Source organism: Podarcis liolepis (assembly GCF_965112155.1).
Source record: "Podarcis liolepis genome assembly, chromosome: 11".
NCBI lineage: Eukaryota > Metazoa > Chordata > Lepidosauria > Squamata > Lacertidae > Podarcis > Podarcis liolepis.
This window is the reverse complement of record NC_139565.1, coordinates 23,902,026-24,046,204: the sequence shown is the minus strand read 5'-3', so window position 1 is coordinate 24,046,204 and position 144,179 is coordinate 23,902,026. Positions and strand designations below refer to the sequence as shown.

Below are 144,179 nucleotides of genomic sequence, written 5' to 3'. Positions count from 1 at the left end.
TAGCCAGGGGAGCTGCCTATTACTTATGCAATTGCCATATGCCCACTATAGACAAAGCATTCTCTGCATAAAAATCCAGCAAACAGCGCAGATGACTGTGTGTTGCTTTCACACACCGGGGTTATCAAATGTCATTTACAGTTCTTATATGAATAAGGTAACTTATGAATTCCCCCTTCAGCAGCAGGAGATCAACCTTGCAAATCTTTTAATGCAAAACTGAGGCACAGCTATTCAATCAATCATGTTTACTGATGTATGTTCACCCAACAGGTTAAAAAAAGAACACAGTGGAACCACATTATAAATCATCTGCAGATGAAAGCAGATCATTAGAAACATGTACTTCCCAAGAGCAGAGGCACCAGGCACGAAGCTGACGTCCAAGACTGATCTCAGAAGGCAGTACAAGGGAAAACAAAATGGCGTGAGTGGAAGGCAGAGCAAGGCAAGGCTATCAACAAAACAATCGACTTCCTCCTCCTTCGTGGTCTTCAGGAGGAGACCCACTTTGCTACACAGTTGGCTGGTTTTAATTACAGTATTATCCTGCTGCCGTGGTTTTCTTGTTGCTCCCATTTCTTTTAGCTTTCTGTTATCAGTTATGATAGTGGTTGTCATATGTTTGTGTGTGTTTTAAACAAAACTATAGTAAGCCAGCTAGGGCCAATATCTCATAAGATTCTTTCCAGCCAACTAACCATAGGGGGAAAGAGATGCTGAAATAGCTGTTCACTGTTGGCTCCTCTTTTTCTCTCTTGATCTGGTTTTGGCAAGACGGCACTTAGGATCACTTCCAAGTGAGCAATTTTCTTCAATGAGCTCAAAACTTTTATGGGGCCAGGTCACCCTTCCCAGGCCCCATCCCTTCCTCAAGGGATAGAAGGCCTCAAAGGGGAAGGCCTCAGGCTCAGAGCTCAGCAGTTCTACATGAGAAGAGCATTGTTGGATCAGACCAAATTCCCAGATAATCCAGCATGCTGTTTCCACAGTGGCCAGCCAGATGTGCATGTGAAGCCACAGCAGCAGGTCAGGAGCTGAACAGCATGCCTCCACTTGTGATCTGTGGCAACTGGTATCCAGAGACCTCATACTGTATATCGGAAGTAATATATACTAGTTGTCATGATTAGTAGCAACCAACAGACTTGTTCTCTGCTGATTTTTCTAATTCCCCTTTAAATCCACCCAAGTTGGTGTCATCACTACATCTTCATAAAGGTTCCTACAAGGATGCTGCATGTATTGGTGGGGCATCCTGGGGACATGGCATAAAAGGGATTGATCACAAAGGGTGTAGGTTTGAAGGGTACAGACTCTGGAGGTCCCGGCTCAGGGATCTTGGGCTCCGGAGTCCCTGCTCTGCTGGGCTCCCAGCTTGGGCATGGTGTTGGGGCAGAGGCTATCCTATAGTGTTACTGGATCAGGCCGACCCTCATGAGTTGTGTCCTAGGCTGTGCTCCAGGTGAGAGCTCTAATATTTTCATCCAGTGCCACTGAGCTGGTGGATCCCGCTGGACTGTCTTTCTGAGAGCCCAGGCTGCTGCCTGGCACTCTTGAGTGATGCTCAAGATCTGATCTTGAAAAGAGGGGTGACTCTGCTATTAGGCAGGGTGAGACAGCAGCCTCAGTAAGTGGGTGCTAGGTAGAGTCAGTTTGAGATGGCAGGACCCCCGTTCCGCTTTTCCCTCTAAACTAGACTGCTATAAACTAGCCTACGCTGCACTGCTCTCAGGTGTCATGGAAGATGCTGCCCTGTTACCAACCCAAAGTGGGGAGTGGCTATACAGTGGTACCTCTGGATGCGAACAGGATCCGTTCCGGAGCCCCGTTCACATCCTGAAGCGAACGCAACCCGTGTCTGCACGTGTCATGATTTGCCGCTTCTGCGCATGCGCGTGACGTCATTTTGAGCGTCTGCGCGAGCAGCGAAACCTGGAAGTAACATGCTCCGTTACTTCTGGGTCGCTGCGGAGCGCAACCCGAAAACACTCAACCTGAAACTACTTCAACACAAGGTATGACTGTATATGAGATCCTTCTAACTCCTGGATCCAAAAAGTGTTAAAAGATAAGCCAGGCAAGATTCCAGTGTTGAGGCGATTGCCTGGGCGATGGGCCATTCAGGGTAACAAAGGAAAGGGGCTCTGTGTGATACAGCAAATGGGTGGAAAAAGGACAAAGCCCGAGTTTAGAGTTGAAAATGGCAGTGATGTGCCCTAGAAGTGAAAAAGCAAGTAGCAGAGAGAGTCAGAGCGATGACTGAGAGCAATGCTTGACTGCTGTTTGAATCCAAGGTTGTCGCTATGCGAGAAATAAGACCCTTTGGGGTGTTAATGCTGTGAACCCCTCTACCATATGTTCAGGTTGTATATATGTGTAACTAAACCATGGATCCTAAAGACACCACAGTCTTGGCTGTGCCTCCAAAAGGAAACACCAGCCTGGAGCTCCTGGAATCTCACACGGCTCGGATGGAGATTGAGGTGGCATGCAGCGCGACAACACTCTTAAGCTTACTGATACATGCAGCAACAGGTTAAAAAGAAGAGTGAGATGAGTATGTCAATGAGTTCCTTTCATCATGTTTTCATATATACCAAGGTGAATAGTACTTGTTATAGTTTGTGTTACTGCTGTCTTAAATTCTATTATTCCAGTAGAATTGCTCAGCAATAATTTTTCTTTATGTATACACAATAGATCTTCCCCCAGTTGCATTTCTGAGCTTATCTTCTGTGAGCAATTTTGAAAATCTGCTTTTTATGAAAACCCTGCTTCACCTAAGACCGTATTTATAAAATCCAGATCTATTTCCCTATACAGTATGTTTGCTAAAGCCTGAGTGATAAAAAAGTGAGAATTTGATTTATTTTGGTATAAATGTCCTTCGTAGGATGTGTCAATGAATACTTTGCAGAGACAGCAATAGCAGGGAAATAAAAAGCTGCCTGGATGGCTGCGGTGACTTTGGTACAAACAGAAAACCAGACAATGATATGTGGAAACGGAGGAAAGCAAAAGAACAAAAAGAAGGTGGGAGAATTTGGAATGAGAAGGAACAGGTATCTTTTTGTTCGAAAAGCAGAAGCAGAATAGAATAACAGAAAAAGGGAAAGGGAAAGAGTAATGACCAAAAGCTAGATAAACTTCCATATATGTAACCCAAAAGAACAGATGAGCAACTGTTTGTTCATCAGAAGGCTGCTCCACAGCCAAATTACACATGAAGTAAAACCAGGCATGTAAATAAGTCCAGAGTTACTAGTGTGCCATTTTTTAACAATCGTTTTAAGCAGGCTCTGCTTTCATGCTGGACATGGAGGAGGGAAGTGCAAATAATTTAAATATACATACAATACACCTCAGCACTGTATTTCATTTCCTTCTATGACTTGGAGCCATATTTGCATCCTGTGATCAACCCATACCATTTCTTGTGATTGTGCACCCCTTACCAAACGAATGGCATAGGTGGAATAGAAAAAAGAAGAATAAATCTGTATTTCGTCATAATGGAGTTCACCTACAGATTTCTGAAGCCTTGCCTTCAGTTTGGGGCAGGCAAGGTCACCCCTTCAGAGGGTATGAATTCCGCCAAATTTCAGAAGGATCGTGTAATAACTGTAGGGGTTACTCGTGCGCAAGTTGGTGCCACTCCTGGCTAGTTTGCCTTGTTAAACCTTTTCTGTCTGGACAGCCCTACACTTCGTGGCTGTTCAGTCGCTGGCAGAATCCGTCAGTGGGCATTTCTTAAACCTTTTCCAGCATAAAAGTTGTTTGACTCCAAGTCTCCTCCTACTCTCTCTGCGCGGACGTCTTCTGTGCAGGGAGGGCATGGGTAGCGGAGGACCCGTGCTCTCCCCGCTGGTCTCCGGCGAAGAGTCCTGGAGCCCCCTCGCCGATTCCCCCATCTGCCCCCCTTTATCCCTGGTGTTACGCTGATTTCCTTCCCCAGCTGGTGAGCCGCCTCTCCCCCTGCTGGGCCCTTCTCAAGCATCGTTTGAGAGCCTCGCCTCCGCCTCTGGTTCAGATGTCAGTTCCCTGACAGATCGCTACAATGGTTTCCCTGTAAAGTAGGTGCTATAGTTTTAAGGTAAAGGTAAAGGGGGCTCCTGACCATTAGGTCCAGTCGTGACCGACTCTGGGGTTGTGGCGCTCATCTCGCTTTATTGGCCGAGGGAGCCGGCCTACAGCTTCCGGGTCATGTGGCCAGCATGACTAAGCTGCTTCTGGCGAACCAGAGCAGCGCACGGAAACGCCGTTTACCTTCCCGCTGCAACGGTACCTGTTTATCTACTTGCACTTTGTGCTTTCGAACTGCTAGGTTGGCAGGAGCAGGGACCGAGCAACGGAAGCTCACCCCGTCGCGGTGATTCAAACCGCCGACCTTCTGATCGGCAAGCCCTAGGCTCAGTGGTTTAACCCACAGCGCCTACCCTTACAGTTTTAAGGTAGGAATAACTTAATCTCCCCTTCTGTTTTATTGGCAACCGATCAGAAAATTGCAAACATGAAAGAAGTGCCTCTGGGTAAGAAACCCGCCAAATTACAGACAAAAAGTCCAGGGATGTTTGTTCTTTGTCTTTGATTTATTTTGTTCACTGATAAAATGAAATAAAAAACAAGTCCAGGGACTTTGTCCTAGGCACCTTTATATTCCGTTTTGTGATGGGAAAAATGAAGAAATTCACTTTCTAGGTAAAATCATTCCTTATGATTACAAACTTGAGCTATCAGTCATGATGGAGCTCTCCTTCCGAGTCCTCTGCCCGCCACATCCTGGCATGTTCCTGAAGCTTAGAGTCATAAATTTCACTCTGGTAAATCTGCTCTTTTCCCTGAGCACTGGGATTAGAGAGCACAGGTAAAATAATTCCCTCTGATTACAAGCTAGACCTGTCAGTCACAACGGAGTTTCCCATCTGTGCCCTCTCCCCCAAGGTGTTTAGCCTCTCTACACCCACGATCCCATCCTATTGTTGTGATCCGATAAGCTTAAAGAAATCCCACTTTCTGCAGATGCTCACCTACAGCATTTAAAAAATGTATGGATCATTGAAGTGCCTTGGTGCAACTCATGCAGAGATATTTCTTCACCTCTGGCGAGCAGAATCCATCCTAATCTAGCGTTGCTGTATTTCAAAAAGTAAAATCCAGGACACCCCGAAAGTTGTTGATTCCCTCCCCGACAAAAAACCCCCTGCTATTTTTCGATTGACTTGCCTAAGATCCAGGATAAAGCACCACCTTTCAAAAATTCTCCCTGCCTTTGAAATCCCAGTAATGTCTGGAGAAATTTGGACATATGGCATTCTAATCTGATGCATGCCCCTATAACACCCAAAGCTGGCCAGGGCAGAAAATGCCACAAGCACCCCTTCCCGGGAGTAGAAGTACAGTGAGAATCATTTTTAAAGAATAACAATTTGCTGCCATTTCAGGATACCCCAAACCAGCCATCTCACATTACCTAATGGCACAACTGGTATGTCTTTAACTACTCGCTGTTATACATTCCTGCTGTCTTCAGTTTTTCCAAAGAGATTGTGGTACATCTTCTCTCTGGTTTTTGATTGTATAGGCCAGGCCCGTCCAACAGGTAGATAGTGATCTACCAGTAGATCACTGGACGTCTGTAGTAGATCATTGGCTCCCCCCAAAGAAGCCCAACAAGTTTGGCTCCCCTAAAAAAAGCTCAAAAACTTTTGCCTTGCACCCCCCCCCCAAATGGGGCTTTCCTTCTCCCTAAAGAAAGCTCAACAACTTGGATCTGAACCCAAAAAAGGGGGGTAGATCATTGCTAGTCTTTAACTCTGTGAGTAGATCGCAGTCTCTTGGAAGTTGGCTACCCCTGGTATAGGCCCCTTGTTACGCCCCCAAGCTAACAGCTTTCCTCCTTGTTTCCAGTGAAGAGCGCCAAAACTGACAAAGTGTACCGCTGTTCAGTGAAGTAAATATTCATGAAATATAAAACTTTTAAAAGCACAAGTAGAATGCCATAGGACAGCAATAACAACACACTCTCTCAAATATTTTAATAAATTGCAGAAACAGCCTACATTAACAGGCTTGCTAAGAAGCCTATTAATGGGTTTTATCAATTTTATCCACTCATGTAAGATGGGATTTGTGCTCCAGTGGAGCATTTCGTGAAAGGAAGGAGAGTTAATATACAACATTTGCAGAAAACATTATGTACAAATAAAAGGGGAAATGATGGAGTGCTAACCCAGTTTCATGATTATTTTATTTAAAACTTAAGATTATTAATGACTGGAGGGAAAATGTGACCCGTTTTCTTTTTTATCATATTTAATAGCGGTTTTAAATATGTTGTATCATATTTCTAAATAATATATCCAAGGAAGAGTGCAAGACTAAACAATGCAAAAGGAAGCGATTAATTTTTGCACCATTTTGCACTCTCATCATAATCTTCGTCAAGCGGATGGAATAATTTGTGCCATTCTGTGGTCCTTATTACGGAATTTGTCATTGGAATGATGTGTCAAGAGGCATTTAGAGTACATCCCATATTTTATGAATTAAAATATTGTGTCACACAGCCATGACCTTTTTAATATTCTATTTCTTTCCTCCACTGTTTGGACATTTCTCTTCTCTATTCTGAAGGCGCCAAGGTTATTAGAGAAGAAAACTGTTTGTCTGAAAATGATTCCTCACCGATATAATTTTGCTACTGCTTTATTAAAAAGTGGCAAAGGCTACAAGGAACCAAATCAATGTAACTTGTCAATTTTCATTTTGACAAATTGATTCAGGACCTAAATTACACATGTGCCAAATCTACAGATATTTAAGCATTTCAGTGTTCATAATGAGGCTGACTCTCTCAGACAAATCAGTAGTGTATTTTCCTCCAAGGTTTTAAAAGGCTTTTTTTTTTTATATCCTGACTTCTCTCTTTTAAATCTCTAACTTTATTTTGATCATTTTAAGTTGGATCACATTCCATTTTTTGTGCAGATATATTCACTACGAGCCCCTAGGAAGGAATGTAGTACAGAGATTGCCAACCTGGTGCCCACAGGCACCAGTGTACTCAACAGTATCCACTACAGTATTAGTTCTCCCAGTTTCTCATTTTTCCAATCTTAAATTCTTTTCACTGCCTTTCTACAGCAATTTGCGATTTATTTATTTTTTTTAACTCCCACGAAAAGCTACATACCACCACCCCCCAGTGTCCCGGAAAAAAACGGGACATCCACATTTTTATCACAAAAGAAAGGTGGCCATTTTGGTTACTATGATCTTATGTGATTTCACAGTGCGATTCCCACCCCCACCCCTGCAAAAAAAGTTTTTTTGAGGAGAGGACTGAGATCACAGCAACTAAAATGGATTCCATGCTCTTGCAATAAAAAAAGGGGGGTTCTGGGAAGATGGCATCCTGAATTTCGGCTTCAACATGTTTTTGTATAGTATGAAGTTGTCCACATTTTATTGCTAATCTCTCCTAATATGCACATTTTTTCTACGCAAATTTGCCTAATGTACACATTTTTGCAAAGTAATTTCCCCTTACAGTGTGTTTTTGTATAGCGTGTATATTTTCACTAATATAAGTATTCTTATGCAGACTTTACCTTAGCATGCACATTTTTACACACACTACCTGACTGTTTTGGTCTGTGTATTGTTTTTGAAACAGAGGATTTGGTGGGTTCAGCCTTAAATGTCAACTGAATTGAATTTCTTCCCTAGCCCTAGCTATGGGTGGATTGTGGACTGGGTTGGCAGAGATGAGTCCAGCCATGGCCACATAGGAATGTGTACATTGATCTCACATGGCTGCCTAAATACAACTTTATACAGGGCAGACAAGGAAAGTCACCTTGTGTGAAGCAACGGTGAGAATCTTCAACAAGATTCCCCAGACTGCTCCTATCTGTATTTCCCTCAGTCTTCCTTTGCAAGAGGAAAACAACAGGAATTCACTGCTGATGCCACATACGATCTTCATATAAAATCTGTCCACATTATCTTGACTTACATGTAGAGTGATAAAATGTGTCAGAGACTATATAGCCTTTTGGCTTTCCATTTTGCATATTGACTGCTTATCTCTTGACACGTCCTTTGCTGAATGTTTTAGATCTTTTGGGTATCTGGTTATTCTGGAAGTTTAAGATGTGCACGGCTCTCTGCTAAGAGAATTCATTGCCGCTGTGTTAAATACTTCATTACCCTATCACTTTGTATGCAGTTAGAGCATTGGCACTATTGGTCCCAAACAACAGCCGTTTAAAAGTAATTTCTTCTAGATGAGTCCAAATGAGAAGGCAGCTTAAGCAGATCTTTAAATCACATCAACACAGGCCTAGTTCCTCAGTACATCACACTTAATCAATGGTAAAATGCAGAGGAGGGGACATAGATAGACAAGTGAATGATCAAATGCTTGCATTTCATTAAGCAGAGAAATTGCATGAAGATGTATTTACAGGCTAACATTCTCAAGGACAAACAAAAAGGAACTTGGAGAGTTACTCGAAAAAAGCAGTGAGTCTGGGAGCTGCTGTGGCTCTTAGGAAAGAAGCTTCCAGGGTGTATTAGCTAGCACAAGAGGAAGGGGCAAGGGGCAAAAACATCCCCCAAAGATTGGATTTATCTTTGGAGGAGGGAGCAGAAAAGTTCTAACAGTTTTGGAGTGATGGTCTTTGTTATGTACTGAGTTGAATAGGATCCAAAAGGCAGCAGTCTGATTGGTCATAGAACAATAGGATTCAGAATGCAGCAGTCTGATTGGTCCTAGAACAGTAGGGTCCAGAATGCAGCAGTATGATTGGTCCTAGAACAATGCAACAGTATGCTTGGTCCACAGGAGCCACCCAATCCAGCTCCAGGTGGAAGTGAATCCGCAACCTGATTGGCCTACAGGAGAATCCCAGAATTAACCAATCACATGCGGCCCATTGTGTAAATAATGTATATAAAGCAGTTATTTTGGGGAAATTTTCATTCCTCACTACTATGAGCTGGATAAAGAGCATGAAATCCACACTTGACTCAGAGTATATTTCAGTCTTACATCCAAGTGTCCCTATTTTCCAGGGACATCCCTGATTTAGAGAAGCCATCCCGGTTTCTGATTTGATCACAGAATGTCCCACTTTTCCCTAGGATGTTCCTATTTTCACCAGAGAAATGTTGGAGGGTATGGAGTTTTCCGACCCCTGAGTCGTCCGAAGGCAATCCTGTATAGAGAAGCTTTTTTAATGTTTAATTTTGTATCATGCTTTTATAAATGTTGGAAGCTGCCCAGAGTGGCTGGGGCAACTCAGTAGGATGTGTGGGGTATAAACGGTAAAATTATCATTATGGAATGGGACGTCCCTATTTTCATCAGAGAAATGTTGGAGGGTATGGTCTTACTCACTGCTATTTTTCTAGAAAAAGAGGTGCCGGAACTCACCATGAAAACCTCTCTTGTTTTCTTATAATGGCAATGGCGCCCACCTGAGTTCTGGCCAAAAAAACCCCCTGGTCTTACCTTTAAATACAAGGCAGTTCTGGGTCCTTTTTCCACTCAACAACAAGCAGGATGGAGAAGCCTCACCACCAGTTCAAGTAATAGCTTTGCTGCCCTCAACCACCCCTCCATATTTCTGGAGCTGATTGCCCAGAGATCGATACTACATGTTCTTTCCAGGGGTATTCTATCCCAAGAATGTAGCTCGGCTGCTGAGAGCAGTCAAGTCACTTCTTGAAATGGTTAAGGGAATTATTATAGGGAAGGTCACTATCCCTGAAAATATTTGTCCTACATCTAACATGGACTCCTCCCACACACAGTGAAGACTACCTCAATCCATATTTTCAAATTAATTGTTAGCCTGTTTTTCAGATGAATTTTCCCTTTCAAAGTATGGTAAAGGTAAAGGGACCCCTGACCATTAGGTCCAGTCGTGGCCGACTCTGGGGTTGTGGTGCTCATCTCGCTTTATTGGCCAAGGGAGCCGGCGTACAGCTTCTGGGTCATGTGGCCAGCATGACTAAGCCGCTTCTGGCGAACCAGAGCAGTGCACGGAAACGCCATTTACCTTCCCACTGGAGAGGTACCTATTTATCTACTTGCACTTTGACATGCTTTCGAACTACTAGGTTGGCAGGAGAAGGGACTGAGCAACAGGAGCTCACCCCATCGCGGGGATTCGAACTACCAACCTTCTGATCGGCAAGTCCTAGGCTCTGTGGTTTAACCCACAGCGCCAACCATGTCCCTGTCTCTCAAAATACCTTACGTCAGTAAGAGAAACACGCATATACACACAGTCCTGTCTTTTAGGCTCCACAGGCCAGAATTAGCCTCATTAACGACAAACTACGAACCCCAAAATCTGGAATCCCCTTAAAACTCTCTCATCCTCTCGCGTGCACCCAAACCTAGAAGGACTGACCTTCCTGCATAGACCATTGTAAAAAAAACAACAACTAGTATCTGAGTTTGCTTGTGTTTCTTCCTCTCTCCCAATTCATATGTGTGTGTTTACTTGTTTATACCTGCCTTTCAGGATACAAAGGCTTACAAGTAACAAAGATATATTAATAAAACAGCAATGTTAAAGCAACAATTTGTTAGGATCTTTCCCACAAGGCAGATGGAGGTAGAAGGCCCTGTTAGGAGGCAGGGCAGTGGTCTTTGCCTCCTCTCATTCTCTCTCTTTTGTGCTGTGTTTCTTTTTGTTTGTTTGTTTGTAAGCCTTAGGACAACAACAATCTTATTATTGATCTTTCTAAGCTGCTGTAAGGAGCGTCCCACCCCTATCCCCCAAGCTGGTAAAAATGCTGGGTCAATATGTAAAAAGGTCACTAGGGGCTGGACGCCTTGTGGGAGGCAGATGGGACATGGCTTGGCTCTTGTTGATGCCACAGCTAAAACAGATGTTGAAGCCTTTCCCCAGCCCTGTAAGGTTCCTGCCACCACTGCAGCTGTCTTTATGGGAACTAAAGGGAGGCGGGCGGTGCTGTGGTCTAAACCACTGAGCCTCTTCAGCTGGCCGATCGGAAGGTCAGCAGTTTGAATCCCCATGACGGAGTGAACTCCTGTTGCTCTGTCCCAGCTCCTGCCAACCTAGCAGTTTGAAAGCACACCAGTGTGAGTAGATAAATAAGTACCACTGTGGCAGGAAGGTAAACTGTGTTTCCCTGCGCTCTGGTTTCCGTCACGGTGTCCTGTTGCACCAGAAGTGGTTTAGTCATGCTGGCCACATGACCCGGAAAGCTGTCTGTGGACAAATGCCAGCTCCCTTGGACTGGAAAGTGAGATGAGCGCTGCAGCCCCATAGTTACCTTTGACTGGACTTAACTGTCCAGGGGTCCTTTACCTTTTTACCTACTCATAATGAATGGTTTCTCACCCAACTGTGAGCTTATAATATAACTTTCTTCCACTTCTCTTTTTATTGAATTTTCTGCATAACCACAAAAAGCATACGATGGGTTTTTAGCCAATTCCCCACCCTCTGTTGCCTTCTCCTTGTCTAGAGATTTTTAATGCATAAAAGGCAAATTCATATTTCATGTTGAACTGCTGTGGCTGCTGTTGCACATATGATCTTCCTGTTGAACGCAGAGAATAAACAGCATATCTCCAAATATCATTATTTCTAGCCAATAGTCTTCCATGTGATTTGATTTTGTGACTTCATTGTTTCAAAGCAATTTCCCAGATTGAGTCTTAAAAGGATTGTAAAAGAAGGAGCCATTTGGATTATGTATGAATACACCTACTGTACTTCTGAGCACATGACCTGCAAGATTTGTATGCAGAATTTTTTTATTACATTTTCTTTTATGGCACATTCCCTTATGAATAAAGATTTCTAATGGTGGGATATATCTTATTAAAATAAACAAACACACTCTTTCTACGTGGTTATGAGTGCACAAATGTACCCGCTTGTTCTTAAAAAGAAAACCACTGCCATGTTTGAGACTACCAAGGAAAAACTAAAGCAATCTTGAATGCATCCAAAGTTTTGTATTCGGGGAGGGGGGCGGGGCGGAAGGACTATAAAATATTCTCGGAGCAATCCTAAATGAGGTCAGGGAGTCCACACCATCAAATATATTTTTGTTGGTGGAGTGGATGAGGTTTTTGTTCCTACTCAAGTTCCAGGCTGACAACTTCTGGCATGACAGAGCCCCTTCAATGGTGAAACTTCTCTCTGCTGGTCGAGTTCAGCAAAGAGGCACCAACATGCTAACCTAACCCCTTCTAGCATCAATTTGGGGGGATCAGGATTGTGCTGTGTGTTCCATACAGGGGGGAAAACTTAACAGAACGTACTGGTACTTGAAATTCCAAGACCCTTATTTTCAATGAAGTTCTTTTCAAGTCAGAGCAAGAAACAACAACTTGAGCAAAGCAATATTTCCGCAAATAAAATGTTAATGGAAGGTAACAGTTTTCGTTGTGAAGTTCTGCAGCTATTGGCCATAATAGTTGCAGAACATAACAGGGACGTGGGTGGCGCTGTGGTCTAAACCACTGAGCCTCTTGGGCTTGCCGATTGGAAGGTCGGTGGTTTGAATCCCTGCGACGGGATGAGCTCCCCTTCTTCGGACCCAGCTCCTGCCAACCTAGCAGTTCGAAGGCACGCTAGTCCAAGTAGATAAATACGTACCACTGCGGCGGAAAGGTAAATGGCGTTTCCCAGCGCTCTTCCGTTGTGCCAGAAGCGGTTTAGTCATGCTGGCTACATTACCCAGAAAGCTATCTGTGGACAAACGCTGGCTCCCTCAGTTTGAAAGCGAGATGAGCGCTGCACCCCATAGTCGCTTTTGACTGGACGTAACCATCCAAGGGTCCTTTACTTTTATTGGCCATAAACATGGACCTCTTGGGGGTGGACATTCCAAAGCTTGGCCATTGCCACCAATAAATACTTGTTCCATGCCATAGACCTACAGGCATTCAGATGGCAAGGAGGGATCGCAAAGATGATGCAAGGATCTTGCAATCCTGCGAACTTTTCAAGCCAATCCTGCAACCCCAATAATATGTACAATCAAGACTGTGCCAGATAATCAAAAGAGGGAGTTGTGAGTGTCAGAACAATCTTTGGAAGGAAGATCTCTGAAGCACTTCATGGTGCAATGTGAAGTGCCATCTTGATCCCGTTCCACTGTTTCTCTGTGCTGCTAAGCTGGATCTGCCCATAGTAAGACACAGCAACAACATTTGCAACTATATCCCTGCAGAACATGTGTGAATGTGTTGTATGGCTGAGAACTCTCGAATAAATGAAAATTAGTAAACAGTTTTGAAAACTAGGACTTTGTTCCTGTGCACTCCTCCTCTGATCCCAGAGAGCATTCATAACAATATTGACCATTCATTCTTTTCTCTCTCACACACCCATTTCCCCCCATTTATGGATACAGTGGTACCTTGGTTTTCGAACATCTCCACTGATGAACATTTCAGTTTTCGAACACCATAAACCCAGAAGTAAATGCCTCAGTTTTCAAATACGCCTCAGAAGTCGAACATGCCATGCGGCTTCCATACTGAGTTTTCTGTATTGAGGCTTCTGTATTGAGTTTTTGGTTTTCGAACGGTCTTCCGGAACGGATTACGTTCAAAAACCAAGGTACCACTGTATTGCATTATTGCAGGGGTTGCCAATATGGTGCCCTCTGGATTGTTTGGACTACAATTCCCATCAGCGCCTGCCTGCATGGCCAGTGGTTGGGATGATGGGATACGAAGTCCACAACTTCAGATGGGCACCACATTGCATATATTTTTCACCTGTGTCTGAACAGACTTGGAAGGCAGACCATTATAGCAGAAATTCTAGAGGTTAATAAAGCAAGGGTGATTGTAGGGGTCACAGTTGAGTCCAGCATACAGTTCCATCTAATTTGTGGAAATTGCTAATGCACAGGTGGTGGTAGTAAGGTCTCTGCTCTTTAGTGTATTATTCATGATTTTCTTTATTTTTAAAAATAGACACCAACTAATTAAATAGCTCTTATACTGAAATAGCCTATAATCTTTCAAATGATCATGACAAGGTTTCGTGGAAAAATGCTGGGGTATAATAAGGGCAAAAAGAATGCCTGAATGCCAAAACTTTTTTTTTAAACCCAATTAGTTGAAAAGTTGTAGAAATGTGGACTCTGTTTCAAATGATGGATTAGCAAGTCGGAAAGATTTGCACAGTATCAATACCATAGCAGCAAACACACACACACACAACTCCCAGAGAAATGTAACAGGAAATTAAGCACAAATTGATTCCACAAATTAATGTACATAAGGACATGCTGAATAATTTAGCAAATCGATATGAATAATCTGAGTAATTGATGGGTATAGAGGCAAAGTGCTATGCAGGTTAATGTTTAATACAAACCTATTTAGTGACCTGCTCAGTAGCAATAATTGTTGAATTCTAAATGTGTGAATAATAGAGAGATAGTTGCAGTGTAGTTGAAAGAGAAAGACAACGAGGAGACATGGAGGTCACAAAGTGGAATGCAGCAACATCCATGCTAAAATGCTTCGAATACGCTTGCTAATTAATGCAAGCGAAAATTGCACCAAAGTATTTTAAGGTATGAGGCATGGTTTTTAGCGGGGCTAAGAATAGTTACTATAAATGTTTTAGAGTATTTGCTCATAGACAAGGAATGGAATGTTAGCAAATAGAAAGTAAATGTAATTTGCACCTCTTTGAATTTTAATTTAATGCAAATATAGGCTTCTGTTTACTTTGAAGTGAGCTGATTTTTCAAATACGTTCACCACCACCACCACACACAGATGCAAATACCAATGTGCTGTCGCCTTAAAAGACAATGGAAAGAGAGGACTAAACTGAAGGCTGTTGTCCTATGGGAATAATGCAAAGCAACAGCATCCCTTTGTATTCATTGGAACTTCACTTGAGAGGTGGTGCTCTGGTTTTTATTGGGCGCTTCTTAGCAATATATGGGTTTAGTTGGCCTTTGCAGAAAAAACCCCCTCACAGGGCAGTGATTCCCAATTACCTAAGTACTGCAGACCCCCCGTTTTTCAAAAACAAAGCCACAGACCCATACTTTTAAAAATTTTAATATCTCAGTGGTAGCTTTTGTTACATAAAAGGTGCCACAGACCCCCTCAGGTGAGTTTTGCCGGCTCCCTGTGGTCTGCAGACCACCAACTGGGAACCGCAGTCATAGGACAAACCCTCCAAGTGCCCCAAATAGGCTGGGATAGTCACGAAAAACCTTAAGCCAGCGCTTCTCAACCTGTGGGTCCCCAGATGTTGTTGGACTACAACTCCCATCATCCCTGAGCTCTGGCCTAGTAGTTTAACAACATCTGGGGACCTACAGGTTGAGAAAGGCTGCCTTAAGCCATTGAGGCTTCTCACTTGGTCACACAGAGTCCCAGATTCCCCCAGCCAGCAGGCGGCATTGGGAGGAGGTGTGAGGTCTCCTTCCCAAAGCCTGGTGAGCACTTCCTCCAAGCTTTGGGAAGAAAGAGGGTGGACTCTAGGACCCTGACAGAGTCCTCAGACCACCTTCTCAAAGCCACTAGGTTTCTTAGGGAAGGGGAAGTACAGTCATCCCATCACTTAAGCACTCCAGCTCTTTTGCCACCTATAGCAGCGTGGGAAGGAAAAATACCCTCTCTCCATTTGGCATGCAGATGGAAGTAAAGGGGTAGTCACACGTCCATCTCCTCCCTGCTCACAGCGCACTGGAGGGGTAGGTGGGAGGAACCCAGAGAAGGAGCGATTCCAGGCAAAAGGGGCAGCTACCCCTTTAAGGAATTGACACTGATGCAGAATAGAATGTCCCTATTTCCATCTGAGGAATGTCGGAGCGTATGATAGGGCAATTCTATCGCTGAAGCAGTCCTAGGGCAGAGAGTAGCTCACATGGTGCCGCCCGGATGTCAGACTGCAGTTCCCATCATCCCCGATCAGTATGGCTAATAGCCAGGGATGATGGGAGTTGGAGTACAACAACGTGTGGAGAGCATTATGTTGCCTATGCATCCCAGGGAGTTGTTCCGGGTGTTTCGCATCTCTGCACAAAAGGTGGGGTGGGGGAGAGCCTGTAGCTGGGTACAAGAGGCTTCTGTGCCCAAACTTGTTTCTAAATCCCCATTTCATCAACACAGTCCAGCCCTGAAATCTCTTTCCCACTTTCAATCTATAAGCTACTTTTAAGACTTGGCAGAGACTTCAAAAGCTACTGGTGGCTTTGGATAGTTTGAGTGCCATTCATCAAAGAAAGAGGAAAACACAGGTGTGCTAAGTATATGAATATGTCTTTTGTAGAGTGAACCATACAATGAGCTTTTAGGAAGCGGACAATGATATCAATGGTGGATTCCACATATTAGTTACTTGTTGCTAAGGTGTCCAAGCAATTGGATATTTAAAAACAAACAAATATATTAGACAATAAAACAAATCATATAAAATATTGATATTCTAATATAAACACCTACACACACAACACACACACTCTGCGTAATAGCTAGCCTACAGGAAGCCTTGGTAGCAACTAACATCAGAACAAAATTAACTGGGTCCCTCAAAAGCCTGGGGTAGGGAAGATAAATCTTTACCTGATGTTGAGAAGATGTCAGCAAAGGCGCCAGGCGGACCTCACTGTGGAGAACATGTCACAGATGGGGAGCCACCACTGAGAGGGTCCCGGCTGATATTCCACATGCATTATTAAGGCTAAGAGAAATGATATCCACCTGGTTTGCTTCATAAATCCTAGGAACTCCAGCACTTCAGTGAAACATGCAGGAAGGTGCCTTGTACCAGGTCAGGCTATGAGTCCCACCTAGTCCAGTATTTTCTACGCTGACACGCGATAGCTCTCGTCGCCTGCTGCCTGAGCGTTTTAACTGACGATGCCAGGAGTCGAACCCGAGGCCTTCTGCATGCCAAGCACTGCAACTGAGCTATGAACATGGATTTTGCTGACTGCACTTGGCTTCTGCAAAGAGGTAATTGCCCTCCCTAGCACATCTGTTGGAAGCACCAGGCCCTCATTTATTAATGAAGAGCCAGATGGGTTCTGCGTGGGGGTGGGGAGAAGCCAGACAGGTGTGCTCAAGTCCCTTGATTACCTTGCTGACACAGTGAGAAAAGGGATTTCTATAATTCATTAAAATGCTTGACACTTGTGTCACAGAGCAGATTCTCTCCCAGCAAAGTCAGGTGGCTCAGCAAGGAAGAGGAGCCACTCAAACAAACAGAACCCTGCCAAGGCAGTGCACTGAGACTGTATAGGAAGCAGCGTGTTTTAAGTGATATTGTGAGTTGTGTACCTGCTTAGTCTGCTGACCAGGTGCTGCTAATTGTGGATGGCAACTTCAAAGTTTCTGCCCTTCCTTTCTGTGGTTCCTTATCTTTAAGCCAGACCTGAAGCCTTCAAACAGATGGAACCTTCAGCTAAAGAACTGGCATCTGGTAAAGGGGTAAAGGGGGACCCCTGACCATTAGGTCCAGTCGTGACCGACTCTGGGGTTGCGGCACTCATCTCGCTTTATTGGCCAAGGGAGCCAGCGTACAGCTTCCGGGTCATGTGGCCAGCATGACTAAGCCGCTTCTGGTGAACCAGAGCAGCACATGGAAACGCCGTTTACCTTCCCGCAGGAGCGGTACCTATTTATCTACTTGCACTTTTGACGTGCTTTTGAACTGCTAGGTTGGCAGGAGCAGGGACCGAGCAACGGGAGCTCACACCATCGCGGGGATTCGAACCGCCGACCTTCTGATTGGCAAGTCCTAGGCTCTGTGGTTTAACCCACAGCGCCACCCGCGTCCCTTATCTTTAAACCAGACCATTTTATATGAATGTGGTTCCTTATCTTTAAACCAGACCTGAAGCCTTCAAACAGATGGAACCTTCAGCTAAAGGACTGGCATCTGGTAGGCCTTCCAAATAGAGGACTCTTCTCTGAAAAATAGGACACATGACTACCCTAGGAGGGCCTGTGTTTCTGCCATGAATTTGGGCTGTCTTATTCAAGCCTGTATCTTTGAGAACTCCCGTTTTTAATACTTGCAGCATCCGAAGTTTATGTTGGTAAACCTCGTTGCCTGTATGGAACTTGAATCCAAAACAAGGGGAAATAGACAGCATTGGGCGTGAGAGATCAGAGAATAGGGGTGAACAAGAAAATGGGAGAGATTTACATTCATTATCTCAGTGCACAAATACAAGTTGTAAATAATTTAAATGGCTTCACAAAAATAAATGAATATGCAATCAATGACTGCTAATCAATAAGCCATTAGTTCCCTGATTTCCTTTTTGGCTGTTTGTAACTACATACTCTCCAACTGTCCAAAAGCCAGGGCTGGTCCCTAGTAAATCACTGTCCCTATTTCGCCCCACCACCCCATTTTATTTGGGCAGGCGGATGAGAAGATTTTGTTATTAACATTGTGACACTCAAGTTCAGCTCCCTCCCCCAAATTGGTTAAGACGTTAAATCAATGGATAAAGCTGGTGACACCCAGCTTTATCTATCCCCCCCCCCTGTACCCTAGAATCACCTGCTCAACATGAAAGGGAAGCATTTTAGCCCCTGTATGCTCTAATGCTGAGCATTTAGGAACACAAGACACTTCAGTTTTGAGAGAAAGGTATGCAAGTTTTGTTCCATAAAATGGAATTTCATGGGAAACAGTCGCTCCAAAAGAAGATGTTGGAGCACTCCAAATCATTTGCCCAGGTATGGGCACAGAAAATAGTAGATTGAGCTGAAAGGCAACATATGCATTGATCATTGCAATGCATTGTTATTGCATAATTATACGATCATTGTATACTTGTAGAAAGTTATGGACGTGACTATCATGAAGGGACCCTGCACTTCTGAATTTGCCGCCACACTATTGCTGTTAGGAGGTGGTTCATCTGCCCAGGTTACAGAGTGGGGTTGCAAAGCTCTTAAAGGATCAGGTTTGCCGTTTGGGTGTATTGATTGATCCAGTTTCATCAACAGAGGCTCAAATGGGCTCAGAGCACCTTTTACCAGATCCCAATGATATGGCCTTCCTGCAATATCACGGGGATGCACAGTGCCTTATTTCAGTCACCTACGCTCCTGGATTGCTGCAATGTATTGCGTGTGGGAGCTGCTTTTGAAAATGGTGCGGGAGCTTCAGAAAGGGGCAACAAGTGTCTAAACATGGACTGGTTAATTTGACCATATTATGCCAGTGTTCTGTCATCTGCCCTGGCTCCTAGCCTGTGTCCAGGCACAACTAAAAATGCTGGCTTTGACCCCTGAAGCCCCTAACAACTTGGTACCAGGTTACCTGAACGATTGTTTCCTCACAGATGCAGCCACCTGGACCCCAAGCCTTCTCCATAGCTGTCAACCGTCCCTTATTTGGCGGGAAACTCCCTTATCCCAGTGCTGTGTCCCGCCGCTGTCCGTTATTGATGATGTCCTTTAAATTTCCCGTGTTTCATCCTTGCCCGGCTCGGGAGGGAAGCAGCGGTTCGGGGTCCTCCACCGCGCGAGAGAGTGCGCGCTGGCACCGTCGTCCTTGCACGAGGAGTTCCATTGGCCCTTCCCTGCCCAAGGGGGGGGGGGAGAGAGACTCTCGCCCATGCCGCCTGCGAGCTCGGAGGCGGCAGCAGTGGTGGCAGCTGAGGAGGCGGCCTGAGGGAGGAGGAAGAGGACGGGATGGGGAGGGACGCAGAAGGGCGGCGCTTCAGCGGCTGCCGTGACGACGCAACCGCCTCATGCCAGATTGACAGCATCTGTCAATCCTACCAATGTATGTAACTCTTTACAATAGCAAAATCCCTTATTTTGGCTGCTGATCCCTTATTTTTGAGGCTGCTGGTCCCTTATTTTCAAATCTGTAAGTTGACAGCTATGCTTCTCTAGATGCTCCTGCCACATGAGGTACAACAGGTGGATATTGGGGAAAGGGTATTTTTTAGTGATGGCACCTCAGTTAGAAGTTTGCCTAATGCCTTCCATATTATCTTTTTTCAACAGTCCTTATTGTCCCAGGATTTTTGTATCTGTGCACTTTTAACCCACTGAAGTTTTGGTGATCTGCTTTTAGTGATGCTGTGTATCTTAGCATTCTATTTTACTTGCCGCCTTTGATGCTTTTTTATAGCTTTACCTCTAGAGGAGGGCAAAATTCTAACTCTGACAGTGGATTCTTGGCTGCCCCCTTTCCCCCTCCTCCCTGCCCCTCCCCACCTCCAAAATGCCTGGTGTCTCTGCTGGCAGAGTCTGGCACAGCCAGGCAGGTCTGTGCAGAGGGACACCTCCACCTCATCCACACGGGATATCCGTGTTAACTTTTTTTTTTAAAAAAAATGTTTTATTGTAAGCACCCAGGGCACACTGTTATTGGGTAGCATAAAATTATAATAAATGCACATACTATAGGCATGCGCTTTGATGCTAAAGTCCCACATAGCACGGTCCGCCATTTCACATGCCGCAGCTGCTGAAATCCATTTTGAAGGATTGATATACCATATTGGACGACAACCATGTTTTTTCTAATCCCTTTAACTGGAGAAAAAGCATCGTCTGCGTTTAAATAATCATAAGGCAAGCTGTGGCTGAGTAAAGTAGGTGAAGCAGAGTCTTCAGTAATGTATAGCAAGCAGGATGGAAGATCTCAAGCATGCAAACAGGAACACAACGTGCATGTTTCTCTTTTCATCTGTCCAGTGTCAGAGGGAAGGTACATATAACTGTATATTTCTGTATGGCAATAAACATTAGATCTACGTGAATTACACTGCACTGTGGTCCCATCTGGCATTTATCTGCAGCCTATAGAAAAGGTTGAGGCAAAGCAGAACTGCTAATGAGGTTGGTGTAGAATGAATATTCACAGAATATTCCTGACTGAGTAGCTTATAGTCTGTTGTGTGGCTTTTCTGCCCCATGAAAGTATCAAGTAATCATTACTAATAAATGCATTTCTTAAGGAACTTTGAAAACAGGATCCCATGGGAGTTCAATTTTTTGTGTCCTCCATCTTCTTTTGTTACAAAAGAATTCTCATCCGTTGCGCCCTACTCCCATCCCTGATCACACAGGTACACGTAAATAGCAACACTTGGATGGGGATGCAATTCAGATCCGGAAAATTGTGTGTGTTCTCTGGTACCACAGCCCTTATTGGAATCCCAAATGTCTCATGTAGGAACCCTTGGGACATCACACACACAACTGCAGCAGGAAGTTACAGGATATGCACCAATTGAAAAGGAAACTGTATGCCTGCCCCAAAACTTTTGTAGGATCAAAACTTATGGAATATACAGAAATGTAAACAGATTAAAACATTAGCAGGATTATTGTAATAACCTGCAGTTTTATAAGAGTATATATTTACAGTAGATAATTAAATGAGTAAATTAAATGAATTTGGATATGCAGAACATATGAAAAAATTAATTTAAGGAACCACAGAAAAGGGGGAAGGAAGTCAAATTTTGAAATGTTAAATGGAATGTAAAATTAAAGAAATGTATAAATTTGAAAAGTATAAATGGGGGGGGGGGACTTTTGTAGGATCACGCAGGATTGATTTGATTTATTGTTTATCTATGCTGCAGATTGAGCAGAGGAGACCAATAGTGGGCCTCACGGTTAAGAAGGTGGTTTCTGCACACGCTGTAGAGAGAAGTGAGGGGCAGATGGGGCTCGTCAACCTGGGAAGGTAGCCCATCTAGGAGAAGGAAAACTCTGATCCTAAACCTCCACTGCCTTGGGAGATATCTTTGGGAGAAGAAAAGGCTAGGGAGTAAAAACACTGCACAAATCCAGAGTGGAGTCTCTAAATCCCGCAAGGATGGTGCCTGGTATGCCTCCTTCTGGCAACTCCTGCAGCCAAGCTGTTGCCAGACATATTGCTTTCCTTTGGACTGAGAAAGGGGTCTTGTTGTCTGGTCAGCTCAGGACTTTGAAACACACTGCTTATGCTCACACCTTGGGGGTGGGGGTCACTTCAGTGCTGCTGCTGAAGCCCCCAGAGGCACACTCCATTGTCTCTCAAGACAGATGCCAATAACAACAACGCTGCTTTTCATTCAAATGAATCTCCAAGTGGCTTACCAACAAAGAATTTCAATAACATAATAGAACATCACAAATGCAGCATAAACTATATAATCAACAAATCATCAACAAAACCGTTACAACCTATATAATAGTATTAATGAAACAGCAACTAAAAAAAAACAGCTTACAATTACAAGAAAAGTCAGATTATCTGATTAACAAATCAATATGGCATTTATAATCTATGGAACAATATTAACAACATTAACAAAATTATAACTAACAGGGTGACAGACAGTTCACTGCCTTGATAGCACCATAAACACAAAGCATCATGAATACACAATAAAAAGCATGTCTGGAGGGGCCCATAGTTTGGTTTCTGAGTATACAGAATCACTCAGCCAGAGACAAACGCTAAGTACCGAATTCCTGCGAAAAAATTGCATGTGGTCTGAAACATGGCATGGCTACTTTTCCTAAATGACACCCCTGCTTTTTAGTATCTTCTGCAGTAATGTCAAGGATAACAATCACAGATCCTAAAATGAAGATCATGCAAGCTTTAAATGTCTGGATTTGGATATACAGAAGTTTTTAGTCATATGGGCCATAGTTGGGATTGGTCTATGAAAGCACAGAACCACATTACAAGCAACTCTGCTTGCTTTTTTCCATTATGATGCAAAGAGTTCAGAAAGGGCTGGTCTTCTTCTCATACATTGTTGTAGCTGTCCAACCAGTTGCTCCACAGCTACTGTATGTAATCTCTCTGTTCCTGCATTTTGGTGCTCCTTGTGATTCCTTCCTTGCGATTTTGCAACCTCCCTGGTTTCTGTGTCTAGTCCTATATATAAACTTGCTCAATCCCCTGACTAACATTCAAAACCTGATTTAGCCTCAGGCTTGATCTTCTGAGCTGGGCATTAAGCCAAATGATCATTTAGTACTGACTCCAGGTGTGATTTTCTTTAGAAGTCCAATATGATCTGACGCCGGAAGCTGCCTTATACGGAGACCGCTGGTGCATGCAGCTTAATACTGTCTACCTGGAAATACCAGAGATTGAACCCAAGGCCTTTGGTGCACAAAACATGTGTTTTACCACTGAGCTATGATCCTTTCCCACTGATCTTGCTAAGTGTGCTCAGGTTCTGTGCTATTAAAGGTGAAGAGAAGCAAGCTGAATTTAGAGGCAGGTGCAATTTGTTCTAAACACAGGTGGTCTATTGCCTAAGAATGCCAGATGGTAGTTATAAATTAAGCAATTGATATGTTAAATGGCTTTTTGAGTCTCTGCTGGAATATACCATAAAATGTTAGTTCTCTATGTTGAGAAAGAGAACAGTTTTTTTTTTTAAAAAGAAACAAAACAAGTAAAATAAATATTGCTGCTCAAGTTCATCATTTGGAAAGGAAGCATGGATGGTCAGGAATAAATTCATCAAATCCTAGTTCTCAAACACCTCCGCAGGAACACTGCCAGCTGAAACAAGTGGGATTTAATGGCTGTGGACGAAGGCTATGTTTTGAGGCTAGGGTTGTACATTAATTCTGTTCAATTGCAAACATCTGGAGGGTGCATTTTGCCAGAATTATGAAAAGGTTTTAGCATTTTAAAGTAGTTGTCTGAAAATTATTGAACTTTAAAACAGTGGGGGGTTTTATGTATCTGTTGCATTTGTATCCTGCCGCAAGGTTTTCTCTCTCCTGAATTGGGGATCATTCACTGAAGCTTCCTGTAGCAGAGTTTGAGGTTCCTTGATTTAAAGTGAAATCCTAACCTCCTAACCTGGATTAGGATTCAGCAGAAGTGCTCCTTCTGTGCATCCTCCACCAGTCTATTCCGGCAAGTGAGCATCCACCACCATGGAGGACTCAATGAACCCACCAAAAGCATCAACAGGGACGAAGCTACAGCCAGAGATGTTCCTATAAATGGTAGCCAGCAGAGGTCTCCAAATGAGGAAGTAATGGTATGTCAGTGGACCCAGTGGATCTTGAGATGGAGTGTTTCCCAGAGAGGGGCCTGGGAAGGGGCCTGGGAAGGGGCCTTTTATTGGGACAGCTTGGATCTGTCCACATCCCTAGCCAGCAGGAGGATTGCTCTGCCTGTCAGATGTAGTTTCATCATCAAGTAGCTAAAGCCTGAATTCATTATCATGTCATCTAATACAGCCACAGCTGCCCTGGCTAGAGCTGATGGGAGTTGTAGTCCAAAACATCTGGAGAGGAGCATGCCTGGGGGAGGCTATAATGGAGCAGCATCTTCCAGTTTGATATCCCCCCACAACCGCCTCTCCGTTAAAATAAAAAGAGCGCTGGCACAAACAAATCAGTCTTCTCAATTACCAAAGTGTTAAAGGTAAAGGTAAAGGGGCCCCTGACCATTAGGTCCAGTCGTGACCGACTTTGGGGTTGCAGCGCTCATCTCGCTTTATTGGCCGAGGGAGCTGGTGTACAGCTTCCGGGTCATGTGGCCAGCATGACTAAGCCGCTTCTGGCGAATCAGAGCAGCTCATGGAAACGCCGTTTACCTTCCCGCCGGAGTGGTACCTATTTATCTACTTGCACTTTGACGCGCTTTTGAACTGCTAGGTTGGCAGGAGCAGAGACTGAGCAACGGGAGCTCACCCCGTCGTGGGGATTCGAACCGCCGACCTTCTGATCGGCAAGTCCTAGGCTCTGTGGTTTAACCCACAGCGCCACCCGCTTCCCTGTTACCAAAGTGTTACTGGCATGCTAAAAAGTTTATGGATTAATATTCTAAGATAGAAAACAATCTTTTTTTAAAAAAATTCTTTTTATTGAGTTCTTTACAGCAAAAAACATAAAAACATTAAGAAACAAAACAAAGAAAAATACAAACGGGAAAAAAAATGGGGGGGGGGGAAACACGAAGACAACTCACATAGCAAATAAACTCTAAAACGCTAATTGACTTCCCTCCATCTCGGTTTGAGCTATACAAACACATACCTCTCTGCAGTTTTATTTGGTCAAATCTGTACGTCGCGGGTTTTATATTTCACCTACTATGATTTTAATATTTCCTAGATTTGCTTCAATGTATGTTACAAATTTGTTCCAGTCATTAATAAACTTTCTACTTTTTTGATGTCTGATTTTCTGTGTCATCTTTGCTAATTCTATATACTCGAATAATTTAATTTGCCATTCTCTGACGGTTGGGATGTTAGGAGTTTTCCAGTTTTGCGCTAGCAGTATCCTGGCGGCTACCGTTGCGTACTGGAATAATGTTTGATCTTCTTTTTTAATCTCCTCTCCAATCATTCCCAAGAGAAAAGCTTCGGGTTTTTTTGGGAAAGGTGTATTTCAATATTTTTTTTAATTCATCGTAAATAAGTCCCCAAAACCTTTTCACTTCTTCACAGGTCCACCACATGTGGTGAAAGTTACCCTCTTTAGTTTTGCATTTCCAGCATGTTTTGTCTCCTGTCTTGTACATTTTTTCCAATTTCACACGTGTGATGTACCATCGGTACATCATCTTTTCCATATTTTCTCGGAGTCCAACACATGCTGTAAATTTCATACCCTTGTTCCAGAGTTTCACCCAGCTGTCATACTCTAGATTATATCCAAGATCTATAGCCCATTTAATCATGACCTCCTTTATTTCTTCATCCTTAGTCTCCCAATCTAACAGTTGGTTATACATTTTGGATAAAAGTTTGGAGTTACTTTCTAAAATTTCCACCTGATATCTGGACTTTTTTACATTCATCCCCATTTTTTTGTGTTCGTTCCATAGGGCATTAATTTGGTGGAATTGTAACCATCTTGTTAGTTTATCCTTTAACTCTTCATATGGTCTAATTTTCCATCCTTTTCCTGATCTTACCAGGAGGTCTTCGTAAGTCCATCTTTCTCCTTCCATGTTTAGTTTTTTAATTGTTAGAATGTCAATTGGTGATAACCACCAGGGCGTGTCTTTTTCAATAAGTCTTTTGTTCCTATCCCATACTTCGAGCAACGAACCTCTAATGATGTGATTGGAGAAGCCCTTATGTACCCTCTCTTTATTGTGCCATAGATAGGCATGCCAACCAAATCTGATGTTAAATCCCTCTAAATCTAACAAATCTGTGTTTTTCAAAATAATCCATTCTTTGATCCAGCTTTCCTATGCAGCAACGGGACTGAGCTCACTCCCCAGGTTCAGCCCTTACTCCATGACGGGTTCTTCACCCCTGTTGGACACCCATGAGTCATGTCATTGTTTTCTATGATGTCATCTTAAGCCCTGCCTTTATATGGACAGGATTTAGAAAATACAAACTGAGATATAGGACATTGCACATTAAAACGGCAGTATGGTTCCCAAATAATCCACAATGTGCACACTGACGTCGCAATCTTGGTTTGAATGAAACATCAAAGAGTCTTGTGGCACCTGAAAGGTTAATGACTTATTTGCTTGTTTGAGTGTTAGATGGATGAAGTGGGTCCTCAAGAGTTTCGTGGTGCCACACAATGATTTCTTACGTATTCCCTGCTTCCGACTAAACATTTGCTACCTCTTTGGTCTGCATGACTTATCATTTTCTTGCAAGGTACTTGGCAGTCCTTTTCATCTTTGGGTGCTTCCAGATGGCTGTGAATTGTTGGACAGGTGCTCCTCACACATGCAGGGTTTGTGTGTGTGTGTGTGTGTGTGTGTGTGTGTGTGTGTGTGTGTTGCAGCATCTTTATGACGTTGTCCTCAGCAAAATGCTAGTCCATATTTTCCCCCATTTAGCCTTTCATGGGAAAATTTGACCTTAAAAACAAAACACCTGTCATCAATGACCTGTTTGTGATGTTTCAACAATCCACTTACCAGAATCAAAGACATCCCAAGTACCCCTCTGCAAAAAGCTAACTATACATCATGGACTTGATTCTTATAAAGGCAAAACTAGTAAATGCTAATAAAACCAACAATCCTACATTAAGCTTTCCTGGTAATACGAAAACATTGTTTTGCTGTGTGGATTCTTTTGAGATATAGCAATGCCCATTGTCAGGAAAATATGTGGCATGCTGTTCTTTAAGCAGCAGATGAGTATTGTGACAGCAGCTGTCCAAACTAAGAAAGACAGGTAAATGCTGGTTCTTATTTAAGAATAGTGTTAGACAGCAACAGATAATATGACTGCTCTTTACAATAAACAATCTCAAGAGTTTCTCTATTTAAAATAATGAATAGATCCTGGTTTGATTTTATTTGAACTCTTTGCTGAATTTAAAGCTTTATACTTTTTGCAGTTTAATGAATGTCTGATCTTTAAATGTATTGTAATAGCTTGCTGGGGACTTATTTGGATCTTTATTTTTTAAAAATCCCTTAAATATTACAAAAGTTTCTAAATTTCAATATTTTTCAGTATTCGACACCTTTGGATTTTTGTGGGAGTGCTATGAACAACTCTTGCAAAATGGCTGCCACAAGGTGAGGCCTATGACAAAATGGCGGCCATGGGGAAAGTGGCGTAACACAAGATGCAAGATACAGCTATACAGTGGCAACTATAATGTCCGAACTAAAAGTGCAACTGACACATATGTTTAAAGTATATTTTGTGTATGCAGGCAAAAAAATAACACAAAGAGAAAGAAAGCATTATTCTGAATAAAATTTAATTTGGTGACAAGGTCTTTGTAGATTGCAGCAATACAGGCTCAAAAATCCTCTAAGCTAATTTTCAAAAGACCTAGTAAGTCATCGTAATCTTACAAACAAATTCGATAACTTAGGATATTGTCTCCAAAGCACAGACAGCACCAAATGGGTTTCTATTTATAAAGGTACTTAGTTACAGGGTCCTTCTGATCAAAGGATAAAGACAAAACAGTTGGCTAAGATAAATATAAGTTATTAGGCAAGGGAGAGAAAGCACACACAAAAGGACCACAGGTCAATGCACTATGATAATACATTATTTATTGTGCAATAAAGAAGGATATCTAGGTTACATCCAAAAATCGACTTACAAGATAGCTCTGTTCTCGCTGACCTTTTGCAGAACAGCAAGCGAGTAGGTATATAAATGTTTTGCAACATGCAGTTTGGTATAAAACCTTTCAAAATGCACATGGCTAAGTGTCAATATTTCCCAACTGTATTTTTATGTACGCTGGTGTCTGAGTGAGGAAAATAGGGGCATACTTCTTATAATATCCCAATACGCATACCAGGAACGTTTTGTCCAATCTACAGCTCAAACGCATCTCAACAGCAGCACTGTGTGATGTTTGTGCTGGGGTTGAATATTTGGACCAGCATTTTTGCCACAGGGAGCTATGGAGTTTGGGGAGCAAGACCTCTCTCTGACGATTACATGGAATATAAATCTGGGTTTTGTTTCTGCAAGTTTGGGTGTCGAGGGTTTGTTTCATCCCTTCTCCTTTTAAAAACTATTCATTTATTTACATACCACTTATAAGCAGTTTACAGGTGTAGAAGCCATTAAAATCCATCATTAAAATATACAATAAAACAATCCCATAAAACACTTAAATATTAACACCCACACTTGAAAATATGCAATAAAACAATCCTGTTGAAATAACACCACAATTTAAACTGGAGACTCAGGCAGAGAGATCAAGGGAATGCCGGTATAAACAGAAGCATCATCTTTGAAAGCTGGTAAATACCACCACACATTGCGCCCTCATATTTCAGCAGGGGATGCATTCTATGATACTGGTGCCACCATATCAATAACCATTAAGCCATGGCAAGATGAAGCAGATTCCATTGGTTCAACTTAATGCGTTGACCAGGCAGTGGAGAGGAAGTCAGTCTTACAAGTAGAAAAGCTAAGCTGTCAGTCCCATGAGCCTCCAGATTCCATTTTGAGTGTTTGGAGCAGTGACTTAGGTATTATTTTCCCTTTTAAGGTAATTTTATATACAGTGGTACCTCGGATTACATACGCTTCAGGTTACAGACTCCGCTAACCCAGAAATAGTGCTTCAGGTTAAGAACTTTGCTTCAGGATGAGAACAGAAATCGTGCTCTGGTGGCGCGGCGGAAGCAGGAGGCCCCATTAGCTAAAGTGGTGCTTCAGGTTAAGAACAGTTTCAGGTTAAGTACGGACCTCTGGAACGAATTAAGTACTTAACCTGAGGTACCACTCTGTGTGTGTGTGTGTGTACACACACACACACACACACATATATATATATATATATATAAACCGGCCTCATTGTTCTGCTGTCACTAGGTTGTTCATTTACCAGGGTGTTTGCCAGTGGCATAAGTAAAAAAAAATGTGTCCTGGGCTTGCCTGAGTAAACAAGCATTCATGTTAGACAGGGGTGGTTCTACTATGAAACTAATGAAACTTCAGGGCCCCTAATTCCAGAGGGGTCACAGAAGTAACTTTAGTGCACATTGCTTAAAATTTTGGATCTAGTAGATCCAATTCGAGTCACACAGCTCAATTTGATGTTGATGATGATGATTAGCATATATTTTAACAATCCCAAAGTTTGAGAGTCAGTAGCACAGAAGTTAGAAAGGTGTGGTGATCTGTCGTGGAACAACTCCATTGAAGAAAATAAAGTGGTACCTCGGGTTACAGACTCCACTAACCCAGAAATAGTACCTCAGGTTAAGAACTTTGCTTCAGGAGGAGAACAGTAATCGCGCGGCGGTGGCACAGAGGCAGTGGGAGGCTAAAGTGGTACCTCAGGTTAAGAACATTTTCACATTAAGAACGGACCTCCAGAATGAATTAAGTTCTTAACCTGAGGTACCACTCTATCAGTGGTCACCCAGATCTTATTGCTGGTTGCGAAGGGGCCCCCATAACAGTTCAAGCTTCAGGGCCCCCAAAATGAAGGTCCACCATTGATATTAAAGGCCAAACTCACCCATGTTGCAGATGACCCATCCTTAGTTTCAGTTAAGGATCCCAGCTCCACACTCATAAATTGAGCCTGTTCAGGGCTTGGTGTAATGCTGGGACTTTCATGTCATCCTCTGATGAAGAATCTCCTGGCTGAGATATTACACTCAACAACTCTTCCCCACTCCAAAGCCCTGTGACTCTGGCCCAACTGACAACAGTCACAAATATTCACCTCCCTCAATGCACACAACGTACATAAGGGAAGAATGGACCCATGAAAATTGGGGAGGGGGAGCAGTATCTCTGCTTTGGCAAATAGCAGGGGTTATGCCTCCCATTAACAGCAGTCTCGTTAAAGTTTTGTCATTTTGAATTCCAGTTTTGCAGGCGAAAGGCACACCAAGCAATCTTTCCATAAGGTGGTTTTAGGCATGCAAAACTGGTTTGGTTTGCTTTTCCTGGAGAATAACAGCATCAAGGACATTAAGCAGCTCAGATCTGCTGGATAGCACAGAATACTGGCGCCTTCAAATTACATCAGCATTGTAAAAAAGAACATCATGTATTGGTAATTTTATTTTATATTTGCCTATTTATTCTAATGTTCCAAAAGATGGCCAAATCTGAAGCCCTGGTTGATTGTCCTTTCTGTACAGAGCATGTGTGTGGCTTTTCTCTTTCCTGTCACTTGGACATACTCTACTACTGATAAAAACATTCATGATAGGAAAGACCATTGTTTAGATTCTGTCTACAAGGTTTTAGGGGTGCTGGTGAAATTTACTGGGTGCTGCTAAAGCCGATTGTAATTTTTAAAATCTCTGATCAAGAGGGAGCAATGATGAGAAGAAAAGAGGAAGGGTTTAAAGACTGGTGGAAGTAAAACTTTCCCCATCTTTCCAGAAAATTGATAACGGGTTGTTACCTCATAACATATTTGCTTGCAACTCAAGCCCATGTTCCTGATTGTTTGAACACCTCAGATGACTTTTTCCAGATTTTCAAATATAATATACTGTGAAACACTGCAATGAAAGAATGACAAATTTTGGCTCCTCCCAATACTTAATGCTTAACACCTCCATTAATGAATGGCCAAGTAAACTAATTGATTAATTCTGCACTATGAAATAAACCCAAAGCCTGAAAGGAATATTTTTATTTCATGTATTAAATATTTATTTCAGCCTGACCTTTGTCAAACGATCTCAGAGTGGAGTTAAGTGTAACTGAAAAAGCAGCAGATACTTGTGAGAACACAGCTGGAGTTTGACTTTTCTTGCATGTTAGTGAATGGCTCATTAGAAGAATGGGATGCTTTCAAAAGGCAGGGTCTGTCTGAGGCCATCTCTGCATCTCGGGACTGTTTGGCAAGCCCTTTATTATTAGCAAAAGGCATGGAGCAAGCATTGGTGGAGACAACTGCGTTTGTCACTGCAATAGGCTTCCACTATCTGCTTGGGGAATCAGCTACATTAGTCAAAAAAACATTTTGAATGCGTTATAAGCATGCAACACCAGATGCATCTCTACAGTTGGCGCTGCAGAGCAGAAAAATGTTCTATGTGATTTCACATAGCGGTTTCCCCCCTTTTTGTTATAATGATTTAATTTCTGACTTTTTGATAGCGCGTCCGTCCGTCCTGTCCCCCCGGTGTGTAGATCCACCCTGGTTCTTCTTACAGTACAGGGTGACCAGGAGGCTCTGTTGGATAAGCGGTCAGGAGGAAGCAAAGGTAATTGCTTCTACCAGGCATTTGTTTATGTAGGTTTCCTCCATACACAAAAAGACATGAAGAATGGTCCCATTTCACTTCCAATGTGATAGGCGCTAAACCGCCTTAGCTCACTGTTAGAAGGAACATTGCATAATGGAGTGCGGAGGGCTGGGCGTGCAGGAAAATCCCTGCATGTGCTGGCTCCACTTTAAAACCAGATGGCTTTAAAAGAAGATTAGACACCTTTGTGGAGGGCAAGGCTATAAATGACTACTAGCCATGATGACTATGCTCTGCCTCCAACATCTGCATGTCAGTTGCTGGAAACTGCAGGAGGGCAGAGTGCTGGTCTACTAAAGGTCCACCTTGTCTGCTTCCCACAGGCATGTGGTTGGCCACTGTGAGAGCAGGATGCCGGAAGAGATGGGCCATTGGGCAAATCCAGTAGGCTCTTCTTGCAGGTGAATTTTAGGTTCCCTTCCCAGAGGGCAATAGTAATGAGGTATGAATAAGGGAGGGACATGGGTGGCGCTGTGGGTTAAACCACAGAGCCTAGGGCTTGCTGATCAGAAGGTCGGTGGTTCGAATCCCCGCGATGGGGTGAGCTCCCATTGCTCAGTCCCTGCTCCTGCCAACCTAGCAGTTCGAAAGCACGTCAAGTGCAAGTAGATAAATAAGGTACCGCTCCAGCGGAAAGGTAAACGGCATTTCCGTGCGCTGCTCTGGTTTGCCAGAAGCATCTTAGTCATGCTGGCCACATGACCCGGAAGCTGTACACCGGCTCCCTCGGCCAATAAAGCGAGATGAGCGCCGCAACCCCAGAGTCGGCCACGACTGGACCTAATGGTCAGGGGTCCCTTTACCTTTACCTATGAAGAAGGGAAGATTTATTGCATAGTAAACCCCAATGAAGAAGCCACTACAAATAATTCAAACGCCATGGAAGCATAGGTACATCAACATCAAACCCACCCTGTCGTTGCCTTAGTTCAACACAATCTTAAAGCATCATTTCAGCGACAAGAACCAATAAGCTGTTTACACCTTTTGACGTGGCACAGTTAGTTCCCTTTGTTGCTACCCTATTTTACACCGTCAGCTATGCATAACTGCTCAATCTGCAATTCTCTTTGAAGCTCCTACAGTGTGATTTGTTGCATTCTCCATCTCCCAACTGTCTCCAAATGTTTTGATACCTGTAACATAGCTTGCTTACTCCCCTTTCAATCCAGTCAAATATCGCCTTGTTTTCATTCCACCTAGCAGTTTCTCTTCATGACAAATTAACTCTTTCAGTCCCTGCATCCCTCGCTCCTGATATTCTGTTGGGTATCACCTTATGATGCTAATCTCACTCCTAACTTTTTTACCCCTCTTTTCTCTTCTACCCATCCATCCATTTCCCCTCCCCCAATCTATCTTAACCATATGCAGTGCCGGATTTACGTATAAGCTAAACAAGCTATAGCTTAGGGCCCCAAATCAATATCCTTACCCATTCCCCTGCTGTTATCTGGACTATAGGTGCAGCATTCGTTCCTAGCCAGGGCGCACACTCCTTTGGCCAAATGTAATCCAAAGCCATTCTATCTTGCAAGGAAACTAAGCATATGTTATACTGTTCACCATTGATTCCCTCCCCAAGCATTAATTGAAACATTTATTAATGTTTTTAATGCCTGACTGAGGGCATTCAGCCATTCTCATTGCCCTTGCTGCCTCATACCAAAGGAAGGCTGAACCAAAACGTACCTGACACATCATTACTAAAAGGGAGGCTTATTTTGTCCTTAGACAAGGCCATTTCTCACTTATTTCTTACTCTTTCTCCAAGATGAGGACGTATACAAAATGCAGGCATTAGTAACACCTTCCATTCCCATTCTTGAGCAACCAAAGGTACGCCTTCTGTTCACGCGTAAAAGCAACTTCTTCCATAAGTGCGTAAACCGCATTTCAAAATCTTCCCTTCGCAGTTTTCACTGGGCCAATAGTCTTCCTTTCCATTCATGGTTACATTTTCTATTACAGCTCAAAGTATGATTGCTGTTACTTTGAACAATCATACATTCATGTCTCTTTCTTGTTGAAGCAGAAGGAATGGCAGACACATGCAGAGGTTTAGGAAGGACATTCACTTGCATAATATTTACAATTCTTATCTGCGGCACCCTCCCACATCGTAGCTTGGCCCTCCCAGTCCCAGCAATGGACATAATTTGTATGCCATTGGATAGGGGAACAGAACCAGCCAAAGAAATCTGGTCCTGAGTTGACCTGAAAATGCAAGCTTGTCTGGAAACCCTACTCGCAGCATATTGATGATCCAGATGACCTCCTACCTAATTGGTAGCAGCTGTAGCAGTGAGCTTATACATGTTTCACACACTCTGATGTATCCACAGGCCCCAGGCGTAGCTAGACGGGTAGGAAGTGGTTAATAATAGCCCCTTGTGTTCCTATGTGATGTAGCCTACCTGAGCCTATAAAGATTGTGTGTATCTTTATTTGGGTGTGGATGAGCCATCCCCTTGCTGTGGAATCTGTCCCACAGAATGCTGTGAGCCAGGGGCAAGGAGGGAAATGTTGGACTTTTGTTGTAAGTCTGTACCCTTTTTTAATAAATCGTTAGACCTGATCACTCTGCTGGTTTGAGCATCTTTCTTTGGAATTCCTGTGTACCCAAACTCACGTGAGGCCTTCTCTGGTTCTGGAGGGCGTTTCAGGTTCCCAGCTGATCCCATAACTTTACTGCAAGGAAACATTCATGCAGTTCCAACAGACACTTAGGTTGAGAGCTGACAGGTCTCTGTCTTAAAAAGCTCCTTTCAAAGGCCTGCCATCCAAATGTCCCGAGGCTCTGAAGAAATAAAATATTTTGTAAATCCAGCATGGTTATTATAGATAGGGTACAGAAAAGCCCGTCAGCACTTGACTTACAACAGTTTCAGGGCCACCTGCGGTTGTACCAAACCAGGTATAGATACAGCAAAGCAGAATTCAGAGAAGTGTGAATTTCAAAAGGTTAGCTGCATTTCAGTTTCTGTATTATTTTAGAAAGTGCAAATTGCATAGGTTCACATAGAAATGAGAAGTGAACCCAAATTCTCCCCGTCCCTAATTATAAGCAGCTTCTCAAACTTCTAAAAGGCCAAAATAAAGGGCAAACAAGCATTTCAACAGAAAAGGGGGGAGCGGAAGGAATAAACTTTTGTCAACGAAGCATATAAAGTTCGTATTTTCACTGCAAACAGTTCTTATTGACATAATGAAGAAAGCCAGTCATGTCCAGCCCATGGGCCTTTGCTGAGATGCCCTCCGAACTCCCAGTTCTGTATACAATATTCCTATACGACTGGCAATTGAGCAACATTGGTTTGTCACCTGCTGCATCTGAGGGCAGCAGGGCAGATGGCATGACATAAACTGCTTTGTTCTCCAGTACTTTGTCATTGTACCCCCCCCCCATCCCGCCAGCCTCTGTTGCTTGACATAGCCACCTCACTCTGCTTAATGGGTAAGGCTGGCCCATTAGTTTGAAATGTTATAATCATTTCCTTATCTCTATAGGCAGGAATTCTTTAAAACACTGTCTCTTTGCTGTTGTGGTTGGGGACATGAAAGCAGAAAAATTCTTCCAGGTGATCATAACTGTTCTCCTGGCATGCCGCTAACAACTCTGCTTATCTAAGTAAGCACAGGAGTTTTAGAATAATCATCCTAGGTAACTCTTCTGGGCCTGGGATGCTGCCAAGGCTTGGAAGGTGTCTCTCCTTCCCCTGGGAAAGAGTTTTCTCCCATCAGTTGAAAAATATGGATCCCCCCACCTTTAAAAATAATAATAATATTCTATTGAATTTTCTGTCTCTGTGACCTTTCTGGTATCCTATCTGTTTTCATGTTGGATCATTGTGTGCCGTAGAGATTTGAAAGCTATCTGCATCTTAAGAAATAAAAATAAAACGAAGATGAGTTGCAAATTAAATGCAAGCAAATCCTCAGGGCTCAAAGAGTTGCTTTCGTGGTTGAATGTGATACTTCGCCTCCAACATGTTTTGGAAACTTTTCTCTTTCTTCTCCTGCCTTTCAGTGGATTCCTGTAATATTGGGAATTTTACATGAAGGAGCTGAATGTCTGAAATAACATTCCAGGTGTTAGGGCAGCAGTGCTGGGATCGCCGTAAGGAGTTCTGTTCTGAACATGAAGAAATAGTAAGAGAATCTGATAAAATTACTTTTAGCAATGTAGAAAATTAGAATTCAAGTAATGGGGCTTTATTTGTGATTGTAATGGTGCCCATTTCCAACCTCACCCATGTGGTTTCATCACTTGCATGCAAGGGCTGAGGGAATCCCCAGAACAAATTTGGGAGGGTACCTGCAGGGCAAAGGCACCAATTGACACCCATGAATAGGGAGCAGGAAAAAACTTAAATAGACCAGAAGCAATTGTACTTCATCCAGCAGAGCTTTTACTGGTGCTGAAGGCAAAAGAGCACAAATGGTCACAAATCCAATACATTCAGGATTTGCACTGTCCATAAGAAATCCAGTTGCAGCACTTACCATGAAACTTACAAAACTTATAATAAGTCTAAAACAGGCTTCCTCAACCTCGGCTCTCCATATGTTTTGAGACTACAATCCCCATCATCCCTGACCACTGGTCCTGCTAGATAAGGATCATGGGAGTTGTAGGCCAAAAACATCTGGAGGGGTGAGGTTGAGGAAGCCTGGTCTAAAACTTAACACTACAGCATGCAGAAACAGATCACCAGAACAAAGGAGACAGAAAAGAGAAAGCAAGTGAGACCTCCTGGTCTTACTATTATAGTCAGCATAACCTTGGCAGAAAGATAACAGAACCAGTTTAAACCAGCTGTACTCAGCTTCCCAGAGAAATAACCCAAACAGAAACCTCCTTTCACACAGAGAAGTTTCTTGAACCTTCTTGTAGTAAACAGAATAGGAAGGATCTCTACACATCAGATTAATACTTTCTGTACTAATAAATGACAACTGACACCAACTTCTCGAAAACATTGCAGGGGCCCAAGACAATGTCCTGACGTCATGCGTATGATGTCGCACGGAGCCAGGGGGTGGAGCCAAGCGTGGTGGCAGCATGGCTACAGCAACTGGTGGCCCTCATCCACCCCACCCCCCTGCAGCAACAGGGAAAGAGGGGGAGCTGCCCCCACTGTGCCTCCAGATTCTACTCCAGAGAGCCAGCGTGGTGTAGTGGTTAAGAGCATTGGATTCGTAATCTGGTGAACCGGGTTCACTTCCTCACTTCTCCACATGCAGCTGCTGGGTGACCATGGGCTAGCCACACTTCTTTGAAGTCTCTCAGCCTCACTCACCTCACAGAGTGTTTGTTGTGGGGGAGGAAGGGAAAGGAGAACGTTAGCAGCTTTGAGACACCTTAGGGTAGTGATAATGCGGGATATCAAATCCAAACTCCTCCTCCTCTCTTCTTCTTCTTCTTCTGGCTGGTTCAAGTCCCCCTGCCTGGTGACGTTCTGCGCTCCACAGAAGGGGCAAGGGAGAGATCTTCTATATCTGGTTCCTCCTCTCTGACTTTTAGAGTTACAAAGGGACGCCCTCCCTGCTTCACCCCTGGGTGCCCACCTTCCAGTCCCTCATCTGCTCCTCCTGTTTGCATTTCAGGCTGTCAAATCATGCCAGATCCTGACAAAGCTGAGGGGGCCATGGTAGAATAGGAGATATGGGTCCCAGCACAAGGGACCTGGGCCTCTGGCCTCCTGGGCCTTCCCCTAAGTATACCTATAAAATCAACTACCTGAAAGCTTTTCTCCTTTGAGTTTACGCTTTAATTATGGGGCAAATGTCCAAGGCTGTGTTTTGAAAAGACTCATGGCATAATCACAATTACTCAGACATAAATCCCACTGAATTTAATGGTAAGTAAGTACAGTGGTACCTCGGGTTAAGAACTTAATTCGTTCTGGAGGTCCATTCTTAACCTGAACTGTTCTTAACCTGAGGTACCACTTTACCTAATGGAGCCTCCCGCTGCTGCCATGAGATTTCTGTTCTCATCCTGAAGCAAAGTTCTTAACCCGAGGTACTATTTCTTGGTTAGCGGAGTCTGGAACCTGAAGTGTCTGTAACCTGAAGCGTCTGTAACCCGAGGTACCACTGTATAAGATTACAGCCATAGCTTGCTTATCTTTGTCTCTAAAAACACCCCTGCTGCTATCTTTTCCTTTTCTGGTTACGTTCTCAGGAGAAGCCAACATGTTGCCCTCCGAATGTTGTTGAATCACAACTCCGATCATCTCTAACCATTGGCCATGCTGTCTGGAGATGGCAAGATCTGGGAGTTAACAATATCTGGGAGATATTTCCCCCCACCCTTCCTGTTTCAGCATGTTGCTGGAAAAGGACAGGAGCGGCAGTTGAACAATTTTGGAGCCCAGCCCGCAGTGTAACATAACCGCTGTGGTATATATAATAAACAAGATTCAAATAGCACTTTTTGCTTAGTGTGAAATTAATAAGGCCTCCTCTTGGGAATCGCTGCATGTATAGCGTGGCTATTTCTTTTATTACTGCTATAGTATGGGGGAAAAATTGCTATGCCAGAGTATCCTCTGTATAACACTGTATAACAGTGCTGAGCTGAATCCTGTTCTCCTATTTCCGAAAATATTCATTCCTTTAAGAAAGATGCTTCCATTTGGCTTTGTCATTCTCGGCGAGCTTTTGAATTTCTTTCAACTTTTGGTGGGGACAGGGTTGAGCTTATTTTAACTTTGCAAGGTGACCATGGGTGGTTTGAACTCTGCAGCCTCCCTAGCTGCCTGCACTTCCTGATCTGAACAAGACCTATAGGAAGAGTCCTCTCAGAAGGTCTTCTCTGAGCTTTAATTGAAACACACAAAGGTGGGAGCCCTGGCTACCGAGGGCCTGAGATGGGCATATGTGCTGGTTTTATTTTATTTTTTAGGAAGGTCTTTCCGTTAAAAAAGCTTTGTGCACAATTCCTTAAAATAAATTAATTCAGGCATAGGCAGACTTGGCCCTGCAGATGTTTTGGGACTACAACTCCCATCATCCCTGACCACTGGCCCTGTTAGCTAGGGATGGTGGGAGTTGTAGTCCCAAAACATCTGGAGGGCCGAGTTTGCCTATGCCTGAATTAATTAATCAAAAGACTTTGCTTAAAAGAAGAACAAGGACATCATGAGGTTCTTAGGGAATATGGGTACCCAGGAAAGCTGCAGAATGCGGACCACTAGAGATTTGATGTGTAGCGTGAAGGAAAGAAGCACCCCTAGGCCATATTAAAAGTAAGTGCAGCAAAAACCGTGTGCTCCGCCCTTGAGAATTTATCTGAAATTTTCTCTGCCCTTTGATAATTTTGGAATGCTAGTTAGTTCTTTTCTCATTAACTGATGGAGAACGGTAAAAAAAAAAATGGGGTGTGGGTGGGTGGTTGAGATAGAAATCCAGCACAGCACTAATTTATACTAACTTAAAATGGAACTCTTAGGCAAACTGTCACCAAATGGTGATGAAAACATAACTCAGAGGCAGGTAACTCCTTGGTCCCCAGGGCTAACTTTCATTTTTTCCTCTTTTCACATATTTCATGGGGTTCTCCACAAGCCTCCCAGTTCCCTGCTGCTCATTTTCATTTACCAACTTTTCCTTGTGCCTCACAACATCTGCCCTGAGTATTTAATCCATCTATTGTTCACTATCATTAGCCCAGATCTCACACCTGGCATGTGCCTTGCCTAGTAATTTCCCTGCAAAATTTCCAGGTATATGTAATTGGGTTATCTTTTTAGTGCCGTCGTAAATTCCTTCTCTGAATATCCGGGATGTAAGGCACATGGTTCTTCAAGTGCTACAGAACTGGGCAAAGGCCACAGTATATATGAATAGATTAGTCTGAGGTGAGAGAGCCCATCCAGTTGCTAGGCAACCTTATGAATTAGCGGCACGGAAAGTGCAATAGTTTCTCGTCAGTGTTGGTGGGTGGGGGGTTGCAATTATGCAAATAGGTGTGAGAAGAGGGAGAACGTACATCTCAATGGCACAGAAGCCTACAAACATGAGCAACCTTGCTATGGTTAATTTTCTGTAGCATTTATGGAGGATTTTTTTTTGGGGGGGGGGAGGAGGATTTCTTAGAGATTAAAAGTCAAAAGTGGATTAAACACAGCCTGTTAACCCTTTCTTCTTCTGAGCACCCAAGTTACAATGCTGCCTGAGCCAGTGAAGCAGTCTGTAGGAAGGGAGAGGACAAGCAAAGTCATATGACTAGGGCTAAAGTACATGCGATGAAGCAGGTCTGTGATCAGATTTTCGGATGCCTCCTACCCCTGCCCCTCCCATCTACTGCCAAGCAGCCACAGGAAGCTAGTTATTTGAATGGGGGAGTAGAGTTGTAGGTTCAAACCTCAACACTGTAGAAGGAGCACGAGAGAGGCGGGGCCTGAATTTTTTTGCTTCTCCACTGAAATTTGAGAACCCAAAGTCTGCCACGGCCCAGACCAAGCGCCTTCTGTAAGCTACACCCCTAACCTGCACCCTCCGCGAGTGCTTTTGCTAAGCTAGAATGTGTTCATGATAATGGCCTTTTCTTACTCGGATGAAGAGGGGTGTCTATGGCGATGTGCCCTCTGACTTTTGAATGGCTGGAATGTATCCTGCTGCACAAAGCTAAGACATCATATTGCTTGCCTGGCCCAATTGTGTCCCCCCCCCCTTTGCTTCTGACCTTGCCTGCCTCTCACATGTGGCCCCCAGAAAGTTGCCTGTAAGGGATTGCGGCCCTCAGGCTGAAAAGCTTTCACCATCTTTGATGTTTAAAGCCCACAGTGCAGAATGATCTCATGAGCTAATGTAGTGTCGCAGCTGAGAAGCTGACCTACAATTTAAGACGTCTCCAGTTGGAATCTTCTTCCTTTTGCTGTGGGAGCTTTCTTAGGTAAGCTACTCTCTGCCTCAGTGTACAATATGGAATGATGATAATAATTATACCAAACTACCTTGCAGGGTTATCAATAAGAACATAATAAAATGCAGATGCAAATCATTAGCTTTGATCTTTGGATTTTCTTCCTGGTTGTGCTATTTGTGTCTGTATTTAGGAATAACTGCACTGATTTGGCATGCGCTTTCATAGAATCATAGCGCTGGAAAATACCCTGAGAATCATCTCGCCCAACTGCCTGCAGTGCAAGAATATGCAGCTGGGGATCAAACCTGTGACTTTGGCGTTATTGGCACCATGTTCTAACCAGCTGAGCTATCCAGTGTTCCAGTTGTCAGCTAACATTCCACAACACCTTTTGATTTACTTTCCAAGTCTACAGTAAGTTACTGGAGCTCCTCCTCTGGAACCAAGCAGAGCGGCCTATACAGTGACTTACATATGGCCCCGAAGCCCCCATACCAATTGTCTACCTTTTTCACTTTTTCCTCTCTGCACTTATATTATTAGTCAATAATAATAAAGCAGTTTTATTTTAAATGTAAGTAGGGAGAAGGATGACTCAGCAAACAAAGCTCTTTCCACCCCTTGTGCTACATTCAAGGAATAAATGTTTCCAGAAAGCCTGCTTTAAACTCTTAATATCCTCCCTATAGTGTGTACAATTCAACTTCCCCGAAATCTGACAGAAGTAATAAAATAATTTTTAAAAACCCACTTTGTATTTCAGTATGTGCTAAGTAACAATCAGCACAAATTATGCAAATTGTGTTCCATATTGTCAAAATTATTCCAGGGACTGCAAATTCTGAGACATATGTGATGATTTAATTAGTTTGTGTACCATACGTTAAAACATCTGACACACACTCAGGAATGTTTGCATTCTGAAGTTATTATAGTGACTACTTTTTCTCTCTTTTTTAAGAGAAGGATTCAAACAAACCACCAAAAGAGGAATAAATAGTTAGGTACAGTTGATGTTATTTGCAACCATGGAAGCATATTCACAGAGGGGGAAAGAAAGCTCTTGAGTCATTCCATACAACAATTTTGTTCCAAACCGTGATGATTATACAGTACAGATGTCTCTTTACCATTTGGCTTAGTACTTACGTTGCATGGCCACAAAATACCTAGTCGTCAACATCCCGGAAGGCTTTGGGTTCAAGTGTTGCTTGTCTTTACATGAGCGACTGCCATGCAGAAGTTGGGAAATGATCCTTGGGATAAAGGGCTAGTAAGAACATTCCAGCTCCTCTAATACAAATAAGCCCATCTAACAAAAAATATGTCCGGCTAAGGATGCTGAGAATCATCTTTGCATCATTGGCTATAGTCCTAAGCAAACCTGAACAGGTAAATAAACCTGCTTCTATTTAGGAATGCAAGGTTACATTTTCACTAGGAAGTGTCCTCAAAGAGGAAGTTCCTGTCTCAGGACTAGCAATTAAGCGTTCCCATGTGAGGGCGAAAAAACAGCAGCCAACACTAATTACAAGTATCCAGAGATTTCAGATAGAACGATGCAAAGGCTGGGACAAAAGTGAGCTTCCATGAATCAGCCTTCTGGTTCTCTTCTACTTTTCTCAGACTGGTGTCCTAAGAGAATCCTGTTGGGCAGTGTTTAATTGTACACTATGCAACTTTATCACAAATGCAACATGTACTCAAGGCAAGGCAGAGTCTAATTTAAACTGCGGTTTTCAGAGCCAGTTGTATTTGTGGCAACAAAGAGAAGGAACATTTTTGAGATGAGCAAACTTTATTATTTCATAAGCTTTAATGAACTACAGTCCAGTCTAGTTTATCAGATGTGTTAGCTGGCAGGAGTGTGTGTGTGTGTACAGGTCTATCTACACACACACACACACACACACACACAAACAGAGAGAGAGGGATATATACGTTTGTGTAGGTATGTTAATGGCTGAGTTCAGAAGGAAATAATGTTGCTTTCTGATACCAAAGATTTTGAGGTTGAGAGTCTGGACAGTACTGAATGATTTCTCCAGCTGCTTCAGGCCAATTCTTTAGTATTGCTTTGGCAATAAACTGTAGGCAGAACCTAAAGGTCTTTCCTCAGCTTCAGCAAGGTATCAGATGAACTCTGACTAATACAGATTCATTTATTTGCTTTTCCAAGTTCCTATCTCTGCTTGGAATGTGGCTATACCCGACTGGCCTCTGTGCACACTTTCTGGTTTGAGTTTTAACCATGCAATCCTAAACATGTTTACACAGAAAACCCCCCCCCCCACTTACTCTGTAGTGTGTCTTGGAATTCAGCCTAAAATGCCTTTTGCTTCTTTTATCATTTTTCTATCCCAGGATCCAAACCAGGGATGTTGGTTGCAAAGCAGATTTCCCTGGGGCCAGCAATGCGTGTGCTCAAATCTGTGGACAATCGTTTAATTAAGGGTATTTTGCTAATGAAGCATCATGCAGTCCTTGAAGCCTGACCAGTCAAACCTGCCTTGCCACATTTCTCCTCCAGGCTTTTAAAATTCTCTCTTGCCCCCATGTCACTCTGGTTCAGTTATGGGAGGTACTGAATATGGCGCCACTTAAGCTCGGGGACACCATTCTAGCGTGTTTATACTTACTTTCATTGTGGTGAGGTTTGATGATAAAAGATTTCACAGGACTTCAGTGAGGCCTATTTTTTTTTTTAAAAAAAATGCATATTTAAGCAGAAGTCTTTTTGAGTCTTGAACCAAAGTAGTAACCTCTTCACATTGTGGTTATGAATGGCTTCCACTCACATATTTTGAGCTATGGTGAATTATAAATGTGCAGTTTACAAAGATGTCCTCACATCCAGCAATAAGGGGATTGGCACCTACTCTTCCATGAGCAATTTGTACAGTGGTACCTCTGGTTATGGACTTAACTCATTCCAGAGGTCCGTTCTTAACCTGAAGCACCACTTTAGCTAATGGGGCCTCCTGCTGCCGCCGGAGCACGATTTCTGTTCTCATCCTGAAGCAAAGTTCTTAACCCGAGGTACTATTTCTGGGTTAGGGGAGTCTGTAACCTGAAGCGTTTGTAACCTGAAGCGTATGTAACCTGAGGTACCACTGTACTATGATTACTTTTAACCCTTTGGTAAGGTTGTGAACCGGTTGTGGGGGAAAATTAAAAATATTTGCTCATATTTCATGAAGTAATGCAGAACTTTCTTTTTTTAGAATAAGATTTTTTGATGTTGCAAACAGGCGGTTTTTAAAAAAAACTATTGGTAAAAGCAGTTTTATATAAACAACTCTGATACCTTGGTTTGCAGTTTTATGTAAATTATTGTTAATAGTATAAAGGAGACTGGTATGCAGTATAATTTATCCAGGTATGAACAGACTGACCAATGCTGAAATTTACTCAGTGACTTGTAACTGTTCTCTATTTAAGTAACAGTCAATGAAGTGGAAGCATCATGCTTAACAGATGAAAATGCATGATGGCTGAAGATGGTGGCAGCAGGCAGCTCTAAATTTATTTTTCCTCCATTCTGACCAGTGAACTTTCTGGGTAGCTGAAAGCAAACTTTCTAGCAAACGGCACCACCCCTATGCTGAAAAGGGCACATAAGATGATACAAGTACAATTTAACAAAATAGCTGTAGTACAGTCCTACTCACAAATAAGCCTCATGAATTTGACTGAATTATTCAAAGATAGCCTTAGACATGAGCACACAAATATTTTGCCACCTCCCATCTACAACAAGGGTTATAGGAGGGATTCCCACAATATATGAATTCTGCATTGCCAATATTATATGTGTTTGCAAGTTAGTCCAAATGAGCTCAGCGAGAATTACTCCTATCCAAGTATGTATGTAAAGGCCTGCAGCTTTAAGTAACATTAGTCTAAGGGAAACAGGAACCTAAATACCCAGGCTGTCAATGGGGTTCCTCTGAGGAAAGTGTGAATGACATCCTATTCTAGCTTTTTGCACAATTTTTTGGGAATAAATTATTCCACTGAACTCCAGAAGCTTGGAAGGTACATATGCAAGATACTAAAGTTACTATAGAAGACTAGGCAGTTTGTTCAATATACCACAAGGCTGACATTGTACACACATTCACCCAGGCCTGAGTCTCCTTGAATTAAATGGCATTTGCTTATGTGTAGTCAAAGGATTAAAGGCACAAACCCAGAAGTACTGCTAAGTCCTATATCATTCAATGAGATTTAGTCATAAAGGTTAGGTTTGCAGCCATAGTTATTTATACTTTCGCCATAAGGTCCCAAGGCTTTCTATAACATAATACTACAATATTAAAATAAGTTTAAACAATTTACAACAGAATATTAAATATTAAATTTGGTTTTAATAATTAACATAAAAAAGAAGAGGGGTGGGTCCTAAAATATATATTCCAGTTGTCATAGAGCAGGCAAGGGGGGAGGAAATTCTAAAAGTTTTGGGGCTGACACACAAACCGCCCTCTGGCGGACCACATAATAATTATAGTAATAATTTATTATTTATACCCCACCCATCTGGCTGGGTTTCCCCAGACACTCTGGGCAGCTCCCAACAGAATATTAAAGCACAATAAAACACCAAACACTGAAAGCTTCCATAAACAGGGGAATTATATTAATAATAATAATAATAATAATAATACCCCGTTTATTTGGCTGGGTTGTCCCAGCCATTCTGGGTGGCTTGCAACACATATAAAAACGTCATTTTTTTGGGGGGGCGCCAACTCCCAAGTGTGGGGGAATTCCCGAGAGGCTCCCCTGCGATCTCCAGCCCCACAGGGGAAGGATGCGGTTTTTCAGCTATTTCCGAACCCATCTCCCCTCGCTTCTTAGCGTGACTGAAGACTTCCGAGCAAGCACCCGATGCCAAGGCGCTGCAAGCTAAGCAGGCGCGCGCTCTTCCGGCCTCCATTGCCGAGCCCTGCAATTACCCCCCGACGTACGTGGGAGCGAGCCGCGCCTTCCGCTCCGCCCCCGGCAAGAGCGGGACAACTTTCTAACTCGTGCCGGGGAGGGAGGCCGCCCCGCCCAGGCGGGCATCGAGGGCCCTCGCTCCGTCTCTCTCGCGGAAGAGGAGCGCCAGGCAAGTGCCTGTGTCCCGCCTCGCACCTGCCCGCCGTCTCTAAGGCAGCAACAGCTGGAAGCCTCCGAAGGCTCCAGGGAAGCGGGCGCAGCAGCTGCTGCTCCGCTCCCCGCGCCGCAAAACACAAAAGGCGCATTCTCCTGCCGGCCGGGCATGCCAAGCTCGCTTCCTCCCATTGACGCGCAGCTGCGATCCTGTGCAGGACCCTATGCAACCCCTCGGCTTGAGGGGGGTGGGAATCCCTTCCTAGGGCTCTGGGTTTGTGCAAGCATCTTTTTTGGGGGGAAAGGGGGAACTGATCTCTGCGCCGAGATCCCCCAAGTGCCGCCTTTCCGCGGGAAGCGCGATCGCTACGGTGCAAGCGAAACCACCGGGGCGGGCGGGAAGAGTCCGGGGCGCGCAGAACAGCCGCGAGCCGCCTCGAAAACGTAATAACGGCGGCAGAACGAGGCGCGATCGCCGAACGCCTCGCCGCCCGCCTCGCCGACCAGCGTGGTCGTGGCGCTGTGTGGCTGGTGGTGGGCCAGGCTCCGCCTCGCCTCTCCTCCCCGGTGCGTGTCTGGGGGCGGAGCTCGTCGCTCTCCGGCGGCGGCAGCAGGCGCTGTTGCTGCTGGACTGGCGGGCCAGGCGGCCGCGGCTCCTCCCCGCTTCCTTATCAGCCGTGCCGAGCGTGGGAGCGCCGAGCCCTCCTCGCCCGCCGCCGCCGGTTCCAAGTCCCGCTTCTGGCGGAGGCGATCAGGAAGCAGCGCATCCGGAGCTCCGGCTGCGTCGAGGCGCTCGGGCGGCTGGCTGCCCTTCGCCGGCCCCGCGCGGCTTCGTCGCTCCCCTTCGCGCCGGAGGAGCTCGAGCGGGGGAGCCTTCTCGCCTTTCCCCGAAACTCCCGGGCGTATCTTGGTGGATTTGTCGAGGGGCCCCGACGGGAGGGGAGAACTTGCCCCGAGGGACTTGGAGAAGCGGCTGGAGGCTTGGCTTCGCCCCGGCCCCGCTGGCTGGCGTCCGCCCGGGCCCGGGAGGGAACTTTTGTCCTTCCTGCCGAGCTCTCCGGCCCGGCGGCGGGGCCGGGATTGTTGGAGATCGCGCTCAGAAGTTTAGTTGGAGCCGGAGCTGCTACTGGGCGGGGTAGGGCGCGGGGCGCATTTGGGTAGCTGCGCTCGGGGCTCTTTTTTGGGCTTCTCCGCCTTTGCTCGGCGCGGCGATGAAGCTGAGCCGGCAGTTCACGGTGTTTGGCAGCGCGATCTTCTGCGTGGTGATCTTCTCGCTCTACTTGATGCTGGATCGGGGCCACCTTGACCACCCCAAGAACCACCGCCGCGAAGGCTCCTTCCCCCAGGTGAGTTGGTGCGGGGTTAAGGGGCAGATGGATCGTGGGTGCGCGTGTTTGTGTGTGTATTTGTGTATCATACAGGGTTGTGTCGCAACTGTGAGCAGTTGCCAGGAGAGAAGGAAATGCAGAAAGCTCGTTTTAGCGACCATAAACCGATTCCGCCCTTGCCGGTAGATAGGATCTGAGTCAAGTGGGGTTAGGGGTTGGGGTGTCTCCGGAAAGGAAAGGGGAAGTTGCTCATACTTCCCCCTTGTTAGGGCGGTTCGATGGAGAGACTCCTATCTGCCCCCTTTCTGCGCCCACTTATCAGTCTGCACGTGGGATTGCAGCCTTCCCCTGGGGAAAAGTCGCATCCTGACCGACTTCGAATGGGAGCTCAGCGCCTTAGTGCCCTACTTTCTATGTTGGGTAGGCTTAATTCGAGCCGCAGGCCAGTCCCGGAGCCAGATTTGAATGTCACGCTCGGCACAGCCTTGTAGTACGTACTGTAGTAATAAAAAGTGCCTGCTACTATCTGTCCTATACTTACTCCAGAGGAGTCACAGCCAGGGAGTGGGGTGCAAGGCTTCAGACAGGTGGCGTGGCTCTCAGAAAAGGACTACAATACTCTGCTCCCCTAAGGGAGACCTGTGAAGCGAAGGGGGTGGCGGCTGTTAACTGCTTGATAGGAGCTGCGTGAATGTGGGAGGGAAACTCATTTGGAGACTGGAAAAAGCAAGTTTTTCCTGTGTGCCTGTTAAATGGGTGCTCTACTGGTCCCAAGGCACAACTGTTTTTTATTTGCAAAGTCTTATTTTTCTCACCCTCTATATTCCCCCTTATTCTCCAAATAACTCAAGGCAAAATACATGGGAGTTGCCGTGTTTTATTTTGTTTTCTAAACAAAAATTATTTGGCATACTTCAGGCCCTGTGTGTGAGGCTGGACTGAGGCTGCCAAGTTAGCTTGGAGCTAGGTTTCCATGTTTGAAGTCCATTGTAGTTACATTACATTATCAAGTTACTTGCTTGTTGCTAGAAAGTTAACACAGTGTGAAAGCATAGCGCTTATTTTCTACACATAAACACACCTTGTTTTATGATTTGTACTTTTCCTGATTTTATATGACAAGTACAAATCAAGTAATCTAAGACGTTCCTGGCTAGGATCAAGTCACATAGAAGAGTTATGTCAGGCTGAATAATTTCCCCGGGATATATAAGAGGGTGTGCTTGTTCTGAGACAGGTAACTTTGGCACAGAGAGGTGTGCATTTGAATTGGATAAATGAGGCTTTTCAGCTGCTTAACAGGTTAGAATGTACTGCTGGAAAAGAATTGAAATTAGTATCTTATATCAGTAGGAAAGAGCTTATTTTATTTAAACCAGCTTTTCCTGCAGATCTTGGCCTAATGCTCAGAACTGTAAAACTTACACTTACTTTGTTACACAACCCACGTTATTTCAACATTTAGTACAGGGCTGGGGTGGGGGACTCTTGCACTATTCCAGCTCTGTGGTTCTAAAATTTCCAAATTCCTATGCTATTAAGTAAAGTATAGTTACCAAAGACTGCTAGTAAATCTCTCATCTCTTGCGTAACCCGTGCTTTAATATGCACATTCTAGAAAGTGGTATCCTTGCCTTTATGGAGCACAGATATTATGGAAATGATAGGTTTCTAAAGTGTTTAGTGCTTTGATTTTTTTAAAAAAAGCTGCTTAGAAAGTTTTCCTGTGCAACAGTACGCCAGCATGCTAGGTTGCATAGGAAGAAGGCCTGTGGAAGCTGTTGGAAAGAGTTGTGACATTCCTGGTTTTGTGTTTGAGAGAGCCTTAGCTCAGCAGCGGCTTGAAAATAGAGGGTTTTCTAGTTACTCTTGGTAACTTTTTGTGGTGTGATTATCTCACCACAAAACACACTCAAATCAATAGTTGCTGCCACTTACTGAGGGAGCAGTATGGATTCTTACTACTTCAGTTAAAAGATCCAGTTAGGGTACTGAGTTGCAAGTATTCCACCTTTGGACCCTCTCAACAGCCATCTTCCCTCTCTAAAGGGATAATGATCAGTCTTTGCTGAACAGATAAAGCACTCATGTGAGGTGACAAGAGCCTAGTTTAGAAATCTGTTCAGATCAAGTTTCCTTAGCCAAGAAGATCACTTTATTGTTTAAAACAAAACATTAAAAATGCACTTGCAGAAATCAAGGTAAAATGCAATTTCTAGTTTAAAACGTGCCTCTCAATAAATGTGTCAGACAGATGTTTATGCTTGCCTGGTTACAGATCCAGAGGAAAAGGCAGTAATTCTTATTCAGATTCAGGACCTTTCTACTTGGCAGAAGGGTACTGTGTAGTATTCATTAGTTCACCATTAAGCCTCCTACAATATTCCTGGTTGTATACTTGGCTGTGAACTAGCCCCAGGGCACGATCTGATCTTGAATGGCAGACCAGGGCAAGTTCCAGCTTGTCTTCACAGACAGTGTGGCATCTGGGGTGTTCTGATACTGTCTAGAGTGTCAGCTTAAGAAACACACACACAGTTCGCCCTTTGAAAAATAGGCAGGCTGGCCTCAGCAGATGCAGACTCAAAGCGATCATATTTAACTCAGATGGCGTCATATATTCCTAACACTACGGATAACTTAATTGCCTTGAGCGCTTGTTTCTTCAGTATTCCAAAGTTTTTTTGAAGGGAGGAAATGTGTGATAAGGCATGTGAAGTAGTTCGTTCTTACCATTTGCATGCGTAGTGTCAAACAAAAGGACATTGTTTAGTGCATTTATATCTAGCCTTGCTTCCGTCATGAAACTCAACATGTGTACAAGGTGGTGTACTTTGGGTTCCCAGGTAGTCTCACACCCAGGCACTGTCCAGACCAAAATAGACTAGATAACAAGTATAGCTTTGGTTCTATTCTATGTAGATTCTGGACATTTTAATTGGAAGTTAAATTCAGTGTGTTGACATGTGGTTCTCCAGTATGTGTTGGTTGAAATCTAAATAATAGGACTTACGCAGTGCTGATTTTCTAGAAAAAGAGGTGCCAGAACTCAACATGAACTTCTCCCTCATTCTCTTAGAATGTCCATGGTGCCCACCTGAGAGATGCTGGGACTGAGTTCCGGAGAGTTCCGGAAGAAAAAAAAGCCCTGGATTTAAGGCCTGTTAGTATGCAGAGTCAGGCATATTTTAAAATATTCAGTGAGACCAGTGGATTTAAGTAAACCTAATTCTTCATAGGATTGGGCTGTTAATACGCAAGTGCTGAAAGAACACAGTCCTGGTAGCTGTGCAGTTTTCTGACTGGAATGAGTTTGTCTCTTGCTACATCAGTTTGTCACTTCTTTCAGACTAGGGATTCAAGCCTTCCCAACCCAAAGGGACTTATACACATCATTTCTATTCACAGCCAATTGTGTGTGATCTTGTGCCCACAATACACAAATATCCAGAGACTGAGGGTCATGAGTCAGACGGCACGCATGTCATAGACATAGGAGACTTCCTGGTACACCCATGGAAGACTCTAGTGGTGCTTTGCTGTGGCCCTTTCCCCTAAAGAAAGGAAACTAATGTTTAAGAAACTAATTCTAAAGCTCCTGAAGTTTTTAAGTGTGGACAAAATGAAATAAAAACCCCAAACAGCAGAAGACCTGCTACAGGTTTACAACATAGTACTGTACACAATTCAGAAGAGGAGAGGATAAGGACATTGGGGGAGGGGATAAGCAAGATCAGGCACCAGTCAGTACACAATACTTGATTTTTTAAAGTGAGAAACTTGACTTGAAGTCGCTTCAGTTTAAAAATCAATATGTACTTTGGCTTTGGGGGTAGAGTTCAGTGAAGTGCTCCTCAGCAAACTGAATCTGTGGAGATGGCAAGGCAGCTCCACACATTACAGAGTAAGATTGGTCCCTGTGTCTCACTGCCATGGGTAAACATCAACATTTTGGCATGATTGAAAGACACTTGAACACACAGTCCACACGAGGCAAGGCAGATCAAATGCACTTAAATGCACTTTTCCTGTAACGGCTGAAGAGCATTTAGCATAGGGGCCTGGTTTGCACCTTCACAGTAAACCATAGTCAGTGGGTTTAGTTTGAACACATATTTGTGGTCTGTCTTGCTCCCTCCCTGCCAGCACTGGCTCTGTGTTACATCTGTAGTGTCGCTGTCAACAAAACAAACAAAACCGACAAAATTGTTCTGGTGTTCAGTGATGCAGAGCTCTTTATTGTAGCTCAGGTTCTTAAAATAAAACAGCAGCACCTAGTTCCTCAAAGCTAAGTACCTCAAAATCAGCCTGCAGCACAACATTGTTTTTATTCTCTTGGTATCTATGTCGAACATTTGTTTTGAGCCTTCCAAAGTTGGACGTAACAGTAATCCAGGGGTCAAGGTTTGCTTCATCTGCACATAAGCAGGAAGAAGCAAAGAAGCAAAAAAGCCCTTTTAAACTTTCCTCCCTGTGTTATCAGTCTTCTACTACCTGTTCTCAAACGTGCAAACGTTTTGCAAACTTTACAGAACAGGCACAATTGACCCAGCGTGGTAATGCACAGACTTGTTCTGTCACATGCAGAGCAGATCTCTCTGTCTCTCTCTCTCTCTCTCTCTCTTTATATAGTTGAAATATCAAAGAATAAGACTATCTGGGTGTTCAATGGTTTCCTAGTTGAGCAAAGTTATTCCAAAGGGTAAGACTCCTCTACCATACATTTTTTAATTAATCCATCCAAGCGTGCAGCTGAAAGTTGTTAGAAGAACAATGAAAAGTACGACTTGTGTTTGCAAAAGGAGTCAGCTCTGACTTTCAGTAGCAAAACAAGAGATTACCGATTCATTTACGGGCTGCAAGCTGAATCTTGCTAGATCTGTTAGTGGGAAAACAGATCAATGTTTCTATAACACAGCACTCGCTAACAGCTCAAAAGATAACCTCAAGGCATTTTGGCCTTAAAGTGTACATGGCACAAAATGCCTGGCTCTGTTTGAATACGATCCTCCCTGGAAAGTTTTGTGCCCTTTTTAGATTTATTGAACGATGTGACACTTGGCACAAATGCCATAAAATAATCAGTTAAGTGTGGCTTTCCTTAAATCTAAACTTCTTCATTTAAACAAAGTGACTCTTTGGTTTTCTAAAGAGTGTAGCTAAAGTTTAAAAAATATAAACAGGGTTGTCATTACTGTCTGAATGGAAACTTCCAAGTCAGGCTTCCTCAACCTCTGCCCTCCAGATGTGTTGAGACTACAATTCCCATCATCCCTGACCACCGAACCTGCTAGCTAAAGATCATGGGAGTTGTAGGCCAAAAACATCTGGAGGGCCAAGGTTGAAGAAGCCTGTTCCAAGTAGTCCAAAATTCAACTGCTAGTTACTGGCAGGGGTTCCCTTCAGAATGCATATAACAGCTGCATTGATTACCAGTCTGGGCCCAATTCAAGGTGCTCATGTTAGTGTTTGAAACCCTAAATTACTTGGGCGCCAAATATCTGAAATACCACCTCCTCCTCTACAGACCCTCTTGAGTATTAAGACCAGCAGTAGGAGCCCTCTTGGTAGTTCCACCTCCCTCAGATGTTGGGCGGAAAAAGGTATTATGTGTGGCAGATGTGTTTGGCATCTTCATTATGCAGCTTTTGTCATATGATAAAGATGCACCTCTTTGCCCTGACCTTTGATACTTGAGATAATGTGTTTGCAGAACCTACCCTATTCCTATGGCTGTCCTTTGTTCAAACAGCTTTTAATGTTGATTTTTAGATTGTTGTGACCCATCTTGTGACTTCCTGGTGAAGTTCAGGCTGTAAATATTAATAACAATGCAGTAACAACATAATCTGTTGTAGTGTTCATAGAATTGTAGAGTTAGATGGGACCATGAGGATCATCTAGTCCAACTCTTTTGAATCTTTTGCCCAACGTGGCAAAATCTCCCAGAGGACAGTGTAATCATCTCCTAACCTTAGTTGGAGCTTAGGAGCATGTTTTGAGGTCTCATTCCTCCTTTTGTCTGATCTGTCATTTCCCATGCAAACTTCCCCGTCCCTAGAGGGGAAGACTTGGGAGATCTGAATTTATATGTCTGCCAGTGTTAGACACTCAGATATATGAGCTAATTGCCAAACGGCACCTAAGACCTAGGTTACAGCCGCCACAATGGAATGTCTAGACCAGGCATCCCCAGCCTGTGGCCCTCCAGATGTTTCAGCCTACAACTCCCATAATCCCTAGCTAACAGGACCAGTGGTCAGGGATGATGGGAATTGTAGTCCAAACATCTGGAGGGCCGAAGGTTGGGGATGCCTGGTCTAGACACCTTTTTTAAAAAACAATGAAGTTTATGATGATGATGATTCATTTCATTTCTATACCTTTCTATCGTTTAAAGAAAAAAAATCTCATAGCCATTTACAACACATTAAATAAAACAATTCAGTATGAAACAAATACAAGCTTCAATAAAAATATTTCAGATCATTCCCTAAGTGACATTTTGCTTTCCCCATATTACCTACTTAATTTATATAGCTGCCCCAAAGCAGAAGTACTCTAGGAAGCCCGTATAGTGTAGTGGTTAGTGTTGGACTGGGAGATCAGGGTTCAAATCCCTATTCAGTCGTGAAGCTCACAGGTTACTTTGGGCCAGTTGCTGCAGGGATTAACTGAGGAGGGGAGTACTCCTTGGAGTAAAAGATGGGATATAAATGCAATAGATAAGCTCTTCTGCTTACCATCTTAAGAAAGCTGGAGGGGCCAGCCAGATGGAGATGTCAGTTGCCAGCTTGGCATCCAGTGATCTCCACGTGTTCGCAGTTGGACCTGTGCATAATACGCCTAGTGCCTGGGGAATTTTTAACATTGAATTGTCTGCTCAGCCATTAAGCTTGCTTGGTAAGGTAAAGGTAAAGGTACCCCTGCCCGTACGGGCCAGTCGTGTCCGACTCTAGGGTTGCGCGCCCATCTCACTTAAGAGGCCGGGGGCCAGCGCTGTCTGGAGACACTTCCGGGTCACGTGGCCAGCGTGACGAAGCTGCTCTGGTGAGCCAGCACCAGCGCAGCACACGGAAACGCCGTTTACCTTCCCGCTATAAATCGGTACCTATTTATCTACTTGCACTTAGGGGTGCTTTCGAACTGCTAGGTGGGCAGGAGCTGGGACCGAAAGACGGGAGCTCACCCCGCCGCGGGGATTCGAACCGCCGACCATGCGATCGGCAAGTCCTAGGCGCTGAGGTTTTCCCCACAGCGCCACCTGCGTCCCTAAGCTCGCTTGGTAGTATTGTGCAAATCACTTTTATCAGCTAAATTGACTGTGATTACTGAGTTTTGGATACCCAGAACTCTGCATAGCTTCAGTGCTCCCCAAGGCTAGGAGGGGGCGGGAAGCCCATGAGTAAAGTATAATTATGAACGAAGCAGTTCCTCGTCTAAAGCTAATTTTTATCTGTTGCAGCAAAAACAACACTTTTGCATCACAAAGCCAAAGCTTTTTATTATGGCATAAGATTTCAAGGAAGTGGACTGTAGTCCATGAAAGGTTACATTCGCCAAAATAAGTGTATTATCATTAGGTGCTGGTAGAGTCTTTCATTTTTCTTCTAAAGCTGTTGTATTCTTAAAGTATTTTTGATATTCCAGAATGCTACTAAAGAATGAAAGCCTTCAGCCCTGTGAGAATCCATAATTGCGATTACAAAGAATTCAAGTTTTGTATTGTTTGAGATGCAACGGTGAATTAATTGAGGTTGTGAGGTTTCAAAAAATACTAAGTCAATTTTATACCTGATGCCCCTGCTTGAGGAAAAGCAGGAACCAACTCGCATGTGGTTGCAAAACATTACTTCTCTAGCCAAATATCATATCTGTGTTCCCTGGAATCATTAGTTCAGGTGTTCCAAAATTATGGTAATAAAGTAATAGATTTGAAATGCACACCGCTCGCTCATTGTCTTAACTGGAAGTGATTTTGTTGTTGTATAATTCTCAAGGACTGCTAAGATTAGAATGTTTCAGATAATTTTGGCCTTAGACATTTGGTTAATGTACCACCAGGGGGCATGAAGTAACACTTCAGTGCTTTAGCTCTTTTTTTAAAAAAACTTTCTCAGTGCTGCCATAATATTTATAAATTGCTTTCAGATGTTCAGCTTTGCAGATGCCAGAAAGAATACTGCGAACCTTTGTATCCCCCCCCCCCCAAAAATCTGTCACATCAAAGGAATGATCTAATCAGCAACTAGTGTGGCTTGTAAACCTGATAAAAACTGTAACATTTGAATGGAAAGGTACTAATGAACATTCCTTTTAGAAAGCAGCTCATTCAGACAGAAGCTTAAAAAATGCAACTGTGTATTAAGACAGAAAATAAAGGAGCTAGCTGCAGATGATCTAGACTGGGGGAAAGACAACAACCCCCAGGATTCCTGCAGAAATACTAATAAGAAACAGAAATGCCCCGAAGGAGAATTTATATGCTGTTGAATGGATTAGCGTTATTGTACCTGGTATAAAACAGGATGTATTGCCCTTCAGTAGATAGAATTTCAGTTTTAGCTGGTTCAACGTGTGTTCCTGTGCATTTTCTCTTGTGGACTTTGGGCAGATCACTGTCTTTAAACTTTATTTTTTTTAAAAAATAATTTTTGTTGGTTTTTACACATGTTTTCCAAACATAACACAACATCCCATCTCATACAGTATAACAAACCTTTGGCTACCACAACCTTGACTAATGGTTTTCTAGCTTTCTTTCTGATTTTGCATTTTATTTTAATAGTTATTGCTCTAAAATCCAGATCCTAAATAAACTCCTCCTTAGTCCTTTTTTGCAATAATTCATATAGTTCTCCTTACAAAACTTCTCGCAACCCTACAAGCGATGTCAGTTGATTACAGTTGTCTTTCAAATATATCATAAATTTCTTCCAATCTTTCAGGAAAGTCTGGTCTTTCTGCTTCCGAATTTTCCCAGTTAATTTCGCCAACTCGGCATAGCCCATCAGTTTGATCTGCCACTCTTCTTTTGTTGGCACTGCCTTTAAACTTTCGGTCACCAGTGGATTAAAAGTTGCTGTTTTAGATTGTTGTGGCAATGTTAAAACTGGCATATAAACGATTGTTTTACATTTGCATAAAATAGGTAGCTAGCACCTGTCATGGCGCTGCATTTTTCCTCAAGTGCATTTGGCAGTTGGTTAAATGATCCTAGTCTAGACCAGTTTGTAACCAATATGTTGGTGGCAATCCGCTTAACAGCAGCTGTTGGACGTTGAACAACAGTTGCCATTAGCAAGGAATGCACTGGAGAAGTTACACCTCTCTGCACAGATTAGTGCCTTTTTGTGCCTGGGAAAGGCAGCTTACATGACCCAAGCAATAGCACAAGGGAAGATGTGTGGAAAAATTCCCAATAAACCAGGGAGGAAATAACACCTGCTTCCCAGGACATTGACGGTGTGGACAAGCTTCAGCTGGTCGAACTTGTTCTTTTGCTCTCCTGAAACTTTTTCCAGCTCCTCCTGAAAATGGGTTATTAAAATCATATGTCATAAAGGAAATGTCTGCATATTAATGAAAATATTAGACCATCTTTTATTACCTTTTGCAGCAGGTTACAAAACCTTTCAGTCAGGTCTTGCCTTAATAGGAAGACAAGTTCTCAGATGTGCTTTTAGCATGGCTGAAAAGAATTGAAAAGTTAAAATTTGAAAATGTCTGTCTTTTCACTTGCTTTGTAACGGATTTGTGCAATGTGCTTTCCTACTGTTATTTTTTTATTAAGACTTTTGATTACTGAAGAAAACAGTCTTCATTATTTTAATCTTTTTCTGAGAAAGTTTTCTTTGGTCATCAGGGGCTTTTCTTTTCCTTTGGACTCTGAAGGCCTGTTAAGTAGAGTTGTGAGTTTCGTTCAGCACAAGTGGGATGTGAAATACAGTAGCTTGCACATTTGAAGGACTAATGTTGTGCCTCTCCACAGGGTCAGCTTTCAATACTGCAAGAGAAAATAGACCACCTGGAGCGCTTATTGGCAGAAAATAATGAAATAATTTCAAACATAAGAGATTCTGTGATCAATTTGAGTGAATCTGTCAAAGACGGACAACGTACTCCAGAGGCTATAAACTTCAGTCAAGGAAACTTCTCTGAGCTGTCACCTCTTGCCACTATGTACCTCTCAGTTGACCCTGAAGATTGTCAGTTTGCATCAAAAAGTGGAAGCCAAGCCTCAGATGTACAGGTAAGAATATAGTGAATTTATTGCTAGGGATGAGCTGTGTATTTAATTCCATTCCTTTCAGTCTCACTGGGTGCTCAGTCGTAGGTTAATCCTGTTTGTGCAGGTTTTTCTTTTTCTTCTTTAAGAATGCACAGAAAGTCCACATTTAAACTACAATTCTTGTATATACTTTTTACATAAAATACACCCATCCATAAAATATGCATTTTGTGCAGATCTTTTGCAATGCAGGGGTCAGCAAACTTTTTCAGCAGGGGGCCGGTCCACTGTCCCTCAGACCTTGCGGTCTGTATTTTGAAGAAAAAAATAATGAATGAATTCCTATGCCCCACAAATAACCCAGAGATGCATTTTAAATAAAAGGACACATTCTACTCATGTAAACACACGCTGATACCCAGACCGTCCGCGGGCTGGATTTAGAAGTCGATTGAGCCAGATCCGGCCCCCAGGCCTTAGTTTGCCTACCCATGGTGAAATGCAACTGGAAGCTTTTTTTCAAACCTCAGCCAAAGTCAGGAAAACAGACTAGACTAATTCCTCTCCTAACCAATACTAAGCTTTTTAAAGTGGGTCCTTAAGCGAGTTTCCCAAACAACTTAGTTGACTTGCAGGTTAATCAAATAACACTTGAGTGTAAGTTATACTTAAGTCAGTGGGACATACAAGAAAAGGTGGCTGTGTTGCAGCCTGAGGGATGTTTTTTGCTCACTTCTTTGGTTTTAAGGAATTGCCTCATTCTTTCCAGGTGGAATATGAGTGGATAACTGGTGGGTACTCTTGGCTCACCTAAGAAATGAGAGGTCATGCCATGGTGTGGCATTATATAGTTGCAGCATTCTCATTGTGCTTTGGAATGTTTATGCCCGCAGAGAGTATTTTTCTATTGGCATGTTAAAAGATACATCTTTATGATTTTAAATTACATTTAAAAACTAAACTTAAATCTGAAACGCTATAACATGGATGTTAAAATGTTTCAAGATATGAAGATACTGAATAACGGGAGGTCTGCAAGCTCAAAAGATTGAGCCAGGTTGCTGGTATGGAATTAGCCTTGTTTTGTGTTATGAGGCTTTTTGTAAACAAAGCACTGCTTGAGTCCAACAGCCAGAGATTTGACTGTTTTTCCCAGGTCATTATGTAAATGACGGCTTTCGTTGGCATTTTAGCTCTTGGCCATGTGAATGTGCCTGCTATTCTTTCTCAGCTTCTTTTCTTTCTCTGACCTCTTTTTTCCCCTCTGGACAGTTTTCTTTCCCATCCATCATATTCAACACTCCTTCCCCCCTTTTTACTGTGGTCCATTAACTGCCCAGGTATCTGCTGCTGCTGCTTTTCCTGGGCCACAGCATCTTATTAGGTTTCTTTGTTTAGACCCTTTCTGTCTCCAGTCAGTGACAGCCAAGTGACTTTTCTAACCCCTTCCAACATTAAGAAAGTTTAGGTGATTGTTGACGGAGGCTTCTGTGTCATAAATACAAAAATACTACTGCATTACTGTATAGATGAAAGCCACTGTGGTAAGATCATCGTCATACAAATCCCCCAAAGGAGAAGATAATTCTAGTTGCAATGAACGGAATTCATTGATACCTGGTCAGCATCTCAGCAGTTGCAGTTAATATCAGTTATGCAAACCCTGATTTTGATCCGAAAGACTTTATTCTGCAACAGAACACTGACATGCAACTGCGTGCTTTGCAAGGTTTAGATAGGATTTTAGTTTGTAGGACTGAAGATTGATGCCCATGTTGCAGCATCTTTATTAAAAAGAGTGTAGAATGCATCGTGTCCCATCGTGTTCACTTACTGTAAGGTGTAATAGTTGCTTGGTTACCTTTGAGCAGGTTTTGTGGGAAAGGTAAGCCGTAATTGCAGAATCAAATGTGTCATGGAGAGTAGTCACGCTCAAGCTTCCCTGTTTACGTCTTGTACTTTGAACAAATCAAGAAAAAAGCACACACATATCAGCTCACTGTGTTAATACTTGATTTAATGCTGATTCCATCAGCCTTGTGCTTGTAATTATAGTGGGTTATTAAGACTCATGTGATGGCACACTTGAAAAACAAATCCCAGCATAAATAGTATTACTATTGCTAGAATACTTTCTTTCATGGGACAAAGGGAGCTCAAGGAAACGACAGCAACTAAACATGTCTTTAAGACAGAAAATATTTATACTCCTTGAGACGGGGTGGGGTGGGGGTGGGGGTGGACGGACGGGACTTCCATGCTGCAAGTCACCTTGAAAATGTTTTCAAGAAGTCTTCAATAAATATTAGACATATAAAAGATTTTTTTGAGCATAATTGGGAACTGCTGGTATGTGCTGGTGTCTGTTGTTTCATTGGCTTTTCTCATACATTTGTAGCTTGGAAGTCGAATGGATTCCGTTCCGGAAGTCTGTTCGACTTCCCAAATGTTCGGAAACCAAAGCGCAGCTTTCGACTGGCTGCAGGAAGCTCCTGCAGCCAATCAGAAGCTGCGGAAGCCCTGTCAGACATTTGGGTTCCAAAAGAACATTCGCAAACCGGAACACTCACTTTCGGGTTTGCGGCGTTCAGGAGCCAAAACGTCTGTGTTCCAGGGCGTTCGAGAGCCAAGGTACGACTGTAGTCGTATTTGATGCCTTGTTCTTGTTCAGAAAGGAGTTAACTCTCTAGGCATGCAGAAAGTGGGGTTGTGGTGATTATTGATCACATTCAGTAGGTGCAAAGTTTCATTTAAATAACTTAATCAGATACTTTGCTCAAAGTATTCCATGTAAATTCTCATTTGAATAAAGAACATAGACAAATTTTCAGTGTGAATTTTTCCCCCTTACTATTTTTTTTTTAAATTGCAATTGACTACAGCCTTGCCTTTGTAAGTGCAGAACTGTGTACTTCAACCACTGAATGTGTTCTCATGTAACCTTTTTTCTTCATCCATTTTAGATGCTAGATGTCTATGACATTCTTCCTTTTGATAATCCAGATGGTGGAGTTTGGAAACAAGGATTTGATATCACGTATGATGAACACGAGTGGGACAGTGAACCTCTTCAAGTTTTTGTTGTGCCTCATTCGCATAATGATCCAGGTAATACAAAATTCTAAAAGGATTTGGAGATTTATTTTTGCATGGCAGTTGCCATCTCTATCTGCTGGGCCTCAGATGTGGCTGAAATGTGGTCCTTGACATTCTTTCTGTGTAGGACAGGTTTTATCCCTTGAAGGGCAGTAGCACAAGGCATATCTGGCGAGTAAGAGTCTTAACACTCTAAAATCCAGAGCCATTTGATTCTTTGGATAAGACCAGTAAGCTTATTTAAGGAACAGACGGATTGAGAAATGTTGAGAGCCCAAAGCTTGCATGGGAAACATGCCATTATTATTATTATTATTATTATTATTATTATTATTATTATTATTATTATTATTTTATTATTTACATAAAACAGAAAAGGACTAAAGCTAATAACATATTCCAATGGATAACTAAAGTTCTGCATTTACCTTGGAACAGAAGATGCAGAAATACAGGATAGGTGATGCTTGGTTTGGCAGCAGTATATATGAAAAGGAGGTAGAAGTATTAATGGCACGTAGGCTAAATAGGTCTGCACCTCGATGTGAGATTGAAAAAGGCTAATGCAGTTCTAGGTTGCGTCAATAGAAATATGAGGCCAGTTTGCAAGAAGTAATTGTACTGCTCTATTCTGCTTTGGTCAGATATCACCTGGAGTACTGTGGTGAGTTCTGGGCATTGCAGTTTAAGACAGATTGACAAACCGGAATTTGTTGAGAGAGGAGGGAAACAAAGATGGTGAGGGGCCTGGAGAACAAGTCCTTTGAGGAGAGGTTGAAGGACTTGGGTATACTTAGCCTGGAGAAGAGATGATTAAAAAGGCAATACGATAGACATATTCAAATATTTGAAGGGCTGCCACATAGGTGATAGACAAAATGTATTTTTTGTTACTCCAGAGGGTAGGACCTAAACAAATGGGTTCAAGTTGTAAGACAAAGGATTCAGAGTACATGTTAGGGAGAACTTCCTAACCCAATGTGTTTGCTGCTCATGGTATTTCTTTACAAAGGGGATGGCCATGCAACTGAACTGACTTTCGTTGGTTCATTTTTTATTATTTCAAAACATGTGCCGTTCCCCATGAGTAGCTAATTTGGTGACCTCCAGAAGCTGCTCCCATCAGCCTCTGCCACCATAGCCAATGGTGGGAGTTGTAGATGGATACACCATTGTTTAGCACAGGCATAGGCAAACTCGTTCCTCCAGATGTTTTGGGACTACAACACCCACCATCCCTAGCTAACAGGACCAGGGGTCAGGGATGATGGGAATTGTAGTCTCAGAAACATCTAGAGTGCCGAGTTTGCCTGTGCCTGGTTTAGCATTATGTTGGTTAGCCCTGTCTTACAGCATTAGATGCTCAGATCATTCACCAAGATGCAGTATTACCACCATAACTTTTGTTTTTGAAGTGCTAAAAAGCAACAAGATATAAGATGCACTTAATTTTTCAGTGTCTCTGTGTATGTGTCACTGCCAGTCTGCAAAATGCTTCCAGTGTAACCTTAGTCAGGTAAATGACTCTTGACTATTGTTTCTGGTAAATCTTGTATTCTACTTAATTTAGTCACTGTGTGATCTTTTTATGATTAAAAGGCTGGCTGAAGACATTTGATGACTACTTTAGAGATCAGACGCAGCATATTCTCAATAACATGGTTCTAAAGCTGCAAGAAGACAAAGGGAGGAAATTTATATGGTCTGAAATCTCTTATTTTTCCAAGTGGTGGGATGGAATAGATAGTCAGAAGAAGGATGCTGTGAAAAGGTCTGTATATTTTATTTATTTATTGTATGTATATGTATATGCCTCCCATTCTGTCAGAGGCCCTAAAGGCACATCAATATTAACTATAGTTGTTTTCGTTATTCACAGGTTCATAAATTGTAGAGTTCTAACATGTTGCTGTATCTGGGAACCCCCCCCCCCCCCGATATACAATTTAGTGGAATTCCTTAACAGTTAAATTACCAAGCGCCATAAGATGAACACTTCGGAGCAGAAATCTTAAGAGGTGGCACAAGCAATTCTTCAGTGAAAACAGTGTCATGGGTTACCACTTAAACAAAAAAAAAAACAGACCTTCAATAAGGTGGTTATTTGGCTGGCTTTTAAGGTACAGAAATGCCAGTATTCAGCTACTCTAGAAAGTTGTTGAATTAGGCATTTTTCTCCCAATGGTTTTACTGTTTCTTTGCTGTTTTCTTTCATGTGGTTGTCACTCATTTGTTGTAGCTTCAGTTGAATTTTCTGTTTCTGAAACCGGAAGCATTAACAATGCTGTAGCGAATGTGGCAAGTTGTTGGCAGGAGCGTTCCCAATAAGTATTCAAGTGCATGCCACGGACCAAAGGGCAGGGCAGCCGTAGCTTTATTAGCACTGCGTACAAGTCAAGTGGGGACAGTTCTCGAGGCTGATTGACGAGTGTGACTAAATCACAGGACTGGAAAGTGAAAATAGAATGACAAGTGAAAATGAAATTACTGCGTCAGATCTGGTGCTCTTAACTCCACAGAGAGATGCAAATTAACTTTGTGTTGCTGACACAAAGCATACGGATCAACATTCATTTTTCTTGAAACCCTTTGAAAGAGATTTGGCTTGCAGCATTCATTGCTATGGTATTGTCCCAAATAGTGTTGTCATGATGCATAATTTTTCAATAGTGAGCTTTATGGCTTAGTATATTTTGCATTCAAAACAAGCATATTGGTATTCTGAGTGTTCATTACAACCTGCTTGATAACACCTCTAGGTTGATATCCAGAAGCAATGTAGTTCAAGTCAGTGAGAGCCTTTCCAATTAGTGCTTTAAAAAGTTGATGCTGGAGAGAGAGTGTATTATTTTTTTTAATGCTCAGCATTTTTTTCTGTACGAACTGCCTGTCTAGTTCAGCGTTCTGTTTCAGATACTTGCCCGTCACAAGCAGGGTGATGGCGGTGATCATTATCCTTTGTTGTTTGGCTCCCCAACATTTGGTAGTACAATGGTACCTCGGGTTAAGAACTTAATTCGTTCTGGAGGTCCATTCTTAACCTGTTCTTAACCTGAAGCACCACTTTAGCTAATGGGGCCGCCGCTCTGCTGCTGCACAATTTCTGTTCTCATCCTGAAGCAAAGTTCTTAACCTGAAGCACTATTTCTGGGTTAGCGGAGTCTGTAACCTGAAGCATCTGTAACCTGAAGCGTATGTAACCCGAGGTACCACTGTACTCAGATGCTGAATTTGTGATACAGCAACAGGCAGGGAGATTCATTTAGCTGTCATGGCAAATTGTGGTGTGCCTTTTTCTTGCCGCAAACTTGACTCCTCTGTGTTTGCCATTGTGTGTCAATGAATCATAGAATTAAAGAGTTGGAAGGGACCGTGAGAGTCATCTAGCCCACCCCCTTGCAACGCAGGGATCCTTTTCCCAACGTGGGGCTTGAACCCACAACCCTGAGAGTAAGAGTCTCGTGCTCTACCAACTTGAGCTAGGAGCACAGTACCTTCCACCAAAATCCAGCATAAACAGTAAAGAAGGGAAATGCTTGCAGGGCCTAGCTAAGATGCTTGATCTGTGCTGAGGAAGAGAAGCCTTAGATTGGAAGAAGGACCGGGTACTGTATATGGCAATGTAAATTCTATTACTGGGGTGTCTCTGGATCTCCTTAATGTCCGGGACACTCAGCCTGCCTGCTCCAAAAGTTTTGTGCAGCAATGAAGGAACCTCTTGGGCTACTGAGCTAGAACATAATTTGTGGGATCCTCACATTCTGTTAAAAATCCTGTTAGTCTCAATTTAAAAAGAAGAAGAGGTGCTAATCAACAAATTATTTATTGATTGTAAGAAAGTCCTCTTTGATACTGCTGCTAATTTATAATGACTTGGTAATTGGCAATTAGACACTTTTGACTTGCATTAAGACACAGAAGCTAAATCAAAGTGAATTTCCGTGCGTGGATTTCACGCTTTAGGAATAACAGTGTAAGTATATATACTTTCATTTTTCACAGCCACACAAATTGGAATGTTCAACATTTGTTTCAGATTTGTCTGCATATACGTTATTAGGGCAGAAGTTGATAAAATCTGCAGTGTGTTCCCCTTGGAGCCCATTTTTGGACACACTTTTCCATTGGCTTTTCGTCTACAAATTCTGCTGTCCGCACTATGTGAGCTACTTTTAGTGGTCATCTTCTCTGAGGAACAAGTATTGAAGGGAATGATGAGGAAGCTTGAGAAAAGAGTTTATTTATTCTCATGAATAAAAACTAGAACTGGCAGCTGCCTACGGGTTTGAGGGAGAAGGAAGTGGAAAAGGGCCCAAAGGAAATTAATTCCGTCTCAATCTTCCTGTTTTTCTTAATTTAGTCCAAGGGATATGGCTTTTAAAATCTGGACATGGGCAGAGGGATGGGTATTCCAGGTGAATTGCCTGTGTCATATAAATAGCTGCTTTCTAGAGATAGATTACCTGCCAACCTTTTCTAAACAAACGAGGGTAAACTATTGCTAACTCAGGTTAGTACAGCAACTTGAGAATGAAACATCTTTTTATAATAGGTGGGGGGAGGACAGACGATCCACCCGTGTTTAAAATATAAGCACAGTCTGTCAACAGTTGCACTTTATTGAACCCACTGATTTAAGTCACACTGTCTTAATCCCATTGAACATGCCAGCTACACAATGGAAATAGGTTAGGAGTCAAAAAGTGCTTAAGTTTGATTTAAGATACTGCCTGTGGCCATTCTTATTTCAAGAGGGTGCTGTTCAGAGCGGTCAAAGCTGAAGCTTTTAGAGCATTTCGGTTTCTCTAGAATTGAGAGTGCCGCTCTTCCAAAGCTTGAGTAAAACAGGTTTTAGACAAGGGGTGAAGACTCTGTTTCACAGGCCAATCACCCCAAACCACAGCCACCTGTCCATCAGCTGATGTCACTGGGTGACGTCAGTTGATGGGCTGAGGGGGCGGGGTTCAGTGCTGCTGAGTTTCGGACCAGTCACCTTGAAAATGATTTTATCGTTAGAAGATGTTCCATACCAAAAAAGATGGTTAATTGTGTATATGATTCCTAATGGAATCTGTTTCTTAACATTTTACAGGGGGCTAAGAATGGTCTTGTTGCATGGTGAAAGTATTGTTGTTTGTATATAATTTTTATTAAATTTTCTGTTTTACAATTTAAAATACTCATTTTTACATCCTTAAGATATAAATGACTTCTCTTTCCATGGTTCATGTTACATATCATAAACCCCTGCATATTTTACAAAAACTATACTATTCAGTATTCCATTATTGCATCCATCAAAGCTTATTAACACTGTTGAGTTTATCTTAATGCTGCCAGCGTTTTCAGCTGTACACAATTATTTCTCATATAGTCAATCAATGTTTTCCAATCTTCTCTATAAATGTATGTTCTCATTGTTCTCTTATTCTCTATGTTAAGTCTGCAAGCTGCGCGTATTCTGTCAACTTAAGTTGCCATTCTTCTTTCACCACAACATCTATGGCATGGTGAAGTATTGTTAATATTTAAGTATCATTGCTGCCACCACTGTATGTTGCTACTCCAGATAACATATTGATTGGAAATAGTTACATGCATGAATAAAAGTTCAGTAAATATGTTTTTCAGGTTAATTGAAGATGGACAGTTTGAAATTGTAACAGGGGGATGGGTCATGCCTGACGAAGCGTCTGCTCATTATTTTGCTATAATTGACCAGCTGATAGAAGGGCATCAATGGCTCGAGAAGGCACTAGGTGGGTTCATGTAACTTTTGCCTTGTGATTTCATTGTGACAAGGTACTTTATTTCATTAACAGTATTTCAGAAAAACTGTTTTCCGTTAATTAAATGATTGCGTTTTCAATATTGACAACCTTGGTATATAAACTTAATCCATTCCGGAAGTCCGTTCTTAAACCAAGGCATGCTTTCCCATAGCAGCGGGGGACTCAGTGGGACTCGGTTTACAAATGGAACACACTCAACAGGAAGCGAAACATGTTCTTATTCCACGGCAAAGTTCACACACCAAAACACCTACTTCTGGGTTTGCAGCGTTCTCAATCCAAGTTGTTCATAAACTAAGCTGTTCTTAAACCAAGGTACCACTGTACATTAGTTGCAGGAAAGTTATAAATAACTGTTGTTAGTTTATGTAATAGTGTACCTTTGAGTTTTATATGGTGAAACTTGCTTTACCATACCAGAGTTATAGAGGAAGCAGATGTCATTGTGAAAACACGTAAGAGAACTCAGTTAAGCCTAACACTGTTAATGCAGCAGATTTTTACCACCTACAGATATTAATCTGTACCTACCACCTACAAAATAAATAATTCAGTTACTTGTTGTTATTGATTATTTTTATCCATAGACTGCAGTGGTTTGCCATAGTAATCATTTTTAAATGCTTTCCTGGTCATAATCTATTGTAGTGTAATCCTAATCATGGCTAGCTTCAAAGTGCCCTGCTTTGAAGAAAAAAAACATGATTGAGCTACTAATGGTTAAAATTGGTGCCGACATAATAGTGCACAGTGGTTAGTTTCTTTTAAAAAAGGAGGGTGACTTTACATGTGGGAGGATGAGCATGCTAGTCTCTTAATTATTAAGAGATTGCAATCTTGACATTCCCAATGTGTAATTTGAAATTTAAGCAATTAAAAATTGCATAGAAAGAATCCTTAAAATAAATGCCACTTGAAAAACAACAACTTCAATTAGTAAAGTATAATTGCAGTCCTGTAGACAAGTGGAATGTCATTTTTAGCCATACTGTTTTGTTTTCATTCTTGCATAATTGGTTAGGGGTGCAAGCCAGACATTTTTGATACGAGAAAAAAAATATTTATTTTCTGTGAATCCGCAGGTGCATAAACAAACACTAGCCGAATTATAAAAGCTCTTCCCTGATAAGTAAATTAAATTTCTGCCCCCCCTTCTTTTAACGTAGTTAAGTGGTAAGGATTTGAGTTTCTATAGGATGAGATCTTAACTGTGCAAGACAAGGTGCACTTTCATTTTTATTCCACTATGGCGTGCATTTTCAACATGTATTCTTTTATTATTAGGAGTGAAACCAAAATCTGGTTGGGCAGTTGATCCCTTTGGACATTCACCAACCATGGCTTATCTTTTGAAACGCACTGGATTTTCCAATATGCTTATACAGAGAGTTCATTATTCAATTAAAAAGTATCATGCAGCCCAGAAGACACTAGAATTTTTCTGGAGACAGAATTGGGGTATGTATTCCTTTTTTGCATGACCTTATGCCAAGAACTGTCATAGCAACAAATACTTTGAAACTGAAAGGTCTTGCTTTGACCTGGAACATTTAATAGATAATACAGTTTTCTATGTTGCTATCTTCAGAACTAATTTGTAACTTCAAAATGATTTATAGAACTGCATGCAATACACTATTCATCCGATGCACTAGACTTTAGTCTAACGAAAGCTCATACTATAATAAATTTCAGTTTGTAAGGTGCTGCAGGAGTCTTGCTCGGTTTTGCTGAAACACAAAAATATAGCTATTCAGAAATGAAAAGATAGTGGGCTGGTTTGCACATAATGCTAAACCATGGTTTAGCGCTATGTGATGGAGCCTAAGTCTCTTGCAGTCAGGAGGAGACCTTCTGTCATGTTTGCTTTCAGTTTCAAATAACCTTGACTTAGTTTTATGGATAAGTCAGGAATTCTGACTTACAACAGTGGTTGGTTAACGTTTAGCACGGGGTAGAGGGAAATATGTGAATCTGCTTCTCTCAGGCATGCTGAGGCACCGCCATTTAGAATTAAACCATGGTTTAGTACAGCGTTCACACTTGCCCAGCGTTAATCTTGCACTGGAATTGTCAAAACAGGTCTTCATAACAGATTTTTTCTTGAAAACTGTGGTGGATAGTAGGTTAAAATATACAATAATTGTAATCAGGTTGGTCAGTGTTCATTGAAGCCATGTCATGGGGAAGGGATCAGCAGTGGAAAATAGGATTATTTTTGACATTTCTTTATACTCCTTTTAGCTATTTCCAGATTGCAGGTCACAAGGATGTTAAGGTGTTAAATGAGTGTTACTTTTACAGAACTCTGAAAATGCTCAGTGACCTTCAAGAAATTGCATGTGGAGCTCACCTATGTCATATCACATAAAGTACTGAAAGCAGCACCTTAAAGTTTGAAAAGCCAGGAGTGACTATGTAATATCGCTATTTAAAGCTCATGCTGGCAAACAAAGAGATTCTTTCTTTGTCCTTAGTGATTGAGGAATAATTGGAGTTTGCTTTGGAAAACTGAAGACGGAAAGTGTTTCAAGCAATTCTTTCTATTTGAGACAGAGGCAAAGGTTATACTTACAGAGGGAAACAAATGTTGGAAAGTGCCTGGGCTAAAGTTGCCATATTTCAAAAAGTAAAAATCAGGGCACCCCAAAGGTTGACTTGCCTAAGATCCAGGACAAAGCGCTGCTTTTCAAAAATTCCTCTGGATGTCAATTCCACCTTTGAAAATCCTGGTAATGTCCAGAAAAATCCGGACATATGGCAGACCTAGCCTGGAAACTATTTGGCACCAGAAAACTGTCTTATTAAACTTAATCCTCCGTTGCTGTAGGAAGTTGTCTCAACTATATTTGGCATGTTAAATTTATGCAAGGAAATGTAGTGTCCCGAATTCTTTGTACAGCACACTTGCCAATTTCAAAGTTTGGCATACACAACAAGAACTAATAAGCAAAGCACACAACATATTGTTAAGCAATATTACAAAGAACCCCAAGGCCAATGTACAATATATAATTAAGGGATTTAAAATTATGCAACAAGTGAGATTACGATTGTATCTGTGGCTCAAGAAAGTGTGGTTATGGCTCTAAACAGATTATTTGCCAGTATTCTTGTTTTATGTTCAGCAGGCATTTTTTTTGACATTGCTTTGAAAAAAATCCATTGAGTAAAACTGGATGGTGGAATTGATCAAAATTTAGTTTACCCTATTTTGGGGGCTGCTTGGTTTCCCTTCCTTCTTTGCCTCTGCAGAGTAGACAGTGCTAACAAAGATAATAAAGGAATTTTATAAAATAAAAATTGAGGAAAGCTTGGAGTAGATGGGTTGGGTCTAAGGATTGGAACCATTCCCCCCCCCACCACCACCTGGGTTAGCTTAAATGCACTGATGAAGATGATCAACTTTCAAAGTCTCCTTTTTAGAAACACAATGTTTGTAAGTCTCTAATGATAGACTGCTTTATTAAGATGGCGTTTCTATGTTTTTGAGCCGGGGCTTAGACCTGTTGCTCCTGAAGCTGTTTCAATCTCTTCCGTATTGAATTTGGCATTTCAGGGTTACCTGGCATTGTATTTCGTTGGGTTTCTCTGCACTATCCTTTACTTAACACTGTTATATTTATCTTTAAGTCACTGAGTTATTGAAATATTTGTGAGCAATAAATCTGGTCACCATGTTAACTCGAATAACAGAAGCTTACTGGATTGAATATACAGTGAATTATTTTTGCTGTGTGGCGAATTATTGGCAGTTTGGGTATCATTGCCAGGTTTGCAAAGCTTACCAGGCCCATGGGTATGGGAGGTAGCTTATGTCATAAGACCATTTATAGCTGCAAAACGTGTTACGGTTGGCTGTGATCCAACAGTCTTCCAAAGGCCTTTCAACTGCAATTTCAGATTATAGAATGGGAAATTATTAAAGTACTAATTCTGTCAGCTGATAAGATGGAATGACAGTTTTTTGGCTCATGATGGGTCCTTCTAAATGGGCGCACTAAATAACAGACCTAGGGAGACATGGCCTAAAGTGACATAGATACCACACATGGACTTCCGTATTACGTCAGTAGACTTGTCAAAAAAAGTACAGGCCAAAGAGCATACCTGGAGCTAATTACTGGTGGAAATGGGATGCAGATGGCGCTGTGGTCTAAACCACTGAGCCTCTTGGGCTTGCCGATCAGAAGGTCAGCGGTTCGAATCCCCGTGGTGGGGTGTGCTCCTGTTGCTCTGTCCTAGCTCCTGCCAACCTAGCAGTTTGAAAGCATGACAGTGCAAGTAGATAAATAGGTACCACTGCAAACGGCCTTTCCCTGTGTTCTGGTTTCCGTCACAGTGTTCCGTTGTGCCAGAAGCAGTTTAGTCATGCTGGCCATATGACCCAGAAAGCTGTCTGTGGACAAACGCCGGCTCCCTCGGCCTGAAAGTGAGTTGAGCGCCACAATCCCATAGTCGCCCTTTGACTGGACTTAACCATCCAGGGGTTCTTTACCTTTACCATGTTTTACTGGTGGAAATAAAAATTATCTGAAATGTTGTTCTGGTTAGAGAAAAGGCATGTCATGTAATGGGCATGAATGAGATATGAATGAGAAAGGACAGAGTATTCCTTTTATCTTTATCTTGCCTATTTTAATTCTAGATTTGGGATCTAATACGGATATTCTCTGCCACATGATGCCTTTTTATAGCTATGATATTCCTCACACTTGTGGACCAGATCCTAAAATTTGCTGCCAATTTGATTTTAAGCGCCTTCCTGGAGGAAGAGTCAGTTGTCCCTGGAGAGTTCCTCCTGAAGCCATTCATTCTGGAAACATTCATCACAGGTAAGTACACAGTGCTGCCCATTAATTTCATGGCCAGTCATATCTTGGAACAATGTCAACCATCTAAATTCAAAGTATGTAGGATGTGGAAGTTAAATAATTTTAATATGAATAAAAGTTGGCTTTGTCAAGAGGTATGGGTGATCTTACTGACCCTGCAGGTGGCTTGTCTCATACGGTGCCGATGGCCCTGAATCCCTTGGGATGAAATCTCACATTGTGCAGGGAGCTGCACCTTGTCTTTGAACAATCATTAATTTGGAATAGGCTTTACAATACAGTCGTACCTTGGAAGTCGAATGGAATACGTTCCAGAAGACTGTTCGACTTCCAAAACATTCAGAAACCAAAGCACAGCTTCTGATTTGCTGCAGGAAGCAGCAGAAGCCCCGTCGGATGTTCGGGTTCCAAAGAATGTTTGCAAACCGCAACACTCACTTCCGGGTTTGCGGCGTTCGGGAGCCAAAACGTTTGACTCGCAAGGTGTTTGGGATCCAAGGTACAACTGTACAGTGGTACCTCAGTCTACGAACAGCCCTGTTTACGAACTATTCAGTTTACGAACTCCGCAAAACCAGAAGTAGTGTCCCGGTTTGCAAACTTTACCTCGGTCTAAGAACGGAAGCCGAACCGTGGAAGGGCACCGGCAGTGGGAGGCCTCATTAGGGAAAGCGTGCCTTGGTTTAATAATGCTTTGGTTTAAGAATGGACTTCCGGAAGTTTGTAAACCTCTATTGCTTTTGATGTCCTTTGATCCTTATTTTTTTCTTCTGAAGTGTTTCGTATCTTGTGGCAGTTCTGAAGAATTCGGACATATATACAAAACTAGGAAATGATAATAAACCTAGTTGAGAATTCTTTACTAGCTAAATATTATAAGGACCATTAATGCCCCACATGAGCCTGGATGAATACTAATACCAGAGGTCTCTTCCCTCCTCCTATTTTGAAGGGAGACAAGTGATAACAGGAGAGAATGCCCTGAATTGACAACCCCACCCCATCGGTCTTATCCGGCACCCAATTTGATTTCTTTTCTAAGCTGGGTAAATTATCTTTTTGCTTATGCAGATCTCCCTGTGGGCAAACTGAGTTTGTTTTAACTTTACTATTTTTACCCTATGTTTTTGACTAAGTGTGTTTTATGATTGTTGCAACTGTCCTGGGATTTTCTTAAACTAAAGCTCTTGGAAGCATCCCTTGAGCTGAATATCCTTTCTGTTGTACGACAGAAGCTCTCAATTTCTTCAAAGGGTGTTCTCGGTGGATTGGGATGTAGACAGTTTTTATAGTACAGACACCTAAGTCTGCTGTCATCCATCATTGTTTTAAAAAATGAATCCTTTAAAAGAAGAATCTGTTGATTTTAGTGGATGTGGGGGAAAATATGTTACAGTGGCACCTCGGGTTAAGAACTTAATTCGTTCTGGAGGTCCATTCTTAACCTGAAACTGTTCTTAACCTGAGGTACCACTAATGGGGCCACCTGCTGCCGCCGCATGATTTCTGTTCTCATCCTGAAGCAAAGTTATTAACCCAAGGTACCATTTCTGGGTTAGTGGAGTCTGTAACCTGAAGTGTCTGTAACCCGAGGTATCACTGTACTTATGGACAGTGAACTGCAAAGATTAGATGAACTTGAGAACAGAGGAAATTACATGGAATTAAATTCCATGTGATTTGCATGGAATTTAAACTATAAAACCTAAATAGGTTGAGAAACAATATTAAATGTTGAAATTTCATTGATATATGTTTTGTAGATGCATTGATTCTTTTATCATCAAGTTACTCTTAGAAGCATTGTATTTGTCTCCTTGTACTGACTAAACACAAATCATCTAAGGCTACAGCCTTATATATACTTTGGAATATTGTCACATTGAACTTGGTGGAACTTTGTTTTCAAGAAGCACGCATAGGACCGGGTTGCACCAGTTTGTTTATTTATTTTGAAGAGTTGTGCCGCAACTTGCAATCATTATTTTAAAAAAATCAGTCCAGCTGCTCTTCCTCCTCACTTCTGATGTCAGAACTGTAGGTCAGAACTATTGGAATCAAATCAACTTGGCTGCCATAACTCTTTTAGAAAACTTTAATTCACCCCATTTGGGTGAAATTTTGCAGACTTAGTAAGAATGAGTATTGTTGCAAAATATCTGTTCATGTTGGTTTATCCACTTATTCTATCTTTCCCCCTCAAATTTTATTTTTTCCCCCAAGGGCATGGATGATTTTAGATCAGTACAGAAAGAAATCGAAGCTTTTCCGCACCAAAGTTTTGTTGGCTCCACTGGGAGATGATTTCCGCTACACTGAGAGTTCAGAATGGGATCAGCAGTATCAAAATTATCAGAAGCTTTTTGATTACATGAATTCTCACCCAGAGTTCCATGTTAAGGTAAGGTACAGTCCTACTATAAGTCGGTTGTTAAATGGATTTCATTGCCTTCACGGTTCATTTAAACTTCAGTTTTGCTTCTTTGCTGGTTGGTTATGCATTCTCAGTGATAGAAAGAACTCTAGAATGAATCCAGGTGCAGTAAGCCACCTTGAACACAGAGGAATATACTTCATAGTAAACATATTCCTAGACATGTTTTAAGAATATGTGGGTGATATACAACTAAGTCGTATTCAGGTGACTTTACATGCTTGACATGTAAAACGGGGGGGGGGGCAGGTGTGTGTGTGTGGGGGGGGAGTATTTGGCAGTCCCACCCGCCATGGCACTCAGCATGTTTTGACTATACACAGTTTTGACTTCAGTCGTGAACCCTGGAACGTAACTCCCATGTAATTTGCTGGCTTACTGTATGCTTGAACACAGAATTCTTAGAGACTCTCTATAAATTCTCAAACTTGAAGATTCATGATTTATGTATTCAGAGAAGGTGGGGTGGGGTGGAGAAAGGATGAGGGTAGGTTCCATTCCAGAGCTAATGGAAGCAACGTGAGCTTCAGTACTGAAACGGAACAGCAGATGCCTGCCAAAAACGCCGGTCTCCAAGAACAGAATGTGCTTCGACTGAACGCAGTGTAAAGAACTTATATACCATATTTTAATTTGCTTCAGGCTCAGTTTGGGACTTTGTCAGATTATTTTGAGGCTCTCCGTAAAGCTAGTAATTTGGATGAAAAGAACAGTAATTCAGTGTTTCCTGTTCTGAGTGGCGATTTCTTCACATATGCAGACAGAGATAATCATTACTGGAGTGGATATTTTACTTCACGCCCCTTCTACAAACGCCTAGATAGGATTCTAGAGTCATATTTAAGGTAAGTAGGGTCACTGGCTTTTTTGGGCAGGGGGTTGAGTTAGTTTGCACTACTTCAAACGTGGGGTTACTTCCAGTCGTACTGATCTTGTGCCTGTTTTCCTGAACAATCTATTGTGGGACTAGGTGTGCTGGGTTAGTCCTCTAGCTAAAGGGCCAGATTGACCGGCATGATGGGTCTTGCAACCCTTTTTTTGAAAGGAAGTTCTAGGGTGGTTTGAAAGAAAGGTTGGTGCTTCCATTTGCCTGTGAACACTGGTGTTTGTGTGTTCGGGGAGTTACACATCTCCTGTTTATATCCTCCCATATTTCAGCAAATGTGTTTGATACGTTTTTAGTTTGGAGTTTTCTAGCATTTCTTGTACTTTGAGTTCTTCTTGGGAAAGGAAATGTAGGTGGAGTGGGAAAATGGCACACCACACCAAAGAGGGTTCTTTCAAATAGTTAAAAACAACTTGTATGAATACTTAGCTCTGTAGTCAATGGTGCACCCTATTGTGCAAAGATATTTTGATGTTAGAAGCGAGTTAGGTTGCTTTCTTCTTGCTTTACCCCCGAGAGCTAGCTAGGGATTTGTTAGTTTGCATGACATACTGCTGATGAAGACGGTATTGAATGGTCAGGTGTGTGTCTTTGTACATACCACTGGGTCCAGTTTAATCCCTTTCCCAAAACGGTCTGCTCTCATGGCTTTGCGTATAGCAGAAAGTAGCTTAAGAGAAAGTTCGTGAAGACTTGATCACTTGACAACTTATAAATGTGCTTGAGGAAAACAGAACCAGAACTTGCAATAGATGCTAGGTGTATTTTAATTAGTTCTAAACATAAACAAGTTTTTATACTTAAGGCTTTGTTAGCCTTGTGTTTCAGACCCTTGAAAGAAAGTAGCTTCTCATTGACCTAATGCTGAAGTGAATAATAGGATGTTGTAAGTCTTGTTCAGTTGTATTATGGAAACCTCTTGGGGAACTTTATGTTGAAAGGTTGGTATACAAATATTATAAACATTTTTTTAAAAAATATATCTTTTTTTGTTTCAGGGCTGCTGAAATTCTTTACTCCTTGGCTGTGGTACAGTCTAAAAAAACCGAGAAAATGAAAGTATTTCCTTCGGTGGACCACTACAAATTACTAACAGAGGCGAGAAGAAACTTGGGACTTTTTCAACATCATGATGCTATCACAGGAACAGCTAAAGACTGGGTTGTTGTGGATTATGGCACTAGGTAAGTGTCCCGCATTTCATACTGCCTCTGGTGTATTTCTTGGCTTGAGGGGAGATCTGATTATTTGGTCTCCTATTTTGGACAAACTTCTCTTGATTTTATATTTAAGTAAACATAACAACAACAACAACAACAACAACAACAACAACAACAACAATAATAATTTATTATTTGTACCCCGCCCATCTGGCTGGGTTTCCCCAGCCACTCTGGGCGGCTTCCAACAAAGATGAAAAATACACAAAAATGTCACATATTAAAAACTTCCCTGAACAGGGCTGCCTTCAGATGTCTTCTGAATGTCAGGTAGTTGTTTATCGCTTTGACATCTGATGGGAGGGCGTTCCACATATTAATAGCTTTGTGTTAGTCAACACTTAGTAATTGCTGCTTTTTTTGTAGCCCTTTAACATAAAGAATGCTTGAATCCAACCTCCCACAGCTGCAGTATTTATTTTGTTCACAGGCTATTCCATTCGTTAATAAACGTGAAGAAAATTATCACTGATTCTGCTCACGTTCTTATTCTAAAGGACCAAGAAATGTATCGTTACAACCCATCAACCCCATTTCTTACAATGGTGAGTTTATGGCAATAATCCTTATAATCATGAAGAAATTATTTGCAGGAGGCAACAGTTGTGTTGGTGAATAGGCCAGTCTTGTTTTAGGTTCTTAGCATGAGATGGTTGGCTGCATTATGCACCTCACCTGGCACCTAATGCAGCCTGGACAACATTTTTTTGTAATCATACCATAAAGAAAAAGTTTGGGAGAAGGAATGTGCTAAATTTTGCTGGTGAACTTATTAGCCATTTACTTCATGCGGTGTTCAATGGTGTCCTCTTGATGAAAAGAATGTCAGTGGCATGGGAGAAGGGAGATAATTTTCAGTGTTCCTTTCAAACCCCCTGAGCAGATTTAGGGGAGTTGCAGGGGGAGGGAAAATTGCTGAAAATGTCATCCCTCCCCATCCTGTTTCATTGACAAATCCATTCTTTGAGTGAACGGACACTGTTAGATGCCTACATTGTTTACAAGGTACTGTATAATACAATTATACTGGGTGACCAAGTTAAGTTGTAGTACAGTAGTACAGTGAATGTTACACCTAAACTGACTGTGCTTGCAACATGGTAGGTACTGTGACTGGTTATAACAATTGCCAGTTGGCTTCTCAAATAGTTAAATAGTGAACAAAAATGAACCCCCCCCCCCAAGTAATGTTATGGTTCTTTCTTATTTGAGTTTTAAATAGCTTGACTGTATGAAACTGTAGCATGAAAGCATGACAAATCACATCTTGTATAATTTGCATGATTAAAGAGTTCCAAATTCCCAGACTGGGGAGCTGAGTTGCCTAGAGCAATCATTTACTTCAACTTTGTGCACTGATACCTACTTCAGGTCCCTTCTTCCAGGTGTCTTCGTCATCTGAGGTTGAGGCAGATAGTGATGGGGAGAGGCTCTCTCAGTGGTGTGTGGCTTGCTACCTGTTAATTCTTGCTGAGATTACTTCAGTGCTTCCTTTTATCTGCTTTATCTTGTGGTGGTGGCTTAAACATTTTTTCCGCACCCTTAGAATTTGAGGGCAATGGACCATCAGTCATGGTAATACAAAAACGAAAGTATAAAGTGCAGTGCATAAAATTAATTTGCAATGGATTTGAAACACCTGGGTCAGTAAACAAGGATTTTACATGGCACCAGAAGATTTGCAATATTGGGGAGGATGTTCCAAAGGCCCAGGACGTTGCCACTGAAGTAGCCTTCCCTCTTGAATGATGACTTCTGAAATAAGGAGGTCCCTGAAGGTCTCAAAGCATAGGAGAATTAGTATGGAAAGAGGCACTCATTCATATATTTGGATCCCAAGCCATTTTATTGGTGGATTTGATTTTATTACTAAATTTTATAAGCCACCCTCAAAACATTTAAAATTAAAGAGGGATCAGTATACTTCCTTAAAAATAAAGTGAATGGGATTCGAATGACTCCATGAGTTCTGTGGCATGGTAGGCTCAACTCTGTTCAGCAGCACACTCCTATCCACTGAGTTCCATGAGACTTGCTGCCAGATAAGTGGGTACAGGGTTGCAGCCTTGGTGAATTTTCAAATAGACTTTTCTTCTTATTCTCTGTAAGTAACCTCAACATTTTTCCCATTGGAAGGATGATGCGCAGTCTACACAGGACTCTTTGCCACACAAGACTGTCATAGAACTGAGTAAACAGCCAAGGTAAATGCTTTCTTTCTTAATGCATGAGAATACGCAGAATGTTAAAAGTTCTACTATGGTTTTGATTTTTTAAAAAATTAAACTATTCCGTTTCAGGGAGATATTACAGGACTTGCTAAAATTACAAAATCAAGGTGGTATAGTTGCAGTAAATTAATTTTTAGTTAATGTTTTATCCTTTTTTGTAAATAGAGATGAGGTTTTCTTATTTACAGTGTATACATTTTATGAAATAAAAATAAAGCAAATTTAACCCATAAAAATAGGATAGTTCATGATTTATGAAGAAATTAGAATAGGAAGCTTGGGTGGGAGGAAGAAAAGTTATAGATAACCCCCAAAGCAGTGTCATTTCATTTATGTTTGCATTTTTTGATATGCCAAGTCTAAAGCCATAGTTTGTTTTTTAAAAAGAAATACATTTGAGGATTTAGCAATAGGGCGACATTGAGAAAACAAAGTACCATCTATATCTCATCTCAAAGCTTATGCTTTGCTTGAAAAACAGCTCTAATAACCAGACACTTAAATACATATTTATTTATAGGATTACTTACGTAGCCCTCACTATAACGTCTCATGGCGAGTTACAACAATATAGTCATACAATTTAATGTCAGACAATATCATTAAAATAATGAACCAACACAGGTTAAACAAATAAATAAAGGATGTCAAAGACCAAAGTAAAGAGGTGTGTCTTCAGCATCTGCTGAAAGCTCTACAATGAAGGAGATAGATACACCTCTAGCTAAGAAAGGTAACCATGACAATGCCTTTTTAATCTGCTGTGAAATAGTCACAGAAGCACTGAGCAGTAGGGTTAAGCAAAACATAATTTATTCGCTCTTTTTTTTATAAAAAAAAACTGACGCTGCTTATGGTTGGAAATGTCTTAGTATTGCATGGTATCTGTTTATTATACCGTACTGTGTACTATACTATTGCATAGCATATGTGTAGCATAATGTTTTGATATACTTAAGTATTTCTCAATCTTGAACAACAATATTGGTAGCAAATAAACTAGGTGAAAGAATTGATTACTGTGGTGTTTCAGAATTTGCAGTTTGGTGCTTTTTTGGGGGTTGAACTGTAGCTCATTTCAAGAATAAACACTAGGAATACCTCTTTATTAATATTATAGGTATCTTATCTAGTTCAGAAATGTAGTGTTTTAAATTAGTATGTTGTGTGCAAGTTTGTACAGAAGTGAATAACACTGAAACTTTGTAATTGCCTAGTTGTCTGTGGTAATAGTTACAGCAGATATCTCCATTGCTGTCATAAGGGCCACTAATACTGGGATTGCAGCTATAGGGGTAGCCCTCATAGTACTGCCCTGCGTTCAGCAAAGCAGGGCTATGAAACCTGTGGTCATGACCCCTTTCTCTTTTCTAACCTGAGGAATTGGAAGGAAATGGAATTGGAAGTGGTGTTTGTGCAGCTTCTAATAATAATGCCAATAGTTTGCAAACAGTGTCATGGAGACTCTGAATTCCTCTTTTCTAGACTATGGAAGTTCTTCACGTGCTTTGTTTTGCCATGAGATCAGCACTTTTGATAGTCTCATTCGGTATGGCAACCGTAACCAATAATATTTGAGTTGGGGAGAAGAGGCGATGAGTGGTCTAGCCCAAGTGCTGCTTAAGTATTTATTGCTCAGCAGTAAATACTTTGAGGCTCAGCAAAGATTGTACAGCCGCCTTATTTTCTGCTTACGAACTTGTGAAGTAGTTTTTGATAGGTCTCAAGAGGGTTGCATGCCAACTTGATGCACTCCAGATGTTTGAAGCACAACCCCCATTGGTCCTAAATAGGATGGCTGGAGCCGAAGGGAGTTGTATCCAAACCATCAGGAGGGCACCAGGTTGAGGCTGATGTAGAGCATTTCAGAGGGTTATGGGTTGTCACCATAGAACGTCTGGTTAGTTTGCAAAGGTAACAATTTAGGAGTTGCCTGTGTTACAGAATTGTTTGTATAAACACCAGAACTGTCTTCTTGGATATAATGTTGATGAGGAGGCTATGGGTGGTGTTATAAGTGCATGTACAGTGGTACCTCTGGATATGAACAGGATCCGTTCCGGAGCCCCGTTCGCATCCTGAAGTAAACGCAACCCGCGTGTGTGCGGGTCGTGATTTCCCGCTTTTGTGCATGCGCATGACGTCATTTTGACCATCTGCGCATGCACGAGCGGCGAAACCTGGAAGTAACGTGTTCCGTTACTTCCGGGTCACCACGGAGCGCAACCCGAAAGCGCTCAACCTGAAGAAACTTCAACCTGAGGTATGACTGTAAACCTAATTTTGGAACAGACAATGCGTATCTCGGGTTAAGTACTTAATTCATTCCAGAGGTCCGTTCTTAACCTGAAACTGTTCTTAACCTGAAGCACCACTTTAGCTAATGGGGCCTCCTGCTGCCGCCGCGCCGCCAGAGCACGATTTCTGTTCTCACCCTGAAGCAAAGTTCTTAACCTGAAGCACTATTTCTGGGTTAGCGGAGTCTGTAACCTGAAGCGTATGTAACCTTAAGCGTATGTAACCCGAGGTACCACTGTATATCTTTCTTTGCATATCTGTGCTAGATAAAAACCCATGGTCTGATTACCTGGTGTAGGTACTAGGTGATTATCCAGTGCCACAAGTGCATTCAGCAGGGCTTTCTTTCCCTGCAGCCATGGGTCTTTCAACTCAACCTTCGTAGCTGTCATGTGCCACAGCCAGGACAAGGGTAGGCATGCCAGGATCTGTCAGAGGATGAGAGCCTCAATTGGGGGTGGGGAAGTTTCCAGTAGTGATGGAGAAGAGGGTCGTGTGGCACTGCTGCTGAATTCTTCTGTAAGGGAGCAGGAGTCTGCTGGGTCAGTTCCTATTCAGTCTCCTGAGCACAAAGTTTCCAGGGTAGCCAAAGAGGCAGGTAGCCATTCGGCCAAGCCAGCTGAGTAAGAGGTAGGGGGTTGGACTCTGTACCCATCACAAAAGATGCCACCATCTGAACAGACTCAGCAGCTCCTCTTTTAGGAGTGCTCTCTTGCAAGCACAGTCTTTTCACTGGGAATGAGATCCACATAACTGACTGGTCCTGTGATGGTGCCTGCTTATGCCTAGCCATGATCCTAGAACTCTCATGAACGATGTATTTTGTACTTAGAGCTGATAATGAGACTGTGTGCTGATTTATCAATAAATCCTTTGGGATTTCCTGAGCTGAAAGTCCTCTGAGTCTCTTGTCTGAGAGTGGGAGCCAGGGCAAGACCAAATTTTGGGGCTGCAGGGGAAAGAAGTCCCATTAGGTGAGTGGATATTAATTCCACAAGTGGGAAACACCTTTGAATGTCACCTATTGATTCTTTTACCACAATTGTAATATTTGCAGAAATCATTGATACATTTGAAGAAATGTGCTTAGGACATTTTAAAAAGATGCTGGAAAATATATTATTAGGCTTTGAGATTCTGTAAAGGTTTGGCTTAAAATTTGGTACATGTTTCTGACTTCTTAAGGAGGGTAAAATTTACTGCAGTGTACTATAGAAATATAAAAAGTTATATTAAGTTAACTTTTACCCAGAGTACACCCACTGAAATTAATGACCATGACTAACTTAGGTCCATTAATTTCAGTGGGTGTACACTGGATTGTATTCAACTAACTTTTACTCAGTGTGCTGAAAGTACTTCCAATATCATTTTTCACCATTTCTTACAATGGTCTTTTAAGCTTGCACAACTTTATTATTCCATATTAAAAACTTAAGCTTGAAATCATGAACCTTCATCTCAGAATTTATGCTCTTGGCTGCTGTACTACAATAAATAAATGCAGCAAAGGTCCAAAAGTCTAGGAATCGTCATAACTCGTCAGGAGAGAGCAGGCAGAGGTCTGTGCTATCTTTACTTTTAATCGGATTTCTTCCAGTGCCTCTCTTTGCTTCACCCCTTCCAGACTTGTGTGTAGTCAGATACTGTTTGTAGGCTTTTTGTTGTGATTTTTCAGGAAATATTTTTACTGTTGAATTCAGCTGCTAAATAAATCTTTTTCAGGCTCATGCTTGTTTATTTAGCTGATATTTATACATGGTGGTTGTGGTAGGCGACATACAGCTTGTGACATACTCAGTTTCTTACAGTTATCTATAGATCTTGCCATTTGGGGGTGTGTGATCTGCCTCTTCAGGTTGCAAGAGAGAGTCCTAACATAACTTTGAAAATCAACCGGACTTTAATGTATTGCCATTTGCTGCCATTAGTAGGTTTTTTTCCATAGATTATCACCCAAGCTGTGATATGATATCTAACCTACGTACTTTGTGTAGTCACATTGAAATCGGTACACTTAAGTGCATTGATTTCATTGTGTTTGCTTGGAGTCCTCACCTTGTTGTGTTTTATGGCATTAGGTCACCAGCAAGACAATATACTAGTTTAACAGAACCACCTGTAATATGAAAAATACTATGCTTTATTTTATACCGCCAAATAAGGAAAATAGGTGAAAGAATATAGACAGCGGCATATGTTCACCAACCATGAGTGTTTGTGCAGTATTAGAAACAGAGATATGAAAGCTAGGAGCTAAATGGCTCCTTAAATCTAGGTTATGGGTACAACAACAGAATGTCCAGGTGCATTTTTTTTAATAACAGTACAAAGCTGAAAATGAATGAATTGCTGCTAAAATATTACAATCATTTTTCACATGGTCTAGTCCCTCCCCTGCCCACCCCTCTAATATTCTTAAGAGGGTCTCTTCCCCAGTCTTCAGAGAGCAGCTGGAAGTGGGGAGGCAGAAAAAGGCCCTCCTTTCCTTCCACTCTGCAATTTTAATCTGAAATCTTAGTCGCAGTACTGCGCCCAGAACTCAAAAACTGCTCACCCTAATGAAGTTCCCTGTTGCAAAATGCGCAAGAACAATGGGAGTTTTGAACACGTGTGTGTATGTGTATGTGTATGTACCTGAAAGAAGTGAGTGATGAAGTCAGTTCAGGAACATGTTGAGAGTGTGGGGGATAGCACTCAACTTCTGTAATTTTGTGACTACGTAGAGGAAATCAAAAACCCAGTGAATTCAGAATTTAGGGATATGATCAGAACAGAGTTGCTCTTAAGATTGTTAGCAGGGAGGGGAGGATGTTTGAGAGAGATGAGAGCAACAAAGGAAAAGGTGAATTTAACAGGATTGGGGTCTAGAGCACTGGCGCCACGGACTCATAATTGCTTGTTCTGGCTCTGTCTCAGAGACTCAGTTGGTAGTTGAAAGATTAAATTGAGCTGAAAGTATTTATTGCTTGTGAGTGTAGTGGTAAGCTTGGACACCAGATCTTATTTGGAGTAGTTATGAGCAGTAAATACAAACAGATGTAAAAAAATAAAGGTAACCTTTGCCTAATTAAAATTTGTTTGAAGAAACAAACTTAAATAAAACTATTGAAGTGTACCTGTGCTGTGCAATATTGTCACCTTTAAATGGATGCTTTCATTTAAATAATTATTGTGATTGCTTCATATAATGGAGCGGCATTTTTAGTGCTGCTTCATTTTCCCTTGTAAAATCCACCAGAGCATGTAGCATTGTGGTATAGATTTTTCTGTGGAGTTAAAAATTTTTTGGCAGATTTGCATGCACTTTTGTCATCAATGGATACAGCACCATGGATCTTGAAGTATTTGTGGAACTGGCAGAGATGCAGGATGGCTTTTGGAGTAAGTTACGAAGTAGATGAGAATTTAGAGTTTTGAGTGCAAAGTGCTTCTGCTTCTACTGGGATTATAGAAAATGGTTATAGACGTAAAGGATTAAATTGAGTGGTTTTTTTAAAATATAAAAGTATATACTGCTATATCGTAAAACATGAAGATGGTATGCACAGGAATATAATGTGATTGATGAGATATATGAGATATTTAAATTGTTTGTTTTGGCAATTTAGCCCACTGTTTATTAAAATAATCCCAAAGTAGGGCACAATGTATAAAAACAAATGCGAAATACCAAGAATAAATAACATACACCAGGCATAGACAAACTCGGCCTACCGGATGTTTTGAGACTACAATTCCTATCATCCCTGACCACTGGTCCTGTTAGCTAGGGGTGATGGGAGTTGTAGTCCCAAAACATCTGGAGGACCAAGTTTGTCTATGCCTGACATAAACCCATAATCACATATCACATACCAGTGATTCCAGCAGGGACAAGCTGCCTACCCCCACAACCAGTTCTGCCCAAAGCCTGAGTAGATAAAAATGGTTTTTAACTGGCACCAAAAACCCATCAGGGTTGACGCCTGTCAGATCTGTGAGGAGAGAACATTCCCCAAAAAGGTGCTGAGAACACACAATCACACTCTTAGTTCATAATGCAAATTTAGCACCATTAAGAGAGCATACTCACCTGATTGTCATTTTCAGGAAATCTTATATGGGAGCAGGTAAAGGTAAAGGGACCCCTGACCATTAGGTCCAGTCGCAGACGACTCTGGGGTTGCGGCGCTCATTTCGCTTTACTGGCCGAGGGAGCCGACATTGGTCTGCAGACATTTTTCCAGATCATGTGGCCAGCATGACTAAGCCGCTTCTGGCGAACCAGAGCAGCACACGGAAACGCCATTTACCTTCCCGCCGGAGTGGTACCTATTTATCTACTTGCACTTTGACGTGCTTTCGAACTGCTAGGTTGGCAGGAGCTGGGACCGAGCAACGGGAGCTCACCCTGTCGCGGGGATTCAAACCGCCGACCTTCTGATCGGCAAGTCCTAGGTTCTGTGGTTTAGACCACAGCGCCACCCGCGTCCCTTATATGGGAGCAGACAACCCATCAAATATTTAGATCCTAAGCCATTTAGGACTTAAATTCATATATTATATGAATGTAAATAGCATATGAATATTGGTTATAATATTGCTGTCAATGCTCAAAAGCCCAATCTCATCACCTGAATTGTGTATCATATTTGCAGTGTGATTGGGCAAAATAGTGTGGGGTGTGCATATGAAAGCCTTTAGGCCTCAGCTCAGTTCCATGAAGGAGTATTGTCATGGCGGTTCTTTTTTTTTTGGCCATTAGTCTCTTGTTTTGCGTACATGTTAATGTAAGGAAATGCATGTAGTTGAACAGATTTTGTAATGTTGCTTCATTTTCCCTTGTACAATTTGCTTGAGAAACCTGCTCAAGTTTGGACTTTATTCTTTCTTTCTCTGTGGGCATCATTTTCGAGTTTAAATACATCAGCTCTTATTCAGCTCTTTTTTCTACTTTTGGCAGAAATATTAAAAACATTTATATTGATGGCTTTTGACTTATATGCTGAGGCTTTGAGAGATGAGATTTTGGGTGTGAGGTTGCATATTACCTTACATTAATATTCATGGTCACCTAACAGTAGAGCATCTTTGCTTTCTCAGAAGCAGACATTTGCCTTTTTCTCAACCTTGCACTTTATTTCTATATCTTGTGACCACTGAAGAAATAATAATAATAATTACTGCTGCTACTACTATTGGAATCATCATCACAATAAACTATTTGGCTGTTGCATAATCAAAACACTGGAAGATATAGTACTATATCATTGAAGGGGTTTCATTAAATTTTCCTGCTTCAGAGCAGATTTGATGAAATTTAATCCTAGTTGCAATTTATATGATGCCATGTCCGGGCATATGTTTATGTAAGAATTCTGCTTGAATGTATCTCTGGCACTATAGAGGTAAGTGTTTTTCTTGAAAAAGGTTAAGAGCAGCAGGTGATGGCGTCTGTCTCTGGAAAATGTTCTTCGGGAATCTTTTTGATAACATCTGTTCTGTTACTATTGTGTGTGGGCAATCAGATCTTAATGACCTCATAATTTGCTATTTGCTTGTACTGCTAATGTCCCTAGGACTTCATAAGGGGCATTTTCTTGTTCGTGAAATCTCTAATGGTGGCTACCATCAGTTTTAGTGCATGAGCCCAAAGCTCAGGTACCTTCCAGAATAGAGTTATTTCCGTGGTATGTGGCAGTTAAGAGTCAGACAAAACTTAGTGGTGTGAGGAGAAATTGGCATTTTGGAGAGCACTTTAATGATGGACTGGGCCGAGCCTCACTACTGAATCTGGGGTAAAATGTTCTGACTGGAAATTTTTTTCTTCAGGGTCTTTCTGGCTGATGGAAACAGGAGAGCAATTTTAAATTTTTGAAGGAAGAAATCAATTCCAGCAAATAGACCCTGAGGCAGTGCCACAAAGAAGTGCTCTGAATGGTGAGAGCAGCACAGCTGCCTATTGCCTCTGAAACAGAGGTAGATGTTCAGTTTCTCCGAGTTCTTGTCTTAAGTCCAGTTTTAACGGGACCTTTTTAGATGGTACGAAAAGCCTCCTTCAGTAAACCTGCCTCCATGCTTGTTTTTTTGTGGGTGGGTTACATCTAGCATTTGTCTTTCCACATGGGTGGATGTTGTGCTGTGCCACATAGTATGAGTGAAGTAGAGTCTTTTGTGAGTGTGGTGTCTTGATTTTTATTGTAGATTTCTATCTTGTTACAGGTGACATGATGTTTTAAGTGATGGACCTGATGCAAAGCTTTAAAAATAGCATCACAGAGCTGTATTAGTCATAAATGTAAAACACACAATTGTGTACCTGAAATTGACAGGACGCGCCCTGTTGTTTGCATGGTGTTTTCATTTCCCAAATTGCGGGCTTAATTCTTGACTAAAATCACAATATAGGTTTTCTCTTCTTATTGGACTCCTAATTTCCTCTTTCACCTTCCCTTCTGTTTGTTCCCCAGTTACATTTTAATACATGGTTGAGTTTGGTTGACCTCAACTTTTGGGGGTTCTAGGTACATTTATCATTAAATTATTCTCTGATCTTCCCCCACTGGAGAGTGGCTTTGGATAATATTTCTGCATTGCAACTTCCTATTCATGTGCATCTTTGTTTTTAATCTGACATAGGACTTCCACATCTGCACTGCTTGGAGATTCAAGGACAATTTCAGGCAGCAGTTATTTTTAAATTGCTGTTCAGATGATGTGGAAACAAGAACAACTTGTCATTTGGTTTTCCTTTTGTATCAATATCTCTTAAAGACACTATGCTGAAGGAGAGAGAGAGAGAGAGAGAGAGAGAGAGAATTAAGTTCTTATATGGCCTGAATTTCTGTTGTGAAATTCTTCTCTGTAGTGGCACCTTCCCTTCAGATGTCAAGGAAATAAACAACTATCTGACTTTTAGAAGACCTCTGAAGGCAGCCCTGTATAGGGAGGTTTTTAAGGATTGATGTTTTTATAAAATTATTATTATTATTATTATTATTATTATTATTCACAGGCATTAAAATTCAGAGAGATTAGAGGCAACTTTGAGGTAGGGATCTGTTCTCCCATTCCTTGGAAAGCACCATGTACATAGATGACACCACATAATTAATAATAATATATCTCAGAATCAAGCATCTACATAGTCTATGCAAGCCTAGGCTGGCTATGTCTATGAAGGACATTGAATTTACACTACATAAAAATAATATGCAAAAAAAACCCCAACACATTTCCTGTCATTTTTTTCCATAGAAAATTTTATGTCATCATTTTTAATATTTGTGTCTTAGATTGAACTGTTGAAGTGCAAGCGGTGTGTCTCATAATTTGTTGCAGCTCATGTAAAGTTAGAGACAACTGTAGTTCTACATTTGAATGAGTAAGATATGTTCTCTTGTACAGAGAACAGAATAAATCTTGAGAAGGCCCAAGGCTTAAGGCATGCTGGTACTTCCTAGTGGTGAGATGAAAAACTGGGTGGTGCATATATATAACCACGTCGTCGTGATGAGTTTCACTAGTACAGGCACCCCCCACTTACGTGGGGGTTACATTGCAGGCACGCGTGTGCATAAGTGAAGTTGTGTGACGTGGGGAGCACCCTTTAAATGCCATCTCTGCCACTCTCCTCAATCCATACCGGGGGGAAAATGCTTTATCCAAAAATATCCACAACTAGAATTGTGGAGCTGGCAGGAGGGATGTGTGGGAAAGTGGTGGCAGCGGCGGCTGCGCTACCACACACATCAACTGTTAGGCGGGGAGGCTGAGCAGCATAAACCAAGTCCAGTCTCTTCAGGGCTTCCTCCACCTCCACTGATACCCTCTTCCGGCTCTGGGGTTAGTCTTTTCGTGAGCCACAAGAACTCCTTTCTGGTTTGAATCGAATTATTTATTTCCCGTCACTGCATGTATACGCGGTCACACGTGAGTTGCATGTCTCTTAGATGCCAGTGAACATGGGGAGTAACTCAAACAAGGGGTATCTGGATGTTTAGCAGTATAAATACTCTTCTTTGCCATTGTTCTCAGGTTAATTTTGGATGAATTTTATTGGGAAAGGGTGATTCAGTTGATTTTAACTTTTTGGATTCTTTAAATATCAACCTTTTAAACAGAGGTCATGTCGGTATATTCACATTGACCAGTGCAGCTTACAAATGCACTCTTGCAGGAAATCACCTAGGAAGTTAAGTAACTGAGACAAAGTAGTGTGATAGAAAGTGTAAGAACAGAAATTGATAAAATGTATACCAGTGCTTTCATTATATTCCAACAGTTTTTTTTCCTTTTTAATTTATGTGAATGCATATTTTAAGATATAGCTGCATCGTTTCTTTCTATACTAATTGCTTGTGGTTTGGGCTAAGAAATAGCAACTGTCCAGATGTTCTTTGATTCAGCTACAATACTTGGCTTCGTTTGTTGGGTGATATTCAGTGTTTTGCAGATAGATCTCAAAAGCACCTTTCTGAAGGAGGAAAATGTTTCCTCCAACAGAGGAAGCTCATCTGAACCCCAACCCAATGATATAAAGTAATTTCAACAAGTTGTATATGCTTTTAAGAGAATATACACACCATATTAAAGTGTATTTTGAGGCTCTAGACATGAAACACTTCAGGTGACTGGTAAATGAATAGATTTATCTGAAAAAGATTTGCCAAGAACTTTTCAGTATTTTCTCTTCAAAAGTGTTCTTAAAAGAAAAACTCTTAATATCTAGCTAGCCTATTAGATGCATTGTGCATCTAGATGCATTGAGCCCATGTATTCTTTTTGTTTTAATGTTTTCTTGGTATAATTTCCTAGCTTGGTAATTCAGGTGAAAAAAGAAGTCTTTGATCAAATAACTTTGTTTTTGTAAAGATCTGGCAACATTTCTTGCAGGTACCTTTTGATTTATAACCCTACAGAACAAGAACGCTCATCAGTGGTTTCAGTCTACGTGAATACACCTCGAGTTAAAGTATTGTCTCCTTCTGGAAGACCAGTTGTGGTCCAGCTTACCGCAGTATGGGATGGAGCTGCTAAAATAACATACGATGCATACCAGGCAAGCTACTTGTAATACCTCTACGAACTTGTATTGAACAAGCATGGGAATATTTTGTATGTGGGAAGCAGTAGTACAAATGACAAACAAAAAAGGAATTCAGTCATCTACAACTGTTGCTAGATAATGTATTTGGGAAATTTTTTAAACCATACAAGTAATAATTTTAACTTTGGGATTTGATTATTGTCTCCCCCTTTATAAATAGTAATGAGATGCCTATGCATTTGAGACTTGGAAGGTGCATAAAATTACTACATCATGTGTGTTTACTTGGAAGTAAGCTCACTTTAATTTCTTGGAGGTTGCTCCTAAGAAATTTTTGGGTATAGGATTGTAGTCCTACTAAAGCTTTCTTTTAATCCAGGTTATAGTTCCAAAGTGACAAAAAAATATCAATTTTTCATTTCAAATATTTAGTTTAATTATGTTTTTCCTGATGGTGAGAAGTCAGAGCAGAATGTGTAAGTTTGAAGTTAACAATTCTCTGAACATAAAATAAGTTATTTTGTTTGTCGCTCTGGAAAAGGAGAATCCAGGTTACGTTTCCTTTCAAATTCTCTTGGCTCTCCAATTTCATAAAATTCTGTGGAATTTCCACCAACATTTTTTTCCTGCTATAATCCTTATGCTTTTTGTAAGAGTTTCCTAAAAGTGAAAAATGAAAACATTTCCCCCCCCCCCCCCTGCAACTTCTGAAGTACAAGAAACCTACTGAGGGGATGCAGCTGTAGTGTTGGAGCATGCAGAAAATAACTGTTCTTGATTTCCCTTTCTGTCTCTTGCTTGAAATATAAGTAAGCGTCTTTACTTGTGTGAAACCACTTTAAGGAAAAGCATTGCAATATAGTCTTCATATAGTCAAGTAAGAGTACATGCAGTGATTAAAACAAGGATAGTTTGTTGCTCCAAAATATTTTTTTGTTGATTCATTGCTCCTCAAGTTTCTCAAACGTAGAAGAATTTGATTGCATCATTACCTTTGAATTTCTTAGAATAGAAGAAAATGAGGATAAATTGATGTAGTGGAATCTTTGACTGAACACAGTTTATTTGAAAGGCAGCTATTGTAGCTAATATTGTGTCCTAGGTTCTGCTTTATTGTAGGGAAAGCATGGATTTAATAAACTGAAAAGAATCCTGCTAAATGAGATCTAGCTCTCTTGAGTACCATTATTTTCACATGTCTGTTCATAACAAGGATGTTGGCTTTGATTAGAAAATAGTTCCTAGCACTGTTGTGAGTTTAGGATCTTGGTATAAGTCATCCTTTGGGGACCAAATAATTTTGTTTACACTTGGATGTCTGCTCTTGATATTGGAAAAAAATAACCTTTCTTTGCCTTCACTTAACAGATTTCTTTCTTGGTTCGTATTCCACCCTTGGGTTTTGGAGTTTACCAGCTGCTGGAGGGTCTGAGTTCTGAAGCTGCATTGGCAGACTATAATCTCTATCATAACGACAAAGCTAAGCTAGTCAAGCCCTATAGAGTTTTCAACGTTAAAGAGATACAGAATGCTCTGGATGAGATCATGCTAGAGAACTCTTACATGAAAGTCTGGTTCTCTGGGAATTCTGGGCTTCTTGAGGTATGTATATTTAACTATTTGAAAATATTTTGAGATTGAAATAATGTGGAATAACAGTATTATTATTATTATTATTATTATTATTATTATTATTATTTATTCCTTTAGAAAGTAAATACAAAAGAAAATAATAAAAATCACCGTGTCAAGATGGAATTTGTTTGGTATGGGACTACAAGTAACAGAGATAAGAGTGGGGCTTATCTCTTCTTACCGGATGGAGACGCCAAGGTAATAATAGGCTTGTGTTTGGACTATATTGAGGAAAGCAGGGAAGAGTGTATATACTGGCTTTGATCCAGAGGTACCATTCTGCTAGTGGAAAACTTCCCCCACTTTTGAAATAGATGTTGTGACCTCCCAGGAAAGCACTGGATTGAGAAAAGTGAGTCATGACGGACTGGGAAGAAAGGAGGATGAATCTCTTGAGAGTCAGTGCTCATTTAGCTATCCATTAGTGGTAAACTGGGATCTGATCAAGAACATTTTTATCACTTGTCGTGTTATATAGGTAACACTAAAAAAATATATGGACTTAATCCAGATATGCTCTTATTGGAAGAAACAGAGGCAGGGTGATTTTTGCTGGTTACTCCCTCCTGCTGCGGCCCCTTTGTGTTTCTTGAAAACAATACCCTTAAGGATTGGGAGAACTAGGTTGTAAGAGATGAGGTGAGGAAATCATGGTGAATTGTCTTGTACTCCACAGCTTCTTCCATCAATGGAAGGAAGCTTTCCATTTGTGGAAGGGCAACTGCACAGCCAACCTAAAATATTGAAGTAGATAGTGAAATGGGCCTTCATTTTTAACTGAAGATTAACTGCAGATACAAAACATTTTGGAAACGGGGATCTACAGCAGCATTGAGGAGCATCCAACCCACAGACCTAATTAGGTCTGGGAGGGGTCGCTGCTTGACTCATGAAGCCATTACCCCCTCCCCCAAACCACAACCACCTGTCCCAGGCCTCCATCAGATGAGGGGCAGGTGGAGATGTGGCAGCCAATGAATGATCAGGACCTTTGAAATGTGCTCCTGGTTGTGCATTTATAAGGGGAGGGGGCTTGCTGTCGCTGCCAATGACTGAGAAGGCCATCTCCCGGTTTTCTTGGGATTTCCAAAAATAAATATTCCAGTTTTATGAAAAGCTGTGCCAGAAAGAGGGAAACTATTTAATTAGCGATCAGATGTCGTTGAATAACAATTGTCCTTTGTTCATATAGCTCTTGGTTGAAGCTTGAGGGATCTTTTACAAGATAAATGTGGCCCAAAATCCATCTCTCTCATACAAAGTACGATTTTAACTTGGAGCTCTTTCAAGGCATTCCACGGATGAGGTGAAAGAGGATGTGTGAGGGACATGCTTCTTCCTACTTTTTGGAGCTCCTCTGAAGGGTCGCAACAACAGTGCCCCCCCCCCTTAAGCAAGACAATGAAATGTGAAGATTCAAAGTACTAACATAATTTTGCTTTTGTCTTTTTGCAGCCCTATGTTTTCTCTGATCCACCTATCATACGAGTTACACATGGGAGGATCTTTTCTGAAGTTACTACTTTTTTCCATCATTTGACACACACAATACGACTTTACAAAGTTCATGGTAATGTATTGTGAGCAAATCTAGCTGTGCAATTATGTTCCAGTTCTTTCAGGGTTGTGAATACAGTTGTGAATACAGTTGACTTTCCTACAGTTTACCATTTTAGAAACTTGTTAACTGCAGTGAGAGTTGTTCAGAAATGAACTCTTTGATCTGCTACATTTATTCAGCCTACTTTAGATTAATGTAATCCATTGTTTGTGGTGGTGCCTTTGAAAAGTGTTTGGGAACGTCAACTGGTTTCAACTAACAGCCTTATATATCTATATATCTATAGATATAGACAACAACAGCCTCTGCCAGGGACCCTCACTCAAGTAAAAGCCATGGGGGTGGTGGTTTCAGCATAAAAAATTTGCTGAAAAAGTCGGCATATACTTGAGTATATACGGTAAACATTATACAACCTTTAAAATATCCAATAGCTTCCCTTCTTCTCCTTCCATAGTTCATATTACAAATCATACTTTCCTGCATATTTTACTATAACAATTCAAATCAATTTTCCACTTTTACATCAATCAAATATTGTTTACTCTTTTGAATTTATCTTAATGCTGCCAGTGTTTTCAGCTGAATACAATTATTCTCCATATATTCAATAAATATTTTCCATTCTTCTTTAAATATACGTTCTTCTTGCTCTCTTATTCTGTGGGTTAAACCTGCAAGTTTCTCTTCATATTCTAACATCTAAAGTTCCAAGTGCTCTTTACAAGGGACCTTTGCTCAATTTCCATTTGGGGGCTAACATGTTGCATACATAAACAAAACTTTTCTGGCACCTGGGAATTTCTGTCTGGGTTATTCCCAACAAAAAGGGCTCTGGTTTTTTGGTGGAAGGTAGATCTAAACATCCCCCCCCCCAACTCATCATAAATAATTTCCCAACTCATTCTTTAATTCACACTACTTTTGAAAATCAAAGGAGAGCAACAAAGGTGGAATCAGTTGAATTAATAAATATATCATGTGCAAAAGGTGGCGTTTTCTGACATCTTTCCTTTGGTTGCAGTCCTCTTCTAAAGCAGGATATTCAGCTCTAGAGATTTAACCAATAGAAGCATCTATGAAACCCCTCTTTACGAGGCTCCTATTGAGCTGCAAATATATGTTGCACTTGACTGGTTCCTTACTGCTTAGGATCATGGGTTTGACTAGTATTTGGAAGTTACTGAATCTCATTTTATATTTAGGGCTTGAAGGCCAGTCCCTTGAGGTATCCAACATTGTGGACATTAGAGGAGAATACAATCGTGAGATTGCAATGCGGATTTCATCTGACATAGAAAGCCACAACAAATTTTACACTGACCTCAATGGATACCAGGTAAACGGCATGTGTTAATTTAAACACAGGGGTTATGTTCTACGTTTTAGATTAGCCTTTTTGTTAACATTTACTCCCATCTTTTATTGGAGTGGTGTTTTTTTTAAAAAAATAGTAACAATTTAAAAAAAAATTCTATAAACTGGATGAAAATCTTAAAATATTTATGTTATCTTCCCATCCTCCTCATCCCCTATTTTTTAAAAATTCCACTCAATTTTATCAGACATTAATGAAGAAATGCCGCCTTTTATCTCCCACTAATGATACCATGTCTGTCCCCATGTTTTGTCTCTCTCACTTACCTGGATTCCCAAGTCAGGACAGCAGAGAGGTGCTTCCATTCCCTTTAAAAGGGAGTTATCAACTAGCATAACCTGAGGTTGGTGCAATCAGTATGTTTGCTGATGAACCCACAGCCATGGTGGAATGCAGCAGACCTCACTCAGGCAAGCTCCCTGTATTTTCAGCAACATGTACGCAAGCTCTTGCACATGGTAAATTAGAAGATAAGGAGGCACACAGAAAGCAAGTGAATCTCAAAAATGATGAAGAGAAATAAAAACCCAGTTGTTAACCACCTTCTCTTATACCAGTTCACCCTTTCACTGAGATTATAATCTGTGACTTTCCTCTGGGAGCTCCCACAGATTTAGCTGTGTTGCATACAGATGTTTGTTTGTTAAAATATTAGTTAGAAAGATAACTTGTTTATAGGCTGTCATCAATAACTTGGTTTTAGGGAAAGAGACAGAAATTGGGCAAGCCTGAAAGTATAGTACAGTCATTCCTTGGCTCCCTAATACCTTGGGAGTTTAACATTTCGGCTCCCAGACAATCGAAAAACGGAAGTGAGTGTTCCGGTTTTCAAATGTTCTTTTGGAAGCAGAATGTCCGATGGGGCTTCCACAGCTTCCAGTTGGCTACAGGATGCTCCTGAAGCCAATCATAAGCCACACATTGGAAGTCAAATGTTTCGGAAGTCGAACGGACTTCTGGAACAGATTCTATTCAACTTCCAAGGTACGACTGTATTCAATTACCATTTAGCAAAAGGTTTTTTTCTATTTGTCTTATGTAAATTATCAATGAAATTTACTGAAGTCACATTTGTTAATTTAGATTCAGCCTAGACAGACAATGAGCAAATTGCCTCTTCAAGCAAATATTTATCCAATGGCAACAATGGCTTATGTCCAGGATAGCAAGATACGCTTGTCTCTTCTTTCTGCTCAGTCTCTTGGCGTTGCAAGTTTAAAAAGTGGTAAGTAACACTAGAAGGTTTTAAAGACTGACTATGCTGGAAAGTAAACCATGTTGTGGTCATAACATAGCTCAAAGGCCTTCAAGTTCCATGGAATTCTCCAAGGCTAATCAAGGCTCTATGAATAGTTGATAAGATATGTAGGTGCTTGCTGAAACATTAGAGGAAAAAGTAATATAAGTAGAGCAATGTTTATGAATATTTTGGACAAAAGATCTTGGATCAGGAGAGCTTTAAGACGTCCAATTTTTTATACCTGTTAATATTTCTATCCTTTATGCATATGTAGAATAATGGGTGGTCTGTCTTTTTGTATTAGCATGATTTTTAGATACTTTAACAGAGTGCTGAGTGGTGGATCCAAAATAAGACGAATGTTTGTTTTTAGGCCAATTAGAGGTCATCATGGATCGCCGGCTTATGCAGGACGACAATCGAGGTTTAGGACAAGGTGTACAAGATAACAAAATCACAGCTAATCTATTCCGAATTCTGTTGGAGAAAAGAAATGGAGTAGATATGGTAGGAGAAGTGTTACAAATAACTTGATTTCAGTTTCTTAAACATTAGCTTCCAAATATATGTACATGTATATGTATCATAAGAACATTTTACCAAGGGATTCTCCATATCTCTAATTAGTACATTAATCTTTCAGTTTTCCAAATATGGATTCACTTATGTTATTGAACCTGACTATGGTGTGTCATAAGGTTTTTCTGTTCTTCCCTGTTTTAGGGAGTTCATATGAAAGAATATGTTGCTATAATGTCACTCACTAAGTCCAAATAAATTCTGGTGGAAGGGGGTTGGGCGAAAGGTGATTATTCCATCTGCAGAACTGTAGACATCGGGCATCACTGTAAGACTCCTGTGGTTTGCAGGGGAGCACATGGGGCCTTCTACATGCAGAAGGGGGGGGGAATAGAAACAGTGATTGTGGTGGTAAAGGCAATGGGGACCAACAGTAGGCTCATTGTTGGGAGCGGGATAGCAATGACAATAGTTGAATATTTGGTCCTCTACTCTTAAGATGAAATATTTCAGCATCATGCTTTGCGTCATATGACTTTATCTACTATAGAGTGAAGTCATACAGATGCACAACTTAGCAAATTTTCACAGGGGTGCATAAAGAACATCCTGAGTGTACAAGCCAAGCTGCTTTAAATTAAAAGTATTTATTTATCACAGTCTTAAGTGGTACAGATTTGACAAAGATAAACACCATTCCAGTCTATGGTGTAGTCACAGATCATTATACTGGGACCCCAGGGAAGTCTGAGGTAGTAGCAGTTAAATTTGAAATCTTTATTAACGCTGCCTGAAAAGCCATAAATGGTGCTACAAATGTTGGATACAGGCAGAGTATAGCAGGTTACCTAGTTAAATGAGACACACAGAGAAACAGCCCAGTAAACCAAGAAAAGGGTACCTTTGTTTGCTTCAGGATTAAAAGAGCACACTGTTCAGTTATCCATCAGGAACCAGCATGACAGAGGGATGCAGAAGACCCCCACAGAGAGTATGGATGATAAAGAACCAGTTCCTTTGGTATATGCATATAGACCCCCAATAGATCAGCTAAGCACTCCCAAATGCTGCATAACCACTTCTATATGAGAGAAAGAGAAACTACACAATACAGTGGTACCTCTGGTTAAGTACTTAATTCGTTCCAGAGGTCCGTTCTTAACCTGAAACTGTTCTTAACCTGAAGCACCACTTTACCTGATGGGGCCTCCTGCTGCCGCCGCACCATCAGAGCACGATTTCTGTTCTCATCCTGAAGCAAAGTTCTTAACCTGAGGTACTATTTCTGGGTTAGCGGAGTCTGTAACCTGAAGTGTATGTAACCTGAAGCGTATGTAACCCGAGGTACTACTGTACTGTGCCCTAACAGTGCTGTGGCTTCTTTTGGCCGCTAGAGTATGTCTGTTTATGGTAATCTTTTGGGAGCACTGTTGACTTTAAAACACTGTTGGCTACCTATGTCCCAAATGCCATTTAGTTTTATTCATGGGTTCATTTATCAGCTTAAATGAATGCATATATGTTCAATGTACCACAACTGAAAATAGCTTACTACTATCTTCTTTTTTTAATAGAAAGAAGAAAAATCGACAGTCAGCTTTCCTTCTCTCCTTAGTCATATAACATCATCTTTCATAAATCATCCTTTGATTCCAATGATTACCTATGCAGACATCGGCATCCCATCGCTGTTGAATACCTTTTCTCCATTAATGTCATCCATGCCCTGTGATATGAATATAGTTAACTTAAGAACCATACAATCAAAGGTAAGCTTGAAATAAGTTTGAAATAGCTATTTCAGTATACTCAAAACTATTGCTTTCTAGAAAGCCCCTTTACAAGACTTCTGAAATGGGTCTCTGAAGAAATTAGTACAGTCTTAGCATCTTTTGCTCCTAAACACTATAAAATGTGCCTGGCATTATTGACACTGTTAATGATACTCTCTGGTGTCAAAGAGCAGTGCAGAAGTAAGTTTGAGAAGTGAGTAAGGGCTTGAGTCTTGATTACTAGGATGATTTATTTGAGATGCAAAGCTCCTTACCTACTTATAACAATGCTTTGCAACCTAGCTTGTGACATGTACTTCCATGAATGTAGATTTACAGATGCAGTCACTTCTTTTCTACACCACAAACAGAATTAATTTCTATGGGCAATAACTCTGCGTTTGCTACGTATGGGCTTTCATTATGTGAGTCTACTGAAGTAGAGAGTGATGAATGTCTGCTTCCTTATAGACCACAAACCATCATTTTTGTACAAGGAACAATAAAATTGTAGATTTCTCTGCCTAATGGTGCATATTATTGGAATGATAAACGTCAACGTATTTAAGACAATGTGAAATTACGAAATGTTGCAATCTTTCATTAGTAGCATTAAAATACTCAGATTTAAACTAGGCAGAGAATAAGATGAATTTTGGTAATCAAGAAGAACCAAAAGACTTTTCCAGATAACATTTGCCTCTGTTCTCTCTCTCTCGGCAGTAGCATCTTTCCTCCCCCCCCCCCCGCAAAAATAGGGAAGGTGTGATGAAGCCTTGTCATAAAATAGCCATGCTCCTGTTCACAGCGTTAAATAAATAAAGGGAGAAGTGTTCTTACACACGGGGTGGATAGTGGGCAGACTTTAGAAAAACAAATATTTTAAAGCAAAAGCCTAACAAAAAAGCAGACAATCTTGCTTAATGGACAACAGGTAGGCATGCTGAAATTCGCTGCCGTATTTGTTTTGCTATCATTAAAGGGATAGATGATACGCCAGAAATGTACTTCAGTGCAGGGCACAACATACTATTGCCATAAGATATGATGGTGGCCACTAGTTTTAATTGGCTTTAATTAGACAGCTTCATGTAGGCTACTAGTCATGGATGGCTCTTTGTGTAAATTTCTCTAATGGTGTTTTCTGTATCATTTAGTAGCTGACAGCATGGGTTTTGAGAGTTCCGCTTCAAAAAAATGTACATATTTTGCACACCTATCATGTATTCCCATCTTCTGCCTTTTAGAAGAGCTGTTGTATGTGCCTGCTAACATTGTAGGCTCCTGAATCCTTTAAAAAAAACCTAAAAAAGCTTAGACACTTACTTTTTGTACAATTGTATGTACTGTTTTAGTTATGTGGGAGGTTATTTTGCCTGAATTTCTTGCTTAGTTTTTAGTGCCACTGCCAAGTGAATCTAATGGTATATAAAGTAACAGATGCTTTGTTCGTCTTACTGAGCTGTTTATTAGCCCATAACCTGCTTCAGATAACATCTGTATTCCTGCACACATGCATTTTGGGATATAACTGCTATGTATGCCAAAATCTTCTAAGTTTTAGTATAGTAATTAAAATTATGTATGTGACTGAACCTGTTATGGCCATATAACTGAGGTCTAAAATCATAGCAATAATCAGTGAAGTTATGCAATGTTGGGCTCCAGAGTCACTTGTCAATTTCCTAGCAGTTTCAGTCACGATTCAAAAGTTTGTGCCTCTGGCCAGACTCTACAGTTCTTTCCTCCTCTCCCCACCCCCTTTGCCCACAATTTCTCCTTTTGTTTTGCAGGCAGATTCTGGGCCGTCTGAGGAAGCAGCCCTGATCGTTCACAGGAAGGGATTTGATTGTAGGTTCACAAGCACAGACCTGGGCCTCCACTGCTCTACAACTCAGGGAAAGGTATTCTACAATATTTTAGATGTATTCATACGGTTGTAGAGAAACAAGTTGGCAGAGATTGAGTCGGCTGCTTTTGATAATGGCTTAGAATCATAGAATCATAGAGTTGGAAGAGACCACAAGGGCCATCGAGTCCAACCCCCTGCCAAGCAGGAAACACCATCAGAGCACTCCTGACATATGGTTGTCAAGCCTCTGCTTAAAGACCTCCAAAGTAGGAGACTCCACCACACTCCTTGGCAGCAAATTCCACTGTCGAACAGCTCTTACTGTCAGGAAGTTCTTCCTAATGTTTAGGTGGAATCTTCTTTCTTGTAGTTTGGATCCATTGCTCCGTGTCCGCTTCTCTGGAGCAGCAGAAAACAACCTTTCTCCCTCCTCTATGTGACATCCTTTTATATATTTGAACATGGCTATCATATCACCCCTTAACCTCCTCTTCTCCAGGCTAAACATGCCCAGCTCCCTTATCCGTTCCTCATAAGGCATCGTTTCCAGGCCTTTGACCATTTTGGTTGCCCTCCTCTGGACACGTTCCAGTTTGTCAGTGTCCTTCTTGAACTGTGGTGCCCAGAACTGGACACAGTACTCCAGGTGAGGTCTGACCAGAGCAGAATACAGTGGACCTGCTCAATTGGATTTTCTACCTTCTTTCCTTGCAGTAGCAGGCTCTTATACTATGCCACAAATCAGTCCTGAAAGTCTCTTCAATTTAAGAGACGTCTCCCATGTTGCATGACAAGGGACTGCTGCTTGAGAAACACAAGCCTGCAGTTAACTTAAGTGAGCAGAATTGTAGTGCCCTGCTCACCTCTGCATAGTTCCATGCTTATTTCAGATATCGTGATGTTTTGCTGGTGATATATCACGATTTTGAAAGCCAGATATTGCCCAGCCCTCACACACATTGTGATTTGTAATATATTGCCAGGTTATAAATATTATGAAACGGTTTTCACGATGTGAACTTCAAGCCGGTTTTGGACGATATATCCATATTTCGCCCAGCCCTAGTTAGAATCTACTTACGAGGAACTCAGTTGGAAAATCATTAAAGAGTGAAGTTAAAATTCATGTCCAATTCTGTGTTATAAATAATGATCTTTTTTTTTACTTCTCCAGCTAAAGGTGCACAGACTCTTTAACAAGTTCCATGTGGGAAGTCTTATACCTACATCCTTATCTTTGATGCATTCACCTCCAGATGCCAGAAACATTAGTGAAATCAGTATGAGTCCTATGGAGATAAACACATACAGAATTCAGCTGAGATGAAACTTGACCTTTAGAACTCAAATGCTAAAGAAGAATCTGCAACTTTTCTCAAAGATTGGTGTGCAATAAGAAGCACATTTCTATTCCAGCTTCTTGGATACTGTGACAGTACATTCACTCTAGAATTTATTTGATCTCCAGCACAGTAAAAAGCCATGATGCAAGCAAGCAACTTTACCATTAACAAAATGCCAACATCAGTATAAGAAGTGGAAGAAAAACAAAGGATATTTTCATTGACATAGTGAATCTCAGGTTAAATGTTAGTTTATGGCTTCTAAGTTTATGATTTTTGTGTTTGAAAGGTTGGGACTGTTGATTTTTAAATAGTTTTCTGATCTGTAATTGGGTCTTAAATAATTACATATTGTTGAAATCCCAGATAGTACAGTCTGGAATTAAAACCCTGAATATGCTCTGGCAAAGCTATTGTCCAAATACTTGTAAAGACTTCTGTAAGCGACAGTTACAATTTTGTTCCACATGGAGTCTGCATTTATCCCACTCTAGCCGTAGAGTGAAATCCAAGAGCCTTTGAGAAGTGTGGAAAATTATAATCACTTGTCCTACCATCTTGAAGTGGCAGAAGTTAAAATTCCGGAATTTTAGATTCATCTTTCTTGGAAATGTCAAACAAACGTCTGTTTCGTTACTTGACACATTGGGATATGTGCAATTACTCCATTATGAAGAGTAAAGAAAGTTAAGTCTATAATTTCATGAATACAAGATTTTTTTACAGAACATTTGGATACTAATGCTCTCTGAAAGCCTTTTTCTATTTCAATATTTCAATATCAAAATAAATGTGCCTTATTTTTTGATACATCTTGTTACTCTTTTGGTGTCCATGTAGTGTTTTTTGGGGGGAAGGGGGGAAGGACATTAAAACACATATTTTTTATTTGACAGTGGTGGTTACATTCCGTTCTCCTGCACCAAATTTGTTCTGGTGGTGGTGGTCTGAATGCTCTAATTGAATGTAGAAAATGATGTAATGATTTAAAACAATGGAAGAATAAATAATACTGTAAAATTCATCTATCAGTTAAACTGCAACAAACACATAAATTTAAAGGTGTGCAAAAGCTGCCTTGCCATGTATATTGTAGCAAACAGTGCATTGAGAATCATGTGCCTATATTTTTAAAATGTCACTGTAAAAACTTAAATGTCCATGCTTATTTTGCTAATGTTTGTTACATATTTCTGAAGATGCTATTCCTCAGTATTTCTGCCTCCAGTATTTTACACTGAGTTCTTGAAGCCATGGGGATTTAGAAGTTCCACTTCCCTAAATAAAGTTACTGTTTACTATTAGCAACCAGTAAAGGCTGCAGTCCTATAAACACCTAGGGGCATGTTCCATTGAACCCAATGGGACTTGCTCCTGTGTAGACATATGTAGGAATGCACTGTAAATTGCAATTCTGTATGATTCCAGTTCCTTTAACCTTCACCTTTTTTTAAGTTTTGCTGATACATAATTTCCTCTGAAACTAATATTTTAATGGGGGAATGGCTTTTATAGCCGCACATTTTTGTACTGTAGCAATCTGATCTATGCCATGTTGATATCCAGGCACATTTCCCATCTTGATGACATTAAATTCTTTTATAATTTTCATGTTTTGAAGGCATTCTTCAGAGGACACTATATAGATTCCCTATTTCATTTTTTGCATTCACACAATTTCATGTGAACTGTTGGGAAAAAATAGTACAGTGGAAGAGTATTAAGAAGCTATAAATGAATTATTTTATGCAATAAACATAAAAAATGAATACTTTTTCTTTAGATGAAATCCTTAAATGCCAGCAGAACATTCCTGTAACTACTTCTTCAGTTTTATGATGTCCATAAGTGGGAAATATTTACTAGAAGCCTCTAATTGTTCTTAAGGGAGTAAAAATTATTCAAAAGGTTAAAATTCAGAAAAATAAAAAGATGCAATGAATTGTAGTCTGTTTACTTGTAAAACACGCTTCCAAATAATGTTTCATGTGACTAAACCTACAGCCCAATCTTACAACATGTTCCCTCAGAAATCCTATTGTGTAAGTCTACATTAAAATGCATGTCTACTTGGAAGTTGCGTTAAATGGGACTTACTTCCTTGTAAGTGTGTTCAGGATTGCAGCCTAAACTACTTAGTTAGCAAGCATAGGATTGCAGCCTATTTTTTTAGTGTGGTGTAGTGGTTAAGAGCGGTAGTCTCGTAATCTGGGGAACCGGGTTCGCGTCTCCGCTCCTCCACATGCAGCTGCTGGGTGACCTTGGGCCAGTCACACTTCTCTGAAGTCTCTCAGCCCCACTAACCTCACAGAGTGTTTGTTGTGACGGAGGAAGGGAAAGGAGAATGTTAGCTGCTTTGAGACTCCTGAAGGGGAGTGAAAGGCGGGATATCAAATCCAAACTCCTCTTCTTCTTCTTCTACTCATTTATTTTTCATCGGCTATACAATCATGCCTGAATGTTCCTTAACCAGCAGACGTTTGTATTAAGTCAAAATAATTCTTGTCTGAAAGCTAATGCCTTCTGAGGCAATGGCAATTAATTCAATACAAAATATAAAGTTGTCAAAATTGCAGTCCAGTTCATACTAATCTAAGGAAAGATAAAAAATCAGGATTTACTGTTTTTATTCCTTGCATTTCCTGTGAACATTTTCCAAACTTGTACACATTTTTAATCTCAGTTTTGATGCCCATATATGTTAAGAGCAATTTATGTTCATTTTTTAAAAAAAAATCAGTGCATTTAAAGCAATCATGTAACCTGAATCTAAATTTCTTGTTGCAGGAGTTCCACCATGCTAAGGATTTTTAACATTCCTTTACATTGTGTCTAATTTTTTTTCATACTGTCCCTTGAAGCCAGCTGATTTAATTGGAAGGTTTTCATATATATATATATTTCCCTAGGAAGATTTTATATCTTTGGGGGCGGGGTGTGTGATGCAAGATTGCTAATAAAAAAAAATGTGATAACTTTTTTGTCGAGCTGCTTTGATCACTATTTTAGAGATAAAATGTTCAGCTCTGGCTTTCTCTGTTGCAGTAAAAAAAGGTAAAGGTAAAAAAAGGTAAAGGGACCCCTGACCATTAGGTCCAGTCATAACCGACTCTGGGGTTGCGGCGCTTATCTCGCTTTACTGGCCGAGGGAGCTGGCATACAGCTGCTGGGTCATGTGGCCAGCATGACTAAGCCGCTTCTGGCGAACCAGAGCAGCACACGGAAACGCTGTTTACCTTCTCACCAGAGCGGTACCTGTTTATCTACTTGCACTTTGACGTGCTTTTGAACTGCTAGGTTGGCAGGAGTAGGGACCAAGCAATGGGATCTCACCCCGTTGCAGGGATTCGAACCGCCGACCTTCTGATCGGCAAGCCCTAGGCTCTGTGGTTTAACCCACAGCGCCACCCGCTTCCCTTCTGTTGCAATAGTATTCAATATAATCCAAAGATTTCCCTGTTGCCAAAGCATCAGTTTGTGTTGGTCTTCTGTCTATGCCAATAAGAGTGTAACACCAGGGCTTACCGTTAGGAAGACATGATCCTTAGATTATGGACTATGTGCAAGATCTTCGCAGTAACCAGAGAACCTGGAATACCTCATCTAATTCTCTTTGCTGTATAGACTCCTGATGAGTGAAAATAACTTACAAAACCATATACATCCTAACTGTTGGACACCATTTATGGCCGGGGGGCAGGGGGCTGTATCAACTTAAAGGCTTAGTTGGAAGTATAGTTGGTTGATTTCAAAATTACTGCAGATCATTCAGATACAGGCAATGACCATTTTTCACGTGATCAAAGCATTCGTGACCATGCACTCACACATCGCCACAAACCTGGAAGTGGCAGGAAAAGGGCGTAAGGGGTTTATACAAGCTTTGCTGTTGCACGCGATGACCCAGAACACAACCCCTGTGCAAATAGTGCAAGTAAAGTGGTGTGCCAATCTAGTCTTAATACAACAGCTATTAGTGTACCTTAGATTTCAGAATGTTAACCTAAATTCCTTGCTTGGGGTAGCAGGAATTCTATGCGGGCGGGTGGGGACGGTGACAGAAAATAGGCATAGGTAAAATATTGGGCTCATAACAGAAGAGAGAGCAAATCAATACATCTTAAAAGTTACTATGTTTTAAAGTTAATAATAAAAGGATATTTTCTTCAAAATGGCATTACAAATAAATCAGTATTCTGGGCTTAAAGTAAATAAAAGGATATAGCCTACCCTGTCGCAGCAGCCAGGGAGCCAGGCCACCATGGGCGAATGAAAGGATGCAACAACACTTTGGGATTGAAAAATGGCCACAACTTTGTTTTCAGTTGTAGGTAAACCTTGGCATAAGCACTGGATGTGTATCCCTCTCGACTCCCAGCCCGGGGGTCTGAGGCATGACAGGGTCAGTTGGGGGGAAATGGGACCGCGACAAAATATGTGTTTACACAAATGGTCCCCCCTCCCCAGGCGCTGAGGGAATCTCTTACGGCCCTCCAGCCACACGCTTCTGGCTTTACGGACAGAGGCTTTCCTCAGTACCCCTCTAACGGGGTACCTTGTTATCGCCAACTGCCAAAGTTGTTGCTATGAGGAAGGTGGAAACCTGATATGCAGGGAAAATTCCTTCCTGGCTCTGCAAAAAACCGAAACCATTAAAAAAACGATAGCTAGGCCGCTGACCTGGAAAGAAAAAGGTTGCAAAAGAGGCATGATTAGAGGGTGGGTTGGGCTGGGTGGGTGATGTGCTGGGCCAACTGAGCTGCTGAGAGCAGCACCGGCCTGTTTAAATGCCCCGGAGCGGAGAATTGACCCCCATAATTGTGGAATACATAGAGTATGAAGTGGCTCAGGTCTGCTTGAAAAGTTTTTACAATTGTTGAAACGTTGCAACAAATCTTAATACTTTCAAATGGCAACATCATACAAATCTTAATCAACAAATCTTAATACTTTTCAAATGGCAACATCATACAAGGAATTTTCTCCCTGATGCAAATTGAAGACTTAGCTGCTTAACTTGGGTTTTTGAAGCATGAACTCCAATTGGAATTTGAGCAGCTGTTGTTCTTTTTTTCTTCTATATTTGGTAAGAGCTTTATTTTAAGATGTTTTTAATTTTCTGATTGCAATTTTTGTGTTCAGCGCCACAGTTTCCCGCTAGGAGAAGAGCAGTATAGAAATAAAATAAGAACAGCAGTTGTTTGCTGAAATATTCTCATCTGAATTTTCTGCTGGCCTAGTATGCTCTTACTGTTTCCTGAGCATAATTGCATAGAATGAGTTGTTATTACACTATTACAGCCACATTTTATAGAAACGTTGCAACAAATCTTAATACTGTCCCACTGAAAGAAATTTCACTCACCCGCCAACGATTTGTATTGGATAGTAGTTGCCATGACAATGGGCCTGGTCTTCCCTTCTCGGCATTTGTTCTGGCTCTCAGCATACCATGCTTAGCTCGTGTTTTCTGCTCCAAATTTTCTTACAAAAGGAGTAGATAAGATAAAGCTAATAGAAGATTAACAGCAAACATGATAAGGAAAACATGTCGGATGGTAAATTGTCTTCAAATAAAAAGGATGTTGTGTACTCTGAATACAAAACGCCTTGAAATCTGGATTGCATGGGCAACCAAGCAGCCATTTTCTACTAGAGTACCCTTAGTGGGATTTTGGGTTCAACTCCACTGGGCTCCCTTTTGCCAGACGAGGGAGGTACCACTTCAGAAAAGATTGTGGTGGTTGCATGACAATGCTCCAGCTGCCTCCCTTGACATTCCCAGGTCACTCAAATGAAAACACAGGTGAGCCAAGAAAGGGACAGCTGGATGGAAGCAGCTTAGAGCATTAAGCAGACATGCAGGGCGGCTGCATAAAAGGGAGTGTTGGAGGATGAGGATCTAAGACATTGATGAGTGGAAGAAGCAGGTGTTGGAAGAGGGACAAGGGCAAGACAAGCAAGGGAGGAAGAAATCTGGACAGGTTAGAGCCAGAAAGGTAAGAGATTAAGTCGGGGGGTAACCTCCAGTGGCAAGCCAGAATAGCATGGGCAGGTGAATGGAATCACTACACTGTAGACCAGTGTTTCCCAACCTTTTTTGGGCAAAGGCACACTTGTTTCATGAAAAAAATCTCGAGGCACACCACCATGCCAGATGGGGAAAGGTCACTTTTTACTTATGTAAAATAAAAATAAAAAAATAGTAACAGCATAGAAGGTAATGGTTAGGCTAGCATCCCTCTTCCAAATATGCTAGGTTTTTATTTGCAGGGACTGTTCTACATGGGAAAGCATTCAGCACTGTCATTCTCCCATCTGCCATCTGAATTGGTACTATTCTGGGTCAACTTACTCTGCTGCATGTGTAGATGAAAATGGCACCAAGTGTGGGGGAGGGGGCAGAACAGGTTTCAGATACAGGATATTAAGCATACACGTACTTCAGATTGAACTGGTTGCTTGCTTTGCAAGTTTTCATTTCCCAAATGACTGCCTTGGCAAGCGCAATACCTACCAGGCTCAACGCCGGCCTCGCGCTGCCGCTTCCCGCACTCTCAAGGACCCGGGAGGAGGAAGGCGTGAAGGGAATCCCGAAGGCGCGAAAACCTCGCGCATGCGCAGGCCTTCCGCCTGCGACAGCCCAGTAGGCCGGCCGAAGCGAGCGGCGATGGGATGTGGGAGGGAGCTCGCTCGCCACCCCGCGTGTGCCTATGGGGCACGTTACAGCCCCGTGACGTCAGCGCCACGCAGGCAGCCAGGCAGGCAGATGGCGAGAGCCCCGCGCTGGGCGGCCTCTTCTCGCCGCCGCCGCCCCGCCTCTCGCCGCCCGACTCGCCCACCTCCCTCCCACGGCACACCAGGCAACGTCTCGCGGCACACTAGTGTGCCGCGGAACACCAGTTGGGAAACACTGCTGTAGACATTTAGGGGTATAGGTAGGAAAGTCCTACACCTTGGAAATAACAGAAAAGGGGTCATGTGATGAGAAAAAAATTGCCAGGCCTTTGAGGGAAAGGGTCCCATCCAGCATTCTCTGAGGCTAAGTTTGCAGGATCCTAGGGACCGAAAGATTCTGACACTTTTGCATACCACACAAACACACACACACACACGTGTGAGTTTCTTCACCTTGTAAGTAGGATTGTCAGAGAGGTTTCTAGCCGAGTTTCTATGTCAAGCCAGTTTTCCACATGGGTAGGTTCTATTTTTTTTATTTTTAATGAGGAACATTCAGTCATATTAAGCCCCACCGGAAACAGTACAGTCCTGACACTAGTTTACAAGTTCAGGATTAAATTCTAAACACAGCAGGAGCAGCACTTTGAACACACAAGTGTTTACAACTCACTCAGAAGTATGTTTTGTATCGGTTCATTTTAAGTCTGCTTTCCGCAAAAGCAGAGCAGCAGCCATAATGACTTCTAAAATGCCACCTCTTGATAAATGTGAGCCATAAGTACCATGGCTTCCACAGAATGAGCAGTAACTTTCCCCATCAGCAAGGAAGTGCAAGTTTTGAGATTAGTTATGCATTAAACAATCAATTTAGGGACACTAATTGGAAAAAGGAAGACCTTGAAATAGAAGTCAATTTTTAAAAAGAAACTTGATTAGACTAGCTTTTCTACCACATTTGTCATTCATTTTATCAAAGTTGGTAGGTAGACTGTTCGTTAACCATACAAAAAAAGAAAGATCGGCAAAGGAGGCCTTCTGGGAAAGCTTTCAGTATAAAAGTGTACAGATAGGAACACAGAGTTTGAATAATATAATTGAATAATATTTATAATATTACACAACTGCATTTGTATTCGTATGAAAGATCATACAAACTTTAGCCTATCGAGTTACAAAATGCAGCACTGAATTGGAACAAGTGTTCAAACTATGGCTCATTGGATATGGCTAATTTTCCAGAATACTCCATTCCTTAACCTCCACCCTTGAAAGTAAAGCAGCAAATACACCCTTAAGACAGGTAAGCAAAAGACAATGGAGAGATTTTCCCATTTCCTCCCTCCTTGCAGAGAAATATTTGAGGTCAATTTGGGAGAGTCAAAATGGCTTCAGGATTGCTCTCCTGTACTATTTCAGACGCTTGGTTTATATATTTATATATGTGTTTGCCTTGTACATTTATGAACGTTTATTTTATATTTGGGACCTTAGAATTCTTATAACAATTAGGACTGTGTATTTGATTTTGGATGAAGTAGGTTCAAGTCAAAGTGACCTGCTTTCAACATATTTGGACTTGTAATGACCTAGGTCCAGAGCAGGCAAGTCCTAAAGTTTCAGAACAGCTTCTGAGCCTTAGAAAACTCATGCTGTTTCTCTGGCCCATTTGACACAGTTGTGAAACTTTCCCCAAGCTGTCCATGACTGGAAAATATCAGGGAGAGGAAAGGGAGACACAGGAATGGGATGTGAGTCTGTGACAGACAGTTCTAAATTTCCATCTGGGAATGACTTTACCAGAGTACTCCTTTTATTTGCACCAACTGAGGATGTTTTTTCTTTCAAGAGATGCAGAAAGGATGCAAATGGAACACACCAGAAATTGTTTGAGTTATTTTTTCTGCTCTTTGCAGAGTGTGGCTGGTGAGGTTGTGTGACTTAAGTTTCTTTCAGTTCCTTCCTTATTCCAGACCAACTTTGTCCTAAAATCCAACCCCTTTCACCCTACATATTTTTCTCTGCTTTTCCTATTGTATATTTGTTTCTGTCTTGACTCTTTAGTCTACAGTGGTACCTCGGGTAAGTACTTAATTCGTTCCAGAGCTCCGTACTTAACCTGAAACTGTTCTTAACTTGAAGCATCCCCCTTTAGCTAATGGGGCCTCCTGCTGCTGCTGCGCCGCCGCCGCGCGATTTCTGTTCTCATCCTGAAGCAAAGTTCTTAACCTGAGGTAATATTTCTGGGTTAGCGGAGTCTGTAACCTGAAGCGTATGTAGCCCGAGGTACCACTGTGCTGTTGTTGTTGTTTAGTCGTTTAGTCATGTGCGACTCTTCGTGACCCCATGGACCAGAGCACGACAGGCACTTCTGTCCTCCACTGCCTTCCGCAGTTTAGTCAAACTCATGCTGGTAGCTTCGAAAACACTATCCAACCATCTCGTCCTCTGTCGTCCCCTTCTCCTTGTGCCCTCAATATTTCCCAGCATCAGGGTCTTTTCCAGGGAATTTTCTCTTCTCATGAGGTGGCCAAAGTATTGGAGCCTCAGCTTCAAGATCTGTCCTTCAAGTGAGCACTCAGGGCTGATTTCCTTAAGAATGGCAAGGTTTGATCATCTTGCAATCCATGGGACTCTCTAGAGTCTGCTCCAGCACCATAATTCAAAAGCATCAATTCTTCAGCGATCATCTTCTTTATGGTCCAGCTCTCACTTCCATACATCACTACTGGGAAAACCATAGCTTTAACTATACGGTAAAGTTTCTTCCCTTTCCTCACACGGCCCTAGTAGCATTACCTGTTGCCCTAAACAGGCTTGCAATGTCCTCTATGTGGTCACAGCAGCTGACCAATGGCAGATAACAAAAGAACCATGAGCTGCATCAGCTCCATTGATGTCACTACAGCTCTTGCAAGTCTAGGGTAAGGCAGCTGTCTAAACATCCAAGAACAACAAAAGCTTCTGTTGGCCAATTGCAGCAAGAGAAGTGAGGTTAGTTAGGAAGAAAGTTTGACCATGCTTATGGCCAATAAAAACCAACAGGCTATTCACTACTAACGTATAAAACAGAGGAATGAAAAGGGGAAGTGAGACAGGGAGAATATCTCAGAGTACACTTCATACAATGACAGTATTCTGCAAGGCTCAACGATTCATTTTAAACTTGCTTGCGAAAGTGTCTGCTTAAATGCTCCTGTTAACTCATCTGAATGGTTGTTAATCGGAAAAACTTTGAAAAACAATATTTCTCTGTATAGCTCATATTCATCCTCACCCATTAGATGCTCAATTAGCTGAAACAAAGCTTAAATCATATGCCAGAGGCTTAATTTAATTTGCCCAGCCTAAGCAGCTAACCATAGCAGTTAAGCCTGCATTTTAAAGAAATTACTATGGTGTAGTCAAGCAAAAAAACTATTAAGCACTAGAAGGCTATAGGCAAGTTAAAACTGAGCTTCTTATAAGTTCTAGAGCAACAGGCACTTGACGTGAGAATATTTGTGCACTGGGCATAATCTATTAGGAACTTCTGCAAAACTCCTATCGAATTAAACTTCTGCAAGTGCATAGACCGCATAGTAGCAATCTACTTTAAATAATGTAAATATATTCAACATCCCCCCCATCCATGTGCCCTTAAGATACTATCATAAAGGAATATTTTTATAGCATAATATTCACATAGATAAAGCAGATGATCTAATCAGCAAAACTCAGCATCTTCATGGCAGCTTCGGTCCAAAACTCTTCCATTCCTATGGACAACCCTCTTGCATTAATAATTTATATTAAAGCATCAGTTTCCTGCTTCCATCTGTTGGTCACACTGAACTTTCAATGAGCATATCCAGTATTTACCGTATTTTTCGCCCTATAGGACGCTCCGGCCCATAGGACGCACCTATTTTTTTTTGGGGGGGGGGGAAATCAAGGGAAAAAATTGATTTCCCCCCAGGTTTGCGCAGCCACCCCCAAGCTAGAAGAGGGAGACGGAGCACTTCGTCTCCCTCTTCTGCCTTCAGGGACAGCTTGGCCCGCTATCCCCCGAGCTTGAGGGGCTGGCGGGGGGGGGGGGGGGGGAGAGAGAAGCAGGCTTGCTTTCCCCCCCCAGCCTCCAGACCAGATCGGGTCGGGGAATAGCGGGATGGCGGCGCTTTGCCATCCCCCTATCCCCGGAGCTTGTGGGGCTGGGGGGGGGGAGAAGCAGGCTTGCTTCTCCCCCCCCCAGCCTCCAGATCGGGTCGGGGAATAGCGGGATGGCGGCGCTTCGCCATCCCCCTATTCCCCGAGCTTGTGGGGCTGGCGGGGGGGAGAAGCAGGCCTGCTTCTCCCCCCCCCCAGCCTCCAGATCAGGTCGGGGAATAGCGGGATGGCGGCGCTTCGCCATCCCCCTATCCCCCGAGCTTGTGGGGCTGGCGGGGGGGGGGAGAAGCAGCCTCGCTTCTCCCCCCGCCAGCCTCCCGATCAGGTCGGGGAATAGCAGGGTGGCGGCACTGCGCCTCCCCGCTGTCCCCAGCTTTTGGGTGCAGGCTGCTGCCCGCAAGCCTTGCGAGCCCGCGGGACATCCCGCCGGGCTTGCAAGACTTGGGATAGCTTCCTGAAGCCTGGAGAGCGAGAGGGGTCCGTGCGCACGGACCCCTCTCGCTCTCCAGGCTTCAGCGAATGCCTGCATTCGCCCCATAGGACGCACCCAGATTTCCCCTTCATTTTTGGAGGGGAAAAAGTGCGTCCTATAGGGCGAAAAATACGGTAATATATCATTTAATCATAGCTTCTCGGACAGATTCTTCCTTGCAGGAATTCTCTCCCTACATCGCATTCAGTGCTAGAGTAGTTCATCTAATCTAAAACAAAAGCAGTAAACCTTTTTTTACAATAAAGATCTGTAATCTCAGGATGGATCACCTGTGACTGGTGGGAAGGGCTGAAACTGGGCTAGTTCAGAGCCACCCCACTGCCAGCCCTGTTCTCTATCCCTCCTTCTCCGCACAGTGGGCTGCCAGGGGACGGGCAGGTCATTTTTGCCAGAGGTCTGAAGCCATCACTTGCAGATGGATTTCCTCCTCCCTCCTCCCAGTGTTTCCTTTCAGCTCCTCCCATATTTCTTCTCTCCTTCCAGGCTTCCTCCTCCCGGTTGAAATCAGGCTGCTCATCCCTGGTTTAAACCATAGTCATTATGAGGACATTGACAGGAACAGAGAGAGATACAAACAACATGGGTTGTTTGATGCCCGGTGTTATAGATTTGGGAGGGGACCCCCACCCAAACCCTAGAAATTAATAAATTGTAGATTTTGATTAATTGGGATATGGATGAAAGTACAAGCTGCAGAAATGTGCCAGACAAGGAATCCCTGGGCTGCCATACGCAAACCAGCTTTGCTGACCTAAAAAGGTAAAGGTAAAGGACCCCTGGCAGTTAAGTCCAGTCGCAGACAACTCTGGGGTTGCTGCGCTCATCTTGCTTCACAGGCCGAGGGAGTTGGCGTTTGTCCACAGACAGTTTTTCCGGGTCATGTGGCCAGAATGACAAAGCCGCTTCTGGCGCAGCAGAACACCGAAACCAGAGCACTCCCCGCCATAGTGGTACCTGTTAGTCTACTTGCACTTTTTGGCATGCTTTTGAACTACTAGGTTGGCAGGAGCTGGGGCTGAGCAACAGGAGCTCACCCCTTTGTGGGGATTTGAACCATCGACCTCCTGAGCAGCAAGCCCAGAGGCCGAGTGAAGAGCAAATCTGTCAACATGACAAAAGGGGTTGATGGGCCATCTGCGAGGAATCCTTTGGCCTGGGGAGACAGATGTTGCCAAGGTGATACATTGTGTGTTTGAAGTGACAAGAAAAGAAAGTTCTGAGCAAGGTGTTCTGGGAAGAACAATGGAGAAAAAAGTTGGGATCCATCTTGGGTAGGCTGGCTAATGGCTGGCAGGGAGAGATAATAATAATAATAATAATAATAATAATAATAATAATAATAATAATTGATTTATACCCCACCCATCTGGCTGGGTTCCCCAGCCACTCTGGGCATCTTCCAGCAAAATATTAAAATACAATGGTTCATCAAATATTAAAATCTTCCCTAAACAGGGCTGCCTTCAGATGTCTTCTAAAAGTCAGATAGTTGTTTATTTCTTTGACATCTGATGGGAGGCCGTTCCACAGGGCGGGCGAGAAGGCCCTCTGCCTGGTTCCCTGTAACCTCACTTCTCACAGAGAGGGAACCGCCAGAAGGCCCTCGGAGCTGGACCTCAGTGTCCAGGCAGAACGATGGGGGTGGAGACGCTCTTTCAGGTATACTGGGCCGAGGCTGTTTAGGGCTTTAAATGTCAGCACCAACACTTTGAATTGTGCCCAGAAACGTACTAGGAGTCAATGTAGATCTTTCAAGACTGGTGTTATATGGTCTCGGCAGCCGCTCCCAGTCACCAGTCTAGCTGCTGCATTCTGGATTAGTTGCAGTTTCCAGGTCACCTTCAAAGGTAGCCCCACGTAGAGCGCATTGCAGTAGTCCAAGTGGGAGATAACCAGAGCAGCTGCACTGCTGTGTGGGACAAGCCCCTCTTGAAATGACCGTGCTGTAAGACCTGGACTCCCTCATGCAGACTGAAGGTGTAAATAGGTAAATAAACCATATTTCTTAAAGCTGTGACAGTCTCTGCTGTGTCTCAATTCTCCAAAGGAACACAGACCCTGAGTGAGTGCATGGAACCCCCGGGAATATTGCAGAGAGTGGGCGCGGCACCCAACCTTCGTGACCCCACTCTACTCTTTCCTATTAACATTTGATAGCTATATTGCTTGTTGATGATAAATGCACTTGGCTCCCTGAAAAGATTCATGAAAATGTACAATTCTACAATTGACTTCCTACCTCCTGCAGCTGCAGAGAGGCAAATGTGAAATATTTTTCTAGTCAGTCATTGCAAGAGTAATTCTTTTGTGTCAAAAAACAAATACACACATGCAACACAAAAGCAGGTTGCCTTCAAAGTCTCCAAAAGCTATTCTGAGAAATCATTCTTTGCTAACACTCAAATTACCCTGTGGGGAAAAGGCACCGAATGTTTAGCTAGTTCCATTATTGTCAATGAAGTCATACTGGAGGCTGGGGAAGAGCCCAGGGGGGACACTACACAATGAAATGTGTAAATACAGCAGCAGGCATTGAAAAGCTGTGATTACAAACCGGAAAACATGCTACACACAGCAGAACAGATCACCTGCGAGCACAAAATGGCATGTGCAAACTAGCCTTGTCAGTCATATCTGGGCCTTTGCTGGTGTTGATATCCCATCTTAATCATTGCTTAAGACATTGATTTCAGGGTGTCTTTGTGTTCTTTAAACCAGTCCTGTGATTTTAATAAACAGATTGCCATGTACTCCACCCCTAACACAACAGGTCCATAGTAATAAATTAGAGGAGGATGAGGATGATACATTAACAGTCACCAGAGATATCAGATTTGTGTAAAATAGAAGAATACCAAATAACTAAATAGATGTATTTAATGAAGTGGGAAAGTGGCAGTTACTAGCGAAAGATCTTGTCTCAAAGCCATAAGTCATCGTCATCATTAAAGACTGTTGTGAAGCCTTTCACAAAGACTCCTGACTATTCAACAGTCAGTGTGGTCAATGATCACGGGTGATGGGAGTTGTAACCCAACATCAGGAAAGGGGCAGGTTCCCTATCTCTGTTTTTAGAGATGATGAGCACGGGATAATGCCTTTCTTGTTGCAATAGACATTCAAAGCAAATTGTGGAGTGTGACTTGGAATTCAAGTACAGTGGTACCTCTGGTTACGAACTTAATTCGTTCCGGAGGTCAGTTCTTAACCTGAAACCATTCTTAACCTGAGGTACCACTTTAGCTAATAGGGCCTCCTGCTGCCGCTCTGCCATTTCTGCTCTCATCCTGAGGTAAAGTTCTTAACCTGAGGTACTACTTCCAGGTTAGCGGAGTCTGCAACCCAAAGTGTTTGTAACCTGAGGTGTTTGTAACCCGAGGTGCCACTGTTGTGGGCAACCTCTGGCAGCCTTTCAAGAAGTGGCTTGAAATGGAGAGGATGAGACAGCAAGTACTGTGGAGTCTGCCAGATACAAACTACTTGCTTCCTTCCTTCCCCCAGGTGGCCCCCAGCCAGAAGGGCCAATGATCAGGGATGTCAGGTGAGTCAGGCCCCATTTCCATGTCCAGCAAACATCGTGGTTCCAACTGTACAACTGTATGTGAATAAAGGAGCGAGGTGACCATCACATAGATTTTTAATACCCAATTGTTTCATTCATATATTGGTGTACCATGGGACAGTGTCAGGGACTGGCAAGGGCAGAGGGCCAGGGGATTGACCCAGGAGAGGGGACCAGTGATTTATGGGGTTTGGCACCACCTGCATGGCAGGAATCAGGGCAGGGAGGAGGAAGAAGAAGGGTCAGAGCCATCTGAGATGGAGGGAAGAACTAAGGATGTCTCAGTGGTAGAGGAAGAGGTGAGGGATTGGGCAGTTGACTCCCCACCATCCCCTTCCACCCTGTCTCCTATCCTGAAGAGGGAAGAGCAGCGAAGGCGTCTGTGTAGGAGAAGCCCTCAGGTTGACTGTGTGCACCTCATCAGATGAGGATACATAAGCTGGCGGGAGGAAGTGTGGTTTCTCTGTTGCTGCAGCTCCTCTGCAGGGCACAGATCTGGGTACAGCTGCCTAGAGGCTAGAAGTTGTGTATGTATATCTGGAGCGCCATGGGAGCTGCTGTAAGTACATACTTTTGTTAATAAAGAAACTATCATATGTGTACCCATGGGCATAGCCAGGATTTTTGTTGGGAGGGGGGCAGGACTGCCGTGATTGGTCAGTTAGTTATTTCTACTGCTTTACTAGATGGGGGGGGGGAGCTGCCCTCAGCCCCCCCTTGGCCATGCCCATGTGTGCACCTTTCTTGGCTGGGATGCCTAGGACAGGAAGTGACTCCCACATCAATATAAGAGAGGGAAATAATTAGTGCTGAGCAACAATGGGAGGGGGGATTTTTTAATATATTTTTTTGGCAAATGTTTCCACCTCTGTAAAATATGCCCCCATTTCTTCTGAATGTTGTAGCCTTTTGTAAAGGGTTGTGCAAATCGGAAAGGAAGAGAGAAATGGGTTCCTGGTGCCAAGGCAATCAGATCAATGATCCTTCACTCCAATCCAGTCACACGTACCAAACTGGCTGCAGCAGAATATAGATGAGTTTGCACATCACACTGAAAGCAGTGGAATTTATTGCTGTCCACAATGCCTAATGCACAACCCACTGAAAGTAATGCAGCATATTAATTAACGTTCAGATTCGGTTGTGGATCAGATATGTTTTTTGTACCGATATATCACATTATTTTATATTGGATGTATACTATGATGACAGTGGAAATGCACAGCATTATTTTCAGTGGGATCTTCATTCCCATCAGATACAGTGCGCTATGTTCAATCAGATGCCAATCTGCATTCATGATCTGCCCAAATCATGTATGCGTGGCTGGGACAAAAGTCATGCCATGTAGCACTGATGGACAATAAGCCCACACAGTTTGAAAAGAGAGAGTGTGTTGGTCAGTTGGCCTGGCAACAGGGATGCATTCCCTTTAGATGCCAAAAAGACAGCAGCACACAGGGTTTCCAAAAACAGGTGCAAAAAATTATATACTCCTTCTCATTTCCTTGTACAGAGTGAGGAGGGTTGCACAAAAGTTTTCTTTGCTATCAGTGACAACATCGCATAACCATATCTGATTGGGAATACAGTGGTACCTCGGGTTAAGTACTTAATTCGTTCTGGAGGTCCGTTCTTAACCTGAAACTGTTCTTAACCTGAAGCAACACTTTAGCTAATGGGGCCTCCTGCTGTTGCCGCGCCGCTGGAGCACGATTTCTGTTCCCATCCTGAAGCAAAGTTCTTAACCTGAAGCACTATTTCTGGGTTAGCCGAGTCTGTAACCTGAAGCGTATGTAACCCAAGGTACCACTGTATAGTACTGTAATGTTCTTTACATAATCTCAAATTGGCTGAGGAAATATTTGAAGGAGCCTTTCAAATTTGTGTGTTTGTGTTTTGTTTTGTTTTGTTTTGTTGTTTTGTTTATAAAAGCTGCCAAAGCATCAGATTAAAGGACTAAAGGGTACAACAGACATGAAAAAATACATAAAAGAGTAGAAGGCAGGGGTTGTGGGGAGTGAATGCCTCCATCCTTCCTCTTTTTTTGTCTTGAACTTCAAGCGACAAGATAATTCAGTGCAGTGCTAAGTAGAATAGGAATGAGTGAGGTGTAAGTAGCTGCACAGAGTTCTGGCTTCAAAGGGACTAGTTCAGTCATCTCAGGTTTGTGCTTTGTAGTTATGAGAAGAGGAAACTATTTTGCCAGGAATTCTGAGGAGCCACAACGACATGCTCCATTGTTAATATAGTCCCAGTAATGGCTGCAAATTAAACATCTTCAGTACAAATTTAGCTTTAGATACAACTTCTACATTAAAGAAACTTCATTAGCCATTAATGTAGCTTCCACGCATCTAAAGTCCTCATTTTGGAATATAAGTATGCATGTGACTCCTTATTGCATGGTAACATTTACCCAGTTAAAAATAGCTCGTTCCTAGCAAATGAAGTGCTCTTTGTCAATATTACTGGATGAACTCTTAACTCAGTGAATTGATGCAGGAAAAATATGACAGCTTTGATCTGATTTGTAAGGGCTGTGTTGTTTATGTGATCTTTGGCAGTTCAATTGGCACTTGGCCTTTAGGAAATCTGGAATTCCTGCAGATGGGAGAGTCTGGAAATCCAGAGCAAGCAGGGATTTTTATTAACCCCTTTGCCTTTCAGCTTCAACTGATTCCCAAGCGAAAATTCAAAAATTAGCTGAATGACAGTATTATTTGTGACTATTCAAGAATGGTGCTCAATAACTCATATTTCAACATATGTATTTCCCTTTTCACATTTGGAGGCGACTCCATTTTCATCTAACCAGTGCTTTTTTGGGGGGTGGTACTTTGGTTAAATGGATATAATTTAGTTTAGCTTGGTAAATAATTACATAAAAATGTTGACTATTTTACATTTTTTTAATCTAATAATTTTAAACTTGTCTTACTGACTTTTTGTGTGAAAAATGAGTGTAAAAATGAAAGTAGATTGGTTCTATTGGACCAGATCAAACTGGCTTGCCAGGTCTCCCTGAGCATAACAGGAAAGTCAAAAAGTGTAGCTGGCAAAAAGACGAGAGAGGAAGGCTTGCTGGATATAAGCAGAGAAGCAAGCAGGGTGCTTCAGTCAATATGAAGATGGAAATGTTGGAAGTTATGAACTCACATTAGGAAAACCAAGTATGCCCTCCACTTCTGATAAAAACAGACAGAGTACAACACATTAGAAATATATAATGTTGCTATGCAGAGCATCAGATATGGTGTTGGCCTGCAAGCCACAGCTGCCATCATCACTGCTGCTTTTATGAATGCTGGCTTGATCACTGAAGAAGATGGGAGAGGTGAGAATGGGACCCGATGAGCCCCCTGCATGAGCCCCCTAACAACAACAACAACAGCAACAACAACAACAACAACAACAACAGTACCCTGCCCATCTGACTGGGTTGCCCCAGCCACTCTGGGCAGCTTCCAGCATATACAAAAACAAAATAAAACACTAAATATTAATAAGCTTCCCTATGCAGGGCTACCTTCAGAGGTCTTCTAAAGGTTTTATTGTTACTCGTCTCCTTGACATCTGGTGGGAGGGCATTCCACAGGGAGGACACCACTGCCTAGAAAGCCCTCTGCCTGGTTCCCTGTAGCTTCACTTCTCGCAGTGAGGGAACCGCCAGAAGGACCTCGGAGATGGATTTCAGTGTCTGGCCTGGATGATGGGGGAGGAGACACTCCAAGGCCATTTAGGGCTTTAAAGGCCAGCACCAACACTTTGAATTCTGCTCAGAAACATAAATATGGAGTCGGTCCTGACTACACTGCAGCAGCTCCTGACCGCAAACTGGTTGCATGAAAAGGAAAGGCCAAGCTGGGTGCCATTTTGAAGAGGTACTAAAGAGGTACCAGCTTGTGAAGCTAAAGCAGTAAAGGTTGCCCTTAGAACACAACATTACCATGACATTAAGCAGATCACTTCAACCTTAGGCAGCTTGGAAGCAAACCCTTTGAAGTTATGGCTAGAGAACATAAATGGGACAGAGAAACATCGGTTCAAGTTACTTCCTTTCAGCTTGACACTGAAGGTCAGGAAAAGGACAGATGCTTAAAAGCAAGTTAAGAACAAATATTTCTCCTTTTCACTCCATTTAATACATATTCTGAATCTTCACAGTGCATTTTGAAGAGAGAGAGAGAAAAAAAGAACAAAATCAGACCTATACATGCAAATTGCCCCTTCTCTCTTGAGAGAGCTTTGAAAAGCAGCATATGAAACTCTGTTCTGATTTAATATTTCACAGGACTATAATCTCTGTGGTATTCTGCATATTCCCAGTGTCTATATCCTTTTTCCTAAGAGTGAATATTAACACTAGCTTGGGCTCCAAGGACACGCAGCTTCTTTTGCTGGATCTGAACTTTCGGTAATGATGGATATAAATGTAGGACACAATGTTATCTAGTTAGTTAATTAACAGTGCAATCCTATTCACGTCTACTCAGAAGCAGGTCCCACTAGGATCAATGGAGCTTATTCCTAGGTAAATGTGTATAGGATTTCAGCTTAAATATTTAAAACTAAAACCTGCAATAGCATAGAATGTGTGAGGCTGAAACAGCCTTCCTGGAAACTGTCTGTCATTCAAGCTTGCACTGGGCTACTTACATGGTGTGTGTTTACTGTATATCCTGTTCCCTAAACACCAGACGATAAAAGCAGCTTAGGGCCTGTCCTTGACAATCATTGCAATATTATCAGTTCAGGAGTAAGAACAAAAAAGTCACTGTAACTATTATTCATGATGCTAAAGGGCAAGAGAGAACTTGCAATGAAACAGATATAAATAAATGCCTTCCATAAGTATGCACTTAGCTGGAATATACAGGCAACCCCCTCTTTCTGTGTGGGGTGGGGTTGTGGTCCTGGCCCCTGTTTCGCTGCTTTAAGGGGGCACTGTGGCGATCACACAGGGTCCCCGGACGTTTCACCATCTATTGATCCCTGTGCCACCACTTTATTTCTCTCTACCGCCACCCAGGCCCTACCTGGGACAATACTGAGTCCAGTCAGGGTTAAATTGGAACATAAACTTCTGTTTATTTATTGCAGTTTAACAAGCGTGTGGTTTCATAAATGGTATCGGTCAATTGCAATCATAGGGTGCCTATCCAGACCTATAACTTCCACTACCTGCTCTCCCTCACTAAACCACCTCTCAGATATTTCCTTGTCTTCCTAGTTCCTAACTGTTCCTGACTCGGCTTATTTCGCTACACTAACTCAACCTACCCACAGACTCTATCCCAATTCACCCCCACTCCAACCAACCACACAACTCCCAACAAACTCCCCACTTCACCCCTCCCAGAGCTGGTTTTATAGTCCCTCTGACTATCCTGCTTACATCCTGACGGTAAAAAGCAGCTTAGGGCCTGTCCTTGACAACCAGTGCAATATTATCAGTTCAGTCAGTCTGTCATCAATACCAGGGAAGATTCTGGAGCAGATCATTAAGCAAACAGTCTGTGAGCACCTAGAAAGGAATGCTGTGATCACCAATAGTCAGCATGGATTTCTCAAAAATAAGTCATGTCAGACTAACCTGATCTCGTTTTTTGACAGAATTACAAGCCTGGTAGATGAAGGGAACACAGTGGATGTAGCCTACCTTGATTTCAGCAAGGCATTTGACAAGGTGCCCCATGATATTCTTGTAAAGAAGCTGGTAAAATGCGGTCTTGACTATGCTACCACTCAGTGGATTTGTAACTGGCTGACTGACCGAACCCAAAGGGTGCTCATCAATGGTTCCTCTTCATCCTGGAGAAGAGTGACTAGTGGGGTGCCACAGGGTTCTGTCTTGGGCCCGGTCTTATTCAACATCTTTATCAACGACTTGGATGATGGACTCAAGGGCATCCTGATCAAATTTGCAGATGACACCAAACTGGGAGGGGTGGCTAACACCCCAGAGGACAGGATCACACTTCAAAACGACCTTGACAGATTAGAGAACTGGGCAAAAACAAACAAGATGAATTTTAACAGGGAGAAATGTAAAGTATTGCACTTGGGCAAAAAAATGAGAGGCACAAATACAAGATTGGGGACACCTGGCTTGAGAGCAGTACATGTGAAAAGGATCTAGGAGTCTTGGTTGACCACAAACTTCACATGAGCCAATAGTGTGACGCGGCAGCTAAAAAGGCCAATGCAATTCTGGGCTGCATCAATAGGAGTATAGCATCTAGATCAAGGGAAGTAATAGTGCCACTGTATTCTGCTCTGGTCAGACCTCACCTGGAGTACTGTGTCCAGTTCTGGGCACCACAGTTCCAAAAGGACACTGACTAGAACGTGTCCAGAGGAGGGCAACCAAAATGGTCAAAGTCCTGGAAACGATGCCTTATGAGGAACGGCTAAGGGAGCTGGGCATGTTTAGCCTGGAGAAGAGGAGGTTAAGGGGTGATATGATAGCCATGTTCAAATATATAAAAGGATGTCATATAGAGGAGGGAGAAAGGTTGTTTTCTGCTGCTCCAGAGAAGCAGACACGGAGCAATGGATCCAAACTACAAGAAAGAAGATTCCACCTAAACATTAGGAAGAACTTCCTGACAGTAAGAGCTGTTCGACAGTGGAATTTGCTGCCAAGGAGTGTGGTGGAGTCTCCTACTTTGGAGGTCTTTAAACAGAGGCTTGACAACCATATGTCAGGAGTGCTCTGATGGTGTTTCCTGCTTGGCAGGGGGTTGGACTCGATGGCCCTTGTGGTCTCTTCCAACTCTATGATTCTATGATTCTAGGAGTAAGAACAAAAAAGTCACTGTAACTATTATGCATGATGCTAAAGGGCAAGAGAGAACTTGCAATGAAACAGATATAAAGAAATGCCTTCCATAAGTATGCACTTAGCTGGAATATACAGGCAACCCCCTCTTTCTGTGTGGGGTGGGGTTGTGGTCCTGGCCCCTGTTTCGCTGCTTTAAGGGGGCACTTCCAGGCCAGCAGCATGTGTGTGGTTGCACGTCCATCAGACACATGTAAAATGGTCGCTGCAAAATAAATTTAAAAAATGCAAAAATGTCTTGCATACTCCATTACAGCAAAGGCCTATCTCAACCCGGACAGGTGATCTGATTCAGCACTCTGCATATCTAAAAAGGACGGAGACTTTTAATATCAAGGTCATGGGTTCAAGCCCCACATGGGGCAAAAGATTCCTGCACTGCAGAGGATTGGGCTGGTTGACTATTGTGGTCCCTTCCAGTTTTACGGTTCTGTTATAGTTTTCAGTGAAACGTTAGCTCTTAATATCTAGCCAAGTCCCAAAGAAGAGGTTAAAAAGGTTAAAAGGAGAACACTGAAGACAACGATCTGTCTCCAGTCACCAGAGACTTTCTGGCGGCCAAGACTGAGGAGCAAAAATGCAGGGCTTTCTGCCAACTCTTTAGGCAGAACACGAAGTTGGAGTGGCTTTATCGGAGAAATTAGTCCATGATTAGAGCTTTAAACGAGAATCTGGAATTTTGACTCATTTAAAGCTACCAGAATAAAATGCCGCAAGCCTCTAAGAAAGCCTACTTATCCTCCTGTTAAGTGTGGGATTGGAGCTCTTGAGCATCAACCGCGTTTGGAGACCCAGCGCTGCTAACAGCCCATTGAGGCCTGTTACAGAAATAGCAGTTTTGCGTAATGGTTGAGTAGGAACGTGAACTTTTGCATCAACATCCCCATTGCTCCTTTCAAGTTTGAGTTATTCTTTAAAGTCAAGGCAGTTTGAATTGGAGGGGAAAAAGGGGAGAATAAATAATTTGTTATCACAGGACCACAAATAAGAGTTAACAGCTATTTCATCTCTATTTAAATTCTGGCTGACTCTGACCTACTTCTTTGCTTGTGTATTTTAATTGTATTATTAATTGATTAAATGCAAAAAAACACAATAAATATCTAAGAACCTTCCGTGGATCCTTAGAATGGATTAGTAGCCCACTCAACCCAATACACAGTCTGCCACATCAGCCAGATCTGGACACTTCAAAGGAAGTGAATCCGGCGTCGACCACTCAAAGTATTCCAGTATTTCTACAGCTTCTAGGCTCTGTCATTCTCACACGCTCTTTGAATTGATAATTCATGAACTGACTGCAAATTCCTGGACACTTGGAACCGATTTGTAGTTTAAAGAGCTAAGCTTCCTTTGACATTTAGCTTGCTTAAATATAATTTCGAAATCGTGCCTGTCTTCCAGTTTCGTTGCACAGGGTGACTCTTTTCTTCTTTCCTGTCTGAACCTGTGACTTGTCCAAGCCTAGCCGGGCTTCCTTCACACATCTTCTTTTTCTTGATTTCTCTGCAGAGGCACACTAGACAAACCTTGTCGTTGTGGGATTTTCTTCTATTTCGCACCTGTCACCATGGGCCAATTTAAACGTTACAGCTTTATGCAGAACATGTTGAAAGGTGCTTCTATATAGTTGTGGAACTCTGTTGACCAAAGCATGTGCAATGTCTCCATGCCAGAGCTGTACACCTGGGCAGCAAGTGGTATTGGTATAGACATACCCAGTGCTAGTAGTCTCCATTAAGTTGTTATAGTTGTGCCATACTTTTACCCACGGGACCGCCTCTCCTGGTATGCCCTGCGGAAGACCTTAAGGTCCACAAATGAAAACATTTTGGGTGTCCCAAGTCACAAGGTGGTTAGATTGGTCTCAACTAGGGCCAGGGCCTTTTCAGTACTGGCCCCAACTTGGTGGAACGCTCTGTCATAAGACACTAGGGCCCTGCGGGACTTGACATCTTTCTGCAGGGCCTGCAAGACAGAGCTGTTCCGCCTGGCCTTTGGTTTGGACTCAGTCTGATCCTTATGTTCCCTCCCCTTATGGTTTTGATCTATGGGCTACTTTTAAAATGAGGCTGCATTTTAAATTGTATTTTAACCTGTATTTTAAATTGGTTCCCCCCTCCCATTATGTTTTTAGTGTAATTTTACTGGTGTTAGCTGCCCTGAGCCTGGCTCTGGCTGGGGAGGGTGGGGTATAAATAAAACCTTCTTCTTACCAGTGCTTTTCTTCTAGCAAAATGGTGCTGGCACTACATACCTTTGAATACCCCCTCCCCCCCAAAAAAGGCACTGGACATACCACATGCCAGGGGTGTGCAAGATTCCCTTATTTTTTCATTGTTAACCCCTAATAGATTTCGTAATTCCTTAAATTCACATATATTTTTCCCGTCGGAAGACTGAATTGTTTTTCTGCTGCTTGCAACGTCCAACACAGGCATAACACAATTCAGCATTTTAAGAAATAAAATTATGCTCTATGCAAATAGAGAAAGGTTTTTCTCCCTTTCTCATAATACTTGGAGATGTTTAATAAACATCAGGAAAGACAAAAGTCAGTACTTCTTCACACATACACTTCAACATTTCTCCAACGAAAATAGGGGCGTCTGAAAGGAAAAGTGGGACATTCCAGGATCAAATCAGAAACCGGGACAGCTTCTGTAAATCCAGGACTGTCCTTGGAAAAAAGGGACACTTGGAGGGTCTGTATTAATTCTGCTGCTACGGTTTATATTGTAGTTGTAACTCTGCAATTTTACCTCTCCTTATATATTTAAAGTGGGCGGATTATTGTTTAAACCAGTTGTAACCCACCCTGAGATCTGTGGGTGATGGGGCAGGCTAAAAAGAATGCCTAAAATAAATATATAAATGACCCATGGGTTAAGAGATGTAATTGGTGTACTTACACTGAATTAATATTGCAGTGTTTTAAATTATTGATTTTGCCATGCCATCCTCTTGGAGAAAAAGCTGAAACATTGTGGTAGACCTAGACTTTAAAGTTATTTTTTAATATGCAGTGGACAAAGTTGCTAATAGGCTGGGGTGCTGCTGTTCCATAATTCTTCCTTCATTGGGAGCCAAGCAGGATTTAGCGCTGGCAATTTTTGAGGGACAAGCTTTTAGGCACAGAAGTGGGCATGCATATAAAATTAAATTGTTGTTTCTGCTCCATTGTTAATGAAAGAAAAATGATCCATGTACTCTACTGGGATAACCAAGTTCGGAATATATTTATCTCGTGATTTAGAAGCTCTGTGAATTGTCAACAAATCATTCAACAACCATTAATGAGCTTTCATTCATACCTTGTGAATTTATTAACTGCCCTGCTATGTACATTTCTATGCTGCACATGCGAGACAAACTCTAGAACTTCGGCAAAAAAAACCCCAAACCCCAAATTAAACAAGAATGATTCTTATTAAGTGCAAGAGAAAGTATAATTAGAAACAGGAAGCTTCCTTTGTATTTATAAACACTTGTTTAAAACTGCATAGGTGTCAGGAACTGGCAGAGTGTGTTTCTGGTGGGTAACCCTGAGAGGCGGCCAGTGATTTGGGGGGTTTGGTGCCACCTGCGAGGCAAAAGCCAAGGCAGGAGAAAGGGGAAGGGGAGGAAGAGGCAGGGGAGGGGAGCAAGACGTGTCAGAAGTAGAGGGAGAGGCTGTTCAGGGGAGGGGTGGGCTGGCTGAATCCCTGCTGTCCCCTGCCCCACTGTCTTCTAGAACCAGGAGGTGTTTGAAGAGGGAAGCACAGCAGCAACGTCTATGCAGCTGAAGTTATGTGCACATACCGGTACTTGGTCAGCTGAGAGTACAGAAACTCAGTGGAAAGGTGTGGTTCTACTGTTGCTTCAACTGCTCCACTGGGCATGGACCTGAGAAAGTTAATGCCAGCTAATAATAATAATAATAATAATAATAATAATAATAATAATAATTTTATTGTTTCATACCCCGTCCATCTGGCTGGGTTTCCACAGCCACTCTGGGTGGCTTCCAGCAAAATATAAAAAAATAATAAAACGTCAGACATTAAAAACTTCTCTTCAGATGTTTTCTTTATCTTTATTATTCAGGTGTAATTCTTTATCTTCCTGACATCTGATGGGAGGGTGTTCCACAAATAGGGCTTCTCTGCTACATAGTCACTAGAAGAGAGAGAGAGAGAGAGAGAGAGAGAGAGAGAGAGAGAGAGAGAGATGCACCTTATGAACTGCTAAGTGCATGCTTTTGTCAATTGAGAAGTAGCTATCATCTCTTTGTCCTCCTTGGTGTTTCTGACACGTCATGGTTCTCTGCCTTGCCTCTTCCTCCCCTCCCCCTTCCTCCTGCCTTGGCTTTTGCCTCGCAGGTGGCACCAAACCCCCAAATACCCCCAATAGGCAGTTTAATTGTTACCTCTTTTTATGCCAAGTACATTTGCATATCAGCAAACTTCCTTTTGTCTTTACAACTAGTTTAGAGACCCTTTTTGGATGGTGCATGGAAGAGAATGCAGACTTGGTGAGTTGTCCCCAAACAGTGGAACTGATCATGCTTTTACTGGCAACATTTCAGAACCTTTTGCACTTGCTAACTTGCACAAGAGAAGGCAAATGTATCTTGTGTTTGAGTTTGCTAGAGCTCTCTATTATCAGGCGGATTTCTATTTTCCTATGTGCAACACAAAATAAAATTGTAGAATGGATCAGGCAATCCCACCCAGGTATATTACCCTATGCTCAAAGCTTCTCATATGCCTACCCATCTATTTCCCTCTTAACTTTCAAAGACAGGAAACTCCCTATGGTTGTAATATATACATGGTTCTGGAGGGAGAGAAGGGAACAGACTTCTGGTTCTGGAGGGAGAGAAGGGAACAGGGAATAGAACCAACTATTTCCTTTGTCATTTGGGGATGCCAAAGAGGTCGCAACAGTTGTATTGGAGGGACGGACACTGCAGTTTGATGTACAAGAAATAATTCCCAATCCTTGCGAGTCCTCTTGAAAAACAACAACCTTACAGCATAAATGTGAATGACAGCTAGGCAATCCTCCATAGAACTGTTGTTACTCATTCACATGCACTTGCAACCCACTCCGGCTGCTGTGGGTGGGAGATGAATGATAAAGCTACAGTTTGGAAAGACTAGAAACTCTGAAACTGTTCCTTTCCAAACAAGCACATCCCTATCCCTTGCAAATCAAAATATGCCATTGGGCAATTGATCAGCAAGCTCTCCCCCCCTTTCTTTTTTAATGAGTTAGAATTGCATCAAAATGTACCTTCTGTTCTGCTAATTGTGCCCATGTTTCCATGTTTGTTTGTGTGTGTATTTTACTGTTGCAGTTGCAGTCGTATCCCATTCATCATTTGCCATGGAGCATCATAATCAATTGACTGTGCAGTAAACTTGCTATAAATATAACAAGGTATTTCACTGCCTTAATAATTAGTGCAGGGCTGTTGGTAGGCTAGCTCTCACAAGAGACTTAGATGTTATGTCTTCAGCTTCTAAAAAGAAACTGTTGACCATCAAAAGATTTGCCCTCCTCATTCCGCCCCCATTGCTAGGAGAAATAGTTTGAGCAAAGGGGGGCGGGGAGGCATCAGTCCTTCATGACGAGATAAAACATTCTGGGTAGGTGTCAAATAAGGGAGGATGAAGTTTATGAGGCCTCCGCAAATTGGGGAAGAGCAAATTAATAAGGAAGATGTGGATGATGTAAAGCTTCTTCAGCCTCAAGAGTATCAAGAAAGGTCAACAACTCCACCCTCTACAATTTCAGAGTCTAGGTGCCTTTATGCATATTCATTTGTGCTGTTCTTCCTGCTTCAATCTATCATTGCTTGCAGTGCTTTTCCTGGAGAACAGCTGGTGCATTTCAGGAGACAAAATGTCTAGAAGGAACAGTACAATATGGCTAATTCTCCAGGCAGAGTCTGCTTGGCAAACAACACGGGTGGTGGTGGTGGTGGGGAATCACTGCTGTGAGTAAAATCCAGGGGTCATTATAGATGCCTCGTAGGAATGTTTAGTTATTTTCCTCCTCCAACAATCTGTTTCCCCCAAAATTCATGACTGATTTGCTGTGTGTCACACACCCCTACTGTCAGAAGTGCGTGCAAGAGCCAGGCCCTGTGACCAGTAGGGCTGCCAGGACTGGGGCTTTCCTAAGTTTGTTCTGAAGAGGCAAGGTGTGGCCACACAGGTGAGGCCGATTGGTAACTCACAGCACCTGGTGGCAAGAGCTGGGAAGGGATATATGGTCAGCATTTCCCTTTGGCTCTTTGCCACAGCAACACGCTTCCCGCCTTGTTGCATTTGGCTTCTTGACTCCTTGCTTCCTGACCCTTGGACCCTTGACTTCTGGTTTCCTGACCCTTGGACCCTTGGCTTCTTGACTCCCGGCTTCCGGACTCCCGTTCCTGCTCCCACCCCGCCGTCTTGTCGGCATGCAGAGGGCTGGGAGGCCAGCTGGCTAGCCCCGGCTGGGCCGTCTCCTTCCAGCCCTCCCTCTGTGGAGACCATCGCCTCTGTTCCGACGTAAATCAGCGACCCAGGCTTCTGAGCCAGCACACACTATCAGCAGATCGAACTGCGCACACAGAATAGGTGTGAGGCTTGTGGAAGCATACTACAACTACAGATTTATTAATCATAAATCAGGACAAAGAAACATGTCGTCTCTCTCTCGCGTTATCTCAGAGAGAACAGGAAAAGCAAAAGCTATACACAACGGAAGTTCCCAGCAAGCTGTGCTGGAATGTAAACAGACATGTGACACGCAACAATTCCACATGTCTGCTCCTTAAGGTGGAATGGAAATGTCAACATGTCTTGCCCCCGGTCCCGATGTCCTCCGCCAGGACTTCGACTGCCAATAAACCGGAGTGTCACACCTACTTCCCCATTAGAACTAGCCAAGATTCAAAAAGGGCAAAACCTCCTTATTGGAGAAGAACACCGCCAGCCTCAGCAGATACAGAGGAGGCAACAGACCCCAACATCCCAAAGGTGCCATCTGGTGAGGCGTCCCATAATTTACAGCAGGATTTCCCAACCTAGGTCTTCAGCTGTTTTTGGAATACATTTCCCATCACCCCTGACCACTGGTCCTGCTAGCTAGGGATGATAGGAGTTGTAGGCCAGAAACAGCTGGAGACCCAAGTTTGGGAAACCCTGGTTTACAGAGTAAAACCAATTGCTCCTGGTTCTTCATTATGAGCCCTAGCTTCAGTCTCCAGCACTGAGCTGGAGAAAACCCCTACCTGAAACCCTGAACAGCTAATCAGTGTTGACAGCACCGGACTGGATGGAACAATGGTATAAGTCAATCTCCTATGCTGCTAGAAACTGAAACCCAGACCAGAAGACGCAGTAAGCATCTGGGAGAACGAGGCCTTCTATCTCTGAGCCATGCTTAGGGGAAGAACCATAAACCAAGAAGTTCTGTGGGCCATCGGTTCTCTAGAAAGGAATGGCACAACAAGTCCAGCTCTGAAACCCTTTGCTTGCTGCCCAGCTGTTGCTGTGGCAACTCCGCATTGTGTTCAGTTCCTAGCTCTGTGGGGTAGTTTGGAATCTTTAGCTGGACAGCTTCCCCAGCATTGCCACAGACCTGCTCCTTGCCCTTCCGGACAGTTTTCTGGCACTGCCAACAATAACATTCAAGCCACACAGCAATGGTGTGACTAAGACAATATGTTGCACAGTGGGGAGATCACTGTTTAAGAAACTAACTGTTGCTGCAGCAAGATTTTCTGAACTGTTGCCCATGCATGCAGTGCAACATCGTATAATTAACTTTTGGGGTTAGACGAAGAATGATGTGATTATACTTGCTTATTACTATGTTTATTAAAGGCAGCTGCCTCAACTTTTCTTGGCTGCCAGCTGACATCAACCCAGTGCTGGGGTTGGTGGAGAGATTTTAAACTTCCCCACCCAGCCCAGTGCCCAAAGTGAAACTGTAAAGGGGACCCTCCCCAGTCACCATTTGATGAGTGCAGTGGGCATAACTCCTCCCTCTCAGATGGTTTGCATAGATCAGCTGATGGTGGGCTATGTGCATTTATGCATTTGTGGCCAGTGTGTGTGCCTGTGGGATGGCCACACTGACTGCTAGGGATGTAGCTTGTGGAGGCTGGCTAAGGGAAAATGTGGCTGCCAAGCAAAAAGAAGGTGGTTTGCCATCCCTGGTGTAAATAGACAGATGGCAGGATTTGACACAGAGAGAAGGAACAAAGATTCCTGTCTACAATCTGATTTCGCCTGGCTTCCTTCATTTGCATAGGGGAGGTTAAAGAGGCAAAGGCCCTTGAGTTGGGCTGAGATACGCTGGATGTAATAAGAATTCCAAGCAGGTTAAAAAGGGAGCTGTTGCTATGTTATGGCAGCCCACTTGCTGGCCCCTGAGGTCTATTCTAATTCCATAATACTGCGTTTTTAATCAATTAATTGATTGCTTAATTGAGTTAAGCAGGATCATTAATAAACCAAAACGCTATAATCAGTTGACAGTCCCACTTTATTGTGCATACATTAGTTATTAGCCCAAGTCTTATAAATGGCTTATACATTGTCTCCTTATGCTAATAGAGGGGGGAAAGGAAGGAAGATTCTGCTTATATGAGCCATCCTTGCGGATGGCTCTTCTGGAAACAGCAACAGAGTCCAACACACACACACACACACACACAGAGAGAGAGAGAGAGAGAGAGAGAGAGAGAGAGAGAGAGTTATTGCAGATCTCTTTTGCAATACCTCCCTGGGATTTTGCTGCTATGGTGGATAACAACCATTTGGGTTGCAAAAGGGACTCATCCTCCCTCTCTCCCTTTGGAGGTTGGTGCCAACTGCAGAGGATCTGCTCAACCTAGAAAAGACCGTCTTGTGTTTGTGTAAAGGCTAGTTAGCGCACATGTGAAGTGTTCTTCATTAGCTTGTATCCTAAGAACTTACAGAAGTTCAAGGAATAGATGTTTTCCCGTTCCTCCCTTCCACCCAAAGCCACCTGTGACCCTGGATGTCCTATTCTAGAACAACCCAGAACTATGTAGGTGGGGAAGGGGCAATAAGGGCTTTGCAGGGGAAGGGAAATTGGGACCTAAGATATTCTTCATGGAAGAAACGTTTCCCCATCCCATTCTTCTTACATCAACTAAGGTAAACGGTGTTTCTGTGTGCTCTGGCATTCATCACAGTGTACCGTTGTGCCAGAAGTGGTTTAGTCATGCTGGCCACATGACCCGGAAAGCTGTCTGTGGACAAACGCTGGCTCCCTTGGCCTGAAAAGCGAGATGAGCGCCGCACCCCATAGTTGCCTTTGACTGGACTTAACTGTCAAGGTTCCTTATACCAGCTCCCTAAGTTTCAGCCCAGCCCATATTGTTCAGGAGGACACTCAATCCTTTCAACCCTGGAGAGAGACTTTTCAGGGGTCACAAATGACTGTTGGGGGGAATGATAGGAAACTTTGTTTCCATTCACTTTGGAATGAAAGTGCAATCCTCTGGGTTAGCTTATTTTAGAATCAGAGTTAGCCACCCCAACCTGGTGCCCTCAGAAGTTGCTATATTTCTCTTCACCTCTGTCTGTTGGACATGTTGGCTGAAGATGATGGGGACTGTAGTGAAGGGACCACATTAGCTACCCTTGCTTTAAACAAACAAACCTGGCTTCAGAAAGCCCCAAACATTTTGCTGCCTGAAGAAAAAGCTGAGATCTTACACCTCCCAATTCCACATGCAGAAACTGACTGGACAGGCATTTGAACCTGACCTCAACACTGCTGATGAGATAGCATCCTTCACCGCACTGGAGGCTGAGGCAGCAGGTCGCATTATGAGGCCCAGGAGATGCCATGTGGCAACAGACGGAAACAGATGCAGGCTGTGGAGGAATAGCCAGGGGCTGCCTGCTGTTGGACCTGAACACCTGCCATCTGAGGCAGTTGCCTCATTCTGCCTAATGGTGGAACTGGCTCTGTTTGACTTGCACAACACAGAGTTGTCCGTTTCACATTGTGATGCTACAGGTGTTTGAAAAGTAGCAATGCAATTCAAAGGACTTCATCATCCGTTGTTTTGACCTGCCCCTTTCTTCTGCAAGATACTCACCTGACCAATTTTTGTAAGAGGAGCAGTTGTCTCCAGTGTTTTCTTTCTTGCAAAAATGATATTGCCTACCCTTGATTACCCCCAGAAAACACACACACTGTGCTGTTCTTCCCCTTTATGAAATAAATGCTGGAATGAATATGACCCGTTAAATCTTTATAAATCTTACAGTATCTGCTACTTTTGCATGTGGAAGAGCATTTTTCATGCCAGAGCAATAAACACTGGTGCAAAACAAAGGGCCCAAGCAGGAGCTACTAAATTCAATGCAAGGCTTTCCCTTAAGTTCAGCGTGCTGTTGACCAGGCAAAAAGATAAGAGGGGCTTTATTATTAATCTTAGGGCAGTCTGATGAATCATCAGAAAAATGCACTCCAGGGCCTCAGCTCTATGATTCAAAGGAAGGAGTGGGTTAAGTTTTACTGCTAGCCATAATGATTTGTTTCTGCTGTCTGAAGAGGATGTGAATATGATATAGTTGAGCTGTGGTCTTACAGATCAACATAACATAGCAGACAGACATTGCCATTTACTGGTCCAGCTTTGCCTTCTCAGAACTGGAGGCGAGATAGTGCACAGTATTGCACAGAAGACATTTTCAGGTTTTGGTATTCCAGCATTAGGATTCCCCCCCCCCCACCTCTGAACCTAGCCAAGTTCACGATATGATCTGATAGCTGACCACATAGAAGAAGAAGAAGAAGAAGAAGAAGAAGAAGAAGAAGAGGAGGAGGAGGAGGAGGAGGAGTTTGGATTTGATATCCCGCTTTATCACTACCCTAAGGAGTCTCAAAGCGGCTAACAATCTCCTTTCCCTTCCTTCCCCACAACAAACACTCTGTGAGGTAAGTGAGGCTGAGAGACTTCAGAGAAGTGTGACTAGCCCAAGGTCACCCAGCAGCTGCATGTGGAGGAGCGGGGAAGCGAACCCGGTTCACCAGATTATGAGTCCACCACTCTGAACCACTACACCACACTGGCTCACTGAAACTGAAGTGGAGAGTGCCTGGGTCTGGTTGCTCTCTGGATAGGTGACTCCCTTGGGAACCACATGCACATCACTGCCTTGGTTTTCATGGTGGAAGAAAGGTAGTTCTGCATATAAATGTAAGGAAATAAATGAACAAAAATCTTAAGGTTCTGCATGACTCGTAAGCTCGTGTGGGGAGAATGGCTGCCCATCTGATTATGCATACTGACCCACAACATGTGTGAAAGTGAATTGGGGGAGAGTTGGCTCAACTGGGAGAATTCACCCAATTCATTAGTAGTAGTAGTAGTAGTAGTAGTAGTAGTAGTAGTAGTAGTAGTAGCAGCAGCAGTAATATTTGTACCCTGCCCATATAACTGGGTTGCCCCAGCCGCTCTAGGTGGCTTCCAGCATATACAGAAACATAATAAAACATCAAGCATTAAAAACTTCCCCATACAGGGTTGCCTTCAGATGTCTTCTAAAGACTGTATAGTTACTTATCTCCTTGACTTCTGACGGGAGGGCGTTCCACAGGGTGGGCGCCACTACTGAGAAGGCCCTCTATAGCTCCTATTTTTCTCTAACACTAATTTATTTATATAAACAGTTTCAAAGCCCTTCAAAAAACAAACCATCTGGGAGACGCACCCCAAAATGTTAATGAAATCTCCCCATTTACCGGCACCCCTTTTTATCTCATCAGTAATAAAATGCCGGCAATAATTTGTGCCCTTGCACCAGGGATGTGGGGAACCTGTGGCCCTCCAGGTGTAGCTGGATGTCATCTCCCATCAGATCAGGGATAACTGGAGCTGTAGTTCAACAACATCTGGAGGGCCTCAGGTTCCCTGCCATCTTGTGAGGGTGAATGAGATAAAGATGCCAACAAAATGTCTGCCAACAAAAACTGTCTCTTTCCAACAATCTTTAGAAATGCTGAGTTTTTAGACTCCCAAACCATGCATTCATGGATTGTGGGATCATGCCTGCTAGCTGCCACTCACTGTAACCCTAGTGATGTTACGTGTACACACACTCATCCTCAGAAGTGTGAGCCTTTTGTGGCGCTTCTTTCACACATGCATGCCGCCAAACCTACAGTCACTGGTGGGGAGCTGGATGGCACGGAGATGGGAAGAAGGCTGTCACCAGCAGGCACAATCCTGGCCCCTTGGCCACATTTTCACTCAAATGCGTTGGGCGAGGGGCAGAGTCAAAGAAAGCTAAAGTCAAGAGCAAATTGCAGGTGACCCTATTCTCCATTAGAATTGTATTGAGTTCACGAAATCATATTTTATTCACTCGCTAGTATTATTTTATTGAATTTACATCCCATCCTTTTTCAGCAATGAGCTCCAGGTGTGGCACACATGGTTCTCCCCTTCCACATTTAATCCTCACAACAAACCTGTGAGGTAAAGTTAAGCTGAGGGGCAGTGACTGGCCCAAGGTCACCGCCATCGACAAACATTTTCTTCTTGTGGATATAGCTTGACCCTGAACAGGAGTGCCTTTGAACACGTTTGCCTTTTGAATTCTGTCCAGAATATTTCTGCTCAAAAATTGGACAGTTCTTAAACCAATCACATCTGCTTTCCCTCTTCTGTGAGGCAACTGCAAAGCTGAACTTGCGGAGGGGGAAACCCCCACAACCCAAGTCTGAGACCACCTTCATCAAGAAAGAAAGGCAGGAAAACAGACACTAGCTTTCCTCCTTTTCCTATTTCCAAAGTGCAGACGCAGCTGATAATAACCATTTGTTCCTGTGCAGGTTTGAAACCAGTCCAACTTCAGTGTGCGTTCCTGCGGTCTGTGTGTGTGTGTGTGTGTGTGTGTGTGTGTGTGTAGCCAGGCTGCACTCGCAGCTAAATCTCCCTGCACCGAAGTGGATACTTTCCAAATGTCACACAGGTCTCTCAGGTCTAAATCTACTGCAGACTCACTCCATTTAAAGAGATTGGTTTTTGGATCTTACTTGAAAGTTGTGGGTACTTAATCATGACGCGCATATGAATGAGCTGAATGAATTCATTACTGAAAAGCTAAATTAAGTTCTGCAGCTGTTCTGCCCTGAGACTTTGTTCCGAGTGTGGCCAGAGCAGCTGAGAGAAAGAGAGAGGGAAAGAAAAAGAGAAAGAGAGAGAGAATGTCTCTCTCTCTCTCTCTTTTGAGAGACTGCATTTTAGGAGGCAGTCTAAGGTAGAAAGTAGCATTAAAAATGCTTGATGGGAAGAGAATTGAACATGACATGCCTGCTTATAGGGCCCGAGTTCTGTGGAGCTGCTGAGCAGCAGGTAAATTGTAATAGAAATATGAGGCATTGCAGCCCAGCTGCCTGACCTTGAGCGTGCTAATTTCTGCCTTTAGCGCAGCTGTGGCAGTCACAGCAAGCATTCACATCCAGCATGTCAAAGGAGCTTTACAAATTGCAAATCAAACGCAGGATGTTAGTAACAATAACGGAAACCCAAGGGGAGCAGGTGTGCGGGCAGGTGTGCGCATGAGCTCACACGCGAAAGCGGAATTCCCTATTGCTCACTTTCAACTGCTCTCTCCTGGTCGTATTTTGATTATCTTCTCTATAGGACCTTGTTCTCCTCTTCCTTCATGTGGAATTGTATGCCAGAAAGCAGATAAGCAGTGACCACTTTACAAGCAAGCGGAGTTGGGGGGGGGGGAGTTTTCTCAGCAACTGCTTTATTTCAGTCGACTGGGAGTCGCTGTAAATGTGACCTGGATGCAGAGGGAACAGGAAGTGTTTGGGGGGGGGGGGCGTAGTGCATTGGCAGAGCATTTTGCCTTGCCTGAGGAGGTCCCAGGTTCATTCCTTGTTGTCTCCCAGTAAGGCTGGAAGGGACCACTGTCTGGAACCTTAGAGAGCTGCTGTCCCTCTCACCCAAAATATAATTGTGGTTCCCCCCTTTTTAAGGAAATGTGGTCTAGGGCTGCCATATGTCTGGATTTTCCTGGACAATACCAGGATTTCAAAGGTAGAAGTCACGTCCCGGGGGTGGGGTCTGGAAGGCTGTGGTTTGTCCTGGATCCAAGATGAATCAATTGAAAAAATCACGGTTTTTGGAAGAAAAAAGTGTAGGTGGGTTCCCACGAGGCAAGGCACAGTGATAACAGTAAGAACCTTTATTGAAATAACAGAACTGGACAACAGCTGCAAAGCAACTGCTTACATACATTTCTGAAGGCCTGGGCCACTCCCACTCCCAACGTGATTGGCTGTCTAAACTTCCAAGCTGCGAATCATGACTCAGAGTTTAAGGGCCAATGGCAGAGGCCCAAATCCTGAAATGTTCTGTGATTGCATATCATGTATTGAATCAGAGAAAAGGGGCTCAGAATCCTTAGTCCAGACTCAAGGTCAGGCAAGCACAGACCACTGAATACATAGCACCCTGGTTCTTACTTTTTGAAATATGACAGCCCTAAAAATATTAACTATTTTTTAAAAACAAGGTTCTCCATCTAAAGAGCATGCTTCGCTTTGCCCTTTCTCAGGAGGGAGAGGTGCGCAATTTCTAATTTAAATAAGACACAAAGTGAAACTAGTCATGACACCATTCATACCATTAGCCATCAATGCCAATGAGAGCTTTCCTCCTGAAGGACATGGCAGTGTAATGGTCCCATTCAGGCTTGGTCCCATTCAGATCAAGAGAGGTCAAATAACTGAACCCTCCCTACAAGAGATTAAATCTGGATCAGGGGCCCCTTGTCTGCTGAGCATTCTAAAATTAATAATAATAATAATAATAATAATAATAATAATAATAATAATAATAATAATAATGTTATTGTTTACATAAAAGGTAAAGGTAAAGGACCCCTGGACAGTAAAGTCCAGTCAAAGGTGACTATAGGGTTGCAGCACTCATCTTGCCTTCAGGGCAATGGAGCCGGTGTTTGTCCACAGACAGCTTTCTGGGTCATGTGGCCAGCATGACTAAACTCTTCTGGCACAATGGAACACCATGACGAAAACCAAAGTGCACAAAAATGCTCTTTACCCTCCCACCGCAGTGGTACCTATTTATCTACTTGTACTGGTGTGCTGGATGGGTTGCCTCAGCCACTCTGGGCTGGACAATTTTTTTATTTATTTCATCAGCACTGCCTGTTATGCTGGAGGCAGAAGTAAAGTACCACATGAGGGTCAGTTAAAATTTAATATATAATACTCCTTAACATGTATTTGATTATGTTTCTCTGTTCCTAAGTTCAACGCACACAACCCCCACTGATAGCACTTGGGGCACTGGAGGCAGCATTCATGAAGATCATGGGCTTATAAAAGGGGTTTCTTGCATTTCCAGTGCACCCTGCTCAGAGATTTACCCACAAGGCCTTTCATGAGCATCCTTCTCTTCTGACACCACACTGCTTGTGCAAAAGACTATTCGCATGAATAGCTAGGTGTGCAAGTTAGAACCAATTGGCATTATATGAACTACCTTTGGCTCCCTTATGTGGCTGGTTCATCACTTCCATGGTAGTGTTCTCTGCGGAGCTTGGCATGCCCATTTCTGCCACCTTCCATCCTTCAGTGAAGTTTTAAGCTCAATGTCATACATCCTGTGACTTGGCTTTTCACGCAAGTGTAGATAGTGATGCAACCTGTTTACATTTCACTCCCCTTTTTAGCACCATCCTCATCTGGTGCCAATGGCAGCTTCTCTCCCAGACTAAACAGCAGCTTTGAGAAATGGGGAATTAAACTGGGGCTGTGTCCTCCTATGAAGCTGCCAGTTCAAGCTTTTAAAAAACGAGAAGCAGGCATCAGCATTCACTTAAAATATGCACTTAAAATAACATGTAGTTTGATCCTTCAGAGGTCCATTGTATAAATGACATGGAATCAGAACTAAGGTGCTGGTCTCAATGCAGGATGCCTTCCCCTATACATTTTCTTATGCATGTGCTTTGTGGGTTCATTTCATAAACCACAATAAACAAAAGTAATTCATTTTGTGATAAATGTGACTTTAAGTGCAGCAGTAGAGATAATTGATGATTCTGGACTGTGTTTGTGTAATGGCATATTCCCCAATGTGCTGTTCATTCATGTGAAACAATCTCGACTGAGGAGGCATACTTGTACTCTGAGAAACACACAGCTAGTGTCTTAAAAAATATCAGCTATCTACACATCACAGCTGCCACTGTGACCAAGGAATGCAGAGAGGGCATCAAACAACACCCTTGTAAAAATAAATGAAGCAGACCCACCTCTGGCAAAGCAAGTATCAGGATGTGACATATAGTTTAATCTGAAATTAAACTGGAACGTCGCACGATCATTTCAGATGCATCACCTCTCTAGTTTTTAGCCTAAAAAAATATAAATGCTCCAGAGTGTGTGATTTTGAAAGCACTGTGACAAAAGTGACACTTGAGAAGCAAACAATGTTTTAAAACCCAACAGAAGCGATGCTTTGCATACAATATTTTTAGGTATCTATTCTCAAAGCCCCCCCTACACCTTTTTGAGTCATGTTCTGTGGTTGATTTTAAATCAGTTAAAGAACAGAGTGTTTGAGCTTTAAGCTTGGATTGTGCACAGGATATCTTAGAACAAAAAACTGATGAGTTCCCAGTATATTTTAAATTGGTCATAGTTTATGGGGTTGGCTGTTTCAGGGAAATGTCACAAGTAATATGGACCTAATGAGGTATTAGGAGAGGCTTTTTGGTTTTCCTGCAGTACTTAATACTCTTTAATTTGTTTAAATCCAGTTGCTGTTCATCAAAATAGCTTTGCAATCAAATACATATTTTAAATATGTACTAAAAAAAAGAAACAGCAAGGAAATTGATAGGATGTTTCCCTGGATACTGCTGGCATAACTTTTGGCCTTCATGGCTGATTAAACCTAGTTAGTGGGGGAAAGATGACTTTGAAGGAGATGATAGCTCAGCCCTGAAAAAGCCCATCGTGGACCCTTTAGGGGCAAGGTACTTGACAGGATCATACCAGTGCATCTGCAGGCGTTCCTGGAAGAAACTGGTTATAGACCTATTCCAATCTGGGTTCAGACACAGATTTGGAGCTAAATCTGCCTTAACCCTGATGGATGGCCTCTATCAGGGGAGGGATGAGAGTAAGGGGACCCTGTTCCTCTTATTAGGTCTCTCAAGGGTACCATAATATCCTCCTGAACCATCTTATGGGAGATAGGTATCAGGACACAATGTGTTCATGTGTTATCTCCAGGGATAGTTCCAGAAGATAGCATTGGATGAGTGCCTCTTGGCCCCTAGTCTCTTAAGCTATGAGGTGCTGTAAGCTCCAAATTGTCTCCCATGCTATTTAACATCTACGTGATGCCCATCAGCCCCATCCTGCGCAGCTAATTTTATTTATTTATTACATTTATATTCCACCTTTCCTCCAAGACACTCAAGGTGATGTACAGTACATAGTTCTCTTCCTCCCTATTTCATTCTCACAACCCTGTGAGATTGGGTAGGCTAAGAGATAGCAACTGGCTCAAGGTCACCCAGTGAGCGTCATGACTGAGTGAGCATTTAAACCCTGATCTCCTAGGTCCTAGTCCAACACCCTAACCACTGCACCACACTGGCTCCAAGTCAATCTGGAAGCTCATAGGTTCTCCACCCTGATTTATTCCAACATCCTGTTTTCAGCAATGGTGGCAAATGGATGGCCTCGGCCCAGTATACCTGAAGGAGCGTCTCCACCCCCATTGTTCATTCCGGACACTGAGGTCCAGTTCCAAGGGCCTTCTGGCAGTTCCCTCCTTGTGACAAGTTAAGCTACAGAGAACCAGGCAGAGGGCCTTCTCGGTAGTGGCGCCCGCCCTTGGGGAACACCCTCCCATCAGATGTCAAGGAAATAAACAACTGTCTGACTTTTAGAAGACATCTGAAGGCAGCCCTGTTTAGGGAAGTTTTTAATGTTGATGTTTTATTGTATTTTTAATATTTTGTTGGAAGCGGCCCAGAGTGGCTGGGGAAACCCAGCCAGATGGGTGGGGTATAAATAACAAATTATTATTATTATTATTATTATTATTATTATTATTATTATTATTCTCCATTTTTTTATCCCAAACATGTGGTATGTAGAGGCATAGTCTCTCTAGCTATCCTAGCCACCCGTAGACCAATCTCCATGACTTCTCTAAGCTTTCATAAAAACAGTCCATCTCAGGAAGTGGCCATCATCACATCCTGTGGCAGTGAACTCCATATATACAAAGTAGCCCACAACTTCCACCATCCCTGACCTGTTGGCCATGTTGACTGTGGCCGATGGGAATTGTGGTCCTGGAGAACATAATGTTGGCTACCTGCCACAGGAAATAATTATGTCATGTCTCAGATAACATGCGTATGTGCTTTGAATAGGATAGTCAAGAGAACACACTATTTCTAGGAAAAAATAATTAGAAGGGAATTTGCCCCAAGGCTCTGAACATCAAGACAAAGGCATCCACCAGTGCTGATGCACAGAACTGCATATCCCTTGTCTGAGGGAAGGAGATTAAAAAGCACCAGACTTCCTGAAACTTGTAACCCAAGGTGTTGATCAAGGATTGTGGACGTGTTTTCATCTGTTTTATTTTGTCACTGTTGCTCCAAAGGGCTTATACTCATTTTCTGTAACTCGTGCACCTATTTCATTTAAACTCTGTTTCTCTCTCTATTTTAGTATACTTTTGAAATCATCACAAAACCTTGGCAAGGTCTCTCTTATTTTAACACCCTCATGCCTGGAAGGTCATATTACTTTAAAAGGCTTCATGGAGACCCCAGGAATTATTTAGGATAATTGATAACGGGGCAGCCTTGATTTATTTCTAACAACCCTTCCTTTTTCTGGTGGCAAAAAATTGTTTAAGGGGGAAAGGTGGGCTGAGAAGTGGGGTGCATTTGGTTGTGGCCAGATCTCTCAAACGGAGATCTGGGATTTGGCCTTCACAGTAACCATCTTCATTTATCCAGTATGTGAATCATCATCATTATAAACTGCCACCATTTCACGCAACTCTGTGACCCGAGAGTGGTAAGAAATACAGTTTTCAGAACATCATTAGTATTTTTCAGATGACATATCCAATAAATATGTAGAAGGGGGAAAGGATTGTGTCTGGTGACCCTGTCCTGATCTCTGGGTGGGCAGCTGAATCTGTGAACAGAATTCTCCTTAAAAGTTTGATAATTTGGTGAGCTTTCAGGTGAATTTGTTTCCTTCTGGAATAAGGCAGACCATATCTGAAGCTACAAAGAAGGGCAAAAGAAGGGGCGGGGGAGTCTGCATTCGTTTTCCCCCTCATGGATTTTTAAAATGAAAACAGACCTCTTCCCTCAGACAATTCCCATTAAGACTGTTATATCAAAATGAAATAGGTACAGCTTGAATAACTGAGATTTTCAACACACAAAACCCTTCAGATGCCCCTTTCATCTTCTTGCTTTGAGAAAGAGAAGTTGACAGCCTTTTCAGAAATCTGTGTTATATATGCACCTGAGAGACATTTTAATTGACTTCAGTCATTCACAGGCAAGGGAGAGAAGAATTAATTAGGGTTCCTGCCTTTTTGGCAGTTCAAGTGTGGCTCTTTTAAAGGGGTAGCACAGTTAATTCCTCTTCCCAAGCAAGTGATTATTTGATCAAATGTTTAAGGTCACCTTCTTTGTTATTGTTTATTTGCAGCACAGCATTGCCTAGAGGCCCCATGACTTGGAGGAGCACAGAGCGCCATTATTTGGCTGAGTAGCTAAAATATGGAGCATTGGAGGTTGATTTTTGCATTTGGATGAGAAATCACTGACAGAGCCCATATATTCTTCCATGTATTTATTACAGAGAGTCTACAAGGTTATAAGACAGTACCCATTATTCAATGTAGCTAGATTAATTAGGGGTGAAACCAAGGAGCTTTCCCCCAATTTGTGAACAATGTGTAAATATAGTCCATTTGATTGATGAACATTTCTTCTAATTTTTGTTTTTGCTCACTGAGATATCCTTGGCTCATCAGCCCATCTAAAGTTCTATTTCTGCTTCACTTACTACTGTCAGATGCTTTATACACCTCAACCAAATACTCAGTAAGAGCAAGGTGGCCTCAGAGGTTTTGCCGCCTGAGGCAAAGGACAATTCCATGTGCAGGAACTGACGAGACTAGCAGTTGAAATCTGCGTGCTCCCTTCACCAGAGGCTCTAGTAGGGCAGGTTGTGCAGCAAACATAGCTCTGAACTCTTGCCACCCCCTGTCCTGTGCTCCCCCAACTTATGCTATCTGGGGACAGCCCAGCCCACCAAATCTGAATCTAAGTTCACATCCACACCTTATATTTTAATCACTATTATTGTACTTTAACATTCATCGTTTGCTTCCAAGTATCCCGAAATGGTGCTGAGAGTTTTTGTTGTCGTTTAGTCGTGTCCGACTCTTTGTGACCCCATGGACCAGAGCACATCAGGCACTCCTGTCTTCCACTGCCTCCCGCACTTTGGTCAAACTCATGCTGGTAGCTTCAAAAACACTGTCCAACCATCTCGTCCTCTGTCGTCCCCTTCTCCTTGTGCCCTTCATCTTTCCCAACATCAGGGTCTTTTCCAGGGAGTCTTCTCTTCTCATGAGGTGGCCAAAGTATTGGAGCCTCAGCTTCATGATCTGTCCTTCCAGTGACCACGCAGGGCTGATTTCCTTCAGAATGGATACGTTTGATCTTCTTGCAGTCCATGGGACTCTCAAGAGTCTCCTCCAGCACCATAATTCAAAAGCATCAATTCTTCGGCCATCAGCCTTCTTTATGGTCCAGTTCTCACTTCCATACATCACTACTGGGAAAACCATAGCTTTAACTATGCGGACCTTTGACTGCAAGGTAATGTCTCTGCTTTTTAAGATGCTGTCTAGGTTTGTCATTGCTTTTCTCCCAAGAAGCAGGCGTCTTTTAATTTCGTGACAGCTGTCACCATCTGCAATGATCATGGAGCCCAAGAAAGTAAAATCTCTCACTGCCTCCATTTCTTCCCCTTCTATTTGCCAGGAGGTGATGGGACCAGTGGCCATGATCGTCGTTTTTTTTTTTTTTTGATGTTGAGCTTCAGACCATATTTTGTACTCTCCTCTTTCACCCTCATTAAGAGGTTCTTTAATTCCTCCTCACTCTCTGCCATCAAAGTTGTGTCATCTGCATATCTGAGGTTGTTGATATTTCTTCCGGCAATCTTAATTCTGGCTTGGGATTCATCCAGTCCAGCCTCTAGGGAACCCCAATTCCCCACACAGAGCTACAGTCAGGGCTTTTTTTTTTGAGTCAGAACTTGCTGGGACTCAGTTTTGGCACCTCTCAGGTGGGTGCCATTTCTATTATAAGAGAACAAAGAAGGTGTTAATGGTGAGTTCCATCATCTCTTTTTCTGGAAAAAATAGCTCTGGCTACAGTTCAAAGAGTAGTTTAATAATCAAGCCTTCTTCCTATGGAATTCTGGTAATTGTAGCTCTCTTATGGGAATGGTGGTCTCCTAACAATTCTTAGTAACCTCAAGAAACTTCAGTTCCCAGGATTCTTTGAGGGAAGCCCATGGAGTGGTATAATAGCACTTTAAATGTATGGCATGAGCATGAGCCAACTTCTTTTTCACATTTGAAAATTTGATTTGAAAAGGATCCAAGAAGGTTGAAGTAAATCAAGTGAGCATGAGAATTCTGAGATTATAAACTCAAATTGAAACACCATGATGTGAGACCTCTCCATTTTAAAACAAACTTGATCAATACCGTATTTTTCGCCCCATAGGACGCACCGTCCCATAAGGCGCACCTAGTTTTTTTGGGGGGAAATAAAGGGGAAAAAATTATTCCCCCCCCCAGGCGCGGGGCTGGGGCGGCCCGAGCTTCCCCCGACCCCAGCCCCCAAACAGGCAGCTCTCTGCAAGCCGTGGGAGCCCAGCGCTGGCTCCCGCTGCTTGCGGAGAGGTCCGCGAAGCCTGGACGCGCTGATTTCAGTGCGCGCAGGCTTCG

General features: G+C 42.4%; 1 protein-coding gene and 2 long non-coding RNA genes across 3 annotated transcripts; 2 read left to right on the top strand and 1 right to left on the bottom strand.

Annotated features, from left to right (window-relative positions):
- Positions 1–35,248: 35,248 nt before the first annotated feature.
- On the top strand, positions 35,249–38,138 carry LOC310688574. The gene is made up of 3 exons (XR_014517046.1): positions 35,249–35,331; positions 35,731–35,852; positions 37,891–38,138. It is a non-coding gene; the product is annotated as an uncharacterized lncRNA (long non-coding RNA).
- Positions 38,139–44,919: 6,781 nt separating this feature from the next.
- MAN2A1 (mannosidase alpha class 2A member 1) lies at positions 44,920–102,299 on the top strand. The gene is made up of 22 exons (XM_083464413.1): positions 44,920–47,021; positions 56,995–57,255; positions 60,198–60,342; positions 61,930–62,101; positions 65,962–66,089; positions 67,407–67,580; positions 70,771–70,957; positions 73,181–73,358; positions 74,034–74,236; positions 75,276–75,461; positions 75,928–76,042; positions 77,634–77,701; positions 88,904–89,069; positions 90,426–90,659; positions 90,768–90,890; positions 92,148–92,262; positions 93,459–93,592; positions 94,715–94,856; positions 95,245–95,378; positions 96,965–97,159; positions 98,956–99,066; positions 100,189–102,299. The coding sequence occupies exons 1-22, from the start codon at positions 46,887–46,889 to the stop codon at positions 100,339–100,341; spliced, it is 3,459 nt and encodes a 1,152-aa protein (XP_083320539.1). The 5' UTR covers positions 44,920–46,886; the 3' UTR covers positions 100,342–102,299.
- Positions 93,726–98,474, bottom strand: LOC310688379. The gene is made up of 2 exons (XR_014516910.1): positions 96,747–98,474; positions 93,726–96,523 (listed from the first exon to the last, which is right to left on the bottom strand). It is a non-coding gene; the product is annotated as an uncharacterized lncRNA (long non-coding RNA).
- Positions 102,300–144,179: the final 41,880 nt, after the last annotated feature.

Bases quoted from the DNA above. Each gene is read 5' to 3' on its own strand.
- MAN2A1 (XM_083464413.1), top strand. From the start codon at position 46,887: ATGAAGCTGAGCCGGCAGTTCACGGTGTTTGGCAGCGCGATCTTCTGC. The intron at 67,581-70,770 runs GTATGTATTCCT...TTTTAATTCTAG, and splicing joins TTTCTGGAGACAGAATTGGG to ATTTGGGATCTAATACGGAT. The intron at 90,891-92,147 runs GTAATAATAGGC...GTCTTTTTGCAG, and splicing joins TACCGGATGGAGACGCCAAG to CCCTATGTTTTCTCTGATCC.